This window comes from Salmo trutta, chromosome 14 (assembly GCF_901001165.1).
Source record: "Salmo trutta chromosome 14, fSalTru1.1, whole genome shotgun sequence".
Taxonomy (NCBI): Eukaryota; Metazoa; Chordata; class Actinopteri; order Salmoniformes; family Salmonidae; genus Salmo; species Salmo trutta.
The window spans coordinates 51,923,285-52,043,327 of NC_042970.1; the positions used below are offsets into that span (position 1 = coordinate 51,923,285).

At 40.9% G+C, this 120,043-nt stretch overlaps 2 protein-coding genes across 2 annotated transcripts; both read left to right on the forward strand.

Annotated features, from left to right (window-relative positions):
- The first annotated feature begins 5,030 nt into the window (after nucleotides 1–5,030).
- Nucleotides 5,031–74,009, forward strand: LOC115208362 (E3 ubiquitin-protein ligase Itchy). The gene is made up of 24 exons (XM_029776359.1): nucleotides 5,031–5,225; nucleotides 13,626–13,694; nucleotides 13,972–14,113; nucleotides 20,070–20,194; nucleotides 21,933–22,064; nucleotides 23,944–23,992; nucleotides 24,674–24,873; nucleotides 25,278–25,497; nucleotides 26,290–26,385; nucleotides 39,719–39,893; nucleotides 41,381–41,450; nucleotides 56,810–56,894; nucleotides 57,003–57,131; nucleotides 59,489–59,561; nucleotides 64,766–64,837; nucleotides 65,113–65,201; nucleotides 65,358–65,517; nucleotides 69,779–69,912; nucleotides 70,132–70,272; nucleotides 71,607–71,727; nucleotides 72,234–72,338; nucleotides 72,460–72,556; nucleotides 73,405–73,477; nucleotides 73,843–74,009. The coding sequence occupies exons 2-24, from the start codon at nucleotides 13,670–13,672 to the stop codon at nucleotides 73,940–73,942; spliced, it is 2,613 nt and encodes an 870-aa protein (XP_029632219.1). The 5' UTR covers nucleotides 5,031–5,225; nucleotides 13,626–13,669; the 3' UTR covers nucleotides 73,943–74,009.
- Nucleotides 74,010–90,817: 16,808 nt separating this feature from the next.
- Nucleotides 90,818–99,314, forward strand: tgm5l (transglutaminase 5, like). The gene is made up of 14 exons (XM_029776360.1): nucleotides 90,818–90,926; nucleotides 91,391–91,570; nucleotides 91,812–92,045; nucleotides 92,499–92,617; nucleotides 92,872–93,000; nucleotides 93,455–93,632; nucleotides 93,854–93,989; nucleotides 94,172–94,275; nucleotides 94,574–94,813; nucleotides 96,796–96,825; nucleotides 96,992–97,201; nucleotides 97,480–97,637; nucleotides 97,891–98,027; nucleotides 98,776–99,314. Exons 1-14 carry the CDS (start codon nucleotides 90,920–90,922, stop codon nucleotides 98,927–98,929), a joined length of 2,016 nt encoding a protein of 671 aa, XP_029632220.1. The 5' UTR covers nucleotides 90,818–90,919; the 3' UTR covers nucleotides 98,930–99,314.
- Nucleotides 99,315–120,043: the final 20,729 nt, after the last annotated feature.

Here is a 120,043-nt window from a genome sequence, read left to right on the forward strand (position 1 = left end):
AAAGTCATGATTATGGCTAATCCCCGCCCATTTATCAAATGTGCCTTCTTAAAATCAGATATTAAACCTAACCCTAACTTTATGTCCAACCCTAACCCTAACCTGTTTTTCAACAACAACAAACAAGTAGAATCTTTGTTAATTATATCATAAATAGGACTGGTGGAGTTATGTCACACATACAGCTAACTAAAATATATAGACATTTCCGCTCTATCCAAAATTATAACCAACTAATTGCAGCATTACTGCAGAAATGGAAGAGGGGGAAAAGTAAGGACCTTGTCTGTCGGCCCTGCATTAAAAAACAAAATTGGTTAAAGAAAATTCTGATAAATAAGTAAGTATACCAGTTTCATTTAAGGTCCAAAAAATTGACAGCTGTGCCATATAGATTGAAAAATAGTTTGGAAGAGATTTTCGATGTACCGATTCCATGGCACATGGTTTATGAACTGATACACAAAACGACGCCGGATTCAAAACATCACATTTTTCAATTTAAATTATTATACAAATTCTTGCAACCAAATAGAATGTTATATATTTGGGGGATAAAACCATCCCAGCTCTGCAGATTTTGCTGCGAAGAGACAGAATAATTTATTTTGGTACTGTCTATATGTAACTTGTTTTTGGTCGCAGGTCCAGGAATGGCTGAAGAATTGCAACATAGTCAATCGATCAATAATATTAGAATACTTTTAGCCAAAATGTGTATCTTTAATTTACAATCTGTAGATACTATGAGAACAGAAAGGTTCAGAACTTTTGTGAAACATCACAGCACAGTTGAAAAATATATGGCAAATAGAAATACAAATGTATGGTGTTAAGAGATAGATGGGAGTAGTTGAGTGGAGCTGAAGTTTGGGACTTAAAACAACAAGATAACCAATGTAAAAAATATACAGTGTCCATAAAATGTATATAGGTTCAGAACTTTTGTGAAACAGCACAGTTAAAAATATATGGCAAATAGAAATCCCACAGGATGTTCTTCAGAGATAGATGGGAGGGATTGTGGGTGGGATTAAAAACAAACAAAAGAAAACTATTGTAAAATACATTGTGTCCGTAAAATGTATATAGCATGTATGAGCTGGAAGTAGAAGCTTAAGTGTTGTTGTCCATTAGTTTACTCCAATTAGGGGATGGGTGGTGGGGTTTGTGGAAAATAATAAGGACAATATATTTATATACTGTATATATTTACAAAAAAAGATATGGGGGGATTGGAAATGATGCAGACAATTACATTGATGGAAGCTACAATCTATCTGCAATATTAAAGCTGATCTACCCCCCCAAATAAAAAATAAAAAAAATATAATAATAATACTTGCCTAACCTAATGCCTAACCCTAACCTTAAATTAACATCAAAAGACACATTTTTGAAGCCAATTTAGATTTTGTGGGTGTGAAATTTGACTTTGTGGCTGTGTTATCTAGTCAAAACAAAGCCTGGGCTCTGCTCAACTCCATTGGTGGAGTTCATCAGAAACTTCCTTCACCATGGAGTTAACTTGAGTCAGCTATTGGAAACCTAGCTCTCAAACACTTCCCAGTAGGGTTTTCAGAGGTTAGCTTCGCCCACAGCTGTCTCCATGTGAACTACAATGTCCTGATGTCCTAGCCGTGTCTGAATCCTGGCTTAGGAAGGCCACGTAAAATTCAGAAATTTCCATCTCCAACTACAACATTTTCCGACAAGATAGAACTGCCAAAGGGGGCGAAGTTGCAATCTACTGTAGAGTTCTGTCATACTATCCAGGTCTGTGCCCAAACAATTCAAGCTTCTACTTTAAAAAATCCACCTTTCCAGAAATATGTCTCTCACCGTTGCCGCTTGTTATAGACCCCCCTCAGCCTCCAGCTGTGCCCTGGACACAATATGTGAATTGATTGCCCCCCATCTATCTTCAGAGTTCGTACTGTTAGGTGACCTAAACTGGGACATGATTAACACCCCGGCCGTCCTACAATCTAAGCTAGATGCCCTCAATCTCACACAAATTATCAAGGAACCTACCAGGTACAACCCTAAATCATGGGCACCCTCATAGATATCCTCCTGACCAACTTCCCTTTAAATACACCTCTGCTGTCTTCAACCAGGATCTCAGCGATCAATTCCTCATTGCCTGCGTCTGTAATGGGTCCGCGGTCAAACAACCACCCCTCATCACTGTCAAACACTCCCAAAACACTTCAGCGAGCTGGCCTTTTTAATCAACCTGGCCCGGGTATCCTGGAAGGATATTAACCTCATCCTGTCAGTAGAGGATGCCTGCCTCTTTAAAGTGCTTCCTCACCATCTTAAATAAGCATGCCCCATTAAAAAAATGTAGAATGAAGAACAGATATAGCCCTTGGTTCACCCCAGACTTGACTGCCCTTGATCAGCACAAAAACATCATGTGGCATATTGCATTAGCATCGAATAGCCCCTGCGATATGCAACTTTTCAGGGAAGTCAGGAACCAATATACACAGTCAGTTAGGAAAGCTGAGGCTAGCTTTTTCAAACAGAAATTTGCATCCTGTAGCATTATTCCAAAAAGATTTGGGACACTGTAAAGTCCATGGAGAATAAGAGCACCTCCTCCCAGCTGCCCACTGCACTGAGGCTAGGAAACACTGTCACCACTGATAAATCTACGATAATCGATCATTTCAATAAGCATTTTTCTACGGCTGGCCATGCTATTACTTCGGTGTTAATGCTAAGTTGTAATTATTTCTCCACTATGGCCTATTTATTGCCTTACCTCCCTAATCTTACTACGTTTGCACACACTGTACATAGATTTTTCTATTGTGTTATTGACTGTACATTTGCTTATCCCATGTGTAACTCTGTGTTGTTGTTTTTGTCGCATTGCTTTGCTTTATCTTGGCCAGGTCGCAGTTGTAAATGAGAACTTGTTCTCAACTGGCCTACCTGGTTAAATAAAGGTGAAAAAATAAAAATAAAACACAGTCCCGTGTGGCTCAGTTGGTAGAGCATGGTGTTTGCAACGCCAGGGTTGTGGATTAGATTCCCACAGGGGACCAGTACGGAGAATTTTTTTTAATGAAAATGTATGAAATGTATGCATTCACTACTGTAAGTTGCTCTGGATAAGAGCGTCTGCTAAATGACTAAAATGTAAAATGTTTAGAAACGTCAGTAATCATCACATGCAAAAAAACTCCGAAACATATGGCCTTTGTCTTTCCTATTGGCTATAATGAATGTTTTAAATAAAAAATATTCACTCGCTATAGCAGTTTTGCACACACCCATATGCTGTGTGCCTCCAACCGACGAACCAAACTTCCTCCCCAGTTACGCTTACACACAGGCGTTCGAAGCACACAGGGTTGGGTAGGTTACTTTCTAAATGGAACCTGTTACATTTAGTAGTTACCTGTCTAAAATTGCAATCTGTAACGTACCTTTTGGATTACCCAAACTCAGTAACGTTATCGGATTACATTTAGATTACTTTCCCATTAAAAGGCGCAGGTTAGTAGCTGGCACAGCCACAAAGTTATAAAATCTGATTTTAAATGTAACCTTAACTTTAACCACACTGCCTAACCCTAATGTTATATTAAGACTAAAAAGCAATTTATTTTCATAAATGTTTACAACAGGCTATATCCAATTTTGACTTTGCAATTGGCCCATCTAGCGGAAATCACTCAGTTCTGCCTCAAGGACCTCATCTACCTCAACTACCTTGGACCCCTGCATATTGACTCGGTACTGGTAGTCCTTGTATATAGCCTCATTTTTGTTTTTTATTGTGTTACTATTTCCTTTTTTATTTAGCAAATATTTGTCTTACTTTTTACCTCAGCATTTTTGGGAATGGGCTCGAAAGTAAGCATTTCACCATAATGTCTACAGCACATTTTTGTGAAAAGAGTGCTCTGTGAACAGAACAACATCAACTGATGTGAACTCCGTGACAGCTCTGGTTGTCCTGCTTTGCATGCCATTCTCTACTCTCACCTGAGATGCAGAATAAAGCTACTACCGAAAGTGACTTTTTCTCTGAGCAGATTATGAGAATTTACACAGCAGGTTAGTAGAATTAATGTAGCAGGTTAGGTGAATGAGGTTAAGGTTAGGAAAAGGGTTTGGGTCTGCTAAAATGCTCTTCTAATCTGCTACGAAAAGTCACTTCTGGTTGTAGCTGTATGTAAAATCTGACACCCAATTTGCATAAGGAACGACACCTCACATTTTCTGGCCTATCCAGACAAAGGATCGAATACCCGTTTGTGAACATGGCAGCTCTGCTTAAAATACAAGATATGGGACGGGAGACTAGCAATGGCAGCAAACGCAGTCTCATCTCGCTGTAATATTCTCCGATGGATTTAGAGCTTTCAACATGAAAAAATACAAAATCATTTTGTAGTATTGAAACAAGATCACTTTCTTTTGGTCACAGAGAAACTAAATCAACTTGTCCTTAGAGCTGAAGTTGTAACGAGTCAGCAGGCATTTGAATGGTGGAGAACACTGGGCAGAAAATGCTCTGTCATCAGTTACAATTTTGTACTGTAACTAAGTATGATCATATTTATTTGAAAATTATAAGAAATGTGAGATATTAGATTAAGTCGTATATAATTTGATTGTTACTATATTTAGAAAGAATTTCAATCATTTAAAGCCCTATCCCCCCACTTTTGTTGAATAGGAAAAATGATATGATTTTTTATATTTTTACATTTTAATCATATTCGTACTGTGTACTTGACCTTGTGTCCTAAAAATGACTACACCTCAGCAGTGTATAACTATGTTTGATAACATAGATAACATAACTATGAGATTGTAATATTTCTGGTAGTATAAGCATTACTAGGTTTTGTTTATGGCCCTCTCATTATAAAGTATTACAGTACTTTTGGGTATGTCTATGTAGGCGGAAGTCGGGTTGTGTTTGTTTATTATTTTGTCTGTCTTTAAACTGTGATTGACTACACACTCCAGTACAGTAGGTGGTGGCATGCACCTCTAGTGTTTGTTTGCTAACCGCCGTAATACCATATACGAAGAAGTGAATGGGCTCGTGCAAACCTGGTGGAAACCGTGCCAAGGGCTGTGAGCGGTAGCTGTCAGACATCTTTCTAGTTTTTCTGAGAAATCGTTTACCGTCCACATATGCCTTGGTGGGCGTGAGGGGACATTACAGAAAAATTTGCTACCAACCGTCACGGGTAAGACATAATCCAATCGTTTTTATGGAAGAATTGTACATTTTCAAAGATATCCGTAGCTAGCTATTTAGCCTAGGCTAGCTAACGTTAGCTAGCTATCTCACCTGTGTGACAGCAAAATTCAAAGCTAGCAAACCTGTGCAAAACTTCACGACACATGCTACTGACTAAGTAGCTAGTTAATAATTAAGATAGCTAACTATAATCTAGTGTTTGTTCTTCTATATGTTGTGAAACTAATATGTAACGATAGCTAACTAGTTATCTACCAGAGTTGTTGTTGTTAGCTGTTAGTAACTAGCTAGCTTTTTTGGCCTGCTTTCAACCAGACAGAGCGACCAGGGCTTGTTATTGTAATCTCCGTTTTGTTTTTCGCTTGACATTTTCCTATTTTATCGCTCCTATTCCTTGTAGCAGTAGGCTATACATTGTTGTATCGTTACCCTGTTGAATCAGAAATTATTCAAACAGTATCTACAGGGCAGCTAATTTAGCTAGCAAACATACAGTACCTACTTTAGTTATCTAACGTGGTTAGGTCTACATGGTTGTATTTTGCTAACACTAAAACGTGGATTAGTTAGTTAGCTAATTTAGCTGTATATCCCCCACACACACAAACAGTTAGCAATACTAATAACGTTAGTTACTAAGCGTTTGTCTTTCTACCAGAAGTAGCTAGCTAGTTAATTATGTAAAATCGGATTTGCGTTTTGTGGTGATATATATTTTAATTTTTGTATTTTTTTCATTTAACCTTTATTTATGGAAGGGGGTTTTGTGGCAACTTCTGAGCTTGACATACTTAATGTCACTAGCCTGTGGAAGTTAGGAAACCAAGGGACGAGTCAGTGTTTGCCTTCAACCCAGACAGAAAAGTGAGAGCCAGGTTCCACTAAAGAAATGAGGCGAGGGGAACAGTAGGCCAGCACCCTTTATTTTTAGACTGCCTTGTTTCCTCGGAAGCCCATTGCCACTGCCAACATTTGTTTAAAAGGTAGATGTAAAAGGTTGAATTTGCATCTTGAAATTATGACCAAGTATTTCAAAATGTTGACTTGCTTATCTAGACAGTTTGTGATACTAAATAGACATTTTGAGATGCCCAAGTCAATCCATCTAAACACATTGCAGAGATCAGCACAGCAGGGCCGCTGGCAAACATCTGGCGGGCTGGCATTTGCCCCAACAAATATTGACACAAACGTGTTGAAAAAGGGACAAAGTACTGTCGTTTAGACTGATTTGCCTCATGATTTGTCAACTCGTGCACAGTTAATCTGTGCTTCAGTCTGATCAACTGTAGCCTACTGATAACAACCACAGCTGCAGGTAGGCTAGAGATGCCTATGCGCTCTGATCCCCTTTGGCTGGGGGAAACGAAGCGGTAACGTCATGTATTTATAGCCTAAGCTATGGATTTATGGCCTAAAATAGGCCTATTTATTTGTGTTAAGAGAAATGTTAATGTGATCCAATTTGGTTTATATTCAAACTTCGAGTGGCAAGGCTACCTAGACATTATCAATCACATTATTGTCTGGAATTAATCAACACAGTAGTGATGTGTGAGTACATTTTTAATTAGAAATGCAAAGGCCTACACGATGCAACCCTGCATAAAGTAAGCTCAGCCCGCTAGTTATATTGTCCAATCTGGTCCCATCAGCCCATATACAACTGTTTTACAGCTGGTTTATTACAATGTTGTACTCGACAACTAGGGTCCTCCCCACTCTGGGATCTTGTCGTGCATCACCACATAATGTTACAAATGAAGAATCATATATGAGTATGGTCTACTATCTCAACATTTCAACTTAGTATCTCAACATTTTGAATTGTGTGTATCCTCATTTAATAAATGTTTTGTGTGGCGGAAGTGGGCTTCCATACTGTGGGTCCCATTGTCATTCCAAACATGTTATTAAACAGATATGAACATTTAGGCGAAAGCATTTTGGTTCTATTGATTTGGGTGTATTTTATTCAGTCAAACTTAAGACCCATAAACAGTACTGAGACAGCCTTGGTGCAAATTGCAAATGACATGCTCATGGCTGCAGATTCAGGATCATCTTGATTTTTCTGGAGCTCAGTGTTGCTTTTGACACAGTAAATCACGCCATTCTACTGCAGTGCCTCAGAGAGCACACTGCCATCTGTGGGACTGCCCTAAACCGGTTCAGCTACCTCTCTAACGGCAAGCAGGATGTCACCCTTGGTGATATCAGAGGAGTCCACCATAATCTGTTGGGTCCTACAAGGGTCGGTGCTTGCACCCATTCTCTTCCTAGTCTACATGCTCCCACTTGTCCAGATCTTCAGACAGCACAGTGCCCATTTCCACTGCTATGCAGATGTTGCACAAGTGTACCTTAAAACAAATCCTGTCTGGAAGAGGTAAAGTCTTGGAAGCAGAACAACTTCCTCCAATTCAACAGCAGCAAGACAGAGGCAATGCTGATACGCACCCCCCAGCAGATCAACAACTCCTGCAGCATCTGTCTTGCGATAGAGACCACATCATTCCCCTCTCCTCAGTCATAAACTTGAGTGTGAAATTCGACCCTGCTCTCTCCTACAATACCCACATTTTGAAAAACCTCATTCTTTCATCTGAAGAACATTTCCCGCCTAAAACCTTCTCACCATTTCTGATCAAGAAAAGCTTATCCATGCATTCGCTTTCTCTAGAATTGATTATGTGAACACAGTTCTTGGGGGCCTGCCTGTAAATCCAATTAATAAATTACAGCTCATCCAAAACAATGCTGCAAGGAAAACAAATAAGTCTACCACCATCTCCCCCATCCATGCTGACATCCATTGGCTGTCACTCAATGAATTGCCTTTCAAATTAACTTCGTCTACAAAGCCTTAAATGGCACCGGACCTGCCTACCTGTCAGATCTCCTCTCACCCTATAAACCTCCACGCACACTACGTTCAGGCCATGCCAAACTGCTCAAACTATTGGGGCTTTTAAAGCAGGCTTTAAAGGTCATGGACAGTCAAAATCATGTTTTTCATGAAGTTGGAGGATATTTGAAGAAAACCAGACCAAATTATGATGACCAAAGGTATGAAAAATGTCTGCTTCTACATTGATCAAGTTTGATCAGAAAGTTACTGGATTGACTGACCTTCATGTCTTAAAGTAATGATGGACTGTCGTTTCTCTTTGCTTATTTGAGCTGTTCTTCTGTAATATTGACTTAGCCCTATTTTGTAAAAGACCATCTTGTGTATACCACCCCTATCTTGTCACAACACATCTGATTGGCTCGAAGCCATTAAGAAATTCCACAAATTAACTTTTAACAAGGCCCACCTGTTAATTGAAATGCATTCCAGGTGACTACCTCATGAAGCTGGTTGAGCGTGTCAAGAGTGTGCAAAGCTGTCATCAAGGCAAAGGGTGGCTACTTTGAAGAATCTCAAATTTAAATATAATATTTCGATTTGTTTAACACTTTTGGTTACTGCATGATTCCATTTGTATTATTTCATAGCTTTGATATCTAAATTATTCTACAGTGTAGAAAATATTAAAAATAAAGAAAATGAATAAGTAGGTGTCCAGACTTTTGGCTGGTACTGTACATATATACGGTATGCTACAGTAGAAACGACAACACGATGCACAGAAGATAAGGCCCTTACTTTGATAGGAACGCACACATGTCCTAAGTTATTATTTGTAAGGAAAACAACCATGAAGGTAATGCGGACACCAGCCAGAAAATGTGCCGGGGGGGAAAGTTTGTGCAAGACCTGTTCTGACTAGAGATGCATACCTCATCTGGGGAAGCACTGGGGAAGTGCTTAGCTCTCGCTGAAGAGTTTGTCAGACTCAATAAAGCTTTAAACATAATTTGTCCAGTGAAATGGGCTACTTCTTATGTGAATTAATGAGTAGGCGCAACACACCTTAATTGAAACTTGTTAGAAAACTATTTGAATTTGACAAGTTGAAACAGCCTATATCTAAATAGCTTGAGGGCAGTGCGGGTTAACTGTCTTGTTGCGTAACAATCACATTTTGGAACAGTGAGTCCATTCTGACATCGCACACACAAAAAAAAACAAATAGTGTTTGGATGACCGTTACACGGAACCCAAACAGGCTGTGCATCAATGTATTTTGTCCCCCTACACCAAACGCAATCACGACATGCAGGTTAAAATATCAAAACAAACTCTGAACCAATGGCATTAATTTGGGGACAGGTCGAAAAGCATTAAACATGTATGGCAATTTAGCTAGTTAGCTTGCACTTGCTAGCTAAATGTCCTATTTAGCTAGCTTGCTGTTGCTAGCTAATTCGTCCTGGGATATAAACATTGAGTTGTTATTTTACCTGAAATGCACAAGGTCCTCTACTCCGACAATTAATCCACACATAAAACGGCCAACCGAATTGTTTCTAGTCATCTCTCCTCCTTCCAGGTTTTTTCATTGTTTAACTTATATGGCGATTGGCATCTAACTTTCATAGTTTTACCACGACAACCAGCAACAGTTTGTCTTTCAATCACCCATGTGGGTATAACCAATGAGGAGATGGCACGTGGGTACCTGCTTCTATAAACCAATGAGGAGATGGGAGAGGCAGGACTTTCACCGCAATCTGCGTCAGAAATAGAAAGGAATTTTATTTTAGCCCTTGGCATCGCAGACGCTTGTTGGCGCACGCGAGCAGTGTGGGTGCAATAATTGAATAACATGGATTTCTAAATGTATTTTGCGACGCTCCCGCACGCGACATTCCCGGTCTGGTCAGCATTTTAGAGATATTTGGAACTCATGCGTGAAAAGGTTAAGCACACTGTGATTAAATAATTAAGACACACAAATGACTCAAGGGAGACAAAAATCAAGATAACCTTTTCCCGAACCCTCACCTCCCGCTGCTGCTGGCCTTCACAGATTCTGCCATTACGGTCCAGAAGTTGCCGGTAATAGGCTATACCAGTGGTCGGCAACCTTTTTTCCATTTGGAGTGCCAATGTATCTTAACTGGCATCCAGATCGTTAGAAATGTTATGATTTTCAAATGTACATGTTTTTTTTTCAGAGTGGTTATCGAAAGGGAGACAGCTGGAAATATTGTTCATATAGGCTACATTGAACTGTTGTAATTCTCAATGGATGTAAAAACAGACTTAATTTACTTGCTATTTGAGGTGGAGAAAAATTACTTTGAGAAGCTCCCTAGCTCATTAGTGGTGATGAGTTAAGAGAATCAGAAATACTATCAGATCCCCAGATGGGCAGCATACCACCCTGCATCCCACTGCTGGCTTGCTTCTGAAGCTAAGCAGGGTTGGTCCTGGTCAGTCCCTGGATGGGAGACCAGATGCTGCTGGAAGTGGTGTTGGAGGGCAGTAGGAGGCACTCTTTCCTCTGGTCTAAAAAATATCCCAATGCCCCAGGGCAGTGATTTGGGACACAGCCCTGTGTAGGGTGCCGTCTTTCGGATGGGACGTTAAATGGGTGTCCTGACTCTGAGGTCATTAAAGATCCCATTGCACTTATCGTAAGAGTAGCGGTGTTAACCCTGGTGTCCTGGCTAAATTCCCAATCTGGCCCTCATACCATCATGGCCACCTAATCATCCCCAGCTTACAATTGGCTCATTCATCCCCCTCCTCTCCCCTGAAACTATTCACCAGGTCGTTGCTGTAAATGAGAATGTGTTCTCAGTCAACTTACCTGGTAAAATAACGGTAAAAAAAATAAATACAATTGCCTACATTTGCATGCAGGCCAGGTAGCCTAAGCCTACTTATATATGCATAATCAGGTGTGCGTCCTTACTCAACTTTGACAGGAGCGTTTCAAACAAAAGACAATACATTTTACAACTTATTGCCTAAATGGAATGAAATAAACTTGTTTCTCACAAGTGTAGCCTAGTTTGTGCGCTCTGCAAACAATGCGTCCACTCTGACAATGAGAAGAGTAAAGACTAATAATAATATATTGAATGCATTAACAGAAATTATGGTAACCAAACAAACATAATTCTGGGAATTACCGGTGAATGTAGTACTGGTGTGCCATCCCCGCGGCCTCCGCAATGGATTAGTCTGCTGAGACAGGCGACAATCAATATGTTTTTTTTTATGCAACGGCTCGACTAAAAAAAATAATATCGGTCAACCAACAGTCTATAAACCAAACAATCGACCAGTTGACGAAATGGGGTCAGCCTTAGACATTAATAAGGGATCATAGCTTTCACCTGGTCAGTCTGTCATGGAAGGAACAGGTGTTCCTAATGTCTTGTACACTCAGTGTGTTTGTGTATAAATATTTATTTATTTAAAAAAACATATTTTATGCACTTTGAGATTATTCTTGTAATATGAAAAAGCGCTTTATATGTGTAATAAATTATTAGTGCAATATTCTATACATTTTCTCCTTGGTTTTTCCTGCAATTTGCAGTTACTGCATTGATGATTAGCAGATGTAGGATTTTTTTTGTCTGCTTCATCATACCTAAGCTTTTTTCCCTTTCAAAAATAACTGTCCTACACTGATATGTTTGTCTCAGATTTCCGTGTTTGTTTCCTCCAGCACTGAGCTTCTTTATGAGCCTGAATATATTTTCAATGGCATGGACTGTTCCATTGGCATATTCTTATACATTCATTTTTAACTTGTTGGCAGATTTGAATGTTTACACTGGCCTTACGTAGGTACGCCGTGCATATAGCCAATCCTAGACAACAAGGCCCCATTGAATAGTTATAACTTTAGGCTAACTTTTACAATTCTCTTGGAAAGTCGCATAAAAATGCATTTTCATAGCTTGTTATCGAAGGAACAGGTTTCCTAAACCTACATTTAATCTACTTGATTTAATTTTATTGGCTCTGCTTTGGATACAACTCTGCTCAAATTAGTGAGTCAGACATGAGATGTTGGCATGCTAGCTAGTATATTTCTTAGCAAAATTAGGCTATGTACATACAGTGCATTTGGAAAATTATTCAGATCCCTTGACGTTTTCCCAATTTTGTTACGTTACAGCCTTATTCTAAAATGGATTAAATACATTTTTTCCCTCATCAATCTACACACAATACCCCATAATGACTAAGCAAAAACAGGTTTTAGGTATTTTTGCAAATATGGCACCATCCCTACGGTGTAGCATGGTGGTGGCAGCATCATGCTGTGAGGATGTTTATCAGCGGCAGGGACTGGGAGACTATTCAAGATTGAGGGAAAGATGAAAGGAACAAAGTACAGAGAGATCCTTGAAAGAAAACCTGCTCCAGAGCACTCAGGACCTCAGACTGGGGGTGAAGATTCACCTTCCAACAAAACAACCCTAAGCACACAGCCAAGACAGTACAGTAGTGGCTTTGGGACAAGTCTTTGAATGACCTTGAGTGGCCCAGCCAGAGCCTGGACTTGAACCCAATCGAACATCTCTGGAGAAACCTGAAAATACCTGAACAGCGGTGCTCCCCATCCAACCTGACAGAGCTTGAGAGGATCTACAGAGGAAAATGGGAGAAACTCCCCAAATAAAGGTGTGCCAAGCTTGTAGTGTCATATCCAAGAAGACTCAAGGCTGTAATCGCTGCCAAAGGTGCTTCAACAAAGTACTGAGTAAAGGGTCTGAATCCTTATGTAAATGTCATATTTCTTAAAAAAAAAAAGTATATACATTTGCAAAAAATGTACAAATCTGTTTTTGCTTTGTCATTATGGGGTATTGTGTGTAGATTGATGAGGGGGAAAAAACGATTTAATCAATTTTAGAATAAGGCTGTAACGTAACAAAATGTGGAAAAAGGGAAGGGGTCTGAATACTTTCTGACTGCACTGTAGGTCTAAACCTACATAATCTAAGATATAATGACATCTATAAACCCAAATTTCCAAAAACAATGTAACAAGGGCCCACAGTCTGTAACTGTCACCTATGAGCCGCTAGGCCAAATGGCTATCTGAGGACACCAATCGGGGCCTAAAACTATCGGTGACTCATGATGTACTAGTTTGCGTAATCTGGTAATCCAGGAGGGATTTAACTTTTCCTATCCTTCTGATGTAGCTGTGACCACCAATGTCACGGCTCTTTAGTAGAAAGGGACATGATAGTTGGGATTGCCTAGCCTATTAGTATGCCAAGGTAGGCTATTTGGCTACTTTTTACTCTCTGTGCAACAAAATGCTCAATGTTAGCATTTCATTTCATTGCCTTGTTTAGTTTGTCTCCATAGGTTTGTTATAGGCCTAAGTATGGTAGTATATTTAAACGTTCCATTGACTGCAGTGGGATAATCCCTTGTGTAAACGAGGACACCTGTAATATAGACGAGTGTCTTATTTCCTAATGTTTACATTTGATGTCACGTTTGCTTTCTCTGCAGAGCCTGTCGTAACCGAAGCGGGCTTCAGTGTTAATGGCTGAACCATGAAGGCCCAACTTCAAGTTACTGGTGAGTTTTGACCTTTTGTTACACCCTAACTTATAGCCCTTAGTAGCTAATAGTAAAGTGATGGTATGCTATTCAGTGGTTCAAAAAATATAAATAACAGAGTAGGATATTAGCAGACCCCAAAACAAAAGTATTGGTTAGGCCTAAGTGAATGTAGTTCTCGCATTTCCATTCTGAGGTTTATTTCTATATCTCACTTCAGTGACTGATAAGAGCATTTACTACACTTTTGCTTACCATGCTATTTGTGTGTTTTATGTCCTTTATTTGCACACAGTGCTGTCGGCCAAACTGAAGGAGAACAAAAAGAACTGGTTTGGCCCCAGTCCGTACGTAGAGGTGGCTGTGGACGGCCAGTCGAAGAAGACGGAGAAATGCAACAACACCCACAACCCCAAATGGAAGCAGTCACTCACAGTGTAAGTAACTACAGCAATAATTTTTTGCATTCATATTTGCATGTATGTTCATTTAGCATACAGTGGTTCTTCCTTAAAAAGTTACGAGCTTATGCCGCGACTGTTAATGGTAGATGATGGCATTCTGTCATTGCACCACACTATCACAAGGGAGAGTTTAAACGCTAATCAAAATATCGTTATTTTTTTAAACAAGACATAGAAAGTTGATTGCAATTTCAGTTAAAAACAAAAAAAATAATTAAGGACCTTGTCTGTCGGCCCTGCATTAAAAACCAAATAGTTTAAAGAAAATTGTGATAAATAAAAATATATACCAGTTTCATTTAAGGACCAAAAAAATGACAGCTGTGCAAAATAGTTGGGAAGAGATTTTCGATGTACCGATTCCATGGCACATGGTTTATTAATTGACACGCAATTTTCCGTTTATTATAACCTACTGCAGGCCTAAAACCTATAGGTTTAATCTTCTGAACTAATGATTATATTGAAGATAGAAGCCACCTTTTAATGAGTTCCGAGAGCCGATTTTTTTATCCAACTATTATTATTATTGAATGACAGAGCATGTGGACTGGTCTTGATAAATCAATCAGATTTTTATTTGGGAATGTAAGGATTATTTTGCTCTTCACTTGCAGTCACCTAGTAGCTTAGGCCTACAGTACTCTTGACCTGTCCCGTTGTACAGCGCAATATTTTCCTAAATTAAACCTTTTAATTAAATTGCTTTAGCCGTGATTGTAAAATGAATCAGCTGATGCGTTGGTCCAGAGCCAGGAGAGTCACGGAGAGTCACCTGTGAGCTCTGGAAGTCCACCTCCTGTTTTTTTTGTGTGATTTATTTACAAAATGGTAATTTCATAGCCCGGCTACTGTAGGTGTGAAAATCCCCCCAACTTGCAATGTATTCAATGTTTATTTCAACTACATTTTAGTTGCACTTCCCCAGCTCCACGACCACGGGTAAAACCTTGCTGAGATGATCAATGTATTTGTTGCGTTGTTGTTGCATTGTTGTATCGTAATTTTCTCAAGCCAAAACGTCTTGATGGCCTTCACCAGTTCATCTTTCCTTGTAGGCTTGGCAGAGTTACGGATGAATGTTTTCAGTTGATGCCAAACAAGTTCGATCGGGTTTAAATTAGGAAACCTACATGTAGAGATTTGTAATACTGTAGGCCTACCGTAGGCGACATGAGTCTCACAAATGTTGAATAATGTGTTGTAGGTCTTTTTATTTATTTTTATTGAACCTTTATTTTACTACATAAAGGTCTACTTACTCTGCTGGTGACTTGACCAGGTTGATGCCCTCATTTGCAATGCAAACCCAGGCGGAAATGTGTTTTGCGTCATTGTCTGCATTTGGAGAAGAGGACCAAATAATTGACAGATGTGCAAAATATTTGGGAAGAGATTTTCGATGTACCGATTCTCTGGCACATCATCAACATCTTTATGCTTTCATTAATAAAATGATAATTTCAAAATGCAGATGTTTATTTCAGCTATCATCAGGAAAATAGACTATTGTCGAGTTTAGGGACTTTAAATATATTAATGGATCCATAACAAATTACTATGGGAATACATGGAAGAGGCAAGTGGAAGGGGAAAAAGTAAGAAAGTTGTCTGTCGGCCTGGAGGCATTTTGAAAATGTGTTTTCAAACACTTGTTTTTCACAAGGGCTATTAGCAGGACAATAGACATGATGTGGTCCCAAAAACACGTCTCTGACATAGGGTCCAGCATATCTCTTGATGTCATTGAATGTCTTGCCAGCTTTGGTCCATTCCTGGGCCTGCTGCACACACAGTTCTTTGTTTGTCAGACAAATCATTGCGTCGAAACTACTGAACAATACAAGAGAACAAACATGGTTACTGTTCTGGGGAGAGAAAAAAAAATGTAAAATGTCTTCGACTGTCTTCTGACTGTGATTTGAGCAATGTTGATTGCCGTTGCCGGGTGCTCATCATCTTCAACCATCATTGAGTCCATCTTACCATTGTTTTCTAACCACATCTGGGTGGATCCATAACGAATTACTAAGGGAATAAATATCACTGAATGACAGAAATATTGGATTAAAGTGGGCTAATGAAGGCAACATTGTTGCTTACTGGAACACCCAAAGTCATCCAATTGTTATAATAGGATTTGAAGCAAGGTCAGGGAGGTGACCATGAACCCGATGGTCACTCTGACATACCTCCAGAGTTCCTCCATGGAGATGGGAGAACCTTTCAGAAAGACAACCATCTCTGCAGCACTCCACAAATCAAGCCTTTATGGTAGCGTGGCCAGACAGAAGCCACTCCTCAGTAAAAGACACATGACAGCCCGCTTGGAGTTTGCCAAAATGCACCTAAAAACAAGATTCTCTTGTCTGATGAAACCAAGATTGAACTCTTTGGCCTGAATGCCAAGCGTCACGTCTAGAGGAAACTTGGCTTCATCCCTACGGTGAGGCGTGGTGGCAGAAGCATGGTGGCAGCATCATGCTGTGGGGATGATTCTGCCAGATCCTTGATGAAAACCTGCTCCAGAGCGCTCAGGACCTAAGACTGGGGCGAAGGTTCACCTTCCAACAGGACAAAGACCCAAAGCACACAGCCAAGACAACATAGGCGTGGCTTTGGGATAAGTCTCTGAATGTCCTTGAGTGGCCCAGCCAGAACCCGGACTTGAACCCGATCAAACATCTCTGGAGATACCTGAAAATAGCTGTGCAGCAACGTTCCCCATCCAACCTGACAGAGCTTGAGAGAATCTGCAGAGGAAAATGGGAGAAACTCCCCAAATACAGATGTGCCAAGCTTGTAGCGTCATACCCAAGAAGACTCGAGGCTGTAATCGCTGCTGAAGGTGCTTCAACAAAGTTTTGAGTAAAGGGTCTGAATACTTATGTAAATGTGATATTTCCATTTTTTTATTTGTAATATATACTGCTCAAAAAAGTAAAGGGAACACTTAAACAACACATCCTAGATCTGACTGAAAGAAATAATCTTATTAAATACTTTTTTCTTTACATAGTTGAATGTGCTAACAACAAAATCACACAAAAATAATCAATGGAAATCCAATTAATCAACCCATGGAGGTCTGGATTTGGAGTCGCACTCAAAATTAAAGTGGAAAACCACACTACAGGCTGATCCAACTTTGATATAATGTCCTTAAAACAAGTCAAAATGAGGCTCAGTAGTGTGTGTGGCCTCCATGTGCCTGTATGACCTCCCTACAAGGCCTGGGCATGCTCCTGATGAGGTGGCGGATGGTCTCCTGAGGGATCTCCTCCCAGACCTGGACTAAAGCATCCGCCAACTCCTGGACAGTCTGTGGTGCAACGTGGCGTTGGTGGATGGAGCGAGACATGATGTCCAGGATGTGCTCAATTGGATTCAGGTCTGGGGAACGGGCGGGCCAGTCCATAGCATCAATGCCTTCCTCTTGCAGGAACTGCTGACACACTCCAGCCACATGAGGTCTAGCATTGTCTTGCATTAGGAGGAACCCAGGGCCAACCGCACCAGCATATGGTCTCACAAGGGGTCTGAGGATCTCATCTCGGTACCTAATGGCAGTCAGGCTACCTCTGGCGAGCACATGGAGGGCTGTGTGGCCCCCCCAAAGAAATGCCACCCCACACCATGAATGACCCACCGCCAAACCGGTCATGCTGGAGGATGTTGCAGGCAGCAGAACGTTCTCCACGGCGTCTCCAGACTGTCACGTCTGTCACATGTGCTCAGTGTGAACCTGCTTTCATCTGTGAAGAGCACAGGGCCATTGTTCTCTGGTGCCCTCTTGAGGCATTTGTCTTATTTCATCAAACTGTAAGGTTAAAGCATCAGGCAAGCTCAATGCATATAGTCGATTTAATTAAAACACACAGGGTGTGTCTATATATGGAAAAATGCACGTTTAAAAATGTTTTTTCGACCAAACGGTTGGTAAACAGACGACTTTCGGTCGACCCAAGATTTTTTTGTTGTTGGGGACAGCCCAACCAAATGGAAGGTACACTTCCTTTTTTTTTGTATATATATTTTTTTATCTGTAGCCTCATGATATCAGCCAAAACAAGCTCAATAACTCAATGCATGTACACACCTATTGAGTATGCATTCACCTGTATTGTGAATAGGCTTAGGCTACGTCTTGATTTACCCAGTTTATCAATAGAGATTTACCATTAAAATAAATTACTACCATTATGTTGTTTTTGTAGTTGGATTGGTTTAAAAAAAAAACTCACATTGATTTGTATGAATTTATTCATTAACCTCCCTGGGCGAGGTCCCACCCTAGTCAACAGCCAGTGGAATCGCGTGGCGCCAAATACAAATACCTCAAAAATGCTATAACTTCAATTTCTCAAACATATGACTATTTTACACCATTTTAAAGACAAGACTCTCGTTAATCTAACCACATTGTCCGATTTCAAAAAGGCTTTACAACGAAAGCGAAACATTAGATTATGTCAGGAGAGTACCCTGCCAAAAATAGTCACACAGCCATTTTCAAAGTAAGCATATATGTCACAAAAACCAAAACCACAGCTAAATGCAGCACTAACCTTTGATGATCTTCATCAGATGACACTCCTAGGACATTATGTTATACAATACATGCATGTTTTGTTCAATCAAGTTCATATTTATATCAAAAACCAGCTTTTTACATTAGCATGTGACGTTCAGAACTAGCATACCCACCGCAAACTTCCGGTGAATTTACTAAATTACCCATGATAAATGTTCACAAAATACATAATTATTTAAAGAATTATAGATACAGAACTCCTTTATGCAATCGCGGTGTCAATAAAATAGCTTTTCGGTGAAAGCACATTTTGCAATATTCTGAGTACATAGCCCGGCCATCACGGCTAGCTATTTTGACACCCACCAAGTTTGGGGCTCACCAAACTCAGAATTACTATAAGAAAAATTGGATTACCTTTGCTGTTCTTCGTCAGAATGCACTCACAGGACTTCTACTTCAACAACAAATGTTGTTTTTTTTCCAAATAATCCATAGTTAAATTCAAATAGCTCCGTTTTGTTAGTGCGTTCAGGACACTATCCGAAGGGTGACGCGTGACAAAAAAATCAAAATATTCCATTACCGTACTTCGAAGCATGTCAAATGCTGTTTAAAATCAATTTTTACGCTATTTTTCTCGTAAAATAGCGATAATCTTCCAACCGGTCGACGTTGTATTCATTCAAGGACTGAAAGAAAAAAATGGAGTCGTCTCGTGGACGCGCATCTCCAGTGTCACTGTTCTCAGCCTGACCACTCACAAAAACTCCTGCTGTTTTTCGCCCAGAGACTGCAGACACCCCATTACACTTTCTGGCGCCTTCTGAGAGCCAATGGAAGCCTTAGAAAATGTCGCGTTACAGCACAGATGCTGTATTTTTGATAGAGATGCCACAGAAGGAGAACAAATTGTCAGACAGGGCGCTTCCTGTATGGAATCTTCTCAGGTTTTGGCCTGCCATATGAGTTCTGTTATACTCACAGACACCATTCAAACAGTTTTAGAAACTTTAGAGTGTTTTCTATACAAATCTACTAATTATATGCATATTCTCATTTCTGGGCAAGAATAGTAACCAGTTTAAATCGGGTACGTTTTTTTATCCGGCCGTGCAAATACTGCCCCCTAGCCCCAACAGGTGCATACATTCTAATGTCAAATGTAATGATATTAATCTCAAAAGATCTGTCTGGATCAAGTAGCATTCTGTGACTTTGGTTAATATGCCTTATTTTTTTGCCGTGGTATTGAGTATCGTGATACTGAACCTGGTGTCGAAGTCAAAATTCTGGTATCGTGACAACACTATTGTCTCTTCCTTGTGTACTGTTGTATAGCCTGCGTGCAGTGTTTTAAACCCTAACTAAATATACTTTTTCCCCTCTACACAGAATTCTCACACCTTTCAGTAAGCTCATTTTCCGGGTATGGAGTCATCAGACGCTGAAGGCAGACATCTTATTGGGAATGGCTACATTGGAGATCAGTGAAACCCTAAAGTCCAATGATATGAAACGTGAGTTAATTCTCTTCTCCCTATAAGGCACATTGCAGGTAGTATGAAATGCGATCATGTGAAATCTCTGTCTGACTCTTTGATACTGGAAAAGCGTGATGCATTGGGACGTAAGATATATATATATATATATATATATAGTGCCTTCGGAAAGTATTCAGACCCCTTGACTTTTTCCACATTTTGTTGCATTACAGCCTTATTCTGAAATGTTAAATATTTAGCGTTGCTGCACAGCTATTTTCAGGTCTCTCCAGAGATGTTTGATTGGGTTCAAGTCCGGGCACTGGCTGGGCCACTCAAGGACATTCAGAGACTTGTCGCTAAGCCACTCCTGTGTTGTCTTGGCTGTGTGCTTAGGGTCGCTGTCCCGTTGGAATGTAAACCTTCGCCTTTTGGCAAACTTCAAGCGGGCTGTTGTGTCTTTTACTGAGGAGTGGCTTTCGTCTGGTCACTACCATAAAGGCCTGATTTGGTGGAGTGCTGCAGAGATGGGTGTCATTCGGGAAGGTTCTCCCATCTCCGAGGAACTCTAGAGCTCTGTCAGAGTGACCATCAGGTTCTTGGTCACCTCCCTGACCAAAGCCCTTCTCCCCCGATTGCTCAGTTTGGCCATGCGGCCAGCTCTTGGAAGAGTCTTGGTGGTTCCAAACTTCTTCCATTTACGAGCAATGGCCACTATGTTCTTGGGGACCTTCAATGCTGCAGACATTTTTTGCTACCCTTCCCCAGATCTGTCCCTCGACACAATCCTGTCTCGGAGCTCTACGGACAATTCCTTCGACCTCATGGCTTGGTTTTTGCTCTGACATGCACTGTCAACTGGGGGCTTTATATAGACAGGTGTGTGCCTTTCCAAATCATGCCCAATCAATTGAATTTACCACAGGTGGAAACAGGATGCACCTGAGGTAAATTTCTAAATAACTTTTCGCTTTGTCATTATGGGGTATTGTGTGTAGATTGCTGAGGATTTTTTTAAATCCATTAGAATAAGGCTGTAACGTAACAAAATGTGAAAAAGTCAAGGGGTCCGAAGGCACTGTACAAGGGCTTTGCAATATATATTTACATATAGGTCTTTATATACTAACATACTTTTTGTCTTGTCAAGGCCTGCATATAGGTCTATATCTGTATGACTGTGCACACACGTTATGGAAGAATATTTGTGTGTTGTGGTCTGTTAGGGGGAAATGAGATTTTCCTCTCTTATCCACTATTTCATACATGTATGGTATTCTTTGCGAAGCAACCCTCACTACAGCTTATATTAGCCTACTCTTGACTTTCACTCAAGCAGGTGAATGGGCTTACTCTGCCAATACAGTGTCCTTTCGGTTATGGTCGACATGTGACCCTCAAACACCCGATTCGTAAATTATTGCACTACAGTCAGAGGTCAAAGGAACCAGACACACCTCCTATGTAAGCTAATGAATAAAAAAGATAATAATATGGTAAATAAATGCCTATCATACTTGTTATCCCAGCCACAGCTTTTTTAGGAACACAAGTCATATTTCTCACATGAGATGGGAATGCATCTAGGCTAGAATTCAAGCTAATCCACCAGATCCATGTTTACACTGTCTTTAGTTTGTTTACAAACTAGCATGTGCGTGAACGTGCTTACATGCCTGTGTGTATGTGTGCGCGTGCTTACATGCCTGTGTGTGTGCGCATGTATGTGTGGCGTGCATGCCATATCTCTCAACTCTCCCCTCCTGTATGTCAGTCTCTGAGGTGGTGCAGACCCTGCAGCTGTGTTCAGACCGAGACCACACTGACGTGGTGGGGGACCTGTCAGTCTGTCTGGATGGCATGCAGGTGGACCCAGAGACATTCACCTCTGCAGAGAGGGACAATGGTGAGGGTCATGTGATTTTTAAAAGGGATTGTTCACCTGAATTACAAATGTACGTATTGGTTTATCATGCATAAATGCTAATATACACTACCGGTCAGATGTTTTAGAACACCTACTCATTCAAGGGTTTTTCTTTATTTTTACTCTTTTCTACATTTTAGAATAATAGGGAAGACATCAAAGCTATGAAATAACACATGGAATCATGTAGTAACCCAAAAATGTGAGATTCTTCAAATAGCCACCCTTTGCCTTGATGACAGCTTTGCACACTCTTGGCATTCTCTCAACCAGCTTCACCTGGAATGGTTTTCCAATATTCTTGAAGTAGTTCCCACATATGCTGAGCACTTGTTGGCTGCTTTTCCTTCATTCTGCAAACCATCTCAATTTGGTTGAGGTCGGGGATTGTGGAGGCCAAGTCATCTGATGCAGCACTCCATCACTCTCCTTCTTGGTAAAATAGTCCCTTACACAGCCTGGAGGTGTGTTGGGTCATTGTCCTGTTGAAAAACAAATGATAGTCCCACTAAGCCCAAACCAGATGGGATGGTGTATCGCTGCAGAATGCTGTGGTAGCCCTGCTGGTTAAGTGTGCCTTGAATTCTAAATAAATCACAGACAGTGTCACAAGCAAAGCACCATCACACCTCCTCCTCCATGCTTTACGGTGGGAAATACACATGCGGAGATCATCCGTTCACCCACACCGCGTCTCACAAAGACACAGCAGTCAGATCCAAAAATTTCCAATTTGGACTCCAGACGAAATGACAAATTTCCACTGGTCTAATGTCCAGTGCTTGTGTTTCTTGGCCCAAGCACGTCGCTTCTTATTTATTGGTGTCCTTTAGTAGTGGTTTCTTTGCAGCAATTTGACTATGAAGGCCTGACTCACACAGTCTCCTCTGAACAGTTGATGTTGAGATGTGTGTTACTTGAACTCTGAAGCATTTATTTGGGCTGCAATTTCTGTGGCTAGTAAAGCTTATGAACTTATCCTCTGCAGCAGAGGTAACTCTGGGTCTTCCTTTCCTGTGGCGGTCTTCATGAGACCCAGTTTCATCATAGCGCTTGATGGTTTTTGCGACTGCACTTGAAGAAACTTTCAAAGTTCTTGACATTTTACGTGTTGACTGACCTTCATGTCTTAAAGTAATGATGAACTGTCATTTCTCTTTTGTTATTTGAGCTGTTCTTGCAATAATATGGACTTTGTCTTTTACCAAATAGGGCTATCTTCTGTATACCCCACCTACCTTGTCGCAACACAACTGATTGACTCAAACGCATTAAGAAGGAAAAGAATTCCACAAACTAACTTTTAACAAGGCACACCTGTTAATCGAAATGCATTCCAGGTGACTATTTCATGAAGCTGGTTGAGAGAATGCCAGGAGTGTGCAAAGCTGTCATCAAGGCAAAGGGTGGTATTTGAAGAATGTCAAATATGAAATACATTTAGATTTGTTTAACACTTTTTATTTTGGGTTACTACATGATTCCATAGTTTTGATGTGTTCACTATTATTCTACAATGTAGAAAATAGTAAAAAATTAAGAAAAACCCTTCAATGAGTAGGTGTTCTAAAACTTTTGACTGGTAGTGTAGGTGCCATTGACTTGCATTGGATTTGTGCCACAAATGCTAAAAAGTTAGCATTTGAAACAGCGGCCTGATCAAAGCATGAATTGCTGTCATACTTTGTCAATGGACAGCTTAGAGGGAAAGGAAACCAGTATGTAATTTGGGTGAACTATCCCTTTAATATGTTTCCCTGGATTGAATGTGATCTATTTCTCCCCTCAGAATTGTATTCTTCTATTTCTCCCCTCAGAATAGTATTCTTTGTTTTGATTTTTAAAAACATTTCAACAGTTGCTGTTCCAAACGGGGAGGTGAGACAGAACGGAGATAGTGTCAACAGGTATTGTGTTTTTATACTTCTAAAATATTTTCTAACAATTGTTTTATGTCTTCTGTAAGTTCTTCAAGTGAACAAACCTACTTTTGACAATTTTTGGAAATGTCCTTAAGGTATTGAGTCAGCAAAATACTGTTTTGTAATATTACTCAGTCAAAGTAGCATATCTTCCCAATGTGAATACTAGATATGGGCACCGATATGGAAAATCTATATCGATATCAGTTGCATTTTTTTCAATACTATATCGATATAGTCTGGGAAGTCCGGATAACTGCTTGCTGATTGCAATTATCTAAACAAAGGACATATCTTAACAATTCTTAATCCTACTTAATTTACATTCTTGGTAAGGGAGAGAGGGGAGGACATTTTCTTTTACATGACATTAACACTTGACAGTATGTAAATATTTATATTGCTTTCATAAAAGTACTTTTTTAGTGTCATAATTGCTGATGTCAGTGATGTGATCCTCTGGTATGTGTATATTGTAAAATTAAAAGTAGTAGTAGTATAAGTAAATAAAAAGGTTGATCACAAAAAAAAATGGCACTAAGGGAAGCAAAAAGTAATAGGCACTACCTGGCTTACATTACAGCCAAAACATCAAAGAAGTATATGTTGAAAAAGGACGAGGAGCCATTGGCTATGTTACTTTTGTTTCTATCTTTTGACTTTTAGTGATAACATACCACCCAGATCCAGCAGGGACACGTCCCCCTCCAGTGACTCCACAGAGGACTGGGTCATCGTCCCCAACGGCCACACGGTCAACAGCATGGGTTCTCCTGCCCCATCCCCAGGGGGTTCCAAGTCCACACGGCCCCCCAGACCTGCACGGCCTCCCCCACCCACCCCCCGCAGACCAGCCGCTTCCCCAGGTGGGCACCACGCTAAAAAATACTGTAGAAATACCATAGTATTACCCTAGATATATACGGTAGAAATACCACAGCAATACCATAGCCATACTATAGAAAAAGTAAAACCATAGTAATACAATAGATGAACATAGAATTCTCTAACAGAACTATTGAAAGATATTCCTTTCCTGCGTTGACATGCTAATGCCATGTCCATTTATTGCGTTCTCATGTAATGAAACTGTCATGTTTTCATGCCATTCACTATTCATGCCATTTTGTGAAATTGAAAGAGATAAGTGCTGGCCAGATATGGTATTCAACACAGATATGCATTCTAGTAACCTTTTTAGCCTTATTTACTAGATTCTCATCAGCATCTCCTACTAGCGACCACAGCTAACCTTCTCTCCTCCGTCCAGCCTCCTCCAGCAGCTCTACCCATAGCGAGGTGAGTGAGCCCCCGGCTTCATACGGCTCGTCCCTGGCCTCGGCCAGCGGGGCCTCCTCAGATACCCCTCAGGAGAACAGAGCTGCACCCCCACAGGCAGCCAGCGCCCCCCCGGCCATCGGGGCACCAGCCGGTGCACCCCCAGCCGGTGGGCCCCCCCGAGTCATCCCTAACGGCCCACTGCCTCCAGGGTAAGGGGACTCATAGATGCCTAACCAGATGTTATGAGAAAGAATAAAACAAAAAAAGCCCTGACCAGCTCCGTCTATTGAAAATGTGCGCGTGCGTTCGTGTTCTGTAGCGTCATTCCTTCGCTTTAATGCACATATCCACCAAGCAAACTATTGCATAAGTCAGGAGTTGACTGTATTTCTTATATAGCCTATTGAATGTTTCGTGCAATATATCCCCACGCTGTGTACCTGCATCATGTAAAAGATTCAGGCTTTATCACATCCGGATGTGATTGGGAGTCCCATAGGGCGGCACATAAATGGCCCAGCGTCGTCCGGGGTAGGCCGTCATTGTAAATAAGTATTTGTTCTTAACGGACTTGCCTAGTTAAATAAAGGTTAAATAAATGTTTAAGGCCACGTTGGTTATGAATAACGGTTGACACTTCATTTTGATATTTCAAACAACCTCTCAACCGCCAGTAGATGGGACTTGAGAGATTTCTCACTCATTTGACAGTCAGTCAAAAAGATAATGGATTTACTGTAGTCAGCGTTAGTTTGTTGTTACATAAGCGCCAGTATCCCTATTGTATAATGCATAACGTGGGTAGTTACAAAGTATAAGTAGTAAAATATACGTCAGTTGCTAGTAATAATATTCTTTGAAATTTCAATGAATGTGAAACCACATTTTTGCTATGCTTTTTATGAGGAACTTAACATTCTTTTAGGTATTACGATTACATTTGTGCAAGCCTGTTGCCCGTCAAATGTAGTTGCTGACTGTTCTATGTGTTTTGTATGAAGCTGGGAGCAGAGGGTGGACCAGAATGGCCGCATGTATTTTGTGGATCACATTGAGAAGAGGACAACATGGGACCGACCAGAGTCTCTCCCCTCTGGGTAACGTAACGCTTATGAAACATATACATTATTCATCAAATCCTTATTTCATTTTTCATATACTGTATGTTTGACTTCCATACGGCAGTAGTGTATAACTGAGCCTACTCTTTGAAAAGTAACCAATGTATTTTGGATTACAGTAACTAATGTGTATGTAATGTGTAATAATTTTGGTTAAATTAGTTTCAGTAGAGCACCTGCACAAAGAGGATACGACTACTAGTGTGACATCATGTGGCACTAGGAATGTTGCATGTTACCAGTTGTAGCTCAGTTGTAATGCTAAATTCCTCTTTAGAGGAATATCAGCCCTGTTGTAATACAGGGCTGATATTCCCTACTTCCCTACTTATTTCTTTGAGCTAAGTTTTGACCGACTGTTTTTTGAATGTCTTGGTACCTACTGGAGAGCTCTCCTTTGTCTACACCCATTCAGCATCAATGTAAATAGTCTGGATGGCCATTTGATTAATTGTTCAGCAGTCTTATGGCTTGGGAGTACAGTGGTTCCTCCTTTAAAAGTTGCGAGCTTACGCCGCGGGACTTAGAGGTAATTTGTGGTTTAATATACGGTACCCTGCGTCACCACTTCATTACTCCAGACCTGCACAAGGGGGAGTTAGAGCACTGATTATGCTTTTTGGTCCTACTGTGTGTCTAACTGAATGGGTGACATAAACCTAGATAGAAACTGATATTTGTGCACGACTTCAGTATTACTTACTAAAACTGTTACACTAAGGTTTTTATTATTTTATTTTGTTAGGATTATTTATCTCTTACTGTAGTACTGTAGGCCTATCCTGACCGGTCACGTTGTACAACGCCTGAGTGGCGCAACGGTCTAAGACACTGCATAGCTGTGCAAGATGTGTTGCAACAAATGCTGGTTCAATACCCATGCCAGCCTCGAATGGGAGACCCATGAGATGACTGTAGGTTTTTGGTTTTTCTCCCTCTAAAAACAAAAATAAATAATTCTAAATAACAAACTGGCTTTATTTACAAATTAGTAACAATGTCTCAACCCATGTTCAAGAATGTACTTTTTCTCAGTCATTTTACGTTATTTGAAAATGAAATCATCTTCAAAATATTTAAGGGATATTGCACTAATAATGGCGCTGACTAGGGAAACGTTTCTGCTGTTCTGTTCTTAGTGCCAGTCTGCACGTTCAAACTAAAACAATGTAACTAATAATGGCATCTTTATGCTTTCATTAATAAAATAATGATAAAAATACTCTTTAAAAATGCCGATGTTTATTTGGTTATGGATCCATAACGAATTACTACAGAAATATCCTCTATGTAGTTATTGGCGGAGAGTCACGTTATATTTTTTGATATACTGTAGGCCTACCGTAGACGTGTTGAGTAATGTGCTGTTAAAAGTGGTGTAGGTCTTATTTATTTAAAGAGCATATTGAAGTTCGAAGCAATAGCCTACAACTATTTTGGCACTGTTTTGCACAAACATTGGGACTGGTCTTGATGAATCAATTAGATTTTTATTTTCACTGAATCTCCGTTTGGGTATTGGTTAGACTAGAATTTGAATATTAGGGTGTAGAAATGTTATGCTCTTAGTGTAACCTTTATTTAACTAGGCAAGTCAGTTAATTAAGAACAAATTCTTATTTACAAGGACAGCCTACTCCTTCCTCCCCGTCGGGGAATTGAACCCCGGTCTCCCGCAGGACACTGGATTCTTTAGCTAAATAGCCCAGTTCTGTACTCCCGACCATCACGTTGTACAGCTCCATATTTTCCGTTCCATCCTATCGGACACCCAGAGGGTTTTTTGTTTTCCTTGGAATAGAAACACCATAATATTAATCAAATGAATCCCAAACAAATTATTTGTGATCTTGTGGTTACAGTAAACAAGATGCTGTGTTTTTATTTACAGTAGTGATGGACAGCTGGTGGCATTTTGAAAACAGGTTTTCAAACACTTGTAAACCATTAGCAGGACAATAGACTTTTTATAGCCCGGCTACTGTGTGAACATCCCCCTACCTGCAATGTATTCGATGCAAAAGTGTTACATTTCTAACTCAAAACAGCAGTACAGTATTTCTTCATTAACATTTTTATGCTATCGTTAATAAAATGATAAATACTCTTTCAAAATGCAGATGTTTATGTAGTTATGGATCCATTACAAATGACTGAATAAATATCAGTGAATTACAGAAATATTGGAACAAAGTTGTCTTATGAAGGTAAACAAATTGTTGCTTACTGGAAAATACTCTTTCAAACACACGGTCATGTTGTACAGAGCCATTATGGCTATTAGTAGGGCTATATTTTGGCCTTCCTGCGCACAATTGACCCAGCGTTTCTCTCCCTCTAAAAACAGAAATTAATGTTTTGGCTCTTATTGAGGTTACAATCGCTCTCTTTTGTTTATTTGAAAAGGAAATAACCTCAAATATCGTTATATATTATCAAGTTGATGACACAGTCATATAGCAGCACCTACATAAAGCTGAGTGACTCACTCATTCATAGCTTTGGATCAAAATAAATAAGTAACAACGTTCTTTCTGAATAGTCTTTTAATAAAGAAATGTTTTGGTTATCCTGACCTGGACACCATGCACAGTATTACAATAGCCCATTATGGGCCATTAGCAGGACAATATACCTTTTACAACACCTCTCTGTATTTTTGATACTCTTTGGATGGGAGCTCCGGAGTGGATGGGGGCTCTCGCAGTGCAAAATGAGTTGCTACAGATGCAGGTTTGAGACCCGTGAGGTGGCTTTTGGTATTAATTTAGATTCCTGCAATCCTCTATATGTAATTATTGGCGGAGAGTTCTTATTTACAAGGACAGCCTACTCCTTCCTCCCCATCGGGGAATAGAACCCCAGTCTCCCACGTACCCGCATTCTCTAGTACAGCCATTATTGAAGGTACTTCAGGTCCCCGAGAAAGTCTGGACATGGCCTGCTCTCCCTTATGTAAGGAATTAGGCACTTTCCCATGTTTACTACAGTATGTGTTGTAGGTTATGTTTACTTGTCAGACTGCACAGTATAATAAACAAATGCAGGTGGCTTATATCTTCTAAATGCTTTATTATCCAAATATAAAAGCATATACGGTACAGTACTGCATTTCTTCATCAGCATCTTCATGCTTTCGTTAATAAAATAATGATAAAAACACTCTTTCAAAATGCAGATGTTGATTTAGTTATGGATCCATAACGAATTACTATGGGAATAAATATCACTGAATTACAGAAATATTGTAACAAAGTTGTCTAATGAAGGCAAACAAATTGTTGCTTACTGGAAAATACTCTTTCTAACACATGGTCACGCTGTACAGCATCATTATTAGCAAAATATCGTTATAAATAGCCTTCCCACTGTGGACATCTATTTCAGCACCGTTTCGCGCTGTTTTGAGGCACGCATGGAGAAACGGAAATGTTCAATTATATTCCATGATATTCTTAAGATGTACAGTTGAAGTCAAAAGTTTACATACTTAGGTTGGAGTCATTAACCTGTTTTTCAATCACTCCACACATTTCTTGTTAACAAACTATAGTTTTGGCATGTCGGTTAGGACATCTACTTTGTGCATGACACAAGTAAGTTTTCCAACAATGGTTTACAGACAGATTATTTCACTTATAATTCACTGTATCACAATTCCAGTGGGTCAGAAGTTTAGACTAAGTTGACTGTGCCTTTAAACAGCTTGGAAAATTCCAGAAAATGATGTCATGGCTTTAGAAGCTTCTGCTAGGCTAATTGACATAATTTGAGTCAATTGGAGGTGTACCTGTGGATGTATTTCAAGGCCTACTTTCAAAGTCAGTGCCTCTTTGCTTAGCATCATGGGAAAATCAAAAGAAATCAGCCAAGACCTCAGAAAATAAATTGTAGACCTCCACAAGTCTGGTTCATCCTTGGGAGCAATTTCCAAACGCCTGAAGGTACCATGTTCATCTGTACAAACAATACTACACAAGTATAAACACCATGGGACCACGCAGCCGTCATACCGCTCAGGAAGACGCGTTCTGAAGATGGTGGAGGAAACCGGTACAAAAGTATCTATATCCACAGTAAAATGAGTCCTACATCGGCACAACCTGAAAGGCCGCTCAGCAAGGAAGAAGCCACTGCTCCAAAACCGCCATAAAAAGCCAGACTACGGTTTGCAACTGCACATGGGGACAAAGATTGTACTTTTTGGAGAAAAGTCTTCTGGTCTGATGAAACAAAAATAGAGCTGTTTGGCCATAATGACCATCGTTATGTTTAGAGGAAAAAGGGGGATGCTTGCAAGCCGAAGAACACCATCCCAACTGTGAAGCACGGGGGTGGCAGCATCATGTTGTGGGGGTGCTTTTCTGCAGGAGGGAAAATTATGTGGATATATTGAAGCAACATCTCAAGACATCAGTCAGGAAGTTAAAGCTTGGTTGAAAATGGGTCTTCCAAATGGACAATGACCCCAAACATACTTCCAAAGTTGTGGAAAAATGCCTTAAGGACAACAAAGTCAAGGTATTGGAGTGGGCATCACAAAGCCCTGACATCAATCCTATAGAAAATTTGTGGACAGAACTGAAAAAGCGTGTGTGAGCAAGGAGGCTTACAAACCTGACTCAGTTACACCAGCTCTGTCAGGAAGAATGGGCCAAAATTCACCCAACTTGTTGTGGGAAGCTTGTGGAAGGCTACCCGAAACGTTTGACCCAAGTGAAACTATTTAAATGTAATGCTACCAAATACTAATTGAGTGTAACTTCTGACCCACTGGGAATGTGATGAAAGAAATAAAAGCTGAAATGTATCATTTTCTCAACTATTATTCTGACATTTACATTCTTAAAATAAAGTGGTGATCCTAACTGACCTAAGACAGGGAATTATTGATTGGATTAAATGTCAGGAATTGTGAAAAACTGAGTTTTTAAATGTATTTGGCTAAGGTGTATGTAAACTTCTGACTTCAACTGTATGTGTTGACTGAATATAAGCAAGTGATGTCTGCTTAATAATCAAGTTAGGTTTCTTCAGAAATAAATAATTCAAAATAACGAACTGGATTTATTTATAAATTAGTGAGAATGTCTCACCCGATGTTCAAGAATGGCTTTTTTCTCACTCACTCTAGCTTAAATGAAAATTAAATGTCCAAATATCGTTACTTTTTAAACAAAGCGATTTATTAATTAACTTTGAATTATGTAAAAGCCCCTTAGATATCTTTCACAGATCCTAACAGAAAATGACCCTTAGATATTAACTTATGTGCAGGTGAGATGGTAGCGTCCCACCTGGCCAACATCCGGTGAAATTACAGAGCGCGAAATTCAAACTACAGAATTATCAATATTTAACTTTCATAAGAATCACAAGTGTAATACATCAAAATAAAGCTTAACTTCTTGTTAATCCAGCTGCTGTGTCAAATTTCAAAAAGGCTTTACGGCGAAAGCACACCATGCGATTATCTGAGGACAGCGCCCTGCATACAAAACCATGAACAGCATATAAAGTCAGAAATGGCGATATAAAAAATACCTTACCTTTGATCTTCTTCTGTTGGCACTCCATAAGGTCCCAGTTACATCACAAATGGTCCTTTTTGTTCGATAATGTCATTCTTTATATCCATAAAACCTTAGTTTAGCTGGTGCGCTTCAGTCAATAATCCACCCAGTTTCCCTTCATCAAAATGCATCCAAAATCCCAAACGTTACTAATATGTAAATAAACAATTAAATTTAAGATGGAGAATCGTTATTGTCTTTACCGGAGAAAAATACCAAAGACCGCGCTCGCATTCACGCGCTTGGAAACACTACAGCCAAAATGGAAGCCCCTTAGAAAATCTACATTTTCTGGCTCATTTTTCCAACAACCAGCCTGAAACTCTTTCTAAAGACTGTTGACATCTAGTGGAAGCCCTAGTAACTGCAAGCCATTGAAAATAGTGGTTGGCTGAATTTTATTTTTGTTGGGATGTTTGTCCTCTGGGTTTTGCCTGCCATATTAGTTCTGCTCTACTCACAGACACAGTTTTAGAAACTTTAGTGTTTTTTATCCAAATCTACCAATTATATGCATATCCTAGCTTCTGGGCCTGAGTAGCAGGTGGTTTACTTTGGGCACGCTTTTCATCCGGACGTGAAAATACTGCCCCCTACCCAAGAGAGGTTAATTTAGAGTCCTCCAATCCTCTAAATGTAATTATTGGATGAGAGTCACGTCATTGATAAAAATATTTTAGATATACTGTAGGCCTACCATAGGTGAAATTAGTATTGGTTACACTACAATTAGGGTGTGGAAATGTTATGCCCCTTAGATATTAATTTAGAATTCTCCAATCCACTTATGCTGTAACAAACTCCCGACCACAACGCAATATTTTCCATTCCATCCTCACGGAAACCCAGAGTTTTTCATTTTTCTCAGAATAGAAACACCATAATATTAATCAACTTAATTAAGCCAAATTTCTTCAAATCAATCCCATGTACTATGTTATTACAAAAAAGGTTTAACATTTTCCAGTAATGCCAAAATGGGAGACTATCAAATGCTTCTCAAAGTTGCCCTCTGGTGGTCAAACTAGCACTAACTTGCAATGTAAAAAATGGCTGACAACTTAACCTGTTGGGGCTAGGGGGCAGTATTTGCACGGCCGGATAAAAAACGTACCCGATTTAAACTGGTTACTACTCCTGCCTAGAAACGAGAATATGCATATAATTAGTCGATTTGGATAGAAAACACTCTAAAGTTTCTAAAACTGTTTGAATGGTGTCTGTGAGTATAACAGAACTCATATGGCAGGCCAAAACCTGAGAAGATTCCATACAGGAAGTGCCCTGTCTGACAGTTTATTGTCCTTCTTTAGCCTCTCTATCGAAAATACAGCATCTGTGCTGTAACGTGACATTTTCTAAGGCTTCCATTGGCTCTCAGAAGGCGCCAGAAAGTGTAATGAGATGTCTGCAGTCTCTGGGCTAAGTATAGCAGCTCTGTTTGTTACTGGTCAGGCTGAGGACGAGCAAGCAAGCCTTTCTAATCGACCTGGCCCTGGTATCCTGGAAGGATATTGACCTCATCCCGTCAGTAGAGGATGCCTGGTTATTTTTTAAAAATGCCTTCCTCTCCATCTTAAATAAGCATGCCCCTTTCAAGAAATTTAGAACCAGGAACAGATATAGCCCTTGGTTCTCCCCAGACCTGACTGCCCTTAACCAACACAAAAATATCCTGTGGCGTTCTGCATTAGCATCGAACTGCCCCCGCGATATGCAACTTTTTAGGGAAGTTAGAAACCAATACACACAGGCAGTTAGAAACGCCAAGGCTAGCTTTTTCAAACAGAAATTTGCTTCGTGCAACTCCAACTCTAAAAAGTTCTGGGACATTGTAAAGTCCATGGAGAATAAGAACACCTCCTCCCAACTGCCCACTGCACTGAGGATAGGAAACTCTGTCACCACCGATAAGCCCACTATAATTGAGAATTTCAATAAGCATTTTTCTACGGCTGGCCATGCTTTCCACCTAACTACCCCTACTGCATTCAACAGCACTGCACCCCCCACAGCTACTCGCCCAAGCCTCCCCCATTTCTCCTTCTCCCAAATCCATTCAGCTGATGTTCTGAAAGAGCTGCAAAATCTGGACCCCTACAAATCAGCTGGGCTTGACAATCTGGACCCTTTCTTTCTAAAATTATCTGCCGAAATTATTGCAACCCCTATTACTAGCCTGTTCAACCTCTCTTTCGTGTCGTCTGAGATTCCCATAGATTGGAAAGCAGCTGCTGTCATCCCCCTCTTCAAAGGAGGTGACACTCTTGACCCAAGTTGCTACAGACCTATATCCATCCTACCCTGCCTTTCTAAGGTCTTCGAAAGCCAAGTCAACAAACAGATTACCGACTATTTTGAATCCCACCGCACCCTCTCCGCTATGCAATCTGGTTTCAGAGCTGGTCATGGGTGCACCTCAGCCACGCTCAAGGTCCTAAACGACATCGTAACCGCCATCGATAAGAAACATTACTGTGCTGCCGTATTCATTGACCTGGCCAAAGCTTTTGACTCTGTTAATCACCACATCCTCATCGGCAGACTTAGTAGCCTTGGTTTCTCAAACGATTGCGTCGCCTGGTTCACCAACTACTTCTCTGACAGAGTTCAGTGTGTCAAATCGGAGGGCCTACTGTCTGGACCTCTGGCAGTCTCTATGGGGGTACCACAGGGTTCAATTCTTGGGCCAACTCTTTTCTCTGTATACATAAATGATGTCGCTCTTGCTGCTGGTGAATCTCTGATCCACCTCTACGCAGACGACACCATTCTGTATACTTCTGGCCCTTCTTTGGACACTGTGTTAACAACCCTCCAGACGAGCTTCAATGCCATTCAACTCTCCTTCCGTGGTCTCCAACTGCTCCTAAACACAAGTAAAACTAAATGCATGCTCTTCAACCGATCGCTGCCTGCACCTGCCCGCCCATCCAGCATAACTTCTCTGGACGGTTCTAACTTAGAATTTGTGGACAACTACAAATACCTAGGTGTCTGGTTAGACTGTAAACTCTCCTTCCAGACTCACATCAATCATCTCCAATCCAAATTGAAATCTAGAATTGGCTTCCTATTTCGCAACAAAGCATCCTTCACTCATGCTGCCAAACATACCCTCGTAAAACTGACCATCCTACCAATCCTCGACTTCGGCGATGTCATTTACAAAATAGCCTCCAATACCCTACTCAACAAGCTGGATGCAGTCTATCACAGTGCCATCCGTTTTGTCACCAAAGCCCCATATACAACCCACCACTGCGACCTGTATGCTCTCGTTGGCTGGCCTTCACTTCATCATCGTCGCCAAACACATTGGCTCCAGGTCATCTACAAGACCCTGCTAGGTAAAGTCCCCCCTTATCTCCGCTCACTGGTCACCATAGCAGCACCCACCTGTAGCACGCGCTCCAGCAGGTATATCTCTCTGGTCACCCCTAAAGCCAACTCCTCCTTTGGTCGTCTCTCCTTCCAGTTCTCAGCTGCCAATGATTGGAACGAACTACAAAAATCTCTAAAACTGGAAACACTTATCTCCCTCACTAGCTTTAAGCACCAGCTGTCAGAGCAGCTCACAGATCTCTGCACCTGTACATAGCCCATCTTTAATTGAGCCCAAACTACTACCTTTTCCCCTACTGTATTTATTTATTTTATTTATTTTGCTTCTTTGCACCATATTATTTATATTTTAACTTTTAACTTTCTTCAAACTACAAATCTACCATTCCAGTGTTTTTTCTTGCCATACTTTATTTACTTTGCCACCATGGCATTTTTTTGCCTTTACCTCCATTATCTCACATCATTTGCTCACATTGTATATAGTCTTATTTTTTTCTACTGCATCATTGATTGTATGTTGTTTTACTCCATGTGTAACTCTGTGTTTTTGTATGTTGTCGAACTGCTTTGCTTTATCTTGGCCAGGTCGCAATTGTAAATGAGAACTTGTTCTCAACTTGCCTACCTGGTTAAATAAAGGTGAAAAAAAAATAAAATAAAAAGGACAGTGACCCTGGAGATGCGCGTTCATGTGAATTCTCCATTTTGTTCTTTCAGTCTTTGAATGAATACAACGTCGCCCGGTTGGAATATTATCGCTATTTTACGAGAAAAATCGCATAAAAATTGATTTTAAACAGCGTTTGACATGCTTCGAAGTACGGTAATGGAATATTTTGACATTTTGTCACGAAATTAACAGGCACCACATCGATTATATGCAACCATGTGTGGTTAACTAGTGATTATGTTAAGATTGATCGTTTTTATAAGATAAATGTAATGCTAGCTAGCTACTTACCTTGGCTTCTTGCTGCCCTCACGTAACAAGTAGTCAGCCTGCCATGCAGGCTCCTCGTGCGTTGGATTGGATTAGTAACCAGAAGCGAATCCCCGAATCCCCACCCCCCCTGAACAAGGCAGTTAACCCCCGTTCCTAGGCCATCATTGAAAATAAGAATGTGTTCTAGTTAAATAAAGGTGTAAAAAAAATATGTCCCCCCCCAAAAAAATCGGCGGCCAAAAATACCGATTACCGATTGTTATGAAAACTTGAAATCGGCCCTAATTAATCGGGCGACCTCTACTTTGTATGCATCTCTGTGTGTGGAGTAAAGGTGGTTTAGAGTTTATTTTTTATTATATATTTAACCTCTTGTTGACATGCTGATAAAAATTTGGTCAAACTGATTTAAGTTTGCCCGCATTCAAGTCCCCGGCCACTAAGAGCGCCGCTTCTGGATGGTTGGACGCTTCTCCCTGTCACGGTTGCCATGGTTGCCCTTAGTTTGAAGATGTAATCCGGAGACAGATGTTTTTTCCATCTCCTTAGCTATCATACTCTAATACCTCCAGAAAATGAAGAGCAACCCCCTGTATATAAGTTTTTAATGTAAATGTGTTACTTTTTGATTGATTAGATTTTAAAAAATGTACCGTAGTTTATTTAAGAAATATTTTATTAACTCTCTTGAACTACGTTGTTGGTTAAGGGCTTGTAAGTAAGCATTTCACGGTAAGGTCTACACCTGTTGTATTCGGGCGCATGTGACATAAAATTTGATTTGATTTATACAGTTCTACTAAGCAATATATTTAAATAAAAAAAGCTGTGTTAGGTTTACCTACACACACTGACAAGCTCAAATAGACAGAAGTGTGCTATATGGCAGACCAATCCGAACTCAGCTCGGCATGTCCAGCCCACTCATTATCTCAGCCAATCATGGCTAGCGGGAAGGTTTTTTTTTTTGTTCTGTGACTAAACCAACTAGGCTCCGAATTTTAACAATTTAATTCAGATTTACAGATGGCATACACGTTTGTTATTAAGGCACATGAAATTTCACATGTTCCAGAAGGCATTTCTGCCAAAAAATGCATTTTGAATTTTTATATATATTTTCTGTTCAAATGGCTCTCGTTTGTAGTAGTGACCCGCGACATACGTCTAGTTTCCTTAAAAATGTTGTTCGGTTACAACCTTATTCTAAAATGTATAAAATATTCCCCCCCCCCCCCTCATCAATCTACACACAATACCCCATAATAACAGAGCAAAAACTGGTTTTTAGAAATGTTTGCCAATTTATTACAAATAAAAAAACATATTACATTTACATAAGTACTCAGACTCTTTACTCAGTACTTTGTTGAAGCACCTTTGGCAGCGATTACAGCCTTGGTTATGACTCTACAAGCTTGCCACACCTTTATTTGGGGAGTTTATCCCATTCTTCTCTGCAAATCCTCTCAAGCTCTGTCAGGTTGGATGGGGGAGTGTTGCTGCACAGCTATTTTCAGGTCTCTCCAGAGATGTTTGATCGGGTTCAGGTCCGGGCTCTGACTGTGCCACTCAAAGACATTCAGACACTTGTCCTGAATCCACTCCTGCGTTGTCTTGGCTGTGTGCTTAGGGTCGTTGTCCTGTTGGAAGGTAAACCTTCACCCCAGTCTGAGGTCCTGAGCTCTCTGGAACAGGTTTTCATCAAGGATCTCTCTGTACTTTGCTCCGTTCATCTTTCCCTCGATTCTGTCTAGTCTCCCAGTCCCTGCCGCTGAAAAACATCCCCACAACATGATGCTGCCGCCACCATGCTTCACCGTAGGGATGGTGCCTTGTTTCCTCCAGACATGACACTCTGCATTCGGCCAAATAGTTCAATCTTGGTTTCATCAGACCAGAGAATCTTGTTTCTCGTCTTTAGGTGCCTTTTGGCAAACTCCATTGCCGCTGTCATGTGCCTTTTACTAAGGAGTGGCTTCCGTCTGACCACTCTACCATAAAGGCCGCATTGGTGGAGTGCTGCAGAGATGGTTGTCCTTCTGGAAGGTTTTTCCATCTCCACAGAGGAACTCTGGAGCTCTGTCAGAGTGACCATCAGGTTCTCGGTCAACTCCCTGACCAAGGCCCTTCTCCCCCGATTGCTTAGTTTGGCTGGGTGGCCAGCTCCTGGAAGAGTCTTGGTGGTTCCAAACTTCTTCCATTTAAGAATGATGGAGGCCACTGTGTTCTTGGTGACCTTCAATGCTGCTGAAATGTTTTGGTACCCTTCCCCAGATCTGTGCCTCGACACAATCCTGTCTCGGATATCTACGGACAATTCCTTCAACCTCATGGCTTAGTTTTTGATCTGACATGCACTGTCAACTGTGGGACCTTTGAGAGACAGGTGTTTATTTTCCAAATCATGTCCAATCAATTGAATTTATCACAGGTGGACTCCAAGTTGTAGAAACATCTCAAGGATGATCAATGGTAATAGGATGCACCTGAGCTCAATTTTAAGTCTTATAGCAAAGGGTCTGAGTACTTATTGAAGCTATTTCAGTTTTTTTTTAAATTGTAATTTTTCAATTAACTAAAAACCTGTTTAAATTTTTCATTATGGGGTATTGTGTGTAGATTGCTGAGGGTTTTTATTTATTGCATTTTAGAATAAGGCTGTAAAGTAACAAGTGGAAAAAGTCAAGGCGTCTGATTACTTTCCGAAGGCACTGTGCGCTGAGTGTACAAAACATTATGAACACCTGCTCTTTCCACGACACAGACTGGGCAGGTGAATCCAGGTGAAATCTCTGATCCGTCATTGATGTCACTTGTTAAATCCACTTCAATCAGTGTGGATGAAGGGGAGACGACAGGTTAAAGGATTTTTAAGCCTAGAGGCAATTGAGACATGCTGTGTATGTGTGCCATTCAGAGGGTGAATGGGCAAGACAATATATTTAATTGCCTTTTAACGGGGTATGATAGTAGGTGCCAGGCGATAGTAGGTGTCAAGAACTGCAACGCTGCTGGGTTTTCATGCTCAACAGTTTCCTGTCTTTCAAGAATGTTCCACCTCCCAAAAGACATCCAGCCAACTTGACACAACTGTGGGAAGCATTGGGGTCAACGTGGGCCAGCATCCCTGTGGAATGCTTTCAACACTTTGTAGAGTCAATACACCAACAAATTGAGGCTGATCTGATGGCAAAAGGGGCGGTGCAACTCAATATTAGGAAGGTGTTCTTAATGTTTTGTACACTTGGTGTATAAGTTAATGGATAGATGTAAGCAAGGTTACCACCCTATTACTTACACCAATCCAACCGTTTCAGATCTGGGATTACTTCAAGAAAGATGGACTGGAAATGGATCCTTATTTCTGAACTATTCAAACATTGCCTTCATTATTTTGCCGCCATACAAAATTCACTCACCTCTCGCCTCCTGTCCCGTGTAGGTGGGAGCGGCGTGTGGACCCCATGGGCAGGGTGTACTTCGTGGACCACATCACCCGGACCACCACGTGGCAGCGCCCCACGCAGGAGTCTGTGCGCAACTATGAGGAGTGGCAGCACCAGCGCAGCCAGCTGCAGGGGGCCATGCAGCAGTTCAACCAGAGGTTCATTTTTGGGGTAAGACACAGGCTACCTTGCAATACTCTCTTCTTCCTCCCAAAGTGTGCACTTGTTCACTACTCTGCACTGGCACAATCCTAAATTGTGTAGATCTGAGATTATTTGAAAGGTGTAAGCAATATGGTGAAACTTAGCCTTAGAACCTCCTAGCTTATCAAAGTGGCAAGTTGAAACTATTACCAAATTGCTAACACCTGCCAAATCATCTCAGATCTCCACAAGTGCATAGGGTCTAGGGGTGGATTTGGGATTGGGCTGCTGTCGTGACATGAGCTTGATTAATCTGAGGACTGTTGTCTCTAACTAACAATGTTTAATTGTTACCCGATTTTTAAATTCATTGTGTAAAACAATTAACTCATTAGGATTTTGGGCACCACGGAAAAAGTTGTTTAAAGAGTTACCATCTCCCGAATTAAACTCTAGAAGGTATATATATATATATTACATTGATAAGTCAATTTATTAATCATCACCTCATCTTATCATTTTGAACGTTGTATCCTCCTTGCATCTGCAAAAACCCCAGCCTTACTTATGATTCAGCACTACACAAATTGGTTTAATTATGTATTTATTAGCTAACTAAATAATAACAAAGGATAAACACACACACGGTATAGATTATTGACTAGAAACTTAATACGAAGCAAACAGGTCCCTAGCGGACTAACATAATATGACGGCTTGTTACAACAGAGATGGCGAGAGGGGGGGGGCAGAGAGGGACAGAGACATAATACTTTGGTACATTTAGAACCTACTCTCACAGTAATGATATACTTTGCACATGAACCGCTGCCCGCTTGGAGTAAGAAATCATGATTGTATTTTTGTGGAATGCTGCCGCGTAGTTCTCGGAACTGGGCCACCCTGGAAAGGTAGTTCGTTGGATATTCATTCGACGCGCTTGTAAGGATCGGATTGTCCACAAGAGGTCACAATGTCCTCCTTAGTTGCCCATGGCTCCAAGACTTGTCATGTAGTCTTGAACAGAGCTACAGCATGGATTTTTCTTTCACTCGTTCTGGAAGATTGGTCCTTTTGAAGATCTCTTAACAAAAACACTTTCATCATTTTTCATATGCCCAACGTATTGAATGAAAACTTTGTGCATATAGTGTGTATACTTTTCAAGTTACAGTATATCCTCAACGTTTTTATAACATCACAAAATAACAGCCTATATGACATTTGTTTTCTGTAGATCATTTCTGACAATTCCCCACGTTCTTATGTTAGAAATATTGATCCACTATTCACTTTTTAACGTGTTAGAGTTTCGGCGGGTGTCTGTTAACAAAGGACATTCCTTTCGCTAATACTGGAAGGGAAAAGAGAATCCTCTTATACTTACATATACGACAGGGTGTGAGTTGTCAACACCCACACAGGTTCCCTCCCTTCTACTATTGTAAAGAAGCATTATTCAACACATGTACTGTAAACTCTGCTAATTTCACCTCCTTGTTTCTCCATTGTAGCTCCAGGATCAGCAAATAGCTGCAGCAAACAAAGAGTTTGACCCACTTGGGCCGCTGCCACATGGCTGGGGTAAGTAGCACATTCCACGACAATGCGTTTCAACTGTAACTTATGTCACTATGCTTGGAAAGTGCAGACTAAACATCAAAATGTAAACATTACCTAGAAATGCCTTGCCAGTTTAGGTGGCAGCATCATGTTTGCTAGCACAGGGCAGTGTTATAGCTAACTAACTGTACATTGTTTTTGCCCACAGTTAGCCAGGTTAGTTAGCTAACTAGCTGAAATTACTTCCAGTTAGTTGGCAACTGCTCACACTCTTTCTCTTTACCCCAACACTGGTGTGTCAAAATTGATGTTTATTTTGACAGATTAGGATTCAATTAACTTTCTAAGCATACAACTGTAATGGAAATCTATATGTGGTACGATGAGGGATTCTAAAGCTTACTCTATGCTTACCAGTCGACACAGTTTGCAGAAATGTAAAGTTTTTGTTAGTTTTGGTGTTCGGCAGGGTTTCTTTTGGCTGTTCGAGTGCACATTTTTTTCTTGAGGTAAGCTGAAGTTCGGTAGTCAACGTCTATGCCCCTTTGTGAGTGGTCAACAGTAAGGATTCTTCAATTAAATGTTTGTTGTCATTCAACGAGAGGAGACTGCAAATTTTTTTCGCTTGAAAAATATTTCACCAAACATCTTAGTTATATCTAAAATTGTGCGAATGAAGACCTCCTCAGCAAAAACTTAAATTAATGATACATTTCTTAATTTATCTTAGATTGTTTCTGGCTATTTTTAGGAAGTTTTACTGGGTATGTTAATGATACAGTGTCTCAAGTAGGGCTGGGCGATATGGCCAAAATATTATATCACAGTATTTAAAAAGAATTGGACGGTATGACGGTATTTGACGATATTTTTAGTTTTTGAATAATGAAAGTTCTACATTTGCTTTATGAGTAGTGAGTGATCCTAGGGTGGTAACGCATACATTCCAAGTGATATCAATGAGTCTTTATCCATTCTGATTTGTTTTATACTGTTCAATTCAACTTCAACCAAAACAAATTTCAGCACTTTTATAATTTCTGCATTTCCTGCGCTCAATTGCAGTGGTGGAAAAAGTACCCAATTGTCATACTTGAGTAAAAGTAAAGATACATTGATAGAAAATTACTAAGTAAAAGTGAAAGTCACCCAGTAAAATACTGCTTGAAAAAAAGTCTAAAAGTATTTGGTTTTAAATATACTTAAGTATCAAAAGTAAATGTAATTGATAAAATGTACTTTAGTATCAAAGTAAAAGTATAAGTAATTTCAAATTCCTTATATTAAGCATACCAGATGGCACCATTTTCTTGTTTTTTATTTTTATTTTAGGATAGCCAGGAGCACACTCCAACACTCAGATATAATTTACAAACAAAGCATTTGTGTTTAGTCCTAGATCAGAGGCAGTAGATGACCAGGGATGTTCTCTTGACAAGTATGTGAATTGGACCATTTTCCTCTCCTGCTAAGCATTAAAAATGTAATGAGTACTTTTAGGTGTCAGGGAAAATGTATGGAGTAAAAAGTACAGTATTTTCTTTAAGAATGTAGTGAAGTTAAATTTGTCAAAAATAAAAATTGTAAAGTACAGATACCCCCAAAAATTACTTGAGTAGTACTTGAAAGTATTTTTACTAAAGTACTTTACACCACTGCTCAATTGAGATCACTTCCACACTGCCACGTAGGGCTGCACGATATGGGCAAATAATCTAGGACTTATTTTTAACCAAATGTTGCAATCGCGGTTTGACTTGCTAATTAGAGCAAAACTGTTGGAATCATGGAAATAGAATGACTATTCTAATTCTATAGTTAGAATATAATAGTGGACACTTTGAATACAGTGTTTGAGATGACAACTAATTAAAATGCCAGGGAGGAGTTTTTGTGACAGGGTAGTTACTAAAGTGCTGATAAGTGTTTCCTAGGGGACCCTATAAGCTTTGGCTACATTGCATGTATTCTCTTAGCTACTTCATGTAGCTAACATATTCTTGCTTTGCATATTCCTCTTTGATTTAGAAGATGCTGTTGCACAAACAACATGCTGATGTAAGAAACACAAACTAATAGTGTCATTATAGAACGCTAGTGTATTTATATTAAGAAGGAAAGTGAAAACAGCATTGTTGTCATCAACATTGTTACATGTGCTGCGTTGACCATGCAGACTGAACGCAAGTGTCTCGTGGTTGAGGAACATCAAATGCGCTCCTTGAGTGACAGGGGGTGTGGCTAAGTCTGTGTGGAAAGTGGCACGGAGAGAAAGAGGGGAGAGAGATGTAAACTATAAAAATTGACATTACACGCGGCGTATCACATTTAACAAACCAAACATTCAAATACCGGTATAGAAGGTAAAGTAAAAACCCAAACTGGTCCCTGCATCAATACCGGTATATCATAAAATACGGTGTTCCGCCCAGGCCTAGTCTCAAGTGGGACAAACAACTTTATTATTGCAGATATTTTCTAGTTTTTTGACCGAAGATCTCGAGGGAGTATGCGAGGCAGACGTTCGCTTCGCCTAACCAAGTTCTGCTAGGAACAAACCAAACCTAGTTGTAGATGCCTTGAGGGCTCTATTTTAACAATCCAAATGCAAACATAAATCTTAGTGCACTCGCTGTTGCTTTGTGGGTGTCAGATATATTTGTTCTATTTTGACAGCGGGAATTATGGGCGCACACCTGCCGTTAGTGTAAAAGGCAGGCTTTCTATGAATTATACCATTGTTGGTCTGACGAGGGCTTGACAACTCACTGGTCAATGAAAGCCTGCTCCAAAGCTTTTTTTAAATATCTTTAAAAAAAATGGTTTTCCTTGTTTCAGCTCAACATCATAAACAGATTGTACATATGTACATATATTTGATTTCCAAAAAACAAAACAAGGTAACAGAAAACATAGCATAACAAACAACAAAACAATGAGAGCAAACAAAAACACACTATCAATTGTACATTCACTTTGAGTTCTCTGCTCTCTTACAATATTTCATTGCCTCTAACGATTTTTTTTCTCCATACATGTCTTCCTTAATTTGACTGTTGCAAAGTGTGTGGCTGTAGTGTATATAGAATACAAAATACCCCTAACGGAGTATTGAGGCCTTGCCTTAGCTATACAACGAAAATTATTCCATACAAGAAAGCGGAGTCAAGAGGGCCAGGGTCCAGTTGTATCAACGAAAGACCCATAGTATTTGTATATTGACACTTCTTAGGGTATCTGCAACTTTAGGGGGAAGAGATGGCAAAAAGGGATCCAATATTGTGAAGATATCTCTTTCCTTATTCCTAAATATAGTGCTCATTTTCTCCAGTGGCAGCACTTTAAAGACCTCATAATTCCCCTGATTTATTGTTAGTAGCTGATACAGTAAAGGAGAATACATTTGCGGCCAACAAAGAGTATTTTTTTAAAGATTGAGCTGTGCTATGGTAAATGAGGGCCTATTTCTAATGACACTTATGAGTCCATTCCTAGAAAATTGTAATTAATGGACAAGTCCAAAACAGATGGCCGTGAGTGGCTTTTTCCTTCTTACACTTATTACAGGTATCAGATGATTTTGCATTCATTTTATTACATATAATGGGAGTCATATGAACATTTTGCATAATCTTTATATTGTATCTCTTGCACCTTGCAGATGAACAGTTGTCATGCCTCGAGCACATCTTTTATCCAGTTTAGAATTTCTGGGCCTCTTTCCAGCTCTGTTTCCCATACCCTAATCAGAGCACTTGTGTTATTTTCAACATTAGTGTATAGCAACATAAAAATTGCTAGACAATTTTGTCAACTATGGTTCATATTGGGTTCTGTGGGGGGAACACCATCTTGGATTCAATAAGATACACATAGAATTGTCTGTGTGATACAGCACATTTTTGTTGGATTTCCTGAAACAATAGCAATATCACCATCAAACATCTCTATTGACCTTTTACTTTTCTGTTACCAGAGGTGGAAAATGCTGTTAGAAACGCCAGGGGGAAGACCTTGTTATTAATAAGGGGAGTCAGAGCGGTGAAGTATTCCTTTCTCCCACGGTGTTTGCAAATATCTCTCCAGACTTTAAAGGGATTCTTTGGGATTTAGCAATGAGGCCGTTTACCTAATTCCCCAGAGTCAGAAACTCATGGATACCATTTTTATGTCTGTAGGAACTTAGAGGTAGTTCCGTGGACCAATGCTAACTAGCGTTAGAGCAATGACTGAAAGTCTATGGGTATCTACTAACATGCTATCAGATACCCATAAACTTTGAGTCATTGCTCTAACGCTAGTTAGCAATTGCGCTAGCGTTAGTTAGCAACTTCCTTCAAACTGCACGCAGAGACTTCTGTGCTGACTGAGTTTCTGTTACCAGTCATGAAACTGATTTAAATGCATATGGGAATGTGAAGCAGCAGTCATTACTGACCCAGTTAGAGCAAGGTTAATCTCTGAGCCATTATGTGAGCATGACATGCCCAGTTGTAAAATAGCAAATTAGGTAGTGCCAGGCCTCCTAAATTGTATGGTAGCTGCAGTTTACTCATTCTCAGCCTATTTTTCTTAATTGAGCGCATTTAAAATTATTTTTCGGTGTGTGAATATATAATGGCACCATCTGGAGAGGATGCTAAAGTCTTGGAAAAATATTCAATTTCATCAGATGAATTCTACCCAACCATGATAATGGCAAGTCGATCAACCTGTCTAGGTTTTCCTTAGCTGCTCTAATTACAGATGGTAAGTTGCTGTTGGGCAGGTACATTTTTGTGCAAATTTTTAGTCTTTTTTTTTTGTCTAATTGAATGGAAAGTTGTTCAAATAGTCACCCAAGCGACCTAGGGGCATAACTTTATAAATATGTATTTTGTAACCAGAAAAAGCGCTTAACCTCTTATGAATTGGAATAGACATTTCTGGGTTAGAAATTAATAACAAAATATCATCTGCATATAGAGACAGATATGTGAGTTTGTCTTACAATCTTGACACCTGTAAGACCTTCCTGGGTACGTATAGACTCTGCCAGGGGCTTTAATACCAAGGCAAATGACAGGGCCCGCCCTGCCCCCCCCCCCCCCCCCCCCCCAAAAAAAAAACCCTGTGACTGCATTCCATTTGTTATCACAGCGGACTGAGGGGCATGGTATATCAACTTTATCCAGTTAACGAAATTCTCTCCCACTTCAAATGAAGTACTTTAAATAGGTATGGCCATTCTACTCAGTCAAATGCCTTCTAAGCATCCAGTGATAGGCTCACTGCTCTATGTTGCGATTGCCCACCGTGTTCTATTATGTTGAGGAAATTTGTTAAATTGGTGAATGAATGCCTTTGCGTCTACCAGCTCTATTTAAGGTAGTAGAACTCTTTCTAGTCTCCTAGCTAGGGTCTTAGATAAGAGTTTACTGTCCACATTAATAAGGGACACAGGCATATAGCTCAAGCAGTCTTCTGCTGGTTTACCTTAAGAATAAGATAAATATTAGCATGGTTTAAAGTTGGAGGTAGTTCGCCATTGGCAAAGGAATCTGTATACATTCCTAAATAGGGATTCTGTTAAGTCATGTCAATTCTTATAAAACTCTGGTCTAAACCCAAACGGGATTTCCCGTTTTTAAGGGTTTAATTGCCTCTTGTATTTATTTTTCGGATATCTCTTGCATTGTAATTCTGTCTCCCACAGGTATTGTTGGGAGAGAGTCTTTATCCAGAAAGGATTGCATGTCAGCCAGATTATTGTTGGAGTCTGAGCTGTAGAGCGACAGTTAATTTCTCTAGTGTTGCATCGTTCCACCCCTGATTGATGCTTTTATGAAGGGATAGCAGCTGGTGCAGTTATATTATTTGCCAGTCTTAAGAGGAGGAGGCTTTGCTTACTTCCATATTCATATAATTTGTGTCTTGCCTGGAAAAGAGATGCTTTTGATTTATCTGTAAGCAGTTAGTCTAATGCTGATCTTGCAGCTTGTAATTCTTTGAAGTCTTTTTAAATTAATCTCAAGTTGCTTTACTTATCTCTAAGTCCAACTGTAGTTTTAATGTTTTCTCTCTTTAAACTGCAAGATGAAATAATCTTAGTTTTAATGTCACGTGCACAATTACAGTGAAATGCCTTCAATGCCTTGCCAGGTCTAAACCCAACAATGCAGTAATCAATGTAGTACTACAAATAATTCCCCCTCATAACTGTCTTGTCTGCTTCCCAAATTATTGAAGGAGATTTGTTGGCTGTTTCAACGTTCTCCATGTAGAGATTCCATTGAGTCTTCAAATAGACGATGAATTCGGGTGTGGTTCGATCCCAGGCTGTGTCACGGCCGGCCGTGACCTGGAGACCCATGAGGCACATTTGGCCCAGCGTCGTCCGGGTTAGGCAAGGGTTTGGCCGGCCGGGATTTCCTTGTCCCATTGTGCTCTAGCAACTCCTTGTGGCGGGCCGGGTGCCTGCAAGCTGACTTCGGTCGCTTCTGGACGGTGTTTCCTCCGATACATAGGTGCGGCTGGCTTCCGGGTTAAGTGAGCAGTGTGTCAAGAAGCAGTGCGACGCTACACTCTTGACCTTCACCTCTCCCGAGTCCGTAGGGGAGTTGCAGCAATGGGACAAAACTGTAACTACCAATTTGGATATCACGAAAAGGGGTAAAAGTACAAACATTTGTAATATATTACACACAAAATGAAATAAAATATATGTATACCCTTAGTTTTCCTAGATGCCTTCTGATTGGGAATTTTTTTTTTTTCGCTTTAATTTCTCATGTCAGATGTTTCCTGTAGGAGAGCAATCTGAACCTTTTCTCTTTTAAGCTGATAAGCAAATTAATTCCTTTCAAATGAATAGTAGTTGTCTTTAAATACTCATGGGGGTTTGCTGTTACAGGATTTGCAATGAGAACAGTCAGTTTTTCACATTTTGACAACATTAAAATAAATAAAAATATAACAATCAATATACAGTACCAGTCAAAAGTTTGGACACCTACTCATTCAAGGGTTTTTCTTTATTTGTACTGTTTTCTACATTGTAGAATAATAGTAAAGAATCATGTAGTAACCAAGAAAGTGTTTTATGTATTTTAGATTTAGCTACCCTTTGCCTTGATGACAGCTTTGCACACTCTTGGCATTCTCTCAACCAGCTTCACCTGAAATGTTTTTCAACAGTGTTGAAAGAGTTCCCACATATGCTGAGCACTTGTTGGCTGCTTTTCCTACATTCTGCGGTCCAACTCATCCCAAAACATCTCAATTGTGTTGTGGTCAGGTGATCTGATACAGCACTCCATCACTCTCCTTCTTGGTCAAATAGCCCTTGCACAGCCTTGTGTTGGGTCATTGTCCTGTTGAAAAACAAATGATAGTCCCACTAAACGCAAACCAGATGGGATGGCGTATGGCTGCAGAATGCTGTGTTTGCCATGCTGGTTAAGTGTGACTTGAATTATAAATAAATCACAGACAGTATCACCAGCAAAGCACCATCCCACCACCTCCATGCTTCACCGTGGGAACCACACATCCGGAGATCATCTGTTCGCCTTTTCTGCGTCTCACAAAGACACGGCAGTTGGAACCAAAAATATCACATTTGGACTCGTCAAACCAAAAGGACAAATTTCCACCGGTCTAATGTCCATTGCTCGTGTTTGTTGGCCCAGGCAAGTGTCTTCTTATTGGTGTCCTTTAGTTGTGGTTTCTTTGCAGCATTTCGACCATGAAGGCCTGATTCACGCAGTCTCCTCTGAACAGTTGATGTTGAGATGTCTGTTACTTGAACTCTGAAGCATTTTATTCACCTTATGGAGGGCTCTGCCCAGGTAGAGAGATGCATTCTTGCTGTTGCTGCCCCATGATTTTTCTGCAAGTCCTGACTATCTTGCCCAACCTATTTTTCTGTGTTACCTTGATATTCCCAAACCAGCAGGTCAAGCAGTAGGACAGAATGCTCTCAGTGAATGATTTATAAAAGAGAACCATGATGGTTCAATCAACATTAAAAAAGTGCAGTTTCCGTAGGAAATAGTCTCTGTTGGCCCTTCTTAAAAATAGCATCGGTACACTGATCCCAGGACAGCTTGTTGTCTTTTAAAATGTATTTTACCTTTATTTAACTAGGCAAGTCAGTTAAGAACAAATTCTTATTTTCAATGACGGCCTAGGAACAGTGGGTTAACTGCCTTGTTCAGGGGCAGAACGACCGATTTTTACCTTGACAGCTCGGGGATTTGATCTTGCAACCTTTCGGTTACTAGTCCAACGCTCTAACCACTAGGCTACTTTGCTACTCCTCAATGACTAGCCTAATGTATTTGTACTCCGCTATTTCAATGGGCTCACCTTTTATCAGTGATGGTGTGTGCATGGTAGTGTTCCTTCGAAAGTCAATCACCATGTCCTTTTGTTTTTGATTAGATGGGATGACTCACACCAGACAGTAAAATCATTCAGAGCCAGTCCGTACTCCGTCTCATCTCCTTCGAGAAGACTGACCAAAGCAGTATCGTCAGCATATTTGATCAGGTGGCACCCTGGGAACCGGCTCCGGCAGCTGTCTGTATACAGTATGTATAGTACTGGTGAAAGAACACTGCCCTGTGGGGTTCCAACTAAAGTAGTGTGCACCTCAGAGAGTGTGTTGCCAACTTATACCTGTTGAGACCTATCAGTTAGGAAGTTAATGATCCATGTGATAAGCATAGCATCAAGTCCGAAGACTCCTCTGTGGGTCCGCAAGGACCAACGGATTGATTGTGTTAAATGCCGAAGAGAAATCTGCGAACATAATACACACATGGGTTTTACTGCCCTCCAAATGCATGTACACCAGATGTAAGAGCAAAAGGATGGCTCATCTGTCCCTCTCTCTGACCGGTATGCAAATTGGAGGGGTTCAAGAAGGTGACTGGTGGTGTTGATGATGTATATGTCGTGTCTTGGCTATGCCGGATTAAGTGATATGACATGCTATTCTATAAAATCCTTTCTCTGTAATTAATATTACCTGATTGAGCTAATCATGTAAAAGTAATTAACTAGAAAGTCGGGGCACCACGAAAGAGTGTTTATAGAGCTGTTATCTTCCGAATAAACTGTTGAAGACCTAGTAATATTTTACATCGATAGCAGTCAATATTAATCGTCACCTTATTCAGTCTCATCTGAAAGTTGTAAATGCTTGGTTATCTTCACGAACCCTGGCTAACAAGTTGAATCAGCAATACAAAATTGGGTTTAATTATTTATTTACCAAATACCTAACTAATCACACAGAATTACATATACATAGAATACAAATTATGTCATACAGAAAACGTCCCTTGTGGACGGAACCTGTATGAGGCTTGTTACACAAAGAGAGGGGGTTGGGCTTGAATGAAAGAGCGGGAAGACTGAGGAACAAAGGGAGAAGCTAAGCTTTCGTAAATACAGTATCTTATGCATTCTAAATTACCGGCCATTTGGAAAAGGAAAATGCAATAAATATTTACTCTGAGCTGCGCTTCGGTAGGTTGTTTGTAGATGCTGGCCGTGTTGGCCAACAGAGATCTTCCTGTCCTCGGAAGAATGTCTCTGGTGGTAAATTGGATACGTTGTAGTATCTTCGTTGTGTGTTAGACTGGATACATCGTCCATCCTTCCCTAGCCCACGTTTACAGCGGCCGCTGCTAACTCAACGGCTAGGAGGTATCACTTCTGTAGTGAATAAGAGTTCAAAGTTCATACCATTCACAACCAAAGCTCACGCTGAGGTTGGCTTCGTTCTGTACTTGACATGTTAGTCCTTTTTAACGCAGAGGCTGCAGTCCTCACGTACCCGGAACACAAGGTTACATTTTCGTCAAGGGCTTTTATAGTGGAGGGGGAGACGGGTGTGTTTCATAGTTTATAACCCATGTCTCTTCACAGGGGCGGGCCACTGATTGAGCAGGGCTCTTTTCTTATGAAAACCCAATTCTCTCATTTGGAAGCTAAAATTACATTTAATCTTCTAACAAACAGTTTCAATATCAAACATTTAAATTGCACAACAATTCCATGTGAATCTGATAACTAGAATGTGTAGACTTTCCCAGATACAGTTTATGTCATCCTGTCGTCAGTCATAATGTCTCAGATGACAACCGAACTGGCATCCATACTCATTAAGTACCAACGCATATTTCCAACTGGTTCTATTACCGAAATATGGTTCCTTTCCCCCCCACTTGTTTGATGTTCCCAGACTCTCTATGTTTAACAAATGCTATTCGAGAGTCCTTCAGTAGAGTCAGAGAGAGAGGGGAAGGGAGAAAGGTATTTATGGGGGGTCATAAACCTTACCCACAGGCCAACGTCATGACATATGCCTTGATATTTTCAAGACATTTAATCAAGAGAGATGTCAGAGCGACAGGTTTGTAATCATTTGATGCAGACGAATGAGAGGTTTTTGGGACAGGCACAACAATAGATTCTTTTTCCCATAAAGATGGAATTTCCAATGTTTCCAGTGACCGCTGAAAGAGAGCAGAAGACACCGCTCAGCTGAGTGGAACAGTGTTTCAAGACATGACCACTTATGTTATCAGGCCCCGGGCGCTTTCATGCTCCAGTGCTTTTGAACACTCGTTGTACGGCTTCCTCATTGATGACAAGCGTGCTCTTGGTTGCCATGACATCCTTATCCAGACAGGCCAGGGGAGGGGGGCGACCCCAGTTTCAAAGCGGGTGAAGAACTAATTTAGTTCATTGGCTGTAGAGAGGCACACCCTCTCATCCAGGCAGGGATCGATAAGTTGCCTACCTTTTTGAAGGGGGCATTTGCCATATTCTTAATGCCCAACCAGGCAGACCGAGAGTCTCCCTGTAACATTATCTGTTGCACCTTATCCTTGTACTTGCATCTCACCTTTTTTATCGCTTTGTTCACCTCTCTGTACCTGTTTTCTTTCGAGTGGATTCCTGGAGGCAAACACTTGTTTCTTCTTATTAAGCACCACTTTCAATTCTTTGGTCACCCATGGTTTGTTGTTAGGAAATATCTTACATGTTTTTTTGGGATCACCAAATCAACACAGAATTCAATATATTACGTTAGTCAACTCGTTCATGTCAGCTGATGATTCTTCAAATACACTCCAGGTGGTACAATCAAAGCATCCCTGCATTTGATCAATACTATCATTGTCCCACACCTGTATTTGTTTTTCCACCACCTTCTCCCTTTTGAGTAACTGTCTATACGTTGGTTGTAGAAAAACAGTGTTATGATCTGATCCACCCAGTGGAGGTCTGGCCAAGAATGAATACGCTTTGGGGACCGAGCCGTAACATAAGTCAATGATCTTATTTTTCCTTGTTAGACAAGTCACACTGGGTGTAAGTACTCAGTGTGCTTAAAAGTACAGCTATTGAAATCCCCCATATGAATTTGGGCACATCAGGGGAAATTGCATCAAGCTCTTGAGTAAGGTAAAATAATTGTCAGCTGCAGAGCCGTTTGCTCTTGGATGGTTATAAACAACTGTCAAAAAAAGCTAGGGGAATTCACAGGGTAGGTAGAAGGGGCATAGTGACACTGATAGTAGCTCTATATCAGGAGTGCATTTTTTTTTTTCCTGACAATCGTAGTTTTACACCCTCTAGCATTTATCAGAACGTGGACTTTGCCTCTCTGCTCCTTACCAGTAGCTTCTCTGTCTCTGTCCATACGAGTGATAGTGAATCCGTCAGGGGTGACTTCAGAGTCGGGTACCGCCTCCGACAGCCAAGTTTCAGAGAAGGCCATCACACAGGCCTCCCTGTATTCATATACAGTTGAAGTCGGAAGTTTACTTACACCTTAGCCAAATACATTTAAACTCAGTTTTTCACAATTCCTGACATTTAATCCTAGTAAAAATTCCTTGTCTTAGGTCAGTTAGGATCACCACTTTATTTTAAGAATGTGAAATGTCAGAATAATAGTAGAGAAGAATGATTTATTTCAGCTTTTATTTCTTTCATCACATTCCCAGTGGGTCAGACGTTTACATACACTCAATTAGTATTTGGTAGCATTGTCTTTTAAATTGTTAAACTTGAGTCAAATGTTTCGGTTAGCCTTCCACAAGCTCCCCACAGTAAGTTGGGTGATTTTTGGCCCATTCCTCCTGACAGAGCTGGTGTAACTGAGTCAGGTTTGTAGGCCTCGTTGCTTGCACACGCTTTTTCAGTTCTGCCCACAAATCTTCTATAGGATTGAGGTCAGGGCTTTGTGATGGCCACTCCAATACCTTGACTTTGTTGTCTTCGTTGTCCATTTGGAAGACCCATTTGCGACCAAGCTTTAACTTCCTGACTGATGTCTTGAGATGTTGCTTCAATATAGCCACATATTTTTCTTCCTCATGATGCCATCTATTTTGTGAAGTGCACCAGTTCCTCCTGCAGTAAAGCACCCCCACAACATGATGCTGCCACCCCGTGCTTCACGGTTGGGATGTTCTTCGGGTGTTAAAACAAGTTTTAATGACTACCACCTAAGTGTATGTAAACTTCCGACTTCAACTGTAGATACCATGAGTTTGCCCTCAATTCGCCCATTTTTCCCTTAAGTGATTGGACATTGGAGAGCAGGATAGTTGGAAGCGGAATCTTTTTGTTCCTTCTCAACCTCTGCTGCACACCGTCTTTCCTGCCCCTTTTCCTCTTCCTTCTTAGTAGTCCTTCGCCCAGGTTGTTTTGTCTCACGATCTCTGCAGGTATGTCCTATTTGATCCATTCTCCCGAACGTGAGTTATTACATTGTAAAATAGTTTTTGCTGTAGTGGATGTCTGGTGCTGCCGACTTTCTCAGAAGTTCGCATGCTGTTTCAGGTACCAGCAAAAGTAATCCAAGATTATTCTCCACTGTACGCACTTCATGTCGCTCTACCATAGGCTAATCGGTAATCTAATGCAACATAAAACACTTTTAACTTACTCAAAGCAAAGCATGAAAAATGTACGAGTTTAAACAAGTTTAAACAAGGAACAAACAAACGCTGCAGGGCACCACTGCGCAGCGCCCCAGTCCAAAAGACTCTCAGACCATGAGAAACAAGATTCTCTGGTCCGATGAAACCAAGATTAAACTCTTTGGCCTGAATGCCAAGTGTCACGTCTGGAGGAAACCTGGCACCATCCCCACGTTGAAGCATGGTGGTGGCAGCATCATGCTGTGGAGATGTTTTCCAGCTGCAGGGACTGGGAGACTAGTCAGGATCGAGGGAAATGTGAACGGAGCAAAGTACAGAGAGATCCTTGAGCTCAGGACCTCAGACTGAGGTTAAGGTTCACCTTCCAACAGGACAACGACCCTAAGCACACAGCCAAGACGACGCATGAGTGGCTTCGGGACAAGTTTCTGAATGTCCTTGAGTGGCCCAGCCAGAGCCCAGACCTGAACCCGATCGAACATCTCTGGAGAGACCTGAAAATAGCTGTGCAGCAACGCTCCCCATCCAACCTGACAGAGGTTGAGAGGATATGCAGAGAAACTCCCCAAATACAGTTGTGCCAAGTTTGTGGCATCATACCCAAGAAGACTCGAGGCTGTAATCGCTGCCAAAGATGCTTCAACAAAGTATTGAGTAAAGGGTCTGAATACTTATGTAAATGTGATATTTCCGGGGTTTTTTTTTATAAATTGGCAACATTTCTAAAAACATGTTTTGCTTTGTTATTATGAAAAATGTTTATACGTTTTAGAAGGCTGTAACCTAACACAATGTGTAAAAAGTTAAGGGGTCTGAATTCTTGTGTGTCTGTATTCAGTACCAGTCAAAGGTTTGGACACACCTACTCAGTCAAGGGTTTTTGTTTATTGTTACTATTTTCTACATTGTAGAATATAAGTGAAGACATCAAAACTATGAAATAACATATATGGAATCATGTAGTAAACAAAAAGTGTTCAACAAATCAAAATATATTTTATATTTGAGATTCTTCAAAGTAGCCACCCTTTGCCTTGATGACAGCTTTGCACACTCTTGGCATTCTCTCAACCAGCTTGTCACCTGGAATGCATTTCAATTAACAGGTGTGTCTTGTTAATTTGTGCAATTTCTTTCCTTAATTCGTTTGAGCCAATCAAGTTGTGTTGTGACAAGGTAGGGGTGGTATACAGAATATAGCCCTATTTGGTAAAAGACCAAGCCCATATTATGACAAGAACAGCTCAAATAAGCAAAGAGAAATGACAGTCCATCTTTACTTTAAGACATGAAGTTCAGTCAATGTGGAAAATTTCAAGAACTTTGAAAGTTTCTTCAAGTGCAGTCGCAAAAACCATCAAGCGCTATGATGGAACTGGCTCTCATGAGGACCGCCACAGGAAAGGAAGACCCAGAGTTACCTCTTGCCGCAGAGGATAAGTTCATTAGAGTTACCAGCCTCAGAAATTGCAGCCCAAATAAATGCTTCAGAGTTCAAGTAACAGACACATGTCAACATCAACTGTTCAGAGACTGGGTGAATCAGGCATTCATGGTCGAATTGCTGCAAATAAACCACTACTGAAGGACACCAATAAGAAGAAGAGACTTGCTTCAGCCAAGAAACACTAGCAATGGACATTAGGCTGGTGGAAATCTATCCTTTGGTCTGATGGGTCCAAATTGTTTCCAACCGCCATGTCTTTGTGAGACGCCGAGTAGGTGAACAGATGATCTCCACGTGTGGTTCCTACCGTGAGCATGGAGGTGGGGGTGCTTTGCTGCCATCCCATCTGGTTTGCACTTAGTCCCACTATCATTTGTTCTTCAACAGGACAATGACCCAACACACCTCCAGGCTGTGTAAGGGCTATTTAACCAAGGAGAGTGATGGAGTGCTGCATCAAATGACCTGGCTTCCACAATCACCTGACCTCAACCCAATTGAGATGGTTTGAGATGAGTTGGACCGTAGAGTGAAGGAAAAGCACCCAACAAGTGCTCAGTATATGTGGGAACTCCTTCAAGACGTTTGGAAAAGCATTCCAGCTGAAGCTGGTTGAGAGAATGCCAAGAGTGTGCAAAGCGGTCATCAAGGCAAAGGGTGGCGACTTTGAAGAGTCTAAAATATATCTTGATTTGTTGAATGCTTTTTTTGGATACTACATGATTCCATATGTGTTATTTCATAGTTGGGATGTCATTACTATTTTTCTACAATGTATAAAATAGTAATAAAAAAAGAAAAACCCTTGAATGTGTAGGTGTCCAAACGTTTCTATCGATCTGGGGGATTGGAAATGATGCAGACATTTACATTGATGGAAGCTACAATCTATCTGCAATATGAAACATACATTTTAAAAAAGGGCTGCCTTAGGGCTCTATTTTTATAAGTGTCGTCCTTCTGTTTGTTTTTGTCTACTGCAGAGAAGCGAACAGACACCAACGGCAGGGTTTATTTTGTTCACCACACAACGCGGATGACTCAGTGGGAGGACCCACGGACACAAGGGTCAGTTAAACTTCTAAACAAACAACACAAGTATTGTACTGTTAATTAAGGCTCTTGCATGACTGTCGATGCCCTGTAAATAAGTGTGTGTTTCTGTCCCTCCTGTAGGCTGCTGAATGACAAGCCCCTACCTGAAGGCTGGGAGATGAGGTTCACAGTGGATGGCATCCCCTACTTTGTGGACCACAACAGGAGAACCACCACCTACATCGACCCTCGCACGGGCAAATCCTCCCTGTGAGTCTAGTAAACCCTCAAGTGTTCACTCACCCTTTGATTGCTGGCCGGCTCTCTAATCTCTAGACTCGCTTACTCATTCACTTACGTGCCAACACACTCACATATTTTAAATACTTAATTTTAATCCACAAATTGCATTAGTCAAAGTTCACAGGTGCACTCACCCACCTAATTGACCATTCCCTAAGCTCACCTCCATTTTCCCAGGAAGTCAAAATCCTAGTTCAAACCATTGGAGAAAACCCCTCACAATGATCGCAAACTGTTTTTAATACACAATGAAATTAAACACAGACTACCCCTTGTGGATCAGGAGACTCTTGGGAATGTTGTGGTGGACAGTCATTACAATTGCTTCACGTGAACCTGGTAAAATGAAGTTTGTATTATGGCAAGTCACTGGATGGCTCTGAATGCGGTGTCAGCATGCAGTCAAAGCTACTAGCTAACCACATTTGGAGCCAACTCGTGCTCTCACATTGTCTCCTGATGTCAATAGCAGATAAGTTATATTCATAATAGCTAACATGGCTAGCTAACATGCATTAGGAGAAAACAAGTTATATTAATTGGCTAGCTGGTGCAAAGGTTTCAATGGTGACTCAAGTAGGGCTGGGCGGTATACCATATTTTACTATATACCGGTATTTATGCACGGACTGGTTTAGGTTTTTACTTTACCTTCTATAACGGTATTTGAATGTTTGATTTGTTAAATGTGATACGCCGTGTGTAATGTCCATTTTTATAGTTTACTCCGCTACTTGAATCATCCCTCTCCGCTCGCCACTTTCCACACAGACCCAGTCCCACCCCCTGTCACTCAAGGAGCGTGTTTGTTGTTGCTTGACCACGAGCCACTTTCGTTCAGTCTGCATGGTACATGCAACGATGTTTACACTTTGATCTTAATATAAATCCACAAGCGTTCTATAATTACAATATTAGTTTGTTTCTTACATCTGCAAACAGCTATTTTGTATTTTCTTAGCAAGTTAAGCTAAATTGTGTTAGCCACTAATGCTAATCGCTAGTTAGCTGGCAGAGTCAGAGCGAACGGAGCTAGCTAATACAGCCTGATACCAGTACTGGTGGGGGCTTAAATCAGCATGTTGTTTATGCAACAGTATCTGCTAAATCAAAGAGGAATAGGCAACGCATGAATATATTGGCTTATATGAATAAAGATTTAATGTAGCCAAAGATTATAGCGTCCCCTAGGAAACACGGAACATCACTTTTGTTCCTAACCTGTCGCAATAACTCGTCCATGGCATTTTCATTCGTTGTCATGTCAAACAACACTGTATTCGAAGTGCCCACTATTATTTATTTTCTAATTCTAATAAACATTCTATTTCCATGATTCCAAAAGTTCACTCAAGTGTTTTGATCTAAATCGCAATTGCAACATTTGGTTAAAAATAAGGCCTAGTATTTTTTTCCAATTCGTGGCAGTGTGGAATGACCTCAAACGAGTGTAGGAAATGCAGGAAATTATTTTAGGTTGAAGTTGAATTGAACAGTATAAAACAATCAGAATGGAGAAAGACCCATTGAAATAATTGAGAATATATGTGTTGCCACCCTAGGGTCACGCACTACTCATAAAGCAAATTTAGAACTTTTATTAATCAATAACATAAAATACCATCAAAAATGTGAAAAATACCATTTAATATTTTGGCCATATCGCCCAGCCCTAGACTCAAGGAGCGCTAGGTAACCAGTTAGCAAACAATGCATTTTAAGGTTTCACAGTCACAATTACCCCTGGGGTGGCAGGTAGCCTAACGGTTAAGAGCGATGGGCTAGGAACTGAAAGGTCGCTGGTTTGAATTCCTGAGCCGGCAAGTTTGAAAAATCTGCCGTTCTGCCCTTGAGCAAGGCAGTTAACCCCCAACAACAACTGCTCCCCGGGTGCCGATGACGCGGAAGTCGATTAAGACAGTCCCCCCGTACCTCGGAGGGGTTGGGTTAAATGCGGAAAACACGTTCTGGTTGAATACATTCAGTTGTGCAACTGACTAGGTATCCCCTTTCCCTTTCTATCCCTGGTGCACTGTTCAATTATTTAGCCATTTCAACAATATTTTTTGTAATGAAAACTGTTTTTGCCATTGCCCTCATTTGGCTTCCGTGCTTTTGAAACGTGAATTTGTCCGAGTTGTAATGACTCGAGCTTGGTTAGCAACGTTTGCTATCCACCGTAGCACTGCAATTTTGTTGCCCCAAATTCTGGGGCGGGGCTTAGCGAAGGTTCGATTGTGTCACTCAATACAAAGATGTAAAAGGTTGTACTCCAGTGAGACCCACGTCAAAAAGCTCATGCATTTCATCTTTGCTTCCCACAGTGAGAACGGGCCCCAGATCACCTACGTCAGGGACTTCAAAGCCAAAGTGCAGTACTTCAGGTTCTGGTGTCAGGTATGTACCCTACACACCCTGAATCCTAGTTTCAAGTTTTTGTCATGTGCACAAGTACACGTGCTTGCTCTTTCCCAACAATGCAGTAGTACTATAAAAAAAAAGTGAAATAACAAAAAGTCAACTTGAACAAAAACACAGGAAATATAAATAATAATACAATGTAAGTAAGCTATATACAGGGTCAGTGCCAATACCATATATACAATGTGCAGGGATACTGGCGTGGTAGGGTTAGATATGTAGGTTGGTAAGGTGACTAGGCATCAGGATATATGATAATCAGAGTAGCGGCAGCGTATTTGATGATTGTTTGTGGGTGTGTGTGTGTGTGTGTGTTATGTGTGCGTGAGTAAATGAAGAGCGTGTGAGTGTGTAAAATATGCATAGAGTGTGTGTGTGTGTGCATAGAGACAGTGTAAAAAATATAAACATCAATGCAGAAAGTCCATGTAGCTGTTTTGTTGGCTATTTAGCAGTCTTATGGCTTGGGGATAGAAGCTGTTCAGGAGTCTGTTGGTGTCAAACTTCATGCTCCGGTACCACTTGCCAAACGGAAGCAGAGAGAACAGTATGGTTTGGGTCTTTAACAATTTTCCGGCCCTTTTCACACGGCCTGATATAGAGGTCCTGGATGGGAGGGAGCTCGGCGCCACTGATGTAGAGCTTCGGAAAGTATTCAGACCCCTTGACTTTTTACACGTTTTGTTAGGTTACAGCCTTGTTCTAAAATTGATGAGGGAAAAAAACTATTTAATCAATCTACACACAATACCCCATAATGTTAATTTATTAAAAATAAAAAACAGTATACATAACTATTCAGATCCTTTATACTTTGTTGAAGCACCTTTGGCAGCGATTACAGCCTTGAGGCTTCTTGGGTATGACTCTACAAGCTTGGCACACCTGTATTTGGGGAGTTTCTCCCATTCTTCTCTGAAGATCCTCTCAAGCTCTGTCAGGTTGGATGGAGAGCGTCATTGCACAGCTATTTTCAGGTTTCTCCAGAGATCTTATGTCAGGTTCAAGTCCGGGTTCTGACTGGGCCAATCAAGGACATTCAGAGACTTGTCCCGAAGCCACTCCTGCGTTGTCTTGGCTGTGTGCTTAGAGTCGTTGGAATGTGAACCTTCATCCCAGTCTTAGGTCCTGAGAACTCTGGTGCAGGTTTTCGTCAAGGATCTCTCTGTACTTTATTCCGTTCATCTTTGCCTCGATCCTGACTACTCTCCTATTCCCTGCCACTGAAAAACATCCCCACACCACCATGCTTCACCGTAGGGATGGTGCCAGGTTTTCTCCAGATGTGACGCTTGGCATTCAGGCCAAAGAGTTAAATCTTGGTTTCATCAGACCAGAGAATCTTGTTTCTCATGGTCTGAGAGTATTTTAGGTGCCTTTTGGCAAACTCCAATCATGTGCCTTTCACTGAGGAGTGGCTTCCGTCTGACCACTCTACCATAAAGGCCTGATTGGTGGAGTGCTGCAGAGATGGTTGTACTTCTGGAAGGAACTCTGGAGCTCTGTCAGTGACCATCGGTTTCTTGGTTACCTCCCTGACCAAGGTCCTTTTCCCCCGATTTATCAGTTATGCCAGGCGGTCACCTCTAGGAAGAGTCTTGGTGCTTCCAAACTTCATCCATTTAAGAATGATGGAGGCCACTGTGTTCTTGGGGACCTTCAGTGCTGCAGACATTTTTTGGTACCCTTCCCCAGATCTTTGCCTCAACACAATCCAGTCTCGGAGCTCTACGGACAATTCCTTCGACGAGGTCAATTTCGAGTCTCATTCCAAAGTGTCTGAATACTTATGTTACTAAGGTATTTCTGTTTTTTATATTTTGTAAATTAGCAAACATTTCTAAGAACTTGTTTTCGCTTTGTCATTATGGGGTATTGTGAGCAGATTGCTGATATTTATTCCATTTTAGAATAAGGCTGTAACAAAATGTGGAAACAGTCAAGGGGTCTGAATACTTTGCGACGGCACTGGGCTGTCTGCACCACCGTCTGTAGAGCCATGCGATCGAGGGTGGTGCAGTTGCCATACCAAGCAGTGATGTAGCCAGTCAAGATGGCCTCAGTGGTGCAGCTGTAGAACATTTAGAGGATTTGAGGGCCCATGCCACCATGACTATGGTGTTGTAGTCAATGAACAGCATTCTCACATAGGTATTTTTCTTATCTAGGTGAGTGAGGGCAGTGTGGAGTGCAATTTGAGATTGCATCGTCTATGGATCTGTTTGAGCAGTATGCAAATTGGAGTGGGCCTGGGATGATGGAGATGATTTGTTCCATAACCAGCCTTTCAAAGCACTTCATGATTACAGATGTGAGTGCTATAGGGTGGTAGTCATTGTGGCAGGTAGTCTTAGAGTTCTTAGGAACAGGAATGATGGTGTTCAGCTTGACACGTGGGGCTTACAGACTGGGACAAAGAGGTTGAAAATGACAGTGAATATGCCTGCCACCTGTCCTGCACACGCTTTGAGAATGCACCTTGGAATACCGTCTTGCCCCCCCGAGTCCTAATGAGTCTTGACCTGATTTAAAAACCTTACTGACGTCGGCCGCGTAGCACAAGATCACCAAGTCCACTGGGTCAGCGGGGGCACTCGTGCACGGCTCGGTGTTGTTTGTCGAACCGTGCATAAAATGCATTGATTTCATCTGGTAGAGAGGCAAATTTGGGCAGATCACAGCTGGGTCTTTCTTTGTAATCCGTAATGGACTGTAGCCCCTGCCACATGCGTTGGGCATCAGAGCCTGTGTAATAGGATTCCACCTTGTTCCTATATTGTCCTTTTGCTTGTTTGATGGCTCTGCAGAGGTAGTAGCGGGAGTTCTTGTACATGTTCGTGTCCTCAGCCATAGCCTTTGTGTTGGCTGCGATAACCCTGTGTGCGGTAGCCCTGTCCTTTAGCACCAACCTCAAGGCTATGGGCTTTTGATTGGGGAAGCAGCGAACCTACACTTTGGACAACATCGGTGATGCATTCCTAATGAAGCTGGTGACTGAGCTCATTAGCTCGCTGATGCTGTTGGCGGAGTCCCAAAACATGTTCCAGTCAGCGCTAGCAAAGCAGTCTTGTAGCATAACCTCCGAAATGGAGGACCAGCTTCTGCTTGAAAAACAGGAAGCAGGAGTATAGAGTCATAATCTGCTTTGCCTAAGGGGGGACAAGCGAGGGCCTTGTATGTTTGCTTGTGTGTAGAGTAACCATGGTATAAGACTTTCTCACCCCTAGTAGCGAAGGATGCAGAATTAAAATCACCGGCAACAAGGAAAGCAGCTTTCTGGTGCATGGCTTCCTGCTTGTTTATAGCCTCATACAGTTTAAGTGCCAACTTGAGGTATTCCAAGATGCGCTAGCTACGTATTCCGAGATGGGTGAGGTATTCCAAGATGGGTGAACAATGGGTCGAGATGTACATGCGCTAGAGTCAGCACACCATTTGCTGTTGATTTCCCCGAATCCAATGTCCTGTCTGCTTGATGAATGGAGAATCCATCTAGTTCGATAGCCATGGGTCCATTGAGGGGCGCGGGTATCTTGTCCGAAAGCCCTGTTTCATCAAAGCACAGAATATTGCAGTTACGAGAGTCCATTTTATTATCAAGTGACTGGCCAATAGAATGGAGGGAGTAGGTGGCCGGCGTGTGGATAGGCTGAAAATTGGATTGGAATTACACAGAGCCCAGGGCAGATTACCGTAACTTCCGGACTATTAAGCGCACCTGAATATAAGCCGCACCCACTGAATTTAAAAATATATATTATTTTGAACATAAATAAGCCGCACATGTCTATAAGCCGCAGGTGCCTACCCGTACATTGAAACAAATGAACTTTACACAGGCTTTAACGAAACACGGCTTGTAACAAAAATAAATAGGCTTTAACGAAACACGGCTTGTAACAAAAAATAAATAAATTGCAGTAAGCTTTAGTTGTCTTTTTGCACTGAGTCAATTCCTCACGCTGCTGTTTCCAACGTCTTATCATCGACTAAATTAAGACCAAGCTCCCGTGCAGCAGCTCTATTTCCTTTTCCAACAGCCAGATCAATCGCCTTCAACTTGAAAGCTGCATCATATGCATTTCTCTGTGTCTTTGCCATGATGAGGGTGACAAAATGACTACTGTAATCAGAATGATGGGAAGTTTGAGAGCACTCGATTTAATCTAAACAGTAAACAAAAAAGTTGTTTGACCTTAACCCGTTCGGCAATTTCATTGGTCTAATGAAAGCTTCATGCCGGCAAAAAAACGGAGCACGTCACAGAATGTTTTTTGAAAAAAAAAAAAAATGAAAGCGGGAAAAATCCATATATTAGCCGCGTCATTGTTTAAGCCGGAATTTACGGTAGTTTAAATTGAAGCCGGAATTGAGGGTAGTAACTGCCGATCTGATGTTCAAAAGTTCTTGTTGATCATAAGAAATCATAGTGGATACATTTCGTGCAAGAAAAGTAAAGATAAACGCAAAAAGACGGCAGCCATACAGTACGGCATCATCTTCAATCACTACTAGATCGTAGTGTGCACTTTATCCTCAGAACCACCTCTGCCCTTCTAATAAGTATTGTTTTTGTTTTTCATTTGGACACTCTTAAAAACAAGATTCGAGAGATTTCATTCTGCAAAATTTTAAATAAATAAATATGCAGTGAGTCTTTGGCATTGTGTCCCAATTCTCCCAAAGTATGCACTTACAAAGGAGAATTGGTGTATTTAATGCCGGGCTAGAGGGAGATTCCACCAGACCTGGGTCAAAATATTATTTGACATTTTTACAATACTTTGAGCGTTTGCTTAAGCCTGTCTGCAATGCCTCGTGGGTGGATTTGCACTTTTTGGGACTTTTGTATTGGTTCCATTGCAACAGGCAAGCTCAATCAAGCACAGCTCAAGTATTTGAACCCAGATCTGGCTTCCACCATATTTCTTCCACTAGTCTAATTTTCCTATTAAATCCATGAAGGGAAGTGAACACGTGCATGCTTAAGTGAAAATTAGGAGTTGCCCTTAAGTCGAATTTTCACTTAGTTTCCCATTGACATTAATGCATGACTAAGAAATGTGACTTAATTGGAAGTTAGGATTTGTCATTTATGGCAGAAGGGTAGAGAATTGGGACCCATAGTCATTCCTCTTGTTCCTGGGGCCGTAAATTGAGTAATTCTCTTCGTCTTCCAGCAACTGTCAATGCCACAGCACATCAAGATCACAGTCACCCGCAAAACCCTGTTTGAGGATTCATTCCAGCAAGTAAGTGTATAAAAAAATGATATATTACAAAATAAATAAATAATAATATATTAAGACACCACTTCACTGGCTGTTTTTGTAGTCCTGTGAATAAATAAAAAATAACACTAGTTGAAAAGACATCAGTGTTAGAGAAATAGTTTGTAATTTTCTTTCAGTACTCAATTATTATTATTTTTTACCATGGCCTGTGGTACAGAATAGCGGATGAATATAGGGGCTGTGTTCCAAGAATAGTCAAACGTTGTAACTGTTTCCAATTCTGTATCAATCAGATGATGAGCTTTCATCCACAAGATCTCAGGCGGAGACTGTGGATCATTTTCCCTGGAGAGGAAGGCTTGGACTACGGAGGAGTGGCAAGGTGAATTCTGATAGGTTAAGTATGAACTCATATTAGAGATCATTGCAGATTGAATGTTTCTTTTCTTTTTTTTATGCGTGCGTGTATGGAATATTCTTATATGGTGTGTGTGTGTGTGTGTGTGTGTGTGTGTGTGTATGGTGTGTGTGTTCTCAGGGAGTGGTTCTTCTTGCTATCCCACGAGGTGCTGAACCCAATGTACTGCCTGTTTGAGTATGCCGGCAAGGACAACTACTGTCTCCAGATCAACCCTGCCTCCTACATCAACCCTGACCACCTCAAGTACTTCAAGTTCATTGGACGATTCATTGCCATGGTACCTACCTCAATACTCTCTATGGGGTGAAACTTGACTTCCACTTAGGTCGAATTTCCACACTATTTGGTTGGAATAATACTGTGAAGTTGTGAAAATTACGATAATGCCTTGTAGTGTAAGAGCTGTTTGAAAAGATCACCTGTTTTGGTGGGATAGAATTTTGGCCTGCCTGGTGAAATCACCAGGTGTTTAATTAGTTAACAGACAAATAAGAAAGAGTTCCAAACCTCTCTGCCAACAACAGCTAGTTTTCAGTTTTCCCCTCCCCACTCAGATCACCCCCAGACAGTTCAGTTAAAGTTATTGCTTGAGAAATTGCTCTTGGATAAAAAGCTGTTTTTAAATTGTCTAAAATAAACAGTCCCAGTACGGTACTTAATTGTTACCCAGATATGATTTAATATTGAGACAAAAACGTCTGCATTAGGCCTTTTTAAGTTTGTTTGGTGCCTTAATTAACACAACCCTGAAATAAGCCACACTGTCGTTCCTGATCATATCTTGGGCTGTGACGGTCATGACATTTTGTCAGCCGGTTATTGTCATGCAAGACTGCCGGTCTCATGGTAATTGACCGTTAATTAACATAAACACATTTAGCATCTCCAAGCCTACCCGCATACAAGCAGCTGATGCGTGCCTTTGGGAACATCTACATTTAAAAAAGTGATAATTTGAAACAGCTAGATTTATAGTTATTTGGCAACTTTAGTTGTGAATGATACAAACCTTAGAATGCCTTAGAAATCAAAACGTATGAGATGCTTACATTTACATTACATTTTTACATTTTAGTCATTTAGCAGACGCTCTTATCCAGAGCGACTTACAGTAGTGAAGCCACAGGGAAGGCTTGTTGCGACTATAGGCTCTTTGCCTCACACTGCACACGCTGTTCTCTCAAGTGATCATATTTTCACCCATTACACTATTCTCAATTTAATCTCGTCTTTACCAATATGTAAAATTAGTTGAGATTTAGAATGGTTTGTTTTCAAGTGGGCAGGAACAGGGTCAAGTCAAAAAAGACATGTCTTCTGTATGCACTAGAATAGCAAATGGAGGCCACTTTCCCGCTGGTATGTTTTACACTCATGCCGGGTATAGGTTACTCCGGTTATTTTAAATCAAATGTTATTTGTCACATGCGCCGAATACAACAGGTGTAGACCTTACAGTGAAATGCTTACTTACAAGCCCTTAATTAACAATTTCAGTTTTAAGAAAAAATACCTACAAAATATATATAATTAAAGTAACAAATAATTCAAGAGCAGCAGTAAAATAACAATAGCGACTCTTTATATAGTCAATGTGCGGGGGCACCGGTTAGTCGAGGTAATATGCCTTCCTCTGACACCGCCTGGTATAGACGTCCTGGATGGCAGGAAGCTTGGCCCCAGTGATGTACTGGGCCATACGAACAACCCTTTATAGTGCCTTGCGGTCGGAGGCCAAGCAGTTACCAGACCAGGCAGTGATGCAACCAGTCAGGATGCTCTCGATGGTGCAGCTGTAGAACCCCTTGAGGATCTGAGGAACCATACCTAATCTTTTCAGTCTCCTGAGGGGGAATAGGCTTTGTCGTGCCATCTTCATGACTGTCTTGGTGTGCTTGGACCATGCTAGTTTGTTGATGTGGAGGAACTTGAAGCTCTCAACCTGCTCCACTACAGCCCCGTCGATGAGAATGTGGGCGTGCTCGGTCCTCCTTTTCCTGTAGTCCACAATCATCTCTTTCGCTGCGCAACAGGTGATATTCCGTCCAAACTGTGTATGCCATAGGCTTTCCAACCCTGTTCCTGCAGCTACCTAGTGCTTTGGGAAACCAAGTGAAATCTGTTTGGGAACATCGACAATCACGTTTTCACAACTAAACATATTTCCTTAAACTGTTAACAGCCCCTCTCTCTGCGCACTGGATAAAGAAATTAAGGAGAGAGGGGAGGAGATGGAAACTCAGTGGTGAGATATTCTGTAGCGAAAGGTAATGTCACCATATTAATTATGAAAATATTGAAAATGCCCTATTAGGCTATTCAAAATCAAGTACAAATTCACTGTAGTTGTAGGCTTGACCAATTATGTACCAAAGATATCTTAAATCAGTATTTTTTTAAATGTTTTTCTGCCTTGTATAATATATGGTAGGCTATGTCTTGTATAAAGACACAATCATTATTTTAATTCAGTTTTTTTCAGGCTTGGGCTCATACAGTGCATTTGGAAAGTATTCAGACCCCTTGACATTTTCCACATTTTGTTACATTACAACCTTATTCTAAAATGTATAAAATAAAACATTTTCTTCATCAATTTTCACACAATACCCAATAATGACGAAGCCAAAATAGGTTTTTAGAGATTTTTGCAAATGTATTAAAAATAAAAACAACTTAGTTACATAAGTATTCAGACCCTTTGCTATTATAAGCGGAATTAAGCTCAGGTCCATCCTGTTCCCATTGATCATCCTTGAGATGTTTATACATTATACAACTTGATTGGAGTACACCTGTGGTAAATTCAATTGATTGGACATGATTTGGAAAGGCACACACCTGTCTATGTAAGGTTCCACAGTTGACACTGCATGTCAGCGCAAAAACCAAGCCATGAGGTCGAAGGAATTGTCCGTAGGGCTCCGAGACCGGATTGTGTCGAGGCACAGATCTGGGGAAGGGTACCAAAAAAATGTTTTCAGCATTGAAGGTCACCCGCGAACACAGAGGCTTCCATCATTCTTAAATGGAAGAAGTTTAGAACCACCAGGACTCTTCCTGCAGCTGGCTGCCCAGCCAAACAGAGCAATTGGGGGAGAAGGGCCTTGTCAGGGAGGTCACTGACAGAGCTCCAGAGTTCCTCTGTGGAGATGGGTGAGCCTTCCAGAAGGACAACCATTTCTGCAGCACTCCATCAATCAGGCCTTTATGGTAGTGGCCAGATGGAAGCTACTCCTCAGTAAAAGGCACACGACAGCCCACTTGGAGTTTGCCAAAGGGCACCTAAAGGACTCTCAGACCATGAGAAATACAATTCTCTGGTCTGATGAAACCAAGATTGAACTCTCTGGCCTGAATTCCAAGCGTCACGTCTGGAGGAAACCAGGCACCATCTCTACAGTGAATCATGGTGGTGGCAGCATCATGCTGTGGGGATGTTTTTCATTGGCAGGGACTAGGAGCCTAGTCAGGATCGAGGGAAAGATGAACGGAGCAAAGTACAGAGAGATCATTGATAAAAACCTGTTCCAGAGCGCTCAGGACCTCAGACTGGGGTGAAGGTTCACCTTCCAACTGGACAAAGACCCTAAGCACACAGCCAAGACAACGCATGAGTGGCTTTGGGACAAGTCTCAATGTCCTGGGTGTCCCAGCCAGAGCCGGACTTGAACCAGATTGAGCATCTCTAGAGATACCTGAAAATAGCTTTGCAGCAAAGCTCCCCATCCAACCTGACAGAGCTTGAGAGGATCTGTAGAGAAGAATGGGAGAAACTCTCCAAATACAGGTGTGCCAAGCTTGTAGAGTCATACCCAGGAATACTCGAGGTTGTTATTGTTGCCAAAGCTGCTTCAACAAAGTACTGAGTTAGGGGTCTGAATACTTATGTAAATGTGATATTTCCGTATTTCAAACAACCTTTTTTTGCTTTGTCATTATGTGGTATTGTGTGTAGATTGATGCGGGGGGAATTTAAAAAAAATAACTTTTAGAATATGGCTGTAACGTGAAAAAATTGGAGGGGTCTGAATTCTTTCAGAATGCTCTGTATATAGGCCTATGCATAAGCTCTAATATGCATATGGATGTTTTGAATTAATCATCACCTTAGAACGCGCTGTCCATTTTGTTAGGCTTTGAAACAACATCCACAACGACCATGTTTTCCACCTGGTTTCAACCTGTTTTTTTTTTTTTTTAACTCTTTTCAAATTGATCAATCACAGTGAGGGTGAGTTTTAAAACCACATACTGTTTTAGTGGTAAGTGTTTGATGTGATTTTCAATCGCATTTGCATTCATGTCAGAGTGGTTAGAGAGACGATAGAGCCCTGAGTACCAGGCGATTAGCGACCTGATGATCGTTAGCGAGTTGTGTACTACCAATGAATGTCCAGAGTGCATAAGAGGAGATTACCGTGACCCAACGGTCACGTAGAATTTTACTGCGGTCATGACTGATGACTGCCGGTGTGGCGGTAATACTGTCACCGCAACAGCCCTTCACATCCCTGGTTCATTATGTTTCTCTCCAGGCATTGTTCCATGGGAAGTTCATCGACACGGGATTCTCCCTGCCCTTCTACAAGCGCATCTTGAACAAACCCCTGGCCCTGAAGGACCTGGAATCCATCGACCCGGAATTCTACAACTCCCTCATCTGGATCAAGTGAGTCCGGGAATTGGGAGTAGAAATGGGAATTGGTGTGAACAGCTTTCCTCATAAATGGAAATTGCTGTTGATTGTTATTGAGTGAGGATGATTGGGAGATAAGTGTAAGAATAATTATAAGGAAGAGGAGAAGAGGAAAATGTATGACTATAACGATGATGGCGCAGAGGAGGAGCTGATGAGGATGACTGCCCTCTTGTGATTCCCAACCACCAGGGATAACAACTTGGAGGAGTGTGGTCTGGAGATGTACTTCTCTGTGGACAAGGAGATCCTGGGGGAGGTCACCACTCACGAGCTGAAGCCAGACGGAGGCAATGTCTTGGTCACTGAGGAAAACAAAGAGGAATACATCAGGTAGGATTGCTTTGAAAACCCACTACACTGAACAAAAATAGAAATGCAACATATAAAGTGATGGTCCCATGTTTCATGAGCTGAAATAAAAGGATCCCAGAAATGTTCCATATGCACAAAAAGCTTATTTCTCTCATATTTTGTGCACAAATTTGTTTACATCCCTGTTAGTGATAATGTTTCCTTTGCCAAGATAATCCATCCACCTGACAGGTGTGGCATATCAAGAAGCTGATTAAACAGAGTGATCATTACACAGGTGCACATTTCTGCTGGGGACAATAAAAGGCCACTCTAAAATGTGCAATTTTGTCACACAACACAATGCCACAGATGTCTCAAGTTTTGAGGGAGCGTGCAATTGGCATGTTGACTGCAGGGATGTCCACCAGAGCTGTTGCCAGAGAATTGAATGTTCATTTCTCTAGCATAAGCTGCCTCCAACGTCGTTTTAGAGAATTGGGCAATGCATCCAACCGGCCTCACAACCGCAGACTGTGTATGGTGTTGTGTGGCCGAGCGGTTTGCTGATGTCACAGTTGTGAGTTGTGTGCCCAATGGTAGCAGTGGGGTTATGGTATGGGCAGGCATAAGCAACGGACAACAAACACAATTACATTTTATCAATGACAATTTGAATGCACAGAGAAACCGTGATGAGATCCTGAGGGCCATTTAGTGCCATTCATCCACAGCCATCACCTCATGTTTCAGCATGATAATGCACATCCCCATGTCGCAAGGGTCTGTACACAATTCCTGGAAGCTGAAAATGTCCCAGTTTTTCCATGGCCTGCATACTCACCAGATATGTAACCCATTGAGCATGTTTGGGATGCTCTGGATCGACGCGTACAACAGCGTGTTCCCGTTCCCAGCAACTTCATACATCCATTGGAGAGGAGTGGGACAACATTCCACAGTACACAATCAACAGCCTGTGACCAACTCTATGCATTAAGCAAATTGTGGTCACACAAGATTGACAGATTTTCTGATTCACACCCCTATTTAAAAAAAAAAAAACATTTAAGTATCTGTGACCAACAGATGCGTATCTGTATTCCCTGTCATGTGTAATCTATAGATTAGAGCCTAATGAATGTATTTCAATTGACTGATTTCCTTATATGAACTGTAACTCAGTAAAATCTTTGAAATTGTTGCATGTTGCATTTATATTTGTATTTTTGTTAAGTGTAGAAATCTCTGTGTGTGTGTGTGTGAACACTTTATCAGATGTTTTTTCCAACAGAAGAAAGCACATTTTCTGACATGTGTGCGCGTGTCTGTCTTTCTTTGTGTCCCCCTGTGTGTCTGTGTCCTTCCTTCAGGCTGGTGGCAGAGTGGAGGTTGTCCAGAGGGGTGGAGGAGCAGACCCAGGCCTTCTTCGAGGGCTTTAATGAGGTCCTCCCCCAGCAGTACCTGCAGTACTTTGACGCGAAGGAACTGGAGGTACACAATGGGTTAATTCGTAGACTGATCAAATTAGTTTCTGTAATGTGAAAACCACTCTGAGCTTCATGCTAACTCATTGTTTTTTAGACCATCTGTTAGGGGACTATCCAAATAGAGGCTTCATTTTAATCAAACCGTATGGCTGTTAAACAGAGACCTACCTTTAGTATTTAAACCTTTCCTTTCTAGTGCTAATGTCTTGCACTGAAGTATCGAGTGCCTCGGCCCTAGACTGTTGATTCTCGGGGTCAATTTGGAAACCAGCAGTGGTCATTCACCACAGCAGCGGGTTAAAAAACAAAATTCTCCCAAAGTGATATCCTGTCCCCCCACCAGGTGTTGCTGTGTAGCATGCAGGAGTAGACCTGGTGGACTGGGTTCAAAACTCACTCAGGGTAAAAACTCACTCTCCCGGAGTGTACAGCTCTTCCCCATTTTGAGTATGGTGTAATGTAATATCTGTCCCGGTCCGTCCCCCGTCCCCCCGGTCCTTCCCCAACCAGGTAATGCTGTGTGGCATGCAGGAGATAGACCTGGTGGACTGGCAGAGGCACACCATCTACAGGCACTACGCACGCAGCAGCAAGCAGATCCTCTGGTTCTGGCAGGTCAGCATGGCTCCACCGTTTAATGAAGCAGTTCATTAATTCATGAATTATGGAATATTGTGAAGGGGTGTTTGGCATAGTTTGACGCTTAAATGTTCTGACGTGAAAATGTCAATTCCAGTTTGTGAAAGAGATGGACAATGAGAAACGTATGAGGCTGCTGCAGTTTGTCACCGGCACCTGTCGGCTTCCCATGGGTGGCTTCGCTGACCTCATGGGTACGTTGGAGAATAAATAATACATGTATTTGAAAAAGTTCGAGAGAAGGCTGGCTAACCCCTGTCGTCCCAATATAAGATATGTTTTGTTCTATTCTTTCAACTTAACTCACACCTAAAGGGATTGTTTATGGATACCGAGCAAGTAATCCATTGAAGTTGAGGATTCAAATAAATATTTTTGGGGGAATTTAATTTATCTGCCAAAATATAGGAAACACCAGTATTAAGTGTCTTAAATAGGGCGTTGGACCACCACGAGATACCAGAAGAGCTTTCATGCGACTTGGCATAGATTTTTTGGAACTCTGTTGGAGGGATGAGATGCCGTTCTTCCACGAGAAATTCCAAAATCTGGTGTTTTGTTGATGGTGTTGGAAAACGCAGTCTCAGGTGCTGCACCGGAATCTCCCATAAGTGTTCAATTGGGTTGAGATCTGGTGACTGAGACACACACACACACACACACACACACACACAACCCTTTCAACCCCCTATGCTCCTTTTGAGACCCATCTTTCAAAGTCACTGAGATCTCTTCTTCTAGTCATGATAGCCAAAATATTGGGCAACTGGGCATTAGTATACATGACCCTAACCATGGGATGATAATTGCTTGATTAGCTCAGGAACCACACCTGTGTGGAAGCACCTGCTTTCAATATACTTTGTATCCCTTATTTACTCAAATGTGTCTTTTATTTTGGCAGTTAGCTGTAGATGGAAATGGACAAATAAGTATGGACTGCTAGACCAGGCCCAATTACAGACATTGAGGAATTGTATGTTACTTGTGTGGATGAGAAGTGAGGAGAGTTGTATAGAGTAATTTTTTTGTTGCTTTTTAGGGAGTAATGGCCCACAGAAGTTCTGCATTGAGAAGGTGGGCAAAGAAAACTGGCTTCCAAGAAGTCACACTTGGTAAGTTCCTTCATGGAGTTACTCACAGGTAGTTTTTAAGCACTTTCACGGACTGAATATTAAACATTGCCCTGCCACACAAGACTTCTTTGTTGTTTTCAATTCAACCGTAGACAACCTTTCCTCTCTTTCTTCAAACAATGAATTTTGTTATCAAATATCTAATACATTTTATGCCACTTTTATCAAAAGCAACTCTGTACAGTGAGAACATAAATGTTTACTATGTGTCTGTGATCCCCGCAGGATTGAACCCCACAATCTTTGTGTTTCTAGTGCCATGTTCTTACCAATTGGGAAGTCTGTATCATTTGTCTATTTACAATGTAATTGTCTCATTCTGTGTTCCTTTTGTGTTCGTAAAGCTTTAATAGACTGGACCTGCCCCCCTACAAGAGCTACGAGCAACTGAAGGAAAAGCTGATGTTTGCCATTGAGGAAACTGAGGGCTTCGGACAGGAGTAGTAACATGGGGACGCCAAAATGGCTGCCACGAGGAGCCGTTTTCCACACGACGTTACGCTCTCCAGCACTTTGTTCTGTCTAGGTTTTAGGCAACAGCACTTTTCCCCCCAGGTCCTGGCTCTCTTTGTAAGGGCAGAAACTGACATCCACTCCTTTCTGCAGTCCCGAGCCCCATTATAGAGACACCCCCGACACCTAAGGTGGAGTCAAGTCCGTCTCCATGGTGATGACCCTTCATACTGACTGATTTACCTTTCACCTCCTAAATTGTGTGACCCTGTTGCAGCTTGCCTTATTCAGCCCACGTGTCTGGGAAGAGAGGAGGAGGAAGCGAGAGGGAGGGAGGGAGGGAGAGAGAGAGGGAGGGAGGGAGAGAGAGAGGGAGGGAGGGAGAGAGAGAGGGAGGGAGAGAGAGGTAGGGATTGAGAGGAAGAGGGGATGTTCCCTCCCCAACTCACGTCTGTCTCTGTCTCATCTCCACACCGCGCCACAGTAGTTAATAATCACGGCGACTATTCAATATGCAGTACAATGTCAGCCGTCATTTCTTCCCTTCCTCTCCCTGAGCCCTGATTTGTTAAGTGTATGAATGGATGGATGAATTAATGCTAGGATCGAGTGCTGCGGATTCTTCCAAAAAGACATTGACCTCTCATCGATTTTACATTTTAGAGATTTACAGTATTACTTGATTTAACATGTCGCTTTCTGAAAGAAATATTGACACTTAAAGCATCTACTTTGCTGGCACACCACCGTGTTGTGGCAAAAGGTATTTGTGAATGTTGCAAAGATGAAAAGCTATATTTTTTACGTGCAATAGAATAGTTTTCTAGTCAGCTGTTTATGCCCTTAATATAGATAAACCAGAGATTAATTATTTACTGCAATCCAAAGTTTTTGTTTATAAGTCAGTTTTTAATCAAGTCTCTATTGATTTCAACCCAGAATGCTTTTTTTATAGCCTGGAATCATTGTAGTAAAACAGGGTCGTATTCATTAGGCCTCAAATGGAAGAAAAGTGACAACGTTTTGTCTTAGTGCTCAAGCCCTTTTTGTTTTCTGTTTGAAACTGTTTGTTTTTGTGCCTACTGAAGACGACCCTGGCTTGTTGTCATTTTGACGGACCTTTTCTTTCCCAAAAATTCAGGATCAGCACAGTACTGATTTGAGCTGTATAGTGGTTAAAATGTATGCGCTAATAACTTTGTTTTTATTTTTATGGCAAACCGAGTGAGTTACTAATGACGTGGGAGTGTCAGCAGCGTGTCAAGGACAGCGGCTAGGTGAAGAGTAAATTTATGAGTACATTTTAAGAATGAGATAATTCGGAAATTAACTAAAACAGCTTGTGAAAATCACTCCCTCTGAAAGGTATCACTTTCCTTTTTTGTCATATAGAGAATAACTAATAACTCCATGATTAAAGATCAAACGATTAAGTGTCCAAACTAGTTGATTTTAATGAATGCTCGGCGTGTATACATGCATATACAGTATGATGCAGGGAACTTTTTCAAATGGCGTACTTGCAAAGTATGAATGAACCCGAATATACAGTATAAGGTCATGTCCCAGGCCCATAGCCCTAAGAAATATACTGTATATTCATGTTAAGTGAATAAGAGGAAAATAATTACAATAACAAGTAGTAGTTAACGTAATTAACTCAACACCAATGCGACCCTAGTTTTATAGGGTTCAGTTTTGTCATTCTAGATATTTTGTTAAAAGTTTGACGCTAAATATTGCATCTCCTGTCCCAAATGATGTTGGCTATATTTTAAAACCGCTGGAGTGAGCGTAGCAAAACGACTGTGAATCAAAAGTAAAAAATTAACCATGTCCATGTACAACCGCAAATGGTCAGCACTGTGTTTTGAGCAAAAATATGTTTGGTAATAGGCAACATTGTATCTTAAAAATCTAGACACCAAACAGACAAGCCCAGAGTCAAGTCAAGATAAGTTCTAAGCTTAGTTTCAGACAGACCGATAGGAGGGGGGAGAAGGGAAAAAGGCTTGCCAGAAAACAAACGGGTTGTGTTAGGCACCACATGGAAGAAAAGGACTCGAACCAGGAGGGACGACCTGGACTTGTCCTCATTCTCGTTTCTCATAGCAAAATTTTGCAAAACCTTTTCTGTCGCGTGACCTGATAAACACCAGCCTGTTGATTTGGCATTGACTGAGATCTGCCACTTTTGACCTTTTTGCTTCTCAGGCATATCTAACAGGCCTCTCGGTATGATTTCTTCACAGGAACAGTGGAAGTGTAATAAAGTTAGATGAAATATAGCTTTCACTCATGAAATGTTTAGGTCACGTGTCTATTTGCAGTCAAATCAAACATGCAAGTGACACACATAACCGTGTCCTGAGTGTGTTATTTTAATGCACTTGGACACCAACTTACATATTTGGCAAAAATATTGTATGTGAACCACAGGCTGTCTTGGCTATGAGCATCTCGGTCGTGTTCAGTAGTTTGAAAAAGTTATTGAAACGGATGTACTCCTTGAACTTGTCCAATAAGAAACACATTTTTTGTTTCAAAATGTTTTAAAATCGCCATGTTATTGTATGGCTGGTCTCTGTCTTGGCTCTGACACCGTTTTATATAACTGGGTGAATTGTCAGGGTGATTCTGTCCCATTTCTTCACTGCATACTCATGACTTCTTTGCCACACGCACCCATTCTGGCTCACCACTTCGTAGTGCACTGCCTTGTGAAAGATTGCTGTTATTTAAATCATAATTTGTGAATTAAATGTAGAAAACAATGGAAAATTTAACAAATAACAAGCGATAGCACCTTACTCGACTGATTAACCACTTCTTTTTTTTGGCGCTGTTCCCAGATCATAGTGGAATAAAATGTATAGAAATATGCAGATGTTAACTACTACTTTAACTTCTAATGATTGGATTGTAAATCATGTTGATAGTGTATTCACTGTATTTTTCTTTGTAAAAGCTCTAACCTTTTAATAAAAGGGAGTTTATGGTTCGATACTATTTATTTTTTGTTATGTGAATGTGAAGAGGAAGGATCTTTGATGTTAATGTCAAAATTAATTTAGAAAATTCTGAAATAAAACAATGGGCTACTGGAACTTTAATCTTTGTTATATTTTAACTTTATTTAGTTTTATCAATTTGATATCCTACTTGATTGTATGTGTGCACACATTTCAATGAGTTTGTAGACCAGCTGGCTGGAATGTTTACGGACATATTCAATCCATCCTATCTGTCTGTGGTCCCCACTGGCTTCAAGATGTCCACCATTGTTCCTGTACCCAAGAAAGCAAAAGTAACTGAACTATAAATTACTATTGTCCCGACGCACTCACTTCTGTCATCATGAAGTGCTTTGAGAGGCTACTTAAGGAATATATCACCTTACCCGACACCCTAGACCCACTACAATTTGCATACTTCCCCAACAGATCCACGAATGACGCAATCGCCATCGCACTGCCCTATCCCATCTGGACAAGAGGAATACCCATGTAAGAATGCAGTTCAGTGACTACAGCTCAGCCTTCAACACCATAGTGCAATCGACGCTCATCACTAAGCTCGGGGTCCTGGACCTCTTGACGGGCCGACCCCAGGTGGTGAAGGTAGGCAACAACACCTCCGCTATGCTGATCCTCAACAAAGGGGTCCCACAAGGGTGCGTGCTCAGCACCCTCCTGTACTCCCTGTTCAACCATGACTGCATGGCCAGGCATGTCTCCAACTCTATCATCAAGTTTGCAGATGACACAAGTGGTAGCCTGAATACCAACAACGACGAAACAGCCTACAGCAGGGGTTCCCAGACTTTTTTGGCCCACGACCCAATTCTGATATCTAAAAAATCTTGCAACCATGTGAAAAAAATAGTAATTAACAGCCTGTTTACTTTTTTATTTGGGGCTATGGCAGTCAATTGAAAAACATAACAGTTTTCTGATTGTCTTCTCAAACTGTGACAGTCAATTGCAAATTAGTCTGACATAAGATACATTATCTCACCACCACTAATGAGATGGGTGTGCTTGATTTATGTCACGTTGCAGCTTCTCGAAGTCAGGGCGTGATCGACATTGTGCATCATTACACTGGTGCATCTTGTGCTGGGGACAATAAAAGGCCACACTAAAATGTGCAGTTTTGTCACACAACACAATGCCACAGATGCCTCCAGTTTTGAGGGAGCATGCGATTGGCATGTTGACTGCAGGAATGTTCACCAGAGCTGTTGTCAGAGTATTGAATGTTCATTTCTCTACCATAAGCCGCCTCCAACGTTGTGTAAGAGAATTTGGCAGTATGTCCAACTGGCCTCACAACCACAAATGTGGCATCGTGTGGGCGATTTGCTGATGTCAACTTTGTGAACAGAGTGCCCCATGGTGGGGTTATGGTATGGGCAGGTATAAGCTATGGACAACGAAAACAATTGCAATTTATCAATGGCAATTTCAATACACAGAGCTCCTGAGGCCCATTGTTGGGCCATTCATCCGCCACCATCACCTCATGTTTCGACATGATAATGCACGGCCCCATATCGCAAGGGTCTGTACACAATTCCTGGAAGCGGAAAATGTCCCAGTTCTTCCATGGCCTGCATACTCACCAGACATGTCACTCATTGACAATGTTTGGGATGCTATGGGTCGACGTCTACTACAGTGTTCCAGTTCCCGCCAATATCCATACTGACTGGTTTTCTGATCCACGCCCCTAATTTTTTTAAAGGTATCTGTGGCCAACATATGCATATCTGTATTCCCAATCATGTGGAATCCATGGATTAGGGCCTAATGAATACATTTAAATTGACTGATTTCCTTATATGAACTGTAACTCAGTAAAATCTTTGAAATTGTTGCATTTACAATTTTGTTCTATATATAATGTGTGTGTGTGTGTGTGTGTGTGTGTGTGTGTGTACAGTTGAAGTCGGAAGTTTACATAGACCTTTGCCAAATACTTTTAAACAGGGGCGGAAATCCCGGGGGGGACGGGGGAGACACGACCCCACCATCCTGGAATAAATATGATTTGTCCCCCCCAATATATCACTGAAACATAACTATGTAATTTAAATAATATTAATAATACGCAATGAAAGCAATTGTGCTGATTATAGACACTTAATAGCGTGTTTTTAAGTTTAAAAAGATTGCAACCCCCCCACCCTTTGCCTCACAATGGTTTGATCCACTGCCAGTTCCTTAGCTTGCTAGGTAACAGAGAGGTCGTATCTACTGTCTGAAAGGCACTCAATGCACGTAACTGACGTGAGGTTAATCCAGTCAATCGCGCACACACACTAGCTGAATATGCAGAGCTAGCGCGCAAATATTAACTATTAAGCTAGCTAGTACCTATTCCATTTGTGGCGTCGTCAAAGATGGAATCAGCATGCAGATGATGTAAGTTAGTGCTTCAAAGTCCCTGTGATAAGGTTAGCGATAAACTGATATCCAAACTGAACAGAACTACACTCTCTTCTACCATTGTCTTAAATATATTTAATGGTCTCGTTGCAAAAGCTAAATTGTCGCAAGTGAACTTTTATTTATTTATTTTATTTCACCTTTATTTAACCCGGGTAGCAAAGATTATAGCAAACACCACTGAAACTGAATTGGTGCTCGCTAGCTTTGCAAATTCAGCTATTGTTGGAAGCCAGCCAATATGAAACAAACTATTAAAATTACAAAAGGTTGCAGCATATGTTGTGTAAATGGTGAACTCATACAGCTGTCAACTCTTGTCATTTTAATCCGTTTCACATTTGCTAGCTACCTTTTTAGATCGAAGCCCAAATAGAATGATTGAAGATGATAGAAGCCCATCTCCTACTGTAAATAACCTACACACTGTGTGTGTGTGTAGCCAGCCAGCCAGGTAGAAAAATGGCAGAAAAATAAAAGACGGAGTATTTTTCAATACACCAAAACGCATAGTAAGAACCCTAGTAGCCTAATATCTCAAAGACTAGTTGATAAAATGTTCATAAGAAAGAAATTTCTAATGGAAATGTTTCACAATGATGTCATTAGGCAGAGCAGGCAACAGATGGCACACAGACAGCAGAGTTGGGGACAGATATGCAGGGACAGACTGGCAGAGACAGGGAGTCTCAGGTAAGTTTGTTGAGTCTTTGTTTGGCAACATTATGAAAGGTTCTCAATTTTTTTTACTTGTAAAATAGGAACATAATTGGAAAATGCCATGGATACCCCCACTCTCAACTTAAACTGGTGACTGAACTAAGATTGGTTAAAGGCAATGGTATTGCTGTTGTGATTAGTTGTGTAGTTTTGGGTACCGGTAGTTAGGAGTACGGCAAACACCTTATTTCTTTGGTTCCTCAATATACATTTACAATATTACAATGTAGGCTATGTGTTACAGCACTACTTTTGGTGTCCCCCTCAGGAATTGCTCTTGAGAAAATGTAATGTAATTGTCCTCTCCAAAGTTCATATCAGATTTTCGCCAATGCTTTTAAACTCAGTTTTTCACAATTCCTGACATTTAATCCAAGTAAAAATTCCCTGTTTTAGGTCAGTTAGGATCACCACTTTATTTTAAGAATGTGAAATGTCAGAATGAGAGAAGGATTTATTTCAGCTAGTATTTCTTTCATCACATTCCCAGTGGGTCAGAAGTTTACATACACTCAATTAGTATTTGGTAGCATTGCCTTTAAATTGTTTAACTTGGGTCAAAAGTTTCGGGTAGCCTTCCACAAGCTTTCCACAACAAGTTGGGTGAATTTTGGCCCATTCCTCTTGACAGAGCTGGTGTAACTGAGTCAGGTTTGTAGGCCTCCTTGCTTGCACACGCTTTTTAAGTTCTGACCACACATTTTCTATGGGATTGAGGTCAGGGCTTTGTGATGGCCACTCCAATACCTTGACTTTGTTGTCCTTAAGCCGTTTTGCCACAACTTTGGAAGTATGCTTGGGGTCATTGTCCATTTGAAAGACCCATTAGCGACCAAGCTTTAACTTCCTGACTGATGTCTTGAGATGTTGCTAAAATATGTCCACATAAGTTTCCTGCCTCATAATGCCATCTATTTTGTGAAGTGCACCAGTCCCTCCTGCAGCAAAGCACCCCCACAACATGATGCTGCCACCCCCGTGCTTCACGGTTGGGATGGTGTTCTTCAGCTTGCAAGCATCCCCCGTTTTCCTCCAAACATTACAATGGTCATTATGGCCGAACAGTTGTTTTTTTTGTTTCATCAGACCAGAGGACATTACTCCAAAAACTACGATCTTTGTCCACATGTGCAGTTGCAAACCGTACTCTGGCTTTTTTATGGCGGTTTTGGAGCAGTGGCTTCTTCCTTGCTGAGCAGCCTTTCAGGTTATGTTAATATAGGACTCGTTTTACTGTGGATATAGATACTTTTGCACCTGTTTCCTCCAGCATCTTCACAAGGTCCTTTGCTGTTGTTTTTCTCGGATTGATTTGCACTTTTCGTATCAAAGTATGTTAATCTCTAGGAGACAGAACGTGTCTCCTTCCTGAGCCCTATGACGGCTGCGTGGTCGCATGGTGTTTAAACTTGCGTACTATTGTTTGTCCAGATGAACGTGGTACCTTCAGGGGTTTGAAAATTGCCCTCAAGGATGAGCCAGACTTGTGGAGGTCTAAAAAAAATTTCTGCTGTCTTGGCTGATTTATTTTGATTTTCCCATGATGTCAAGCAAAGAGGCACTGAGTTTGAAGGTAGGCCTTGAAATACATCCACAGGTACACCTCCAATTGACTCAAATTATGTCAATTAGCCTAGCAGAAGCTTCTAAAGCCATGACATCATTTTCTGGAATTTTCCAAGCTGTTTAAAGGCACAGTCAATTTAGTGTATGTAAACTTCTGACCCACTGGAATTGTGATAGATTATTTCACTTAAAATTCACTGTGTGCGTGTGTGAGAGAGAGACGTGTAGTTCACTGCATTCCCACATAGTCTCACCTGTAATTTTCCTGTGAAATTAAGTTACCCTGCTTCATAACTTTGTATGTTAATAACAAAGTAAGTCAAAATGAACATGTTTTAACCTAATTTTCCACCTCAACCATGCAACTTTGATGGTCTTAGTAGTACAGTAGAATGGATGGGAGAAAGCATAGTGGGAGTTTAGTAGAAAAATAAAAGCAGCTAATTTCCACCACCAATACAGTCCTTATTAAAACGAGTGTGTGTTTTGTGTGCATGTCAATCAAATTAGATTTCTCACAAACTTCGTAAACAACAGGAGTAGACTAACAGTGAAATGATTACTTAGGGGTCCTTCCCAACAATGCAGAGAGAGGAAAAAGTGAAATAACAGAAAAATACTAACACAGAGATAATAACACAAGGAATAAATATACAATGAGTAACTTAGCTGTATACACAGGGTACAGGTACCAAGTCGATGTGCAGGGTACGAGGTAATTGAGGTAGATATGTACAGTGGGGGGGGGGAGTATTTGATCCCCTGCTGATTTTCTACGTTTGCCCACTTACAAAGAAATGATCAGTCTATAATTTTAATGGTAGGTTTATTTGAACAGTGAGAGACAGAATAACAACAAAAAAATCCAGATAAACGCATGTCAAAAATGTTATGAAATGATTTGCATTTTAATGAGGGAAATAAGTATTTGACCCCTCTGCAAAACATGACTTAGTACTTGGTGGCAAAACCCTTGTTGGCAATCACAGAGGTCAGACGTTTCTTGTAATTGGCCACCAGGTTTGCACACATCTCAGGAGGAATTTTGTCCCACTCCTCCTTGCAGATCTTCTCCAAGTCATTAAGGTTTCGAGGCTGACGTTTGGCAACTCGAACCTTCAGCTCCCTCCACAGATTTTCTATGGGATTAAGGTCTGGAGAATGGCTAGGCCACTCCAGGACCTTAATGTGCTTCTTCTTGAGCCACTCCTTTGTTGCCTTGGCTGTGTGTTTTGGGTCATTGTAATGCTGGAATACCCATCCACAACCCATTTTCAATGCCCTGGCTGAGGGAAGGAGGTTCTCACCCAAGATTTGACGGTACATGGCCCCGTCCATCGTCCCTTTGATGCGGTGAAGTTGTCCTGTCCCCTTAACAGAAAAACACTCCCAAAGCATAATGTTTCCACCTCCACATTTGACGGTGGAGATGGTGTTCTTGGGGTCATAGGCAGCATTCCTCCTCCAAACACGGCGAGTTGAGTTGATGTCAAAGAGATCCATTTTGGTCTCATCTGACCACAACACTTTCACCAGCTGTCCTCTCAGTCATTCAGATGTTCATTGGCAAACTTCAGACGGGCATGTATATGTATTCTTGAGCAGGGGGACCTTGCGGGCGCTGCAGCATTTCAGTCCTTCACGGCGTAGTTTGTTACGAATTGTTTTCTTGGTGACTATGGTCCCAACTGCCTTGAGATCATTGACAAGATCCTACCGTGTAGTTCTGGGCTGATTCCTCACCGTTCTCATGATCATTGCAACTCCACGAGGTGAGATCTTGCATGGAGCCCCAGGCCGAGGGATATTGACAGCTCTTTTGTGTTTCTTCCATTTGCGAATAATCGCACCAAATGTTGTCACCTTCTCACCAAGCTGCTTGGCGATGGTCTTGTAGCCCATTCCAGCCTTGTGTAGGTCTACAATCTTGTCCCTGACATCATTGGAGAGCTCGTTGGTCTTGGCCATGGTGGAGAGTTTGGAATCTGATTGATTGATTGCTTCTGTGGACAGGTGTCTTTTTTACAGGTAACAAACTGCGGTTAGGAGCACTCCCTTTAAGAGTGTGCTTCTAATCTCAGCTCGTTACCTGTATAAAAGACACCTGGGAGCCAGAAATCTTTCTGATTGAGAGGGGGTCAAATACTTATTTCCTTCCTTAAAATGCAAATCAATTTATAACATTTTTGACATGCGTTTTTCTGGATATTTTTGTTGTTATTCTGTCTCTCACTGTTCAAATAAACCTACCATTAAAATTATAGACTGATCCTTTCTTTGTCAGTGGGTAAATGTACAAAATCAGCAGGGGATCAAATACTTTTTTCCCCCACTGTACATATAGGTGGGGATAAAGTGACTAGGCAACAGATGCGTGTGTGACGTCAGGGTAGTTCCTCTAAGTCTGTCTGATAATTTTCCTGTGAAATGAACGTATTCCACTTCAGAGTCAACCTCAACCTAATTGTCCACCCCATGCCACGTTGACGACAAGGTGTTAGTAGTACAGTAGAAAGGATGAGAGACGGCATCGTGGAAAAATATTAGACATGATTTTGTAGATCTCTGCTTGAAAACATTACTAAATAGAAACAGCTAAATTCAAGGCCAGGTACTGATAAGATCACAATTAAACCCCTGTGTGTGTCACGACACCGACGGATGGTGGCGCCCCTCCTCGACCGGGCGGCGCTCGGCGGTCGTCGTCGCCGGCCTACTAGCTGCCATCGATCCTTTTTGTTTCACTTTCTGTTGGTTAGGTCTAGGTAGGAATGCACCTGTTTTGGTTTAGTTATTAGTAGGGGGGGTTATTTAGTCTAGCAAGGTATGTCTGTGTTTGTGCGTGATTATTTTCGTCAGGTTGTACGTCTGGGGAACAGGTGTTTTTTCCCTTCTGCCTGTGGGTTTTGTGGCAGTGTGTTTTGGGCTGCGTCCCTACGCTGTGTTCAGGCTGTTTATGGGTATTTGTTTTAACTTGCCCTGCCCTACCTGTTTTGGCAAGCGTGGATTGTTTATTAAAAACGAGTGTTCACGGACTTGTGTCTCCTGCGCCTGACTTCAACCCTCCTGCTTCCTTGAGCATTCTGACTGTGTGTGTGTGTGTGTGTGTGTGTGTGTGTGTGTGTGTGTGTGTGTGTGTGTGTGTGTGTGTGTGTGTGTGTGTGTGTGTGTGTGTGTGTGTGTGTCTCCCCACACCCACATGGCCACACCTGTTTTCCTGTGAATTTCATATGTTTTATACAGAACTGGTTTCCAGTCTAGGTTTCATCAGTACCTGGAAACAGGCCCATAATATGATGTTTGGTCGTCATACCTGTGTCAACTCAAAACCAAAGTAGTAGGCCTACTGTAAAAGTAGTTCATTTTTACGTTATATGGTTAGAAAAACATTATTTCAGGAGGAGTAATAAATGATATGACTTAAAGCTGCAATATAACTGTTTGTATTTGTGTTCAATAAGTCACTAGTGGTCATCCAATGTGATGCAACACTAACAGCAGTGTGCCCCTAGCCTGCCTGAGAACTGCTGTATTCAGTGGTATTCATTTTCCTAGTCGGGTCAGATTTTCTGCCAGATTTTGTGGAGCACACAATGAATGTGTTTTCTGTCACTGAGGACAAGGTGTCACATGGGATATTCTAGTGGTATGATTAGGGCTGTTGCGGTGACCATATTTCCACCACACCGGCGGTCACGAGTCATGAAGGCAGTCAACTTCCACATGACTGCTTAGTCACTGTAATTAATCAATCAAATCAAATGTATTTATGAAGCCCTTTTTACATCAGCCAATGTCACAAAGTGCTGTACAGAAACCCAGCCTAAAACCCCAAACAGCAAGCAATGTAGATGTAGATGCACAGTAGCTAGGAAAAACTCCCTAGAAAGGCCAGAACCTTGGAAGAAACCTAGAGAGGAACCAAGTTCTGAGGAGTTGCCAGTCCTCTTCTGGCTGTTCCAGGTGGAGATTGTAACAGAATATGGCCAAGATGTTCAAACGTTCATAGATGACCAGCAGGGTCAGATAATAATAATCACAGTGGTTGTAGAGGGTGCAACAGGTCAGCACCTGAGGAGTAAATGTCAGTTGGCTTTTCATAGCCGATCGTTCAGAGTTAGAGACAGCAGGTGCGGTAGAGAGAGAGTCCAAAACAGCAGGTCCGGGACAAGGTAGCATGTCCAGTGAACAGGTCAGGGTTCCATAGCCACAGGCAGAACGGTTGAAACTGGAGCAGCAGCATGACCAGGTGGACTGGGGACAGCAAGGAGTCATCAGGCCAGGTGGCCCTGATACATGGTCCTAGGGCTCAGGTCTTCCGAGAGAGAGAATGAGAGAGCATACTTAAATTCACACAGGATACCGGATAAGACATGAGAAGTACTCCAGATATATCAGACTGACCCTAGCCCCCCGACACAAACTAGCATAAATACTGGAGGCTGAAACAGGAGGGGTCGGGAGACACTGTGGCCCTGTCTGACGATAGCCCCGGGACAGGGCCAAACGGGCAGGATATAACCCCACCCACTTTGCCAAGGCACAGCCCCCACACCACTAGAGTGATATCTTCAACCACCAACCTACTATCCTGAGACAAGGCCGAGTATAGCCCACGAAGACGTCCCATACGGCACGAACGCGAGGGGGGCGCCAACCCGGACAGAGACTCAACCCACTCAAGTGACGCACCCCTCCGAGGGACGGCATGGATGAGCACCAGTAAGCCAGTGACTCAGCCCCCGTAATAGGGTTTGAGGCAGAGGATCCCAGTGGAGAGAGGGGAACCGGCCAGGCAGAGACGGGGCAGTTCGTCGCTCCAGTGCCTTTCCGTTCACCTTCACACCCCTGGGCCAGACTACACTCAATCATAGGACCTTCTGAAGAGATGAGTCTTCAATAAAGACTTAAAGGTCGAGACCGAGTCTGCGTCTCTCACATTGATAGGCAGACCAATGATGCTGCTGATGGTCATTCGTAGCCTACCAAACTTGCTAGCTGCCTGGTATTCAGCACTCTCTTGTCCCTCTAATCACTCTGACATCAATGCAAATGTAATCAAAAATCTAATCAAACACTTAATTAAAGCCCATGAGCTCATGTTGCGCAACATGTAGCCTATGTAATTGCGTGAGAACCGTGTTTTGAAGGCCTCTTAAAAAGAGGAGGATCCCATCAGCTTTCTTTACTCTAGGCCTACTATATTTATTTCTCAACTTTTTCTTGTATTGAGCACATTATTTATCTTTACAACAGGAGTATAGCCTACCTGGCTGGCATGAAATTCAACCACAGGAAAAGCATCCTCTATTCGCTACTTAAGTGCATGACAGGTGCATGATGATAATGGTCCGTTCTAAATCACAACAAATGTCATATATTATTTAGTATATGTAAAGACAAGATTAAATCAAGAAAAGTCTCATAGGTGACAAAATTAGCCTATCACTTGTGAATTATATTTTATCATTTGTTAATGATGCTCAGCATAAGAACTGCCTTTTTTTGCGACTTTTCTGAATCATAGTCACATACCTCATGTAGCCTAGTCCATAGGCCTATATGTTTTAATAAGGTTTGTATCACAACTAAAGTGGCCAAATAACTTCTTAAAATTAAGCACATTAATCCGCTTTACAAGGGGTTTAGAGCCTAACTGGCATACAGCGTGTGAGTTTCACCATAAAAATGCACCTTTATAATAAAAGCATTACATGCATAATTGCATTTGCCTTCACTTTCGATAATGGTGTTTTCCCGCTAATGGAACATTTGCGTTTATAGACTACTGCCATGTGTGCGTGGCTGCGCTTATAATGTGAAGAAATAGCCTAATAGTTTATCAACATTTTAAGTTAAATGTTCTGATCTGTTGCGTCTGCCACATTGCGTAAAAATGTTTTTTTTATGCTAGTGGTTGTATTCATTTGGGATCTATTGCGTCCCACAACTGTTCTCGCACAGAATATAATAAGTTGACTTTGTAGCATGGGGGATAGTAAATTGACATAGGCTAGTGCTTTTGCTGTTCATTAGGCCTACTCATATTGCTGGCTGACGAAAAGTAAATATGGACAGTTCTTCCAATATCTTCAATATGCACCTCGGAATTGGATAAGGACACAAGCAGTTGCATCCCCGATGTGTCTGTCTTCACTTGTAGCCTGTGAGAAAGACCCGATCGCGCAGCACTCAGGGAGAACGGCACAACGGCTACTGGCTGCAAACAGCATGGATTTTTTTAGAGTGCATTACGGCCAATCGAAGGGAATGCTGCCGTAAAATTCTAGGCATTGTCAAGTGCTTGTCAAATTGTGAATGAGTGACTGATGTAGTGTGTACAGCCTGAGCAAAAAAACAAAGCAGAGCTCATGCCTTTCAAGCGACTTTTATCAAATCATCATTAGAGACGCATCATGCAGCCTTACAATGTATTACAAATCTAAACATATAGCCCAACGTTTGTAGAACAACTAAAGTTACATTAATTAAGCATATGGGAATACCTATTTCTTTGTTAACCGCTCAACACAAAATAGCCGCATGTGCGCACTCCCTCAAATCGTTTGAGGAAAATATCCTTTATTTTATTCAGTTTTGTTCAATTGTATTCTTCATACTATAAAATAATGCCATGGAATTCTAAGCAAATCTTGTCTGCTAAATGAACTAGTGTAGCCCACAGCCATTTGGCATAGCCAAATCAGGATCTTACATAAGGATGTCTCGGAGTATGCAATTCTGTTCTCCTGAAATAGACTACATTTTCTTCATATCATACTTCTTTAGACCTGTCTAAAATAAATAATGGATTTATTGAGAAGGTGTAGGCTATATTACATGGATTTATTAGACTTTTTAAAATGTAGATGTTCCAAAGGTTTGCGTCAGTGGCTTGAAGGCTGTGTGGAAGCCAGGAGATGCTAAATGTGTTTATGTTAATTAAATGTCAATTACTGTGAGACTGACAGTTATTTGCTTGGCAATCACCGGCTGACAAAATTTTGTGACCGCCACAGCCCTAGGTATGATAGCTAGCTAGCTGAGCCCATGGCCAACACTTGGATAGCATAGATATGGCAGACGTGATGGGCAAACGACCTGACCCAGCAGAAACTACTCCATCTAAGCCATAGAAATTTGGAGAGCAGACAGGCAAAAATGGATAGTGATAGAGCCACAATCGGAGTAAACCTCAAATTTCCATTTTTATAGTAGCGAGAACTGAGGAGTTGAAGGGATTCAATACCAACCCAGAATTAGCATTTTTTCCTGTTGAAAAGGTAAGACATAGCTAGGTATGTAATATATCTTGCTAGATATAAAGTGAAATGTTGCTATTTCGTTGTAAATATCTATGCAAGTAATACTTTCGAATACTTGTTTTGATTGTTTTCAAGCCATGCATTAGCTGGCTAGCTAACGTTAGCTAGTAGCTTGTTAGCAGACTGTTAGCACCGTGTGGGTGTGAGGTTTTCTGATGTCAATGTTGTGAACACCGAGTCCCATGGTGGCGGTGTGGTTATGGTATAGGCAGGCATAAGCTACAGATAACGAACACAATTGCATTTTATCAATGGCAATTTGAATACATAGAGATACCCTGTCGAGATCCAGAGGCCCATTGTTGTGCCATTCATCCACCGCCATCACCTCATGTTTCAGCATCATAATGCACAGCCCCATGTCGCAAGGATCTGTACACAATTCCTGGAAGCTGAAAATGTCCCAGTTCTTCCATGGCCTGCGTACTCACCAGACATGTCAACCATTGAGCATGTTTGGGATGCTCTGGATCAATGAGTACGACAGCATGTTCCAGTTCTCGCCAATATCCAGCAACTTCGCACAGCCATTGAAGAGGAGTGGGATAACAATCCACAGTCAACAGCCTGATCAACTCTATGCGAAGGAGATGTGTCAAGCTACATGAGGCAAATGGTGGTCCCACCAGATATTGACTGTTTTTCTGATCCACGCTCCTACATTTTTTTAAGGCGTCTGTGACCAACAGATGCATATCTGTATTCCCAGTCATGTGAAATCCATAGATTAGGGCCTAATGAATTTATTTCAATTGGCTGATTTCCTTATGTGAACTGTAACTCAGTAAAATCTTAGAAATTGTTATGTTTGTTTATATTTTTGTTCAGTATAGTTTATAGAAATAGGTGGGGTTTATGACTTTGTGGGTGTGGTAACTAGTGATGACCATGTAGGATGGTAGCTATTTCTTCTGTGGGTTTAAGAAGGGCCGCCCGCCACCTACTTGCTGTACATTGTGATTAACATTTTCCTTCAAGTGGGTGAGACAGTTTAGGAAGTGGCATTTATTGCTAGAAAGGAACCATTTTTTAGTGCCTCAAATATATAGTAGCCTATATTAAATCAATTGTAAAAATGTAGGCTATTATTGGGCATAATCATTTTATCATTAACTTAAACTGTAAATGTTTAGATTCTAGACCTATCACTTTTTGTGTAATCAGTAATGAGTGTAAATGGATTATGTCCCTATGTGTTGTTGTATTGTGTTTTTAAATTGGCAAATAAATTAAATCTAATTAAAATCCCAGCAAATATAAGGTATTTATAGAAACAACAAAACAGCTTGCAGCCTCTGGCTGGCTATGGTAGCTGGAGGGTGGCAGGCCGAATTTGAGATGAGAGAAATTCCTTGTTATTGTCTTTGAAATTAACTCATGGCTAAATGGCTAAATAGCTGTCCTCTGAACGGAGGCTTAATGCCAGAGATGCAAAAGCGGTCTGCCAAGGGCTTATAGCGGTCCTCTGAATGGGGGCTACCCGCCAGAAATGCAAATCATGTCTTGAGTGGCTAACTCGAATTTATAGCCTTGGGCGTAGTACCAGCGGAAAATAACAAGCAGGGGACATATCTTGCTATCTGGGATGTACTGTACTTTTGAGTCGGTTGGTCCTGTTACTCACATTCTAAACATGCACATTAGTAAGACATCTGCGCAAGAACACACCTATGTCCTTGACTATTGTACAAGTCTTTCCCTAGGCGATCACATAAAGGTTATAAGTCTGATTAAAAACCTGTCAGTGATCATAGGTGAAACCAGTTAATCTGCTTGCAAACACCCAGTACAGTAATTCTTCAGATACTCCAGTGGGTGGGGCAGAGGAGACTGTTTAAATAAGTGGAGATGGAAAGTGTTCCCCATATCACTAAAACAGTGAGCCTTTCGAACCGGAGCACACACAAATGGAAGGTGAGATAATGCTTTTGTTATGCTTATCGTTAGGCTATGTTTTATGACTATCATTACACTACTCAATTTATTGTCCTGTGACATTACAAGTTTAGTGGTATGATTCTTTGGTGGGTTATATCACAACTCAGATTTACTCAGCTGTCAAACTGTAGTTTTGTGGTCACATGGTCAATCCGCAATAACACTTTCGAGGCAATTCAACATTGCACACCCGTGAGCTCTTGACACCACAATTTAATCAGTATGCTTTTATTATCCTTGAAATTATTAGATGGAATTGTTAAATGTGTTATTAGCACTGCTAAGCAGAATTTACTATTCAGATTAGATATCTTATTGAATAGCAAAAAGGAACATCTTGGTATTTCCGCATTTTGATGTAATTTCCGATCTCTGCATTTTACTCACATTAAAGTCTTCAGTATTCCATTGACAAACGCCCAGTGTTTCTTTCCCTCCAGAATTGAGAATCCAATATGTCAACCTGGAACATCAGGGCAACCATGAGAGCCACTATACCCAGGGGTTCAGCTCTACAAGCCTGGTGGTGCGGAGAGGAGCACCCTTCAAAATCACCCTGCTCCTGAAGGGACGAGCCTTTAACCCACACTCTGACACCCTGATGTTCAGAATCCTCCTCGGTACACTGGGATACATACTGTTCAAGTCATATTTGTTTTGTCAATAATTGGTTAGGACATTTCTTGTCAGAGCATGGATGATGTATTTAACTATGTAGAAAGCTAAAGTATACCCATTCATTTTGGGGCGGCAGCGTAGCCTAGTGGTTAGAGCGTTGGACTAGTAACCGAGGATTAAGGAGACAATAGTGGTGGTGTGCCTTGCGTCATCTGACCCATATTCATTCCTTTTTCCCAACAGGTGGGCTGTACGTAGAGTTCCCCGTCACCTTCTCCAAGCAGGGATCCCCCTCCCAATGGGGTGCCTACTTCGACCCCAAAGGCCTAAACCCCAACTCTCCCTCTCTGTACATATCCAGCCCTGCCTCTTCCTCCATAGGGCGCTACAGTATTCAGCTCCATGTGCTCACACAGCACGATCGGCAGGGCTACACGGTCGGAGACTTTGTTCTCCTTTACAACCCCTGGTGCCACGGTGAGTTAATCTACAGAGCGACTTAAACCCGCTCCTATGATTAAATGTATTGATTGTAGCCGGGTTTGGGGTCAAGTCCATTTCGCTTCATAGCAACATAGAAGTGAATAGAAATTCTGATTCAAGACACAAAATGGAATGGAATTTATCCCAACACAGATTGTCCTTGAGTCTAATGCAAACTTTAATCTTGATTAGACAGGATAATAAGATTTCTGGAAATGATAATGGTACACTGCATTAATGCAGTGCCTTTTATCAAAAGTGCTTTACTAAGTGTGATCACGTTGGGGATGCATGGCGGCTATTTTGAATCCTACCACCGTTATTGCGGTGGAGAGGTAAGGGTTCATACTGGCAAATTTCTACATTCATCCATTCTCAAAGTAAGTACCAATTATATACGATACAAACATTTTGGATGTTAAAGTAATCAAAGTTTTCTCCCTCCAGAGGATGCCGTGTACATTCCCTTCGAAGACCAGAGAGAGGAATATGTTAGTAAGGACTCTGGTTTATTGTACATGGGGACCCCTAAAAACCTTCAATCAAGACCTTGGTCGTTCGATCAGGTGAGCATCTCCTGACCAGCTTCAAAACATTTTACGATACCATTCACAGTCAATTACCACATTTTCCAGAGACATCTACAAAAAGGCTTGACATGACAACAGACATGATTAAAAATAAATAAAGGAATAAATGAATAATCTATTACATAAATGAATAAATAATGACATAAGTTGACAAAATAATTACATAAATGAAAAATTTATAACATAGATGAAAAATAAATAAATATTCAATTTTGTTTCTATCTATGCAGTACGAGCCAGAGATTCTGGATATTTGTCTGAAGCTGCTCGAGGTCAGCCCGCAGCACGGCAGGAACTGGCAAAAAGACTACCTAGGCCGCGCCGATCCTGTCTACCTCAGTAGAGTGGTTTCTGCCATGGTGAGTGACAATGCCTCAGATCCCTCAGATAGTAAATTAATCTCTCACGCTTTATGTGTGGAAATTAGAATAAGAGCTCAGGAGCTCTGGAGCTCACAAAACGTCTGGCAGTCTATAATACTGTGTCTGGCTGTCTATAATACTGATAATACGCTCACGCAATATGTTTATATTTCAGTTCAAGCAATGAGGGTTGAAGTGAGGTTACGTGATAAGGCCATTAAAACATATTGTTTCTGTGTAGCTGAGTCATCTTACTATGTTAACCTTTCTTAAATGATTTCACTCTGAATTGAATAAATGGTACTTTGTACTAAGGTTTTGGACTAGAAAAAATTCCCATGTAATTACCTTGTTACCAGGTATTTAAGAAATGTCAAATAAATGGTTACCGAATAACATTGTTGATCCTTAGAGGGAACATTGGGTAGATAATTGTGTCATTCTCTATCAGATCAATTGCGAGGACGACCGAGGAGTTCTGAGAGGGAACTGGTCGGCCGATTTCAAGAACGGGGTGCCCCCCTCCAAGTGGACAGGAAGTGCGGCTATTATGAGACAGTGGGCCAAGTCCAAGTTCAGCCCAGTGATGTACGGCCAGTGCTGGGTGTTTGCTGCTGTGATGTGCACAGGTAATGAATATGTTGGAAATGTATGTATTGTAAAATGTTTTATCAATGCATATTGAATAATATCACTTCCAGCTGAATTTCTGTATATGTTCATCATGGCACAATCGTAATGGAATATTTGAACAAGATTGTCTAATTTATGTTAGGAATATAAAGAGTTAGGAAATCATTGGTCAAATCATTGACAAATTCTTCATCCTTGTATTTCTATCTCTTCCTAGTCATGAGAGCTCTTGGTATTCCATCCCGTGTCATCACCAACTTCAACTCAGCCCATGACACCGACGGCAACCTGGTCATCGAGGAGTTTTACTCTGAGACGGGCAAGAAACTATCTTACAGTAAAGACAGCATATGGTAAGCAGATATCTAGTCTACAGCATTACCACATCATGAATATTAAATATTATTTGTAGATTAAATGATATGAAAGTAGATTATATGATATCAAGAAGTATTTTAAGTAACATGTAAGTAATTGCATGTAAAAATCAATCAGTCTTTGGTATTAAAATGTGCTATTTTGTCCTCCATTTCAGGAATTTCCATGTATGGGTGGAGTGTTGGATGACCCGGCCAGACCTGGGTGCACAATTTGACGGATGGCAGGTTTTGGATCCAACCCCGCAGGAGAGGAGCGGAGGTCAGAGTCGAAACAGACTAAATAGAAACTCCATAATACAAGTTAGATTAAATAAAACTGAAAATCCATACATAAATAACAAGTAAAAAACGATTATTTTAGTTTTTATGATATTCAGACACTGCACTTGTCACGAGCCACCGACACTGATAACCAGACCATTTTTTAAATGTATGTTTATTACCTGTTTTTATTATTTTTATGACACATTCTACGTCATCCAGACAGGAATCAATCAAAGAGTATGGCTAATATTGTTTCTAGTTCTAAAGCTCCACCATATATGTCCCCCTCCTAGGAATCTTCTGCTGTGGCCCAGCCCCAGTGAAGGCTATCAGAGACCGGCGTGTGGACCTGGTCTACGACATCCCCTTTGTGTATGCTGAGGTGAATGCTGCCGTCCACACGGTCATTGTGAAGCAGGGCCAGGTGCTGAGTTCCAGCACAGACACAGAGAGAGTTGGTTCCCTCATCGTCACCAAGACCATAGGCTCACCAAGGCCTCAGAACATCACAGGGAACTACAAACCCACCGAAGGTGAGTCGAACAGAAGTGATGTCATGAATCAAATGCTAATATCAAATCGGTAAGACTTTGTAGTAACTATCATGAATAAGCATTAATAAACTATTTGTAGACTATGAAGACACACCATATATATATATATATATATATATATAAATAAATACAGTGCATTCGGAAAGTATTCAGACCACTTCACTTTTTCCACATTTTGTTACGATACAGCCTTTTTCTAAAATGTATTAAATCATTTTTTCTCTCATCAATCTATACACAATACACCATAACGACAAAGCAAAAACAGGTTTTTAGAAAAACGGAATTATAAAAATGTACATAAGTATTCAGACCCTTTACTCAGTACTGTGTTGAAGCACCTTTGGCAGCGATTACAGCAGCGAGTCTTCTTGGGTATGACGCTGTATTTGGGATTTCTCCCATTCTTCTCTGCAGATCCTCTTAAGCTCTTTCAGGTTGGATCGGGAGCGTTGCTGCACAGCTATTTTCAGGTATCTCCAGAAATGTTAGATCGAGTTCAAGTCCAGGCTCTTTGCGTGGCCACTCAAGGAAATTCAGAGTCTTGTCCCGAAGCCACTCCTGTGTTGTCTTGGCTGTGTGGTTAGGGTTGTTGTCCTGTTGGAAGGTGAACCTTCGCCCAGTCTGAGGTCCTGAGCGCTCTGGAGCAGGTTTTCATAAAGGATCTCTCTGTACTTTGCTCCATTAATCTTTCACTCGATCCTGACTGGTCTGCCAGTCCCTGCAGCTGAAAAACATCCTCACAGCATGATGCTGCCACCAACATGCTTCACCGTAGGGATGGTATTGGCCAGGTGATGAGCGGTGCCTGGTTTCCTCCAGACCTGATGCTTGGCATTCAGACCAAAGAGTTAAAACTTGGTTTCATCAGACCAGAGAATTCTATTTCTCATGGTCTGACAGTCCTTTAGGTGCCTTTTGGCAAATTCCAAGCGGGCTGTCATGTGCCTTTCACTGAGGAGTGGCTTCCATCTGGCATTTCTACCATATAGGCCTGATTGGTGGAGTGCTGCAGAAATGGTTGTCCTTCTGGAAGGTTCTCCCATCTCCACAGAGGAACTGGAGCTCTGTCAGAGTGACCATTGGGTTCTTGGTCACCTCCTTGACCAAGGCCCTTCTCCCCCGATTGCTCAGTTTGGCCGGGCATCCAGCTCTAGGAAGAGCCTTGGTGGTTCCAAAATGCTTCCATTTAAGAATGATGGAGGCCACTGTGTTCTTGGGGACCTTCAATGCTGCAGAAATGTTTTGGTACCTTTCCCCAGATCTGTACCTCGACACAATCCGGTCTCGGAGCCCTACGGACAATTCCTTCGACCTCATGGCTTGGTTTTCGAGTCTCATAGCAAAGGGTCTGAATACTTATGTAAATAAGATATATATATTTTTTATTTTAAATAAATGTTCGAAAATGTTGCTTTGTCATTATGGGGTGTTGTGTGTAGATTAATGAGGGGAAAAAATATTTCATCCATTTTAGATTAAGGCTGTAAGGTAACAAAATGTGGAAAAAGTTAAGTGGTCTGAATACTTTCCGAATACACTGTCTGTCTGTCTGTCTGTCTGTATATATATGTATATTTACTCTATATATATGTGGTATATAAATGGATTCACCATAACCCTACACTATCTCTCTATACTATGAGTAAAGTGGCCTTTGAGTGGCTGTTATGAATCCATAAAATGATTGTGAATGTTGGTTCAAGAATACTGATCTCTTTTGAGTCTCAATGTCACAGCGTTGTGTTTATACTGTAATGATCGTCTTTATATCTAAATCCTTTTTATTTCATATGCAGCAGCCATGTCCTCACACAGATCAAAGAGTGCAAGAAAGTGCCAACTTTCTAGCTACATTATTCATTCAGTGTATGAAAAAAATAGCGCTATTCATGAGTATTTATTACAAGCAAATTCCTATTCCTATTTCCAAATGTCTAACAATATTTTTTTCTCTCTAGCCTTTTCAGGAGAATCAACACATAAGAGAGGTGAGTGTTGATTATTTGATCTTCTGTATGGTTCTGTCTATATTCCATCTGTCCACAAATTTCATTGACATCATACATTTAATTGAGCAATTTACATATTTTACACTTCTTTGAGTCATTGACATAATACACTTAATTGAATGTTCCATTCATATGTGTCTCATAGGGTCAACCCAGGGCCTCTCAGTGTCTCTGAGCCTCCTTAAAGTGCCTGTGGCTGGGGAAAACGTAGCCTTCACAGTCATGGTCACCAACATGGACAGCATCCCCAAGGTGCTGAGGGAGCATGTCAACGCTCAGACCAAGGAGTACAACCGTTGTCCCTCAGACACCTTCTGGGAGGTCCACAACGTCATCCGGATAGCGCCGCATGAAGGTAGGAACCGTAACGCATCGCTAACGTTAATATTTGCACATAATGTCATATGGCTAGCACCCTAAAGATACTGTACTCCCTCCACACAGATATATGAAATGTGTTGTATTTCTTGACATACCTTCTATAGCACTTAAAAGAAGTATTTTCCTTAAAATTCTGTCTTTGGTCATTTGGAACATTTCAGGGACACCATATCATTTTGTTGAACCTACCTCATGTATTCACTAATTTGTCCCCCCCTCACTCTTTCTCCCTCTCCCTCGCCCTCCCTCCAGCTAAGGCCATTCATCACCTGATCGACCATGCCCAGTATGAGTCTCTAATGGGAGATGACTTGGTCAACCTGGCTGTGGTCATAGAGGACGAGTCCACTCAGGAGAGAGTCTTGGCCTCAGAGGAGTTCAACATCACCAGCCCTCAACTCTCCATACAGGTACAGGCATCTTCAGAAAGTCTCTACACACCAAATGAACTTCACATAGGGTATTTGAACGTCCGTTATACATCTTGCGTCAACATTCAAAGCAATTAAGTCCTAGACTAAACAATATAGCTATGTTTAGACAGTGATTTGCTATGTGAAATAGGTCCAATACTTGTTTCATACCTAAAACAAATGGGTTGATAACATCCTGTGTACTATGTGTGCAGACAAAGGACATAGCTTTAAACTTTTTATTCTTTAGATTGCAGATGAAGACTCCGTCATGGCACACAAGGAGCACACTGCCCTCATAGTCTTCTGCAACCCCTTCCCTGTACCCGTGAGCGGCCTATTAACCGTGACTGGCTCTGGTCTGATCGAGGGGGAAATGCACTCAAGGTAAGAACATGTTCTTTTAGTGTTCTTTAAATGCGTTTCCTTCTTTGGTGTCTCAGACGTCAACTAGAAAACATTTCTTACATAAGGAGTGACGAAAGGCAGTGTTGGTAACTGCTAACAACAACAAAAATGTGGATTCCATTGAGTATTGGCAAAAGAATGTGCAAACACAAGGAGTGGCATAGTCGTAAGGTATAAGTCCTTAAATATTTGTATGGTTAGTCAAGGACAGAACGTAACGCTGTGTGAACTTTATTGGCACTAAGTGCCAGTATGAGATCATTTGGAGAAACAATTGAAACTCTTATATAAAGGCTGTAACTATACTGTACATGGTTACTTGGTGCCATGGCAATGTGAGTGATATCCACAGGGGAATTTTACAAGATTTAGAGGCAAAACTACATTCTGTAAACTCTTTGCACTTCAACATTTTCATTATGAGATGTTACGCAGTAGATTAACTTCACTCAAATTACAAATAGACATATTGATTTCCTTATCCTGTAAGCGGTCTATTGACATGGAAAGACAGCTTAACAAAACCAAAGCCTGGATTGCTGCCAGTGTCTTATCTTGTCCATAGACTGCTTACAGGGTAAGGAAACAAATATGTAATTTTGTAATTGGGTGAACTACCCCTTTAATCCCCATTCCCCTAACTTTCACATGAATAACCAGTCTTGTCAATTCATTTGTTACGTCATTCAGACAAATACCTAACATAAAATGCCTTCCTATCTTGCAGGATTGAACTGTTCAAGCCAGGGGGCACTATGGAGAGGAGCTTCAGTTTCATTCCGAGGATGGTGGGAAAAAAGATGTTGCAGGCTACTCTAGTCCTCAAAAACAACTCTGCAAAAATTATAGGCTACAGAATGATCTCTGTGAAGTCAGCTTAGTCATTTTGCAAGGATTCAGATGGTGCTAATAAATATACTTGTATTTCAGGTACAACTTACGTATTATATCTATTATTTATATTTATGTATTTTTAACTAAAACATGTATTTCTTTCTTTCTTATAATAACTTTTTTGTTTGATGTAGCTTTTTTGTTGATTTTTTAAAAACATTTTAATGTATGATTGGTAATCACTACTTGAATGAGGTTTAATTGTTCATTTGACATTGGCCTGTGAACAAGTTAAGGTTTCTGGAGTTTGTATCATTTTCTTTGTTTTCAGTTTGTTTCAAGTCTATTGAGTTTAGTATTTATCAAATGAAACCACTTTTTATACAAATCTGTAAACAAATCAGATAAATTAATTCTGAGTGAAAAAGCTTACAAGTTGAAGTCTTCATCTTTGTCCTGTGTTGTAGATCACTTAAAGACAGATTTATTGTCAATAAGTGAAACCACATCCTCATCACCTCAATATCTTCTTAGTATTTCTACAACCCAGGTATTTTAATACAGTCATATGTAATAAATATTTTTAAAACACTGTTTTAAACAGAGAAACTTGGGAAAATATTTACCAGAACCACATCAGCTAGTCAGTATTTGGATACTTCCATTGTAATCTCCTGGCTAAATAACCCCAAAACTATAGTGCATAGCTAGGCCTTCTGTAGATGGTTGAAAAAAAGTTATTTGTTTCTAACTCAAATACCCTCACAGTAGCTTGTCATAGGTGGGCCATCAATTTACCGGAGAAAATGTGGCGAAATTATCATATTTTATCACACGTGCAGCAGTAGAAAAATACTGGGAAAATCAAAAACCCTACCACAACGCAACCTCCGTGTGTGTTTTCCTGTCTCCAGACCTATTTAAAAACAAGGATTTCCCACTCACTAGAAACTTGCTGTGAGATGAAAAACATTGAGACAGTGGACCGAAGTTGTAAATTATATTTATAACATGGAAAAAATCGAAATATGAGAAAAACAGTCACATGAAGACAAAAGGTTGACACGGAAGGACTTGATAAACAGGGATAGGCCTACATTGATAGCCCTACATTGCCTACTGAAAGTCTACATACCCCTTGCACAGTTGTCACATTTTGCTGCCTTAAAATGTTATCTAAAAAAGGTATTAAATTAGATGTTTTTCCTACAGATCTACACAACCTGCTCCACATTTTCTAAATTAATAATAATAATAATAATAATAATAAAAACATGCCATGATTGCGTATGTCTTCACACACCAGAGTTAATATTTAGTGGAAGCACATTTGGCAACAATTACTGCAGATCCGGCGCCAGAACGAATCAGTTGTACGGGCCTTTGATTTCCATAGGCGGGGACGTTTTTTCACAGGGCCTCCTATGTGTGTACCCGCTTGCGTGCTTTTTTAAAATGGGTGTAATAGTAAAGGTCAGGGGTACAACTTTCACTGGGGTCTGAAATTTCATTTTTGAAACCCCCTAGTTTTATCATTGGAATGTGATACAAAATGAGGCAACGGTGTGCTTTAGGATAATGCGACGCCTCCGAGTGGTCAGGTAGGCTGTTTGGAGTGTGTATCTGACTGGATTAATAAAAAAGATATAGTTACTTCTAAAACCAAAGTTGCCCCTCTGGTAAAGACCATAGGCTGCTCATGAGTTTCAAGTTTGGGGAAGCTTACAATTTATCCAACAATTTCTACCGATCTGCGTGCCAGTTATGATTATTTGCATTTGCACATTTTTATGGAACGGTTTCATTTCAATAATAACGTTTTTGTTTCTCAAAATCATTGGCATGTGGGTAATCATAAAAATCGGAAGAAAAATGATAAAAAAAATCCACCTACGGCTAGAGCACTAGCCTCTGTCATATGGACAGGGTCCAACCCAAAGATGTCACTAACAAACTTGCAACATTGTATCAACAAGCCTATTTTGAATGATTTTATGTAGACAGTAGCGTAGGCTGAAATCCCAGGGGGGGCGGGGGAATATAATTTGTCCCCCCCCCCCAATATATCATTGCAAACGTAACTATTGTAATGACCTGACTAGATCATAAAGGAACAACTGTCCAGACAGAGGATGGAGTTAACGAATGGACGGTTTATTAACCCAACTTAACACAGGGTACTGTTTGGCCGTAGCCCACGCCAAATGAATGAATGAAAGGTACCCTACAAACCAACCGTGACCTTCTCTTGTGAAGCCCAGGCGTAAGAGAGAGAACAATGGCTAAACCCGGTCTTAACTTCCAATGCTCCATCCCCCTGCCCAACCCCCCTCCACGCCACTCCGCCAACCACCAGGCTACACGGTATCAGAACATTCCAGGCATTCCCGTGATTGGCAGATAGCAGGTTGATTGGCATGACCCCGCGAACACTGGTAAGTACGACATAACCCACAGCTGTCTGAGCGGGTCGCAACACTATATAATTTCAATAATACGCAATGAAAGCACTTGTGCTGATTACAGACACTTAAAAGCGCTTTTTTAAGTTTCAAAAGTTTGCATTCCCCCAGCCCTCAACAGTGGCACATGATGCAGGTACAGTGCATGTGTGGGAATCTGACAAGTCTGTCGTTGGTGGCTGAGTAGTTCAAGTAAGTAGTTCAAACAAAGGATATGTTAGACATTTCTTTACTTCTACCACTTAATACAATAAAACACATTTATAACCGTCACCAGTCTTCATTTTTGCTGCATTGATTTACAGGTCACTCTTTATGCTAGCTAGCGGTTAGCTAACGATTTCTAGCTAGCTACAGTAACATCAATCAGTGTTTGCTAGCAATGCAACGTAGTGTTCCTTAGCTGGCAAGGTGACAGAGGGTTTGTGTCTACCGTCTGAAAGGCACTCAAGGTTAATCCAGTCAATCGCACCATAGCAATTTCGTTTTATGTTGGCAGGGTTCACACACACAATAGCTGAATTTGCAGAACTAGCGAGCAAACTAAAGCAAACATTAACTATCAAACTAGCTAGCACCTATTCCATTTGTGGCGTCGTCAAAGATGGAATCTTTGCTATTGTCAGTTTATTCCAAGACCAGCATGCAGGGTAGTTCATCGAAGTCCCTGTGATAAAGTTAGCGATAAACTGAACTCCAAACTGAACAGAACTACACTCTTCTATCATTGTCTTAACTATCTTTAATGGTCTCGTTGCAAAAGCTAAATTGTCGCTAGGGGACTTTGAAGCACCTGTGTGCCGATCTTTGCGTAAACTGATAATAGCAAAGATTATATCAAACACCACTGAAATGGAATTGGTGCTCACTAGCTCTGCAAATTCAGCTATTTTGGGAAGCCAGCCAATATAAAACTAAAACATCAACTATATTAAAATTACAAAAAGTTGTAGCTTAAATGGTGAACTCATTCAGCTGTCAACCCTTGTCACTGCAATCCGTTTCACATTTGCTAGCTGACTAGTTACTTGGTAGATCGAAGCCCATTATAGAATGATAGACGATAATAGATGATAGAAGCCCATCTCCTACTCTAAATAACCTGCACACTGTATGTGTGTTTGTGTGTAGCTAGCCAGCCAGGTAGAAAAATGGCAGAAAAAAGACAGACATGGAATTTTTCAGTACACCAAAACGCAAAGGAAGAACTAGTAGCATAATATCTCAAATACTAGTTGATAAACTGTTCATAAGAAAGAAGTGAAATGCTAATAGAAATGTTTCATGATGTCATTAGGCAGAGCAGGCAACGGATTGCACACAGCAGAGTTGGGGACAGATAGGCAGGGACAGACTTGCAGAGACAGGGAGTCTCAGGTAAGTTTGTGTCTTTGTTTGGCAACATGAGTTCTCTCTTTTTTAGACTTGTAAAATAGGGACATAATTGGACAATGACATGGATACCCCTACTCTCAACTTAAGCTGGTGACTGAACCACGATTTGTTTAAGGCAATGGTATTGCTGTTGCGATTAATTGTTTAGTTTTGGGTACCTGTAGTTAGGAGTATGGCAAACATCTTATTTATTTTCTAGGAGACAAACTGTGAGTCAGTGATGGTGGTGAAAGGGAAAGAGCCAGGGAGAGAGACTTCAGATGACAGTGTCACAGCCAGGGCAAGGACCAGGTGTCAACCTTGTTGCCAGCAGCACCAGTATAGGGGACAGTGGCACAGCATTGTCCAGTTAGGCTTTTGTGCTATCCACTGAGGTATCACCCACACCCACAATTTATAGAACCGCAAACTCTTGTCAACAGAGTGTTGACGTTTCAAGAAAAATGGTTTCGCCTGGCTACATTTCCCCTGGCTACATTATAATCCATCAATAAAAGGAGTGTTGTGTTTTCACTGTAGCCAAGGGTTTTCAAGCCAGCCATCTTTTGGCCAAAGAGCGGATGCTGCCTTCATTAGTGCGGCATGTAGCAAGACAGAGACTTTAGAGGCCACATGAATGACAGTGGGAATTTATACCAGCTTTTGAAACATAGGGCAGAAGAGGATGACCCCATTTTACTGAAGTGGTTAACAGAGCGTACCACAATGTACACAGGCCCCAAAGCACAGAATCAAATCAAATTTTATTTGTCACATACACATGGTTAGCAGATGTTAATGCGAGTGTAGCGAAATGCTTGTGCTTCTAGTTCCGACCATGCAGTAATATCTAACAAGTAATCTAACCTAACAATTTCACAACAACTACCTTATACACACAAGTGTAAAGGAATGAATAAGAATATGTACATAAAAATATATGAATGAGCGATGGCCGAACGACATAGGCAAGATGCAGTAGATGGTATAGAGTACAGTATATACATATGAAATGAGTAATATAGGTTACGTAAACATTATATAGAGTGGCATTGTTTAAAGTGACTAGTGATACATTTATTACATAAATTTTTTCATTATTAAAGTGGCTAGAGATGAGTCAGTATGTTGGCAGCAGCCACTCAATGTTAGTGATGGCTGTTTAACAGTCTGATGGCCTTGAGATAGAAGCTGTTTTTCAGTCTCACGGTTCCAGCTTTGATGCACCTGTACTGACCTCGCCTTCTGGATGATAGCAGCGTGAACAGGCAGTGGCTCAGGTGGTTGCTGTCCTTGATGATCTTTTTGGCCTTCCTGTGACATCGGGTGGTGTAGGTGTCCTGGAGGGCAGGTAGTTTGCCCCTGGTGATGCGTTGTGCAGACCTCACTACCCTCTGGAGAGCCTTACGGTTGTGGGCGGAGCAGTTGTCGTACCAGTCAGTGATACAGCCCGAATGGATGCTCTCGATTGTGCATCCATAAAAGTTTGTGTTTTTGGTGAAGAGCCAAATTTCTTCAGCCTCCTGAGGTTGAAGAAGTGCTGCTGCGCCTTCTTCACCACGCTGTCTGTCGGTGGACCATTTCAGTTTGTCCGTGATGTGTACGCCAAGGAACTTAAAACTTTCCACCTTCTCCACTACTGTCCCGTCGATGTGGATAGGGGGCTGCTCCCTCTGCTGTTTCCTGATGTCCACGATCATCTCCTTTGTTTTGTTGACATTGAGTGTGAGGTTATTTTCCTGACACCACACTCCGAGGGCCCTCACCTCCTCCCTGTAGGCTGTCTCGTTGTTGTTGGTAATCAAGCCTACCACTGTAGTGTCGTCTGCAATGATTGATGATTGAGTTGGGGGCATGCATGGCTACGCAGTCATGGGTGAACAGGGAGTACAGGAGAGGGCTGAAAACGCACCCTTGTGGGACCCCAGTGTTGAGGATCAGCGGGGTAGAGATGTTGTTACCTACCCTCACCACCTGGGGGCGGACCGTCAGGAAGTCCAGGACCCAGTTGCACAGGGCGGGGTCGAGACCCAGGGTCTCGAGCTTAATGACGAGTTTGGAGGGTACTATGGTGTTAAATGCTGAGCTGTAGTCGATGAACAGCATTCTTACATAGGTATTCCTCTTGTCCAGATGGGTTAGGGCAGTGTGATTGCGATTGCGTCATCTGTGGACCTATTTGGGCGGTAAGCAAATTGGAGTGGGTCTCGGGTGCCAGGTAGGGTGGAGGTGATATGGTCCTTGACTAGTCTCTCAAAGCACTTCATGATGACGGAAGTGAGTGTTACGGAGCGATAGTCATTTAGCTCAGTTACCTTCACTTTCTTGGGAAAGTTTTGAATCAATTGCCACATCCGAAGATACACATCTGAAACCCCTATGTCCAACAAGGTGGACTGTGCGGAATACTGCTATTAGAGCTGTGCTAGGGCAGTATGAGCGGGTACTAAACAGAAAACTCAGACTGTCTCTGGTATGCAGGCTGCAGTCGAGTGTGTGCGGTCATCTCTTAGGGGCAAGAGAAATGACGAAAGCTACCTTGCACTGTATGAGAAAGCAACAACATTGATTGACTCCATTGAATCCATTGAGACAGACAAGACAATTTGCTGGCAAAGCAGTGGATCACTATAGGGCAGAATTTTTTTAATTTTTGGAAGGTGTGGAGGTTTAGTTTGGCCACCATTTTGACCAGGACAGTCTAAACGTCCTGCAAAAGTTGGAAAGAGCGCTTCTCACTTGGGAGTTGGATGAGTCTCTAGATCAGTACCCTGAGCTGAACATAGATTATCTTTCAGCACAGTTGCCTCTCTTTCGCAACAAATACCCCTGTAGTGGAGAGGCAGCAGAGGTCGTCAGGAGGCTTCCAGTTGAGGTGCGGGGGTTGTTTGACCAAGTTGAGGTGCTGATCAGAATTTTGTTTGTGGTGCCAGTGTCTTCATGTGAGGCTGAGAGGAGTTTCAGTGCACTCCGCAGGTTGAAGACTTGGCTACGGGCTAGCATGGGCCAAGAGAGACTGAACGGTGTAGTTGTCTGTAATGTACATAAAGACAGGCTGGACAGTCTCAAGAGGGAAAATATCTGCCAGCAATTTGTTGGATCCATTGAAACCTGCAAACGTATGTTCAGTTCTTTTGTTCAGTAGTGTGTATAGCAGGGGTTCTCAACCTTTTTTGGGTACTGGAACCCCTGCATATTTTGAGCGGTCCTCAGGGACCCCCACCCCCTCTATATTATATGTAAAGTTACTGGAAACCTTGTGGTATTGAATACGTTCATTACACTTTTTTATTTCACGGACCCCTTGCAATTACACCAGGGACCCCTAGGGGTCCACAGACCCCTGTTTGAGAACCCCTGGTGTATAGTATGATATTTGTTCTTTTGTTTAGTAGTTTTCAGTTTTTAGTACATGACAGTACACTTACTAATTATTTATTTTATGTTATTTTATTTAAAATAGCATACTTTGTGTGACATACTTGTCCATAGCTGTTGTTTGAAGTGTTGAGACACTGACTGAACAATAAATACATATTTTTGAAGGATATTGTGGTTGATTTATTTGGGTTATTCATTTAATTTAAGTCGTTTTCTTTCCGCTTTTTGTTCTTGTAAAGCTATTGTAGTAGACTCAGGCCAGTGGCACATATTTAATGACTATATAAATGTATCAGAAAAAGTCAAATAAAAAGGTAAATTCAATACTGAGACCAACTTTATGCTCATTGTATTTATGCTCATTGTATTTACGAAAACTGCACCCATACACTGTTTACAGTACCATTGCCACCTACTGGCCTTTCTTGGTATTGCTAGTTGTAAATACAAAGACCTGCATACATACTGGACTGATAAGGAACACTGCTATAACTATTATTTGTAGTAGTATTATAATGATATAAACATCAGTTAACTACCTATCAATTATACAGTAGTAGTAATTATGGTTCCACAATATACATTTAACATATTAGAACGTAGGCTATGTGTTACAGCTCTATTTTTGGTGTTCCCTCAGGAATTGCTCTTGAGAAAATGTAATGTAATTGTCCCCTCCAAAGTTGATATCAGATTTTCGACCCTGGACAGGAGTAATTATAGAATTTTGGCAAAACATGAATTTACTTTAGGGCAATCCAGCATCCTAACAGTGCACTGTTCACTCGCCAACTTTCCTTTCCAATTCGCAAGAGGTGGAAACTAGAGGTCCGTATGTAATGAGGAGATGCTCATGTCTCCGCCCTAACAATGGGAGTCTTTGTCCCAGAGGCGGGAAGGCAGGAGACAAGCTTAGGTCTGTATTTTATTCCTATAGAAACGCATTGGGTTTATACTGGACAGATTTTGGCGAGTGTAAGCCCTCTCGCTTTGCCTCTTCCTCTCTACTGAAACTATATCACAGGAGAAAGTATCTGAGTGAGCGAAGCAGCGCCCCTGTATACTGCCCTACCAAGCAAAAAGGAAGTAACTGCTCATAGCGTGGAACTGAGAAAAATGGCTTTTATTTACCTTGGTTTCACAGTCACTGCTAACATGACCCCCATTTTCTCCAAAACACAATACAATAGAGACAGGATACTTGTCCACATGATTAAGCATGCATTTAATGTAGCAAAAATGACATTAACTAATTTTCTACCAAATGAGCAGCTACTGCCTTTTTGCTTGGTAGGGCAGTATATGTAGCCCATGTATCTGATGCTGTCTGGACAGAAATGGTATGACATGCCATACTCTTTTGGTCCAGACAGTATCAGATACATGGTTTACACGTAGTGAGACAGAGGGGCGCTATTTCGCTCACTCGGATGCTTTAAATGAGATTGATGTGTCTTTCTGTCGGCGAGTGTCTCGTCAAATAAATTATCAATATTTAAATATTTTATTTGGACGGGCAACGAGGTACGGTTGCCCGTCCACCCATAACACCGGCCCTAAATTACAGCAATAAATAATTTTGAATAAGATTCTACCAACTCTGTACAAGTCTTAGGGCAACATACACTACATGACCAAAAGTACTGTATGTGGACAACTGCTCATTGAACATCTCATTCCAAAATCATGAGCATTAATATGGAGTTGGTCCCCCCTTTGCTGCCATAACAGCCTCCACTCTTCTGGGAAGGCTTTCCACTAGATGCTTGAATATTGCTGCGGGAACTTGCTTTCATTCAGCCACAAGAGCATTAGGGAGGTTGGGCACTGATGTTGGGCGATTAGGCGTTACAATTCATCCCAAAGGTGTTAGATGGGGTTGAGGTCAGGGATCTGTGCAGGCCAGTCAAGTTCTTTCACACCGATCATTTATGTATGGACCTCGCTTTGTGCATGATATTTACGCGCTACTTGCTTCAGCACTCAGCCTTCCCGTTCTGTGAGCTTTTGTGGCCTACCACCATGCGGCTGGGCCATTGTTGCTCCTAGATGTTTCCACTTCACAATAAAAGTACTTACAGTTGACTGGGGCAGTTCCAGCAGTGCAGAAATGTGACTAACTGACTTGTTGGAAAGGTAGCATGCTATGACGATGTCACGTTGAAAATCACTGAGCTCTTCAGTAAGGCCATTCTATTGCCAATGTTTGTCTATGGAGATTGCATGGCTGTGTGCTCGATTTTATACACCTGTCAGCAACGGCTGAGGCTGAAATAGACGAATCAACTACTTTGAAGGGGTGTCCACGTACTTTTGTATATATAGTGTATATCCATTGTTTTTCTCAAAATTGCTTAACCTGTTTGGGATAGGGGGCAGTATTTTCACGGCCGGATAAAAAAACGTACGCGATTTAATCTGGTTACTACTCCTGCCCAGAAACTAGAATATGCATATAATTAGTATATTTGGATAGAAAACACTCTAAAGTTTCTAAAACTGTTTGAATGGTGTCTGTGAGTATAACAGAACTCATATGGCAGGCCAAAACCTGAGAAGATTTTATACAGGAAACGCCCTGTCTGACAATTTGTTCTCCTTCTAGGGCATCTCTATCAACAATACAGCATCTCTGCTGTAACGTGACATTTTCTAAGGCTCTCAGAAGGCGTAAGAAAGTGGAATGAGAGCTCTCCAGTCTCTGGGCGAAAAACAGCAGGGGTTTTTGTGAGTGGTCTTTCTGAGAACAATGACACTGGAGCGTGTGTGCACGAGACAACTCCATTTTGTTATTTTAGTGTTTGAACGATTACAACGTTGCGCGGTTAGAATATTATCGCTATTTTACGAGAAAAATAGCATAAAAATGTATTTTAAACAGCGTTTGACATGCTTCAAAGTACGGTAATGGAATATTTTGAATTTTTTTGTCACGAAATGCGCCGGCGCGTCACCCTTCGGATAGTGACTTGAACGCACAAACAAAACGGAGCTATTTGGATATAACTATGGATTATTTCGAACCAAAACAACATTTTGTTGTTGAAGTAAAAGTCCTGGGAGTGCATTCTGACGAAGAACAGCAAAGGTAATCCAATTTTTCTTATAGTAAATCTGAGTTTGGTGAGGGCCAAACTTGGTGGGTGTCAAATTAGCTAGCCGTGATGGCCGGGCTATCTACTCAGAATATTGCAAAATGTGCTTTCACCGAAAAGCTATTTTAAAATCTGACACCGCGATTGCATAAAGGAGTTCTGTATCTATAATTCTTAAAATAATTGTTATGTATTTTGTGAACGTTAATCGTGAGTAATTTAGTAAATTCACCGTAAGTTTTTGGTGGGTATGCTAGTTCTGAACAAAACATGCTAATGTAAAAAGCTGTTTTTTGATATAAATATGAACTTGATTGAACAAAACATGCATGTATTGTATAACATAATGTCCTAGGAGTGTCATCTGATGAAGATCATCAAAGGTTAGTGCTGCATTTAGCTGTGGTTTTGGTTTTTGTGACATATATGCTAGCTTGAAAAATGGCTGTGTGATTATTTCTGGCTGGGTACTCTGCTGACATAATCTAATGTTTTGCTTTTGCTGTAAAGCCTTTTTGAAATCGGAGAATGTGGTTGGATTAACGAGAGTCTTATCTTTCAAATGGTGTAAAATAGTCATATGTTTGAGAAATTGAAATTATAGCATTTTTAAGGTTTTTCGTATTTCGCGCCAGGCGCTACCATTGGATATTGGTGAGGCGTTCCGCTAGCGGAACGTCTGTCCATAAGAGGCTCAGTAAATGTGGTTAGGAATCATTGCTGGACAGCAATATCCATACCTGTGTCACACTTTCAAGCAGATTTAAAACAGGACAGACTAGACTCCTCAGGAACACTCAACACCTCTTGGAAAAGCATTCTGTTGAGTCTTTGGCATTAAAATGAGTGTAATTGTCCCACTGAAAAATACAACTCTATCCCAGGGTTAGGTATTTAGAGACTGAGGCACTGTGGCCGGAGGTGCTGTGTGACAAACATAGGTGTGATCTTGTCAAGAAGGGACCAAAACAGATCAGAGATATTGTATTCCCTCAAAGTGGGGACCCAGTCCCTTGAAGATTTAGTAGTGACAACTATGAAAAAGTTATGAAAATATATATATTTAACACAGACATGGCTTCTGTATTCAAGCAGAGCTTATGCAGCTTTTTGTTTTTGTTGTCGCATCTTTGGAAAAAGTGACTTATTTGAGCAGTGATGGATTTTTGTTACTGGAAGAATATAGGGACCAATTTAAAAGCACATGAGTGTTATACTGAGCATTTACAAAACATGGAGAGTTGGCGACACCTTGTGGAAAGATTGAAAACATGCACAACCATTGACGCAATCAACCAAGAGTTAATGGCACTTGAGGTAAATCACTGGCAGGTGGAGTTAATGGCACAATTTGACCCTGTAATGAGTGAACATTTGAGAAAGTTTGAAAATCAGGAAATAAGTGACTTATCTTAGCAAGAGTATCAAAAATGAACTTATAACTCTGGTTGCACATAAAACCATAGAGGGAATTGAGAAGATTAATGAGGTAAAATGATTTGCTGTCATCATGGACTGCACGCCAGATATAAACCATACTGAACAGCTGTCAGTGGTATTATGTATCATACACTGTGTGTGCAATACAATGGTGTTGCCATTGAAGAGCACTTTATGGGGTTCATCAACGTTCCCAAGAAATCTGCCTCCAGAAATAAAGCTTCTCCCAAGTGGGTGACACCTACTTCCGCTGCACTTCTACTTGGATTCCACTTGGCGATCTGTTCACCGTCTGCCCTGGCTTGTCTCCCCCTGTCTGGTACAAGTACCCCCACCACACTCCACCCTCTCTACCGAGCTTTCGCTCGCCTCGAGCACACAGGCACTGTTGGGGTGAGTGACTCAACTTACAATGGCTAGCCCCAAATCGTACTTTTTTTCTTGTGCATTTTGCTATTTGTGTCATGACTCCGGCATGCTTTGTTGACTATGAACTTTCTTGTTTACCCTACCGGGGGACAGACTATGTTTGTTCCCACACTCGGGACTTTGGCTCTCTATTGGTTACACAGACTTTTGACCCCCATTCTATTCTAACCACCTCTCGCTGGCTTTGTATTCATGTTACCTGATGAAATTGCTGTATAATATGATCCTGTTGCCATCTAATGCACATTCAAATGTCATAAATCAACACTGCAGAGCTCTCCCTGTCCTCTGCTGTGCTTGATTGAATTACTGTTAATGATATCTGGAAATGTGCATGTACACCCTGGCCCATCTACTGTTGTTAGCCCCAATTCTGACTTGTGCTCGGATCTCTTTCACTGATTTCTGCTCTCGTAAAAGCCTGGGTTTTCTGCACGTTAGCACTATAAGCTTATTACCGAAAATGGATCAATTGAAGGTGTGGGTTCATAGCTCCAATCCAGATGTGTTGGTCATTACTGAGACGTGGTTAATAAGAAAGGTTAACCTCAGTATTCAAAACACTCTTTCTGGCTATAACCTTTTTCGTCAAGACAGGTCTTCCAAAGGTGGGGGAGTGGCAATCTTTACCAAGGATCACCTTCAGTGCTCGGTTTTCTCCACCAAGTCTGTCCCCAAACAATTTGATTCGCTGGTTTTAAGCATTCAACTTTCAAATAGCTTTTTGTTGACTGTTGTGTGTGTTATCGTCCTCCATCAGCACAGGCCTGTACCCTACCTGCCCTAAAGCTCTCTCCTGGCCCTTACACTAAGTCTGAATTTGTCCTGCTAGGTGACCTAAACTGGGACATGTTTAAAACCTGTTGGGGCTAGGGGGCAGTATTTGCACGGCCGGATAAAAAACGTACCCGATTTAATCTGGTTACTACTCCTGCCCAGTAACTAGAATATGCATATAATTAGTAGATTTGGATAGAAAACACTCTAAAGTTTCTAAAACGGTTTGAATGGTGTCTGTGAGTATAACAGAATTCATATGGCAGGCAAAAACCTGAGAAGATTCCATGCAGGAAGTGGAAATCTGATTTGTGGAATCACCTTCAACACTTTGCCTATGAAACACACCGTGAGTTAGGATTCATTTAGCACTTCCTAAGACTTCCACTAGATGTCAACAGTCTTTACAAAGTGGTTTGAGTCTTCTCCGGTAAAAACTGACCGAACGAGAGGCCTGGAAAGTTGGTCATAGAGGGAGGGCCATTACTACTATGACGCGCATGCCCGTGGGTACCCTCTCGTTCCGAAACGTTTAGTAAGACAATGCAATCGTCCGCCTTGAATATTAATGAAGCTCTGATTGAAAAAGGCACTAAAGATTTATGTTATACAACGTTTGACATGTTTGAACGAACGTAAATATATATTTTTTGCACATTTGTGACGACAAGTCCCGCGCGCCTCGTACATTTTGAGTGGCCTTCGGAACGCACTAACAAGAAGGAGCTATTGGGACATAAATTATTAACTTTTTCGAACAAAACTACATTTGTTGTGGACCTGGGATTCCTGGAAGTGCCTTCTGATGAAGATAATCAAAGGTAAGTGAATATTTACAATAGTATATTTGATTTTAGATGACTCCAAGATGGCGCTAACCTGTATCGCCTAGCCTATTTTTCTGAGCATAGCACCTCGTTTATTGCAAAGTGTGATTTCCCAGTAAAGTTTTTTTTAAATCTGGCAATGCGGTTGCCACGAGATGTTAATTTATAATTCTTTGAATGACAATATTATATTTGACCAATGTTTTCGAATAGTAATTTTGTAAATTGTAGCGCTGATTCACCGGAAGCATTTGAGGGAAAATATTTTCTGAACGTCACGCGCCGATGTAAAATGCTGTTTTTATATATAAATATGAACTTTATCGAACAAAAAATGCATGTATTGTGTAACATGATGTCCTAGCAGTGTCATCTGATGAAGATTGTCAAAGGTTAGTGCTGCATTTAGCTGTATTTGGGTATTTGTGATGCATGCTAGTTGCTTTGAAAATGGCAGTGTGATTATTTTTGGCAGGGTACTCTCCTAACATAATCTAATGTTTTGCTTTTGCTGTAAAGCCTTTTTGAAATCGGACCATGCATTTTTCGGTGCGGCCCGTTGTCCAGCCCTTTGTCCACTGATCTCCACGGATGGTTGTCGGCATGGTTGTATGCTCTGCAAAAACACATTCTCGTTTTTAGTACACAATTATCGATTTTTACCCAGTATGACTACACATTGATAGGCTGTATACATTTTTTTTTTAAAGAAAAGGCACTGAAACCAAAATACCTTTAGTTTTGGTGATCCTCTCAGCTCCGGCTCATAATGGCTTATTTTGCAATCCATTGCATTGAACGAATGTATTAATTACAGTCATTTACTATTCTCATTCTCGGACTGGAAACATTGTTTGCAGAGGTCACAATCTCATTTTCAAATCCTTGTTTAAAAAAATAACAATATTTTGGAGATTATTTGGTTTTCAAATAACCGAAAGTCAGCAGTTGTAATCGGAATAAAGGCCAAAATATTTATTTATGTTTTTAGAGGGAGAGAAACCAAAAGCGTACCATGCCTATTTTTTGGACAAGGACATCCCGGCCGGCCAAACCCTCCCCTAACCCGGACGATGCTGGGCCAATTGTGCGCCGCCCTATGGGACTCCCCATCACGGTCGGATGTTGGGGGATCTTATCCCTGTTGGGGATCTTATCCCGGTAATGGGATTCATTGTCATGTGACCATGGCGGGGAATTCAAAACTGCAAGAGTCTAATCATTTCAAATACTCAAATAATCAACTATTTTCCTCCATTTGAAAGATACACATCTCCTAAATCTAACCACGTTGTCCGATTTTCAAAGAGGCTTTACGGAGAATGCATAAAGTTAGGTTATGTTAGGAGAGTACATTGACAATAGCTGTGTGTAATGTTTAGCCAATTCAAAGAAGGGCATCAACAGAGACAGAAAACCAGCTAGAATTATGCACTTACCTTTGACAATCTGCATCAGATGACACTCATAGGACATTATGTTATACAATACATGCATTTTTAGTTCCATCGTTGGTCATTCAAAGAATAATATATTATCATCTCGTAATTGCTACCGAATGGCCAGATCTCAAAATAACTTTACTGGGAAATCACATTTTGCAATAAACGGGGTACTATGCTAAGAACAATAGGCTAGGCTATACAGGTTAGCAGCATCTAATATCGATAATAACATTGTAAATATCCCCTTACCTTTGATTATCTCCATCAGAAGGCACTGCCAGGTATCCCAGGTCCAGAACAAATGTGGTTTCTTTTGACAAAGTTCATAATTTATGTCCAAATAACACCAAGTAGTTAGCGTTCAGTAGGCTCCCACAAAACGTGGTGGGGGGGGTGTAAAATCACGCCGAAAAGCTAAAAAAAACTAGTAAATAATCTATTTACGTTCGTTCAAACATGTCAAACGTTGTTTAGCATCAATCTTTTGGTCCATTTCTAACGTGAAACATCAGTAATATTTTCACACGACCTATCCTGTGTCTAGAAAAACGTTTATGACAAATTCACTCTTCTCAGATTTATGCGCAGGCGCGAAAAATGAAGTGACGACATGTCAACTTCCCTGCATTCTAATTTGCTCTCTGTTAATCATAGACGCTTCAAACAACTTTATAAAGATCGTTGACATCTAGTGGAAGCCGTAGGAGTTGCGAAATGAATCCTTTCTCACTGTGGTTTCTATAAAACAATGACACTAAATAGTACAGTCACAAAATTCACATTTTTTTTAATCTATTTTTCACAGGTTTTTGCCTGCAATATGAGTTTTGTTATACTTACAGACACCATTCAAACTGTTTTAGAAAATTCAGAGTGTTTTCTATCCGAATGTGTTAATAATATGCATATCCTAGCTTCTGAGTTGGTGTAGGAGGCAGTTAAAAATGGGCACATATTTTTTTCAAAATTTCTCAATACTGCCCCCTAGCCCCAACAGGATTATACAGCCTGCTATACAGCCTGGGACTGTAGTGATGCTTCTTGCCTTGAGATGCAGTTCCTTAGGCCACTGCGTCACTCAGGAGCCATGACCAACATGACCATTATATATTGTCCTGCTAATAGCCCATCCTAGAAACGTTGTTTACAGAATTCACAGCCTGCTTCGCTTGTGAAAAACAGAGTTAATAATAATACTTTTCCCCCCTTCCACTTGTTAAAGATTCTAATTGATAGTTTTTTAAATCAATTAGTATATTTGAGTTTAACGTGGGTAGGCTATTGCTTCAAATCCTATTGCTTTTTATATAATTCTAAATTAATTAATAATTGTTTTGTTTAAAAAATAATGGGTCTCTCGGTCATGGCCAGCACGGGTATCGAACCAGCATCTTTAGCAACACAGTTTACACTGTAATGCAGTGTCTTAGACCGCTGCGCCACTCTGCTGTATTATGATCCAAAGCCCTGAATGAGTGAGTCACTCAGCTTTATGTAGGTGCCGAGGCTATATGACTGCGCTGCCAACTTGATTATTTAACAGACATCACTTCCTTATATTCAGTCCACACACATATTTTAAGAATACATGGAATATAATTTAACATTTCTCTTAGAATAAAAACCTTAGTGTATCAAAAGTTTTAGTAAGTAATACTGACGAGTAGTAAGAAAAAAATAAGTGTATTTTTCCCAGGACAGAGGAATAACATTTCTTACACTATTGTTCTAAATTCATTCACCTTTTTCATCCTCATCATTCAGTTCATTGAAATTCAATTTTGAAGTCGTGCACAATTATCAGTTTCTATTTGGTTTATGTCACCCATTCATTGTCAGTTAGAGACATATTTGCGCCTTGGGACCCAAAAGCATAATCAGTGCTGTAACTCCCCCTCGCCCTCGTCTGGAGCAATGAAGCAGTGACGCAGGGTACTGCACTAAACCACAAATTACCTCTAAATGCTGCATAATCTCAAAACTTTTAGTTGAGCAACCACTGCAGATGTGTGAACGTTAGTGTATTTATTGTAGGGAACCTAATGATCCATCATGTATGACATTCCTGGGAGTGTGTAAACTTAAATGTTTTATTACCGTAGCATTTTCGTATGTTCTCTATAGTTATGTACTTGAAAATGTATAAATTGACCAATTCGGCAAACTCCTAGCGGACTTGATACAAAATATTGTGTAGTGATGTAATTCTTCACTAGATCACTCTGAAACACTTCTGCTATCTTTTGGACAAAATCTAAATCACACCTAGAATCCAATCTCAATGTATGGCCTTTCTCTGGCATTTCAAAGATGATGGAACAAAACAAATATAGAAAACGCATGTTTTTTGTTTGTATTATCTTTTACCAGATCTAATGTCTTAAATTCTCCTACACTAATTTCACATTTCCACAAACGTCGATGTGTTTCCTTTCAAATGTTATCAAGAATATGCATACACTCGCTTCAGGTCCTCAGCTACAGGCAGTTAGATTTGGGTGTGTCATTTTAGGCGGAAATTGAAAAAAATAGTTCAAGCCTTAATTAATGTCTTGTTGGTAGGATAGTTTCGAATGAAGCTCATCCAGTTTATTTTCCAGTGATTGTACGTTCGCCAGTAGGACGGATGGTAAAGGCACATTATCCACTCGCCGACTAATTCTCTCCAAGCACCCATATGTCGGCTTAGTCGGAAATTACCTTTAAATGTTTACAACATTTTTATGTTATGCTCTTCTCTTTTACTCCTTGTACTTTTAAATGGGTTTATATCTTGGTAGACAATTGGTGGTTGGCATTATTTGAAAAATATTTCCTAACATTGAGTTCACACCTGCATTTCTTGCTGTTTGGGGTTTTAGACTGGGTTTCTGTACAGCACTTTGTGACATCAGCTGATGTAAGAAGGGCTCCTGTTTGGGGTTTTAGGCTGGGTTTCTGTACAGCACTTTGTGACATCAGCTGATGTAAGAAGGGCTTTATAAATACATTTGATTGATTGATTGAGATCAGTGCAGTAAGCATCCACTTGAGGGTGCTATTGGCCCACATTTTCTATATGTATTCCTGACAATCAAAAAATCTAAGTTAATTAAATACATGACCTAATCATTTTATTTGCTTGAGGTATCTGTATGCTAACCTCCTATCCAAAATGTATTATTTGGTTTGAAGGCGTTCTGGTTGAATATGAGTACAATGTTTTTTTCTATTTGTCTTTTATTTGTCCAGTCATGGCATCTTGAAATAAAAGTTATTGTGCTGTCTTCTCATGGGATCGTTCAATGTCAGAAAAATTTACATTCAGTTAAGGTCTGAAATGTTACAGATTGTGCAATAGAAACTTAACCGTTGTGTAGTAAAACAATTACCCGCCTTCACTAAACCCCTAAAATAAAGCAGCTTAATTGAATTTTAAACCCCAAATCTATTTTGCATGAAGAAACAACCTGTCATTCATCACAAACTTTGTGAATATCTGGGTTTTTCCTCTTCACAATGCAGAAAGACTGCATTTAATCAGTGGACACCACTCGTGTTTATTACAACACACCTGTCATCATTTTTAATTAAAAAAAAATTATTATTATTTCACCTTTATTTAGCCAGGTAGGCTAGTTGAGAACAAGTTCTCATTTGCAACTGCGACCTGGCCAAGATAAAGCGTAGCAATTTGACACATACAACAACACAGAGTTACACATGGGGGAAAAAAATACAGTCAATAATACAGTAGAACAAAAGAAAACAAAAAGTCTATATACAGTGAGTGCAAATGAGGTAAGTTAAGGCAATAAATAGGCCATGGTGGCGAAGTATTTACAATGTAGCAATTAAACACTGGAATGGTAGATGTGCAGAAGATGAATGCGCAAGTAGGGATACTGGGGTGCAAAGGGACAAGATAAATAAATAAATACAGTATGGGGATGAGGTAGGTAGATAGATGGGCTGTTTACAGATGGGCTATGTACAGGTGCAGTGATCTGTGAGCTGGTGCTTAAAGCTAGTGAGGGAGATATGAGTCTCCAGCTTCAGAGATTTTTGCAGTTTGTTCCAGTTGTTTTCTTTGCTAAAGTATAGGTTTATTATTATTATTATTATTGCTAAAGGTACTGCATAGGTGTAAACATACATTTTATAGCAAGAGATAGCACTTGTATAGCCTAAGAATGTAGCAGAAATGTGCAGAAAGTAGTTTTGAATGCATTTTATTGAAGGGGAACAATAACAGTCTTGAACTTTTTGGCAACATAGTGATATATTCTATATACTAGTCTTCCCTGTGGCTCAGTTGGTAGAGCATGGTGTTTGCAACGCCAGGGTTGTGGGTTCGATTCCCACGGGGGGCCAGTACAAAAAAAAAAATGAATGAAATAAAATGTATGCATTCACTACTGTAAGTTGCTCTGGATAAGAGCGTCTGCTAAATAACTAAAATGTAAATATACTGTACAATGAGGAATTCAACTACAAAATACTAGTCTTCTCCCATTTTTTTAACCATTGCCCACACCCACAAGGTGTATAAACAACAACAATAAATAAAAATAAGATAATAGATACAAAACGTGAAGAACATAAATCCATCAACTCTAATAAGCACATGTAGGACAGTATCCACGTGTGTGCATGGACTTTGCAGATGTATTTCTCACATGTGCAGCACATAGTATTTGTTTTACAGTCCTTCTTTGGGGGACAGAATTGGCATCTCCTCTTCTTGCCTGCACCAGCTGCAGACTCAGGTGGATCAGGACAAGATTCAGCCCCCTGAACAGTTTTCACAAGCGCTGCAGAGGCTGCTGTGCGGGGGAGGCGATCCCTTCTTTGAATATGTGGGGTTACAAGTGACTTTCCCAGCTGCTCCAAGCTCAGGCTTGTTCTTTCTAACTGTGCCAACCATGGTGATCTTCCTCTTCAGGAGCTGCTGGCTGAGTTCAATCAGTAGCACACAATCTCAATTTCTCATTGTATTTGTGTGTGTGTCTTTGTGTTTTTTTTGTGTTGTGTAAATTATTTTAGAACTGCCGGGTCAAAAATGACCCTAAGACAATCTTTGTACCCTGGTGGTGTACAGATTTCATGGAAATATGTGACCCGATTCAGGAAACTAGGCGTATGTCGCAAGTCATGACTTCACAGGAGAGCTGTTTGAACGTAAACATTTTTTTTAGCAAAATGCGTTTTTTGGCAGAAATGCCTTCTCGAACATATGAACTTTCATGTGCGTTAATATCAAACTTATATGCCATCTATAAATGCGAATAAAATGGTTAAATTACGAGCCTAGTTGGTTTAGCCACAGACAAGGAAGCAATCTTCCCACTAGCCATGATTGGCTGAGATAATGAGTGGATTGGACATGCCGAGAGATGAGTTTGGATTGGTCTACCATATAGCACGTGTCTGTCTATTGGAGCTGGTCAGTATGTTTAGGTAATCGTGTCGAACGCGGCTTTAAAAAACAAAAATGCTTAGTAAAACTGCCTGAACCTAATGTCAACTTAAAGTGTACTGTTAGCTAGCTAACGTTATGTGTATGCTCTCCACTTTCTGGAGGACCGAGTTTTGAAATCATTGGAATTCGAGTATGATAGCTAAGGAGATGGAGAAAACTCCAGTCTGGATTACTTTGTCAAACTAAGGCAACCATGCATGGCATCAGACAGGAGATGTGTCCAACCACGATGTATACTGGTAATATTTTCAGATATTACACACTTCTAATTTTGACAGAAAGTGGTTTAATTTCAAGTGTACTGTTAGCTAGCTAACATTAGGTGGCTGGGTCACTAGCTAACGTTATGTGTATGATCTTATTCTTTGTATCTCAGACACATTTGCTTGACTAGTTATAGCCTGGTTGGTTAGCTACCTGCAGATTCATGCAGGGTAGTAATGTCATGAGTTGTGATTATGGGCCATTGT

Coding starts and splice junctions, on each gene's coding strand:
- LOC115208362 (XM_029776359.1), top strand. CDS start 13,670: ATGAAGGCCCAACTTCAAGTTACTG. Junction 26,386..39,718: donor CCAGAGTCTCTCCCCTCTGG/GTAACGTAACGC, acceptor TGTCCCGTGTAG/GTGGGAGCGGCGTGTGGACC. Junction 57,132..59,488: donor CGCACGGGCAAATCCTCCCT/GTGAGTCTAGTA, acceptor TGCTTCCCACAG/TGAGAACGGGCCCCAGATCA.
- tgm5l (XM_029776360.1), top strand. Junction 94,276..94,573: donor CCCGCAGGAGAGGAGCGGAG/GTCAGAGTCGAA, acceptor TCCCCCTCCTAG/GAATCTTCTGCTGTGGCCCA. Junction 94,814..96,795: donor GAACTACAAACCCACCGAAG/GTGAGTCGAACA, acceptor TTTTCTCTCTAG/CCTTTTCAGGAGAATCAACA.